A 144,179-nucleotide genomic window follows, 5' to 3' on the forward strand; every position below is an offset into this window, starting at 1 on the left:
GGATCCATGTAGTTTTATGAGAGATTTCCTTGAATTCCAAGAGAAGCCAAAAAAGAGGAAAGTTTGAGAAAAAGAAAGAAAAAGAAAAACAAACCTTTCCTGAGTTTTCAGGTTGCCTGTGGGAGTGCTCATCTTAAGAGCTGGGCTGTCCTAATGACACACTTAGAGGAAGGTCTGAGGCAAATGCACAAGACCCTACCAGGTCTTTCCCACACATGCATCTTGTCCTGGAATTGTGCACCCTAAGATTCCCCCATATACACAGACCTGAATTTCCCCTCTTCCCTAGCAAGTAGTCTCCTGGCATCCTGGGCACTGCTCTGTATGTCCTCAGCCAGCAAACCTTTGCCCTGGGCAGCTGAGCTTGAGAGTTCTACAGCCTTTTATGCAGGATTCTGCCTGCTCTTCACGTAGGGCATGTTCTGGGGAGGCTAATAGCTGGGTTCAGTCCTTCAGGATGCCACCAGACAGACTGACACATGTGATCCTGGGATGTTCACAGGAGTCACTTCTCCGTTTGGAACCAGGATCAGGGACCCCCATTGGAAGGTGAAGCTGGTTCCATGCAGGACCACTGAAGGGATAAGAGAGGGGCCAGCAAGAGTGCTATAAGGAGGGTTTCTTGTCAGGTTCACTTTGCCTTTCTCTAATTAGTGCTTTCCTTGTACTGTAACACTTTGTTTTCTAGAGTATTGAGAAAGATGGTCTGTCCTCTCTTGTTTGTTCCTTAAAGTAAGATTGGGTTGAATGAGCACTCCATGTTCCATCTCTGAGCAAGAGATAATCTATAATGGCAGCTGGAGAAACAGAGGCAGGTTCTTCATTTCAGTTTCCTTTTCTAGGATCACAACTGTAGGTGGAAATCCTCCATCTTCCTGACTTCCAAGAGGTAACAGAGCCTTAATTTTTTCAGCCAAGCAATGGCCTCAAATGCATTTCTGAGAGAAGCAGGCAGTCCTGGAGGCACAGCCTGAAGCCTTTTCTTCAGGCTTCTCTAGATTTCAGAGGCAGTTCATTCCCTGCATTAACTCACTCCTAGTTTTAAAGTCCTGGAGTAGTTTTAGAAACTCAGGTTGATTTCCATTGATCTGCTGTACCAGAGTGCAAAAAGCAAAGTTATTCACACTATAAACAGATACACATCTCTCCATAATGAATATTGAACTTAACAAACTTAAATCCCTGTGTCTTCATTTTTCATCAAACTGAAAAACATATTAGGTTTAAAAACATCAAATAAAACAAAGAGACACAAAATGAAAACCAACATTGTTCTGTACCATTATTCCCAAATTCCAAGCAGAAAACACATTTAGCTATCTCTATGGTTAGTTTTGCTGGTGTATCTCTAAATGCTAGACAAATATCTCTATGGTTAGTTTTGCTGGTGTATCTCTAAATGCTAGACACATATTGTTGTTGATTCATTATGTTTAGATTTCTTAACGCTATTCATGACCACATGTGGATATGAAGTTCACATGTATTGTGAATTTCAAAAATCAACTATCCCAGTAAAACTAAATTTTTATTTGTATTTAATCCATTATTTGAATGTTTAATTGACATTGTTCTATTTCTTTTTGCATCAGCCTGGTACAATGATATAAGCTGTATTTTGAAACTCCCCTGGTGGTTTAGATCTCTTGCCACATTCTTCATGTTTGGTTATTATTTATTTTACATTGTTAATGTGTCCATTCTTTTCTAAGTCCTTACCAGTATTTAGATTTTTGCAATTTGTGAATAAATCTATAAGCTACTTTTGCAAACAAGGATATGATAACTATACACATTTTGGTATCTTACATTTGCGTATTATTTCTTCTATATATTTTGCTTTACCTGATGTTTCTAATTAAATTTGTCCCTTGCTGTATTAGTCAGTGTTCCCCAGAGAAGATGACCTGAGATTTATTATAGGAATTGGCTCACATAGCCATGGGGATTGGCAATTCTAATTCCATAGGTCAAGCCACAAGTTGGAAACTGATGACAGTGAAGTTGAATTACCCAGGGGAAGTCAGCTAACTGAACTAGAGGCAGTAATACTTCTTTATGACTTATTAAATCCTTAGTTCTGTCTTTAAGACCTCCAATTAATCAGCTGAGAAGACTATCCTCAGCTGTAGATACAATAAACTGCAGATGCAATCAACTGACTACAGATGCAAATTCACCTACAGACTACCTCCACACTAACAAATCAGCCCATGCTTGCTTGACTAAACAATTGGACACCACACAGCCAAGATGAAATCAACCACTGCCCTTGCTGTTCGGATCAGGCACCCAAATATATAATACTCTTCTACCATTTGCACTTACATATGAGACAGAGAGAGAAGCAGACAGAGACAGTGAAAGAGAGAAATTTTAAAAACATCTCTATCCGATTCTTTAGAGACAGTGACTTTGTAGTTTTTGCTAAATGATCATATAATAATAAAGTTTTCATGTTTTAATTAAATGCAAGTATCACAAGCACTGCTGGGGAACCCATAATTGTGCAGAGACTTTAAAGTTAAGTGCATCTTCTGGAAAGTACACAACTCACGCCTCTCCAGGTAGGATGAATCCAATAAGAGGGAGGAAAAGATACTGTGACCCAATCCCTACTGTATTAATTGGATAATTCATTTTGGGAAGAATAAGGAAAAGGATGAGAGGACAGAAGTGATTTATTCCACTTTTTTCTTCCTGGGTATTTCCTTTTGTTACTTCTTAAGAAACAATGTGGGAGGTAAAGTGTATGCTTTTCAAGCCTGGCATGTATTTATTTAGTACTCACACTTCCTTGATAGTGTGTCTCAATAAATAACATATGTTGGAAAGAGTATTTTCCCACAGAAAGTTCTCATAATTTCTCCCCTCTCTTCTAGCACCAATTGATACTCACAAGAAGTCTGTTGCCATTCTGAATTCTGTCATTTGGAAATGGCCTATATTTTTCTCTATTGAGGCTTTTAGCATATCTTCTTAAATTTAGTGTTCTGGAATTTAACGATCCTTCTGCTCAAGAATCATTGAGTTGCTGGAGACCTGGATTCCATCCCCGGTGCCTGTCCATGCCAAAAAATAATAATAATCATTGAACAATTTCAATTCTAAGATGTGTATTTCCTTTCACTTATGAGAAATTTTCTTCCATATTTATGAATAACAACTTTCCCTATGATACTTCTCTTTTTACTTTCTAGAACACCATTCATTTATTTCTAACCCCCTTATATTTGTCATAACTACTTCTTACATTTTCTTTCATATTTTAAGTTTAATCTGTTTTTCAAAAACATTTGTTCTTTCTATATCATACCTTGGATTTTTTTGCTGTGACAACTACATTTTTATTGACATATATTATATATTCACATACCGTGTAATTATCCAAAGTGTACAATCAGTGGTTCACAGTATCGCCATATAGTTGGACATTTATCATCACAATTGACTTTTTTGTGAAAAATAACATATGTACCAAAAAGCAATTATTTCTAAGCACACAACAGCAATTAGTTTAGAACAGATTTCAGAGTTTGGTATGGGTTACAATTCCACGATTCTAAGTTTTTTACTACTAGTTGGTCCAAGACACGAAACTAAAAGTAATATCAATATAATGATTCAGCAAACATACTCATTTGTTACCTTCTCTGTATAACTTCACAATCAATTTGATCTTTCTCCTATGTTTTAGGGGTATTTGGTCTGTGACCATTCTAATTTTTTCATGTCAGAAAGGGGCTATTGATAATATGAAATAGGGGATTGGAATCATTTGATGTTCTAGAGAACATAGCCCCCTGCATTTCAGCACTTATCTGATCCAGGGACCCATCTGGAGGTTGTAGGTTTCTGGAAAGTAACCCTAGTGCATGGAACATTTGTAGAATCTCATATAATGCCCTAAGAGTTCTTTAGGGTTGGCAGGAATGGTTTTGGTTGGGATTTGGCAAACTATATGTACCAATGTCTAATTGAAGCTTGCAAAATAGTGGCCTCCACAGTAGCCTCTCAACTCTATCTGAATTCTCACAGCCACTGATACCTTATTTGCTACACTTCTTTTCCCCTTTTGGTCAAGAAGGCATTGTCGATTCCATGGTGTCAGGGCTGGATTCATCTTTGGGAGTCGTCTCCCATGCTGCCAGGGAGACTTTCACCCCTGAATGTCACGTCCCATGTAGGAGAAATGATTTCACTTGCAGAGTCGGGCTTAGAGAGAGAGGCCACATTTGAGCAACAAAAGTAACTCTTAGCCATACTTAACTATTTATATAGCTATTTATATAAGCTTATAAATAAGCTTCACAAGAGCAAGTCACACGATCAAGGTCTTGGCCCGTTGATTTGACTGTCCCTAATGTTTAACACGATATCAGACGTTTCCCTGGTGGGAAAGTTGAATAGTTCCATATTTTTTCTCCCATCCCTCAAAGGACTTTGCCAGTATTTTGATTATCTTTTTAATATACTGTGGGATGTATCCAAGCATTACATTAGGCTATACAGAATTAAAGGCTCTCAATCTGGGGTCCCTGTGTTTGGGTTTTTTAAAAGATCTGTCTAAACAAGTTGAGTTAGATTATATGCTGCAGAAAATTTAGGTTCTGGACAAAATAAAACTTCCTTGCTTTTGTCTCAAAGAGTAGACAAAGTTCTAAAATACAGACGATGTCTTCCTTACCCTTGCATTTTGAATTACTTTTATCCTGACCTGAATTACTACAATTTTATCTCTAAATACCAGGTTATACATATATAACACAGCCTCTAAAAATCCAGAAATAATAATTATTGCTTTGGATTAAATGTGACTGTTATAAGAGTTCACAATCTGGGCCCCAATTTTCTTACAATTATTTTCTAAATGAGGTCATACAATATTTGCTCTTTTGTTTCTGGCTTTTTGTGCCTCGTCAAATATCCCTCAAGTCCATTTACAACATTGCATGCCTCACAACTTTGTTCCTTTTTTGTAGCAGCACAATATTCCGTAATACAAATACTCCATCATTCACCGCTCTACTTCTCAGAAATTGCATCCATCAGCCCCTTCCATCCATTGGGCATCATGTATAATATCTAAAGTCAACATTCCATCAAAACTCTCAATTTTAGATAACTTCAATGGTCCCAAGTGAAAAATAACCAATAAATGTATTGTCACCAAATAGAAAATTCAAACCTCCCCTTAACCCCTGTCCCTCCCCTCATTATTTACCCCTGCTGTTACTGTGGTACTGTTGATGTTTTCTTGTTAAACATATCCCGTAGCATGCAAGAGCAGTTTTCCCTCTATATCCCAAAATTATACACTCTTTATACAAGATTCATAACTTTGAAGTAATTGATGCAAGAAATCATTTATATTTCTAGCGTTAATCGGTGTGACCTATGGGTCTATACAACCCCTTTCAATCATGTTCACTTTCAATATGGTAATATTACTTATATACTCACTAGTAGACCACCTTCACTTACATTTAAGTAAGGAAATGTATTCCCTTACATTTAAGTTCAACCTCCTTAGCTAACTGTTCACCCTTTCTAGGTTCTGTGTCTCTCTAGGTCTTTTGTGTTCTCTATTAGAAGACTCTGACTTAACCTTTACCATTATCATGAAAGTAGAATCACACGGTATTTACCCTTTTGGGTCTGGCTTATTTCACTCAGCATTATGTCCTCAAGATTCATCCATCTTGTCATGTGCTTCAGGATGTCATTTCGTCTTACTGCTGTGTAATATTTTATCATATGTATATACTGCATTTTGTTAATCCACTTGTCTGTTGATGGGCACATGGATTGTTTCCATCTTTTGGCAATTGTGAATAATGCTGCTAGCAATATCATTGGGCAAATGTCTGTTTGTGTCACTGCTTTCAGCTCTTCTGGGTATATACTAAGTAGTGGTATTACCAGGTCATACGGCAACTCAATATTTACTTTTCTAAGGAACCACCAGACTGTCTTCCATAGGAGCTGTACCATTATACATTCCCACCAACACTGCATAAATTCCCCAATTTCTCCACCATCTTTCCAATGTGCTTGTTTGTTTAATAGCAGTCATTCTTATGTGTTTGAGGTGGTGTCTCACTGTACTCTTGATCTGCATTTCACTTATAGCTAAGAGAAAATGAGCATCTCTTTATTTGCTTTATAGCCAACTGTATTTACTCTTCAGAAAAATGCCTATTCATATCTTTAGCCCATTTTATAATTGGGTTGTTTGTTCTTTGGTTGGTCAGTTGTAAGATTTGTTTATATATACAAGATATCAAATCTTTACCCAATGTGTGATTTCCAAATATTTTCTCCCATTGAGCTGGCTTCCTCGTCACCATTTTGACAAAGTCTATCAGACACCAAGGGATTTTGAGAAGTTCCCTTTTATTTATCTTTAATTCATTGCTTGTGCTTTGGGTGTAAAGTTTAGGAAGCTACCTCCTATAATGAGGTCTTGAAAATGTTTCCCTACATTTTCTATAAGGAATTTTATGAGACTGATTTTATATTTAGGTATTTGATCAACTTTGAGTTAAATTTTGTATAGGGTGTAAGGTAAGGGTCTTCTTTCATTCTGTTGACTATTGATACCCAGTTCTCCCATGCCCATTTATTGAGAAGACTATTTTGTCCCAGTGCAGTAGATTTGAGGGCCTTGTCAAGCATCAGTTGATTATAAATCTGGTGGCCTATTTCTGAGTCCTCGATTCAATTCCATTGGTCAATACTTCTATTTTTGTACCAGATCACTGTGGCTTTATAATAAACTTTAAAATCTGTAAGTGTTAATCCTCCCACCTTGTTCTTCTTATTTTGGATGTTTTTAGCTTTTCATGATCTCATTCCCTTCCAGATGAATTTGCCAACTAGCTTCTCCAAGTCTTTAAAGTTGGTTATTGGAATTTTGTTGGCAATGCATTGAATCTGTAGATCGATTTGTGTAGATTTGACATCTTAACTACATTTAACCTTCATATCCATGAACAGGGAATGCCTTTCCACCTATTTAGATCTTCGGTGATTTCTTTTAGCAATGATATATAGTTTTCTGTGTATATGCCTTTTACATCCCTGGTTAAGTTTATTCCTAAATAATTGATTCTTTTAATTGCTGTATTGAATGGATTTTTTCCTTAATTGTTTCCTCAATTAGGTCATTGCTTTTGAATAGGAACATTACTGATTTTTGCACATTAAATTTTACATCCCACCACCTTGCTGAATTTATCAGCTCAAGTAACTTTGTCAGAGATTTCTCAGGATTTTACGGGTGCATTATCAAATCATCTGCACGTAATGAAAGTTTTAATTCTTCCTTTCCAATTTGGATGCCTTTTATTTCTTTTCCCTGCCTGATTCCTCTAGCTAGAACTTCTAGTACAATGTTGAATAATAGTGGTGATGAAGGGCATCCTTGTCTCATTCCAGATCTTAGGGAGAAAGCATTCAGTCTCTCACTGTTGAGTATGATGCTGGCTATGAGTTTTTTATATATGCCCTTTGCCATATTGAGCAAATTACCTTGAATTCATACCTTTTGAAATGTTTTTTTATCAGAAAAGGATGCTGAATTTTATTGAATGCTTTTTCAACATCAATTGAGATTATCATGTGATTTTTCCCTTTGGTTTTGTTAATGTGCTGTTTTAAATTAGTTTTTTTACTTATATTGAACCATCCTTACATTCCTGGTATGAATCCCACTTGGTCATGGTGTATAATTCTTTTAAGGTGACATAGATTTAGATTTGCTAGTATTTTGTTGAGAATCTTTGCATCTATGTTCATTATGGAGATTGGTCTATAATATTCCTTTCTTATAGCATCTTTATCTAGTTTTGGTATTAAAGTGATAGGTTTATAAAATGACTTACATAGTGTTCTTTTTTTCTTTTTTTTTTGCATGGGTGGGCACCAGGAAGCAAATAGTAGTGTTCTTTATTCCTCAATTTTTGGGGAAAGTTGAAGGAGGAATAGTGTTATTATCTTTTTGGTATGTTTGATAAAATTCTTTTGTGAAGCAATCTGGCCCTGGGTTTTTCTTTGTAGGAAGATTTTTGATGATGAATTGAATCTTTTTCTTATAATTCGTTTGTTGAGATCCTCTATTTCTTCTTGAGTCAGTGCAGCTTATTCATGTGTTTCCAGGACTTTGTCCATTTCCTCTAAGTTCTAATTTATTGGCATATAGTTGTTCATGGTATCCCTCTTATGATTTTTTTTTATTTGTTCAGGTCTGTGATAAAAACCTCCTCTCATTTCTGATTTTCTTTGTTTGCATCTTCTCTCTCTTTTTCTTTCTCAGCCTTGATAATGGTTATGCTGATTTGATTTATGTACCCTAGAAAAGCCATGTTTTAATCCTAATCAATTTTGTGCGAGCAACTGTTTGTTTTAATCCTTATTCAGCACTGTATGTTGGAAACTTGATTAGATTCTCCCACAGAGATGTGACCCACCCGATTATGGATGTTAATTTTTAAATAGGGGCAGATGTGACTCCACCCATTTCATGTGGTCTTGATTAGTTTACTGGAATCCTTTAAAAGACGAAGCATTTTGGAGAGAGTCCCTTTTTGAGAATGATGAAAGACAGAGCCCATGCAACCAGAGACCTTTAGAAATGAAGAAGCAACATGCCCACTGGAGAGCTTCATCAAGCTATCAGATGTCACCATGCTTACCATGTGCCTTTCCAGTTGAGATAGAAACCCTGAACTTCATCAGCCTTCTTGAACCAAGAAGGCTAAGCTAAATGCCTTAGCTTGGACATGTTATATAGCCTTACTTTAATTGGGACAATTTCTTGGCCTTAGAACTGTAAAATACCAACTTATTAAACTCCTCTTTTTAAAACCCTTTCCATTTCTGGTATATTGCATGTGGTAGCTAGCAAAGTAGAACAGTGGTCTATCAATTTTATTAAGTTTTTCGAATAACCAACTTTTGGTTTTATTGATTCTATTGTTCTTTTGTTCTCCCATTCATTCTGCTTTAATCTTTGTTATTTCTCTTCTTCTATTTGCTTTGGGGTTAGTTTGGTGTTCTTTCACAAGTTTCTCCAGGTGAACAGCTATGTTCTGGATTTTTGCCCTTTCTTCTTTTTTAACATAGACATTTAAGGCAGTAAATTTCCTTCTCAGCTCAGCCTTTGCTGCATCTCATAAGTTTTGATATGTTGTATTCTCATTTTCATTCATCTCCAGATAGTTACCAATTTCTCTAGCAATGAATTCTTTGACCCGCTCATTGTTTAAGAATATGTTATTTAATCCCCAAATATTTTTGAAAGTTCTCATTCTTTGGGGGTAATTGATTTCCACCTTCCTTCCATGGTGATCAGAGAAAGCTTTGAAAATTTTCAGTGTTTTTAAACTCATAAATATCTGTTTTGTGCCCCAGCATATATCTATCCTGGAGAATGTTTCATGAGCACTAAAGAAAAATATATATCCTGGTGTTTTGTGGTGTAACAATCTATATCTGTCTGTTAGGTCTAATTCACTTACCAAATTGCTTAAATTCTCTATTTCCTTTTCGATCCTCTGTCTGGTTGTTCTATCTATAAAGGAGAGTGTATATTGAAGTCTCATAGTATTATTATTGAAATGTCTCTCTTTCTCTTCAGTTTTGCCAATTTCTGTCTCACGTACCCTGGAGTGCCTTGATTGTGAGCATAAACATTTATGATTGCTATGTCTTCTTGGTGAATTCTCTCTTCTACTAATCTATAGTGTCCTTCTTTACATTTGAAGTCTATATTGGTATAGCTACCCCTGTTTTCTTATTGATTGCAGCTTGTAGGAACATCTTTTTTCCATACTTTCACTTTCAATCTATTTGTATCCTTAGGTCTAAAATGAGTTTCTTGTAAGCAGCATATAGCTGGATTATATTTTGTCATCCATTCTGCCAATCTGTATCTTTTGCCTGGTAAATTTAGTCTGCTGTGTAAACTAAAACATACAGATTATTTTACCTTCAATGTTTACCATACCATTTACATAATTTCAATATGTGTGAAGAAACAGTATATCTGAAAATAAATTATAAGTATCTCTTTTTTATCTTTTGAGTTAGAACAAGTACCCTACCTTCAATCCAACTTTGATACCTCTTTAAACTTTATTATCCATTTATACCCTTCTTACTTTCTTATTTAGCTTAGAATATGTAACCCATTATTACAAACTTGCCCTTCATATTCTCCCAATACCCTTGCCCCTTTATACCTCCAATATACTCCCCTAACAAAATTTGAATTCCAAAGAAATTTAACTCTCTACTTGATCCCCTTCCGTGTTCACGAAGCATAAATGTGGAATCAAGAAGAAAAATTGTACTAGCGGCTGGATGACCAGACATTAAATATTTTACCACAAATCCCAAATGACCATGTAATATTTTGTGATGATAAGACTGGGTTTCTCTTGTAAGTTAATTATCCCTCTCTCTAAAACAGCTATTTTATGCCATTTGTTCATAAAGCAAAGAAGAAATCCTCACCTCTTATCTCTTCACTCTTTATTTTACTGAAAATTATCAGCAAATAAAATTTAATTTCCTCATCTTCTCAATTATTCACTGTCAAATTTACTACTTTACCTGTGTCTCTACCCATATTCTCTATGGTCATAAAATAAAATAAAATAAAGTAAAACTAAAATAACAAAACTAAACAAAATAAAAAAGTATCTTTGCTCCTACCTAATACCAGTCCTTCATATGTCCATAATATCCCACACCCTCTTGCTTGTTCAAAGACTTTACCTGATAAAACTATCTACCCTTTCTTCCGAATCGTTCATTTTCTTACTGTTCTGGATCTTTTCCAATAGTATACAATCATGTGGTTACATCTGGATCTTTTCCAACAGTAGATAATCATGTGGTTACATTTCCAACCTGAAGAAAATGTTTCCCATTTCCATTCACTTATCCTTCCTTTCCTCTGCAACAGTCCTACAGTAATTTATTTATGATTATTCCTTCCTACCCTTTCCCTTCTATGCTCCCAGTGACTCACTCCAAAATGATTTTTTTATTCCATTTCTCCATGTAAACTCCTCTTTTTGTGGTCAAAAACATCTTCCATCTTGCCAAATTCAGTGCTCAGTAATCAATTTTTATCTTTCTTGATCTACGGCCAGTTTTTGGAACAGTTAAATCTTCTTTCTTTTCAATCTTTCTTCTCTTAGATCTTAGAGCAATTCACTACCCACATTTATTTCTCCTTCATCTCTGTCAATTACTGCTCATTTTCCTTCTCTGGCTCTTCATTTTCACCCTCACCTGTATAGTTTGCATGGCCCAGGTAGCAGAGCTTCCCCACCTCCATTCTAGATACTGAGGCTCCGTTAGCCATCTCACGCAGCTCAAACCTTAAGAAGCATGCCATGACACTTACATTTTACTTCCCTGGCTCTTCTAGCATGATTCCCAACTCACAAGTCTACTACCTGTCATCTACCTTTGTGGAATTTAAATTCCAAATTTAATGTTTAAAACAAATCTCTGGCCTTTAAGCCAGAAAAAATACTCCTTCCAGTCTTCCTTATCTATGCCTAAATTTTCTTAGGTCCTTAACTCAAGTTGCTTAAATGTCCTGCTTCCCTGGCACATAGTAAGTAATGGATGTAAACTCCAGTCTGCCAGCCTTTTACAAATGCTCCTCCATAACCCATTCTCACCATCTACACCAGTAGCATGCAAAGCACACAAGGACTTCCTAAGATTGCAATAATACTCTGAAGCAGGTACCCTGATCCAGTCATCAATTTCTCACAGCCAGGTTTTCATTCAGCAACCATGGTTCACTTTTCCAAATAAATGATGTCAACTCTTATTAAATTCCTCCAAAAGGTTTCTGCAAACTGAGAATTAAATCTGAACTCTGCTGTAGCCTACATGAGCTGACCTGATCAGGTCCTTCTTTCTTCTTCAAATCTGTCATGTGTCACTTATGACTTTGCTCATTATTTGACCGTGTCTCTTCTCATCTCACTTCTCTTCCTTATACTCAACTTAACCTTGTGACCTTTGCACCTGCTCTTTCTGAAATGCCCTTTTGCCATTGTTTGTGAAACTAGCTTATTTTTGTCGTGAAGATCTCTGGCAGAGTTTCCTTTCCAGATGTCTTTGCTGGCCACTTTATCAAAAATTCTTCTAAGTGCACATATTTTTCTCCCTAGAATTTATCACTGATTAAAATCACGTTTCAATTACTTTCTCTCCTTTCTTTAGATTATAATTTCTGGTGCAGCAGATTGGTTAGCTTATTTACTTATGCGTCACAAGAATCTTATAAAAGAGTGTGACATATAATAGGTATCAGATGTTTATCATTTACCTTACATTACAAAAAAGTTTAAGGTTGGTTGAAAATATTCATGTCACGTATATAAAGCAACTATATTAAGGCTAAAAATCAGGCATCTCTCATCTAAAATCTCTCATTCTTTCTGACATGTCAAATGAATATAATACTATTTAAAAGGTTAATAAACATAGCACCTATTATCCATTGGGCATCTGTATGCCAAACAACATGATTCAGATTTATTGTTTCACTCTATACATCAAAAACATTGATAATTACATTATATTGATAATTACATAACATTGCATTATATTATCTCATATATTATATATTATGTTATGTTAAATTTTATGTTATGTTATATTATAATTTCCATTTTTCAGAAATGGTAACTGAGACTGAGTAAAGTTAAACTACTTACCAATTTTCACTCAACTAAGAGTAGACCCAAAAATTGAAACTCAGTTGTATCTTACTCCAAAGCTCATGTTTTTCATACTAACTACTTTTTCAGATCAGAATCCTAATTTGGCTTATCGTATTAATAACTGTATAAATCACATCTACTTATGAAATTGTCACTTCAGTTTTTATTCCATACTGTTATTCAACCACCCTCTTCTTTATATTTAATTGGTCGGAGTCTGACATGAATTTTAGGTTATTTATTTAAAATTTAATTGAATTTGATCATGACATTGGAGGCTCTCTAATTAACACTACAATTTCCCATAAATGCTTATTATAGTCTGGCATGTTCTCTGATCAAGATATCATTGGCCATGGTCCCCGTGAGTGATCTCACAATTCCATGGCTTTGGCAATTGGTTCCACTCTTCTTTGAAAGGAGAGCATTTCCACTGACTACTATAACTAGCAAGACATAGATGGAAATATAACACAATTCCACAGAAGTTCGCAGAATGCAGGACGTTCCACCATTGGGACAGAGTAACACTTTGGTTGCTCCAGAGAAAGGGTTTTCACTTCCTGTGAGAGGTGCCTTGCCTTTAAGTGATGCTGTTCATTCATCAACAGTGGGTTTTAATAGTCTGTATTGAACAGCTATATCAGCATCTGACATCACTCTGATACTAAGTATGTGATAGCATTGTCCGTTATTCAAGATCTGATTGTTATCTCTTGAGATCGGAAATGGAGTAAGGATGCTTGTTTTTCATGTTACTCAGTTTAAATGAAGTTAAACTACGAATGTTGTGTTTCCGGCTGCTTTAATATTTGTCTGACCCTAAAATGGGTACAAAACCTAAATACTCTGATTATATTTTATGACTCATCATTTCCATCCTCATCCCCCATGGAACCTCTCATCTGACATTTCAACCACACAGGAATTTACATCATTTTTTAGACCCCTGCACTTTAATTAGCTTACAACACTGTGCTGGTTTGAATGGGTGGATGTCCCTTAGAAAAGCCATGTTTTAATCAAAATCCCATTTCTTAAAGGCAGAATAATCCCTATTCAATACTGTATGTTTGAACCTGTAATTAAATCATCTCCCTGGAGATGTGATTTGATCAAGTGTGGTTGTTGAGCTGGATTAGGTGATGAAATGTCTCCACCCACTTGGGTGGGTCTTGATTAGTTTCTGAAGTCTTATAAAAGAGGAAACATTTTGGAGAAAGAGATTCAGAGAGAGCAGAGCAGAACGACACAGCCACAAGAAGCAGAGTCCACCAGCCAACCGCTTTTGGAGATGAAGAAGGAAAATGCCTCCTGGGGAGCTTCATGAAACAGGAAGCCAGGAAAAGAAGTGAGCAGATGATGCTGTGTTTGCCATATACCCTTCCAGATGAGAGAGGAACCCTGACCATGTTCACCGTGTGCCCTTCCACTTGAGAAACTCTGAACTTCATCAGCCTTCTTGAACCAAGTTACCTTTCCCTGGATGCCTTTGATTGGACATTTCTATAGACTTGTAATTGGGACATTTTCTCAGCCTTAGAACTGTAAACTATCAACTTATTAAATTCCCTTTTTTAAAAGCCATTCCATTTCTGGTATATTGCATTTCAGCAGCTAGCAAATTAGAACAATCACACACACCACTATCTATCCTAGCATGTTCTTCCCCCTCTGACGATGTTTGTGACAATATTTCCACTCACCAAGACAGAATTAGCTTCTTTTTGTGTATACAGTATGCAAAATATCTCCTACGTAATGATCCTCCCAACTAGTCAGTAAGCCCTTATAGAACAATGTGCTTATTAGTTATTGTTGCAGTCCCAACTCCCAGCACATTGCCTCGTGTTTAGAAGTGTAGTATCTGATAAATAAATGGAAAATGGAAGGGTGGATAGATGGACGAGTTTTAAGCATTTTTAACAAATCTAATATTCACAAAGTCTAAACACTGATAGGAAAAGTGGGGTCAGAAATGCTGGGAAACTATTTCCTGTTGAATATGCATCTACTGGCAACAGGAAAATAACTCTATTTAGCAGATACTGAAGGGATAAGATTGAAGTCTCCAGGGTCTAATAGCCTGGACTCCAGTCTTTCCTTACTAATTCCTTGCTTTGTACCTTAGACAAGCCGCTAAACCACTCTGCAATTCGTACTCCACAGTTTAAAATTGAGGTTATTTAGAGGCCCTTCTATGTACTAAATTCTGGCTATAGTTAAATACGATAGTATATATAAAAGTCTTTAGCTCAATTTTAACACACAAAAGCCATGGAATGTTAAAGATTATGCATTATAATAATAAAAATAACATCTACAATAATACTATCACAGAGATGTGATATTATTTTGGTAGTGTTGTGGTTATTCCCTATGAAAAAATCTGACCCAAACTGAGCGTGAAAAAATGTATTGCTTTAAATAACCGAAGGCTCTGGTTCTCCCTAATTAAGTCTGTGAGTTATGTTTTAGAAGTCATTTGTCCTAAAATACTTGAAATAAATATCAAATGAAGTCAATTCAAAGCATACGCATGCATCCACGCCATGTCAAAGATCACGCTGGCTTCTGCAACTCCAGAGTGTAACAGGCAATATCCTTGCTCATGAAGAATTTATTGTGTGGGGGATGTAAAGGGCTACTTAATGTAACTGGAACAATTCTTGTTTGCCACGTGAGAGGACAGTCCAACTCTGGTGGATTGAGGTCTGTTGGTGAACCCAATTGTTAATGGAGGACTACTCATTTTTCTTATATCTCTATACAAAGGACACTATGCAGTGTACACTATACAAAGGACACTAGCTGGAGAAAAATAAAGAGATGAACCTGTGCTATCGGGCTGGGTCACCTTTCATGGCCTCAACATTGTGGCTTATGGGCAGACATGGTATGTATTCAGAATTCAGAAGGCTTGTTATAGTCCTCTCCATGACATGCATCCTATACCTTTCATTTAGTTGAGAAAACTTTCCGGGTGTGAATATTTGTGTGTGAAAACAAATAGTACTAGTATTTGGAAGACATGTACTTGTGTCCAGGATTTATTGTTTATGTGCACTCTCTCTATCTCTCTCATACATACTTATGTGCATATGTGTGTGTTTGTATCATGGTTTTCACTCTGCAATGATAGAACAAAAATTGTTGGAAAAATTATGTGAGTACCATACATTCCGTGAAGTTTAAGTAAAGCATTGCGAATAAGCCAGCTGATTTGCTTTTTCCATTACAGGGACTAGAATATTGACAGGGATATTCAGGAATGACCCATCCCTGGCATGGCCCTACAACACTGTCTGCAACATTCTTACTTTGGAGACAATATTAAGTCAACAAAAGACCTGAATCTGACAACCCACATTGTGGCACAAGTACATTTGCATGCAGAGAGCAGGTGAATATACCTGGTGCCACGCATTCTTGCACATGTGCTCAGGCACATTTTGGCTCCATACACACATGCTCACATACACGTGCTCACATACACATGCTTGCACATACATGCTTATGCACACGTGCTCACACACACAGAACTCATGCATGCTCTCACAAACTCACACACATGTTCACATATATGGCACACATACTGTGAAATCACATAATGCTCACTCACACATGCTCAAACATTGAACTCACTCGCATGCTCATGCACACATGCTCAAACACACTGAATTTAAACACATGTTCATCCACATATTGTGAACACACACATGTGCTCACTTACATATTCGCATACACTGAACTCACACACACGTGCTTATGCACACAAGCTTACACACAGAGAGCCCATGTATGTACTCACACATGTGTTCTCACACGTGCTCACCCACACATGTGCACACACACTGAATTCACACACATGCTACCTTACACATGCTCACACACACTGAACTCATACACAGTTGCTCCCCCACACGTGTTCACCTACACTGTGAACTCACACACACATGCACACACTGAACTCACATGCCTGAAGCTGTTGAGCTTTTAGTACCAAATATCAGTGTCACATTTCAATCAGTGATTGGCTCCATCCATTCCATACAGGGACAGTTTAGTGTCTCTCCAATGATCTTAGGCTTTCCAGAACAAAATCCTTTATAAGAGCTTTATTCTGAATTCTTAACTTACATTTTCACTTTGAGCACAAATGTTTCAGAATCACATCTTATTTGTTAACAAAGAAGAGAGAAAAGGGCTCATCAGGTAGAACAATTATCTTTCTTGGGAAATCATCCTGCCAGTCATGTCCCTAGTCTGAGAATACGAACAATTCTAACTAAAATACAGAAATTTTAATCATATAATAGCCTGAAAATCTATCATATACTAGCAGATTCATACCTGTTTCATGTCACAATAATTCAGTCTTTTCAAATGCTGAACATATACTATTATATGAATATATCACATTTGTTAATTAACCTACCACTGGCCATTTGGTTTGATTTTGTGATTTGATTTTTATGACTAAAATTTCTCCATATATTTTATACATATATTTTGGCATATATTAGTCGAATCTCCCAGGTAAATTTATTGTGATGAATGGAAGTGCTTGGTGTAGTGGGTGTATGTAAACTGTATAAGAGACTGACAAACTGTTTTCCTGAGTGCTTAAAACATTTTACGTTTTCACCACTTTATGTCAATATATGAGTGTTTTCGTTTCCTGGCTGTTAAAACAAATACCATACAAGGGGTTGGCTAAAACGATGGGAATATTGTGACTCATTGTTCCAAAAGCTATGAGGTGTGTTTCTGTCAGGGTTGTTTTTTCTGACTGGCCAGGAAGCTTTATGATTCTTCAGTTTTTCCATCACAAAACAATGCTCATGGTGCCATCTTCTGCTTTCGTCTTTGGGTTCTGTTGATTTCGGCTTCTGGCCACTCCCTATGGCTTCTTTCTCCCTCTGATTTTCACTCTCCTTCCAAAAGACTTCAGTCATCTGGATTAAAGGCCAACCTGATTAAACTCGGCCACCCTTTAACTGAAGCAATATCTTGATGAGATATTATTTACTGTGGGTCCACACATACCAGAATGCAGACCAAGACCAATAGCATGTTTAACTGGGAGTATACCATCTGTTTTAGTTTGCTAGCTGCTGGAATGCAATATACCAGAAACAGAATGGCTTTTAACAAGGGGAAATGAATGAGTTACTAGTTTACAGTTCTAAGGCCGAGAAAATGTCCCAATTAAAACAAGTCTATAGAAATGGCCAATCAAAGGCATCCAGGGAAAGATACCTTGGTTCAAGAAGGCTGATGAAGTTCAAGGTTTCTCTCTCATCTGGAAGGGCACATGGTGAACACAGCATCATCTGCTAGCTTTCTCTCCTGGCTTCTGGTTTCATGAAGCTCCCCAGGAGGCATTTTCCTTCTTCATCTCCAAAGGTCACTGGCTCGTGGACTCTCTGCTTCGTGGTGCTGCAGCATTCTCTGCTCTCTCTGAATCTCTCATTCTCCAAAATGTTTCCTCTTTTATAGGACTTCAGAAACTAATCAAGACCCACTCAAATGGGTGGAGACATGTCATCCCCTAATCCAGTTTAACAACCATTCTTGACTAAATCACATCAACCAGGGAGATGATCTCATTACAGTTTCAAACATACAGTATTGAATAGAGATTATTCTACCTTTCTGAAATGGGATTTATAGTAAAGCATGGCTTTTCTTAGGCAGCATGCTTCCTTTCAAACCAGCACACCATCCAACCTACTACAGTCAATCCTCTGGAAACCAAGAACACATTTTATTCCCAGATGTAAAATACATTCATCCCATCACAGCATCCCTAAATCCTAAGTAATTTCAGTAACAATGCTAAATACAGAGTCATCAAAGTTGGTTATGAGTGTGGCCCATCCAAGGGCAGCATTCCTCTGTTTGATGGACTTGTGAAACTAAAAAACAAATTATCTGCTTCCAAAAACAATGGCCAGACAAACATAAGATAAACATCGTTATTCCAGAAGAGAGTAATTGGATGGAAAACTGGTCATAGGTCCCCAAAATTCTGGAACCCATCAGGGCAAGCCCTACTAGAATTCAAGTTCTGAGCATCATTTCTGGATCCATGGTTTTATCTTCTGAGCTCATGGAACAGCAGCCCCACTCCTTCCAAATGTTTCTCACCAGCTGTTCTTTACCCAAACACTGTGGTGTAGTTCTCATCCTTTTCAAGCACCAAGATGGCAGCTTGGCTCTTCATGAATGTCAGGACACAGGTCCTGTCGTCTCCAAGCGTTGGAATAGTGACCAGGCTCTTTGAAAATGCTGCGGCACAGGTCCCACCATTTCTGAGTATTAGGGTGGCAACATTCCTCCTGACCAAGGTGCAACGCCTGTCACCTCCAAGTATGGGTGCAGATGGTCCACTTCCTCCAAGAATAGGACCGACCCACCCTTTCCACACACATGGGTAGGTCCACTCTCATGGGCTGAGGAACTTTGTCCAGAACTTTGCTTTCATGTTTCTTCCCTGGAAGTCATTCTTCAATCTGGCCCTTTTGGTCCAGGTAGGCAGTGCTTCCATTCATAGCAATTTGATAAAAATCCTCTGTATTTGCTTGCTGTTCATGTAGTCCAAATCATCAGACAGATGAACTTTCCACAGATTCTTCCTGGATAACTACATTTCCAATCCTGACTCCACTGAAGGACAGACTGGATCTCTGACCACCGACATCTCCTTTAGCAAAGAGTTGTTCAGCTAAACCACCATGTAGAGCTCTGTCCTCTGGGGACTCTCTTCTCAAAAGTGCAAAGAAGTGAATGATAGAGGTTCATGTATCTGCAAACAGTGAAATTTTCTTCCTTTCCATTTTGAATGCCTTTTATTTCCTTCTCTTGTCTGATTACTCTGGCTAGAACAATCAGTTCTAGTACCATGTTGATCACCAATGGTGGCAGTTGGTATCCTTGATTTGTTACTGATCTTAGATAGAAAGCTTTTTGTTTTTTGTCATTCAGTAAGCTATTAGCTGTGGTTTACATTCTTTCTCTTTATTATGTTAAGGATGCTTCATTCTACTCCTAGTTTTCATTTTTTTGTCAAGAAGGTGTGCTGTGTTTTTTTCAAATACCTTTCCTAGGTCAATTGTGATAATTATGTGCTTTTCATCCTTTGTTTTATTAATGCAGTGTATTGTATTAATAAATTTTCCCATGTTGAATCACCCATCCATTCCTGGCATAAATCACACTTTGATCATGGTGCATAAGACTTTAAATGTGACAGTAATGTTTTTTTTTGGGGGGAGGTGTTTGTTTATTTACATTTTTCTTAATAAAACCAATCAACATACAATATGGACATTCTTTCCATCACGTAGTTGTATATTCATCATAGATCATTTCTTAGAACATTTGCATCAATTCAGAAAAAAAAAAAGAAAACAGAAAAAAAATTCATACATACCATACCCTTTACCACTAAATGTGACAGTAATTTTTACTTTGCTTTGGTTTGCTAGTATTTTTTCTGAGGATTTTTGCATTTATATCCATGAGGTATATTGGTTTATGATTTTATTTTCTTCTTATATTGGCTTTGTTATTAGGGTAATGTTGGCCATGTAGAATAAGTTGGGAAGGGTTCTCATCTCCTTAAGCATCTTGGAAGAGTTTGGTATTAATTCTCTTTTTGAATAATTGGCAAAATCCAGCAGTGAAACCATCTGATACTGGGCTTTTGTTTGTTGGGAGGTTTGTGGTTACTAATTCAATTTCTTTCATTGTTATTGGTCTGTTAAGATTGTTTATTTATTATTATGTCAGTGTAGGTAGTTTGTGTGTTTCTAGGTACCTGTCAATTTCACCTAAGCTTTACAATTTATTGGCATACAATTGTGAACTTTATCTTCTTATAGTCTTTATTATTTCTGTGGGCTCAGTAGTATTATCCTCTTTGTTTTCTGATTTTAGTTATGTCTTCTCTCATTTTTTATTTCCTCATGTAACTAAGAGTTTGCTGATTTTATTATCTTTTCAAAGAAACAACTTTTAGTTTCATTCATTCTCTCTATTGTTTTTCTTCAAGTCTCTATTTCATTGAATTACCATCTAATATTTCCTTTCTTCTGCCCACTTTGAGTTTAGCTTGCCCCACCCATTCTAGTTCCTCCCAGAATAAAGACAGGCTTGATCTGAAATCTTTCCTCTTTTTAGGGGGGTGGGGGTTGGTGGTGGCATGAGAAGGCTCTGGGAATCGAACCTGGGTCTCTGGCATGGCAGGCAAGAACTCTGCCACTGAGCCACCACTGCACCACCTGTTCTTCTTTTTTAATGTAAGCCTAAGAACTATAAATTTCCTTGTAAGATCTGCCTTCACTGCATCCCAAAGTTTTGGCAAGTTGTTTTTAAACTTTCATTTTTCACAGGATATATCCTGATTTCTCCTTTAACCCTTTGATTGTATAATTGTTTGTTGTTTAACTTCCATATATGTGTGAATTTTCCACCTCTTCCTATAGTATTTTTTAGCATCATTCCATGTGGTCGCAGAGGATGCATTGTATGATTGCAATGTTTTCAAAAATTCATTGTGGCTTTATATGACGTAACATGTGATCTCTGCTGTGAATAAGCCAGGTGTACTTGAGAAAAATTGTGTACCCTGTGCTTTTTGGTTGCTGTCTTCTGAATGTCTGCTAGGTCTAGTTCTCCCTTTCTTTATTGATCTTCTGTAAATGTAATATCCATTATGAAAGTGGTGTATTGAAGTCTCCAACTATTGTGGTAGAGATGTTTATTTCTCCATTCATTTATTTATTTTTTATTATTTTATCTTATTTCTTTTTTTTGCATGGGCAGGCACCAGGAAACAAACCTGGGTCTTGGGCATGGCAGGCAAGAACTCTGCCTGCTGAGTCACTGTGGCCCACCCTCTCCATTCATTTTTACCAATATATGTCTCATGCAATTTGAGACACTGTAATTATGTGCATAAATGTTTATAATTCTCTTATCTTCTTGGTGGATTTAACTTTTTATTAATACATAGTGTCTTTCCTGTCTCTTGTAACAGTTTTTTACTTAAAATATATTTTATGCAGTACTAGTGTAGTAACTCCAATTCTCCTTTGGTTACTATTTGCATGTAACATCTTCTGTCACCTATTTGTTTTCAACCTATTTGTGTCTTTGGGTCTAAGATAGTATTTTAGAGTAACATAGAATTGAATCATGCTTTTTTATCCATTTTTTCAATCTTGGTCTTTTGATTGGGGCACTTAATCCATTTACATTTAGTGTAATTACTGACAAGTCATTATGTCCATGTTTTGTATATATATCTTTTCCCCCTCTTTTACCTTATTTAAGCCATCATTAAAGTATAGTTGATATTTTATGATGTAATTAATTGATCATTTTCTTCTGCTCCTTCTGTATTTATTTTAAATGCTTATTTTGTGGTTTCCCTAGGGTTTCTATTAAACAGCCTAAATATCTAATCTATTAGTCAGAAATTATACCAACTTCATGTCAATAGCATGTCCATCTCTCCTCTAATACCTCTAGAATTCTCTTCTTTATGTTACTGTCTCACATTATCTCTTTATATTTTGCATGTCCGTAAATAGAAATGATAATTTCTTTTTCAACTGTATCCTAAATCTTATAGTAAGTAAAAAATATATTTACATGCAGAAGGTACCATTCTCCTGGGTTTCTGAATATACTCACATAGTTACTTTTATTGGATATCTTCATTTCTTCCTACTTTTCAAAGTACTGCCTCCTGTCCTTTCCTTTCAACCAAAAGAACTTCCTTCAGCACTTTTTGTAAGGCAACTCTTTTGGTGATGAATTCTTGAAGTTTTTGTTTATCCACTCATTTGTTAAGGGCATTTTTACTAGACATAGAATTCTTGACTGGTGGTTTTTCTTATTAAATACATTAAATATCTTTTTCTTTTGCCCTCTTGCCTCCATGGTTTCTCATGAGAAATTAGCACTTGGTCTTACTGAGGATCACGTGTGTATAATTGATTGCTTTTCTCTTGCTGATATCAGGAGTTTCTGTTTAATTTTGGTATTCAACATTGTGATTAGTGTGTATCTTGGAGTTTATTAGGGTTTGTCTTTCCTAGAGTTCGTTGCACTTCTTCGATGTGTATGTTCCTGTCTTCTTTTGGATTGGAGAAATTTTCAGATATTATTTCCTCAAAATTCTTTTTGCCCCTTTATCCTTCTCCTCTCCTTCTGAGACTCCCATAACAGATATGTTAGTATACTTCATGTTGTCCCACAGGTCCCTTTGGCTCCACTCAATGTTTTTTCATTCTTTTCTCTATATACTTTTCAGACCATGATTTCAATTTTCCTCTCTTCTATTTTACTGATTGTGTTTTCTGCTTAGCCAAATCTGGTGTTCAATACCTCTAGTGTATTTTTAATCTCCATTGCTGTGTTTTTTTAATCCCATAAATTTCTATTATGTTCCCTTTTAAACTTTCGAATTCTTTTTTTTTTCATGCATGGTCTTCTTGATACCCTTTAATCCTATATCCATATTTTCCTTTAGCACCTTGAATTGACTTAGGAGATTTGATTAAACATTTTTTATTAGTTGGTCAAATGTGCTTCTTGTAATTTGTTCTCTTAAATGGGCTGTCTACTCCTGTTCCTATGTATGAGTTGTGATCTTTTGTTTATGTTTGGGCAATTGATTACACTGATGTAATCTCTAACTCTCAAAATCAGATTCTTCCTTTTACCTAAAGTTTTAGTGTAGATTGGTTGGGCATTGTGGTTCTTTTTTAATTTGGTCCAGGTTGCAATGGACCTTTAGTGCAGCACATGATTAATAGTTCAGTTTCTCTCAGTCTTCTTGCACATGCTTCCTACCCTGAAATGTACAGTAAAGTTCAAGATCCATCTAGCAGATGCAGCTTTTTCCCTCCAGGAGAGGATTTCCTTTCTGTTGTTCCTCCTCAAGGAATCCCTGCTGTTCTTTTTGTTTTATTTAAGTTTTTCTCCCAGATGGCTTACAACTCTGCCACACTCTGGGCTCCCTTTCACTCCAGTTTTCAGTCCCAGATCTGTCCTACCATGTATGCAGTGGTTCAGTTTTCCTTTTCTCTGTGGCTACTCTGCCTCTGGAAAGTTCTTTATTAGGGGAATTGACCCATGGAGCCAGATGGTGTCAACATTAAAAGATGACCATTTTGGGCAGGCCATGGGGGTTCAGCAGGTAAAGTCCTCACCTACCATGCCAGAGACCTGGGTTTGATTTCTGGTGCCTGCCCATGCAAAAAAAACAAAAAAACAAAAAAACAAAAAAAACAATTTTATCATTTAGGTGCACCGGCAATGATGGTCCAGACTGGAAATATGCCCAGATTGCCACAGGTCACTTTGGTTTCTGGGAGGCTGCTTTGTATGTATGCATGCACATGCAGACCTTTAAGGTCCCACCGTGGGTCTGTGTGGCTTTGGGTAATTTAGGCAAATTTAGGCAAATTTATGTGCCTAAATTTGCATGAGACTCTAAGCTGCTGTGGTAGGTGGCTCTGAGTTCAGTGACAGCAGCAGGATGGCCCAGCCACAGTGCCTTCACTGTCTGTCTCTTTAAACTACATGAACCAGAGCATGGGGTAGGGGTCCAGACTGGGAAGTCCAACACACTTCTCTCCTAACTTTTTAGGTGTTTTTATACCCTTAAATTGGCATTTGTAGAATCTTTCTCCAGCTTTGATCATCTTCCAGAGTTTCAAGACAGTTGAATCTCCCCTCTATTCAGCTATCTCTAAAAGAGGCCTTCCAGGGATGACTTATACCCCCAATCTTGATGATGCCACTCCTACAGAAGATTTTCTATAATAACTGTTTGTTTAACAGAAAGATGCCCAACAAAATTTAAACAAATTGAGGTCCATTTTTAATTTTCTAGATTTTAATTACTTCCATTCCAAAGGAAATTTTAAAAATGTATATTTTCCAAATTTTATGTGGATATAGACATATGACCTAGAATCATCAGATCAGTGTCACACACCTGTTATTCAAATTAAATGGGGACAATATGAGATGACAGTTGCATGCAGAGATGTCAGCTTCTGGAATGCCTGGTGGCAGAACTTCTGGTATTCTGTCTTGAGCACATTAAGTGCCATATTGCAGGCAGGAATAGCCATGATGCTTGCATTAGATAATTTTCTAAAGTGCTTGAAACTTGTCTTGCCTGCTTTGCCCCTGGCCTTGTAGCATCTAAGTCAATTCTCTGACCATTCCAGAAAGTATCTGAATAAATCATGCATTTTAACAAATCTCTTTCTCATTCAACTCATGAGAGTGAATTTTATTACTTGCAACCAAAGGCCATGATGGATAAAACATACCTTCTTTTTCCTTGGTCTGCACCTTACATTATTAATCCTCATCTTCCAAATATCTTTCATCAGCCCATGAACAATTGACTTGCTGGATTATTGATTATCTAAATTAAAAAAAAAAATCTACCCTTATAACAGAAAGTTTCTCTGAGTACAGAATCCCAGATTGGAAATCTATTCACCTAACATTTTATGGTTTATTTCTCTCCACTTCTAGATTCAACCCAAACTGATCCCTTGATTATTTTCTTGTTTTTCCTCTTTGAAAGCTTTTGGGAATAGGGACAGTTATTTTTATATTGTGGAAAATTGTGCTTTCCTTTTTATTTTTAATTCCTCATGCTTGGAAATCAGTGCTCCTTTTCTGCTTGGAAACCTTATACACTGAAGCTATGGGGAATATTCTGATTTATTTGTTTAATAATCTTCTGCCATCCATTATTTTTTGTTATTTTTATCCCGATCTGGGACAACTTTTATTCTGATAGTATATCTCCTGAAGTGATCCTTTAATTGTTTTTTTTTTTCTTTCCGACTTTTCTAGCTCTTTATAATTTTGCAGTGGTATGTGGAAAATGTCCTCAATTTTTCCTTCACAACTTTAAATAAATACATTAAACTTGCTCTCATTGAAAATCTGCAAAGTTCTTTATTTTTCATTAAATTGTCCTTGTATAGAGCCCCGCATGTTCTGGTTTTATTCATGTGATAGCTATATCTCTCTTTGAGGGTATTAATGATAATTCTCACCTCTTTTATTGTCTATGCTGGCTCTCTTTCTGTACTATTCCTCCTAATGGCTATTTTGGTAAGTGGCTCCCATAAATATTTCATCCCTGATAGAGGGTTTATATTCAGATGGAACACTGAAAGGAAGCCCTGTGTTCCCATGAGATCACGTGTGCCAGGGTGTGAGGTGATAAACTGGTGGTTAATGGTGCCTTTTCCGATGTCACCATCTACAGGGCTTTTGTAGTGGGCTACTGAGTTGTTCTAGAACAAAGAATCCTCTACTATTTCTGCTGGCCAGAAGGGATCTGTAAGCTTGGGTGAGCATTTCCCAATACCATGTCTCAAAATGCAGTCTGCAGGCTTTTGCTTCATCTCCTCTTTTTAATATACACTCCCTGTACCCCCACCCCCACCCCCAGGCCTTGGTGGTGCCTTCTAGCCCTGCATCCAAAATTGCTCTTGTTCAAAACCTGAAAAGACTACATCTCAAAACTTTTTCTCAAAGGAGTGACCCCACCAGCAGGTTTAGAATTCAGCTTTTTTCACTCTCACGCAAAAAATACAACTCATCCACTCATCGCGGAATTCTCAGATTTTTCCCAGGATCACTTGACAGTTATATACCATCTCATTCTCCTGATGTTTGATTAATTTTTGAGATTATGCCACTTTCAATCTTCGTTAATTTAGCGTGGATTTTGGAGAGAAACAACCAAATGCTTCTATTCATCCATTGTGTTACTTAGTTGAATTCCAGCATGGATTACTATATGACATTTATAAAAAAAAATCCTCATGATCAATTCTAAAATAAAAATAGTAATCTATGGTATTTCAATTTCTGGAGGAACACCCCATAATTAAAAATTATTTCTATAAAAATTACTTACTTGTATGGAAAATGCTTATGGTGATGAATTGTTTGTAAACTATTTTCATTCAGTGTGATTGCAATACTATTGTTAAAACAGCCATTATTAGAAAGGCAGTACAAAATTAATGGTATACTCCAAGATTAACAAGGTATATGAATGAAGGACTTGTCAATTATTTTAAATGATCTTTCAAATTTTCTACGTTGTCCATGTATACTTCAATGGGTAGATAATATTTTACTAATGAAAATGAATTTGGATAATGGCATACACATATAAAAAATGGCCTTCTTCACACAAAAACTTCATATTCCTAGTCTTACGTAAATGTCAAGTGCACCTCCCTTTACTCCTAGCTGGCCATTTTTTTTTTCTAACCAGCTGGACACATTGGCAATTTACCAGGAGAATGGAGAGCACACCTAATTTCCATAATGATAGAGATTGTCTAGCAGCTGTTATTTCTTTTCTATTTAACCTTTCTATAGAAAAAAGCCTTTTAGGAAAGGATTTGAGTGGTGATCAGTTTATCTTTGTGCCATCATGTACACAGTACAGACAGATGGAATAGCCTGCCAATAACTAGCTAAGCACCTGGGGAAAGCACATGTCATATCTAAGTATGTATATTTTATCTATTCAATGAAAGGTTGACCCTGATAAGCATAATGTATTCATCTTTCTATATGATAACTGAGAAACCTATGAAATGGCCTACACCAGATGTCTTCAAACATTCCTAATTCATTGTGTCCTCAGTATCTCAGTAATTTTATTTTCATGGCACATCTCGGGCAAAATAAATGTTTAACCGTTTCATTTATTTATTAAAGCATTTCCAGTAGCTTAATAAATATTTGCATCCTAACCACTTGCTGGAAGTCTGAAAAATTATATCTATTAAATGATAAAATAAAATATATTTTATTTCATTCTTAAATAATCCATACAGTGTACAAGTAAATATTCCTTTTAGGCAGTGATCCTCTGTACAGATCTTGGAATCAGATTGAACTGGCCACACTCATTTCCTTGTTGGCCTTGCTTTTCGTTATGGCTAATAAAAAACAGCCCTAATGAAATTTATTCTATTAAGTTAATGAAATAAATCACTAAAATAAATGCAATTGAATCTAATATTGAAACCGAGAAAAGTCCAAGCTAGCATTTCACACAATTTCTGACAGATGGGTATCTTGACCTTGTCTTGAAAAAAATCTGAACTATCCCATAGAATCTTGGGATTCTGTACACTGCTCTGAGTCACCTTAACAAAGTTTGGGAATCATGGACTTATACAGCATATCTGAAAATGTCTAGAAAGACAAATATCCTCTTTTGGGAGGTGTGCTTATATTGAAAGACATTAGAAATCCTCCCACAGAAATGTTTATACATGCGAGAGCTCAATGAAGCCATAAATTGCATCTAATTCAATTAACTTGTTTAGAGAAGAAGGCGTTAAAACCAAGTAAGTTACCCAACTTGCCCAAGGACACAGAGTTAACTAAAAGAATATCACTGCTGTGTCATTTTGATGCTGTATTATAATGTACTGTTGACCTATTTACCTTGAGCATGGAATTACAAGGATCATAGATTTGGTCTTTTATTTCCTCATCTTGATACAAAACACATTGCACGAATTTAATAACTAAATCAACTATTAAAAACCTCAGTGAAGCATCTGAACTCAGGTCTGTTTATTTTTTTTTCATATTGTGATGCTTTTGAAAAATGTCTTCTACAGTCACTCATGACATAAAATCCAAAAATTTCATTTGTCACTACCTGCTAGAAAAATCAGTGTTCTTGCCTCTGCACCAAATCTTTAAAACTATTTATATTCCATTAGAATAGTTTTCAAAATGAGTCAGCCCCAATATATCCATGTTAGCCAGTCTCACCATTTTTTCTTATTTCATGATATTAATACTTTTTTATCCTAAATATACTTAACTACAAGTTTATGTGTCAAACAGATACAAAAATTCCAAACAAAACCAAGGAATTACCATAAAACTAACAGGCCACTGAGTATCCCAAGAGTAATTTTGAAGTTCATTTATTATTTTATTGACATTTTCCTTTATTCAGTCTACCAAATTAATTAGAAAGCTTTCCAATTGCCGTATGCTCTTTTAATTTCAGGGAATTCAAAGTGGTACAAAATGCTTATTTATGTAATTTAAAATCTAGTAGAACACATAGAAACACAAACTAATAGCGTTAATGAAATGTGATGAATGCTATCATGGACAGTCATGATACTAAAGACAAGGAATAGTTTATTATATTTGTATAGTTTAAAGGAGACTTAAGAGAAAGGAGAACAACTGAACAAAAAGAAGCAAGTCAGATTAAGATGAACACAGAAGTGACACACACAGGATCATAAAAATCCCAGATATGTCAGGGAGGCAATACATAGCCATATGTGGCGAAGTCTGGAAATCAGAAGAAATAATAGCAGAATATTACTCTGGAAAAGTATGGTTGAGGACATTGACTCTCTGGGTGGGGTAAGCAGGGGTGAAGTAGCTCACAGAACTGGGGGATAAGGGTGGAATCAGGATCTCACATTCAGACCTCCCAAACTATTCTTGGAAAAAGATGTACTTCCCAAGATTTCCTCCAAAGTAAATACTGGGCTGGGGTTCTAATTTAGACCTATAGGAAAGGTCATATGTACCACTACAATCTGTAATTGAACTCGTACTGATTTTCTGATCACAGAAATTTATTTTCTAAGATCTTATTTTTCATTCATAAGTGGGGATAATTGTATCCAGATGTGTCACTTTGAAATTTGTCACACATCAATCTTATCTTTGAATTTTCCTTAAATCAGGGTTAGCAAATTTCAGAAAATATAGACAGTCAACATAGCTGAGAAAAGATGATACAGTTTACACTGATTTTCCAGTATTTTATGTTTGATATGGAGTGCAAAAACTGAAGAGCTACTACCAAACCAAAGAGGCATCTACTGTTTAGTTCATGTGGAAAGATATTACGTTAAAATTCAGGCCTGGATTTGTCAGATCATCCAGCTTTTCCAGAGAAACATAAAAAGTGGGTTTTCAAATGCAAAACTTCAAATTTTCAAGTGCTTTCTTTTAGCATTAAAAACATGACAGATGCATCCTTCTGAATGAATAGGACAACAAATCCATGCTCTTCCAGACTAAGGCTATAAAAGTAATTTACTTTTTTATGCTGCTAAACATATTAGACAATCTCTTTGTTAAGACGCAAGCCAGGGAAAGATGGTGGAATAGGGACCTCCGGGAATCAGACTTCCACTGAAGCAGCTGGGAAACAGCTCGGAACTTCCTGAGAAAATCTGGTCTGGGGCTCTGGAAGCCAGAAGAGCACGGCACAGCATCTGGGGGAGAGCAGGAGGAAGAGGCAAGTAAACTCTGGTGAAGAACTGTGAGTAGTTCTCTCCATATGCTGGTGGCTGTCATCCATCCCACACTCTCTAATGGGTCACCTTGGGGTTGGGTCCTTGCTGGCTGCTGCTATCAGAAAGGGATATAAAAGTCGGAGAGTGTGGCCAAGCACTGATCATGGCTTTTGATTAGTGAATTCAGACCCCTGGATTCCAGCTCTGAGCTACAGTTTCATCCCACCCCAGGCAAAAGTGGACAATGGCTTCTGATTCAACCCTATTCCAGGGATAGGCAGAGTTTGTGGAGACTTATAGGCACGGCACCACCTTTGGATGATGAGGAGCAGCTGAAAGAAGAGCACCATTTTACAGACAGGTCAAGAAAACACAGATTCTGGGAGCCATCAAAAGGACATTTCGCATCCTTCCTGGTCACCTCCACAGGGCGCTTTGGAAACACTTTACGATTCTTTTGTGGGTACCTTATCCTAATTTGACTGGGAAATAATAGCTTGGGAAAGCCCTCTGTAGGATGATTATCCTCCTAGAATTTGCCCTCTAAGTAAAATAAGCTAGAAAAAAAGGAAAAGAATATTAAAAATATATAGAAAGAATAAAAAAAAGAAACAAAACAGATAAAATTTCCCAGAAGGGATAGATGAAAGAAGCTATCTTCTAGGGGTGAAATTATTGCATAAGTAGTGCAATTTCAAAAATTGTACTGTATATCAAGAGCAAGAATCACATGAAGAGGAGCTGAAAGAGTCTGATCAGTTAGACAAAGGCTATTCTCAAGGTCTAGAATAAGTTGAAACACCTGTCAAAGAAGAGATTTTACACAGGCAATCAACAAGAAAAACCTTAGGCAAGAGAGAAAATCGAACCACCAGAGTAAGTCATCAAGACAGTTGGATGCCTAGGAATCAGCAAGAAAAATAGAAGTAATACTAAGAAACAGAATGATATTGCCCAGTCAAAGGAACAAATCAAAACTTTAAAAGAGACAAAGAATCTGGCATAACTAACCTAAGTTGTTCAAATAAATCTACTAGATCAATTCAAGGAGATGAAGGAGCATATGCATAAACAGATAAAAGATATTAAGAAGACACTGGGTGAGCCTAAAGAAGAATCAAAAATATGAAAAGAAACATAACATAGATTATGAGAAATAAAGTTGCAATAGAAGTTTAAAATAAAATACTGTCATACAAAAGCATATTTGAAACAGCAGAAGAATCAGTGGGCTAGAAGATAGGACAATTGAAATCATACAGACAGAAGAGCAAATAGAGAAAATTGTGGAAAAAATGGAGCAGCATCTCAGGGATTGAAAAGACAGCAAGAAGTGCACAAACATATGTCCTGGGTGTCTCAGAAGAAGAAAAGGGAAAAGGGACAGAAAGAAATTTGAGGAAATAGTTTCCAAATATTTCCCAACTCTTATGCAAGGCATAAATATGTTTGTCCAAAAAGCACAATGTACTCTAAACAGAATAAATATTAATAGATAGACTCTGAGATACACACTAGTCAGAATGTCAAATGTCAAATTTAAGAAAGAAATCCTGAAAAACATCAAGGGAAAAGTAATTATCACATACAAAGGAATCACACTAAGACTAAGGGCCAATACTCATTAGATACCATGAAGGAGGGAAGAGAGTGATATAACATGTTTAAGACAAAGAAAGAGAAGAACTGCTAACCAATAATTCTTTACCCAGGAAAACCATCTTTCAAAAATGAAGGAAAGTTTTAACTATTTACAGATAAAAAGAAACCAATTCTTAAGAATTTTAACCTGCCTTACAATAAATACCAAAGTGAGTTCTAAAAGCTGAAAGGTTGAGACAGGAGGGAAAGGCTTGAAAGGGAGTGGAGAAATGAATATTATCAGTAAGCACAGCTAAAAGGGTAAAAAGAGAGGCAATAATGATAATAATAGTAAAAGATATGACACATAAAAACCAAGGAATAATATGGCTGAAATAAGTACTCTCTTTACAGAAATAACACTGAATATAAATGGATTAAATTCCCCATTCAAAAGAAAGAGATTGGGGAGGTGCAAGGGTAATTCGGTGGTAGAATTCTTGCCTGCTATGTGGAAGACCAGGGCTCCATTCCCAGCCTGTGCACTTGCCCCTCCCCCCAAAAAATTCAATAAATGATGCTGCAGTAATAGGATAGTCATATGGAAAAAGAGTGAAATGTGATCCCCACAATACAGCTTACAAAAAAAAAGAAAAGACAGAGACTTAAATAATGGCTAAAAATGTATGATCTATCTATATGCTACTTACAAGTGACTCACCTTAGACCCAAAGACACAAATTGGTTGCAAAAGAATGATTGGAAAAATATTTTTCATACAAACAGTAACCGAAAAAGAGCTGGCACAACTGTACTATATTGTACAAACAGACTTTAAAGGCAAAGCTTTTATAACCAGCAAAGAAGGACACTATGTATTAATAAATGGAGCAATCCACCAAGAAGGAATAACTACCATAAATATTTATGCACCTAATAACCATAATGCCCCCAAATACATGAGGCAAACACTGCTAACACTGAAGGGAGAAATAGATGTTTCTCAGTAATACCTGCAGACTTCACTACATCACTCTCACCAATAGATAGTACATCTAGACAGAGGATCAATAAGGAAATAGAGATCTTGAATAATATGATAAATGAAGTAGACGGAATAAACATATATAGAACATTGTACCCCAAAACAGCAGGACGTGCATTCTTCTCAATCCCTTATGGATAATTCTCCAGGATAGACCACATGTTTTGTCACAAAACAAGTCTATGTAAATTAAAAAGATTTTTGATAAACTAAAAAATAATTTAAAAGATTTAGATTATACAAAGCACTTTATCTGATCATAACTGAATAAAGCAGAATTCAAAATCAGGTGGAGAACTGGAAAATTCCCAAATATATATGAAAGCTAAACAACACACTCTTGAGCAATCATAGGTCAAAGAAGAAATTGTAAGAGAAATTAGTAAATCCCTCAAAACAAATGAAAATGGGAATGCAACATATGAAAATTTATGAAATGCAGTAAAGGCACTGCTGAGAAGGAAGTGTATAGCCCTAAACACCATGTGATAAAAAAGAAGAAAGAGCTAAAATGAAAGGCCTGATTACATATCTAGTGGAATTAGAAAAAGACCTTCGAACTAATCCCAAAGCAAGCAGAAGGAAATAAACGCAAAAGATTAGAGCAGAACAAAATGAAATTGAGAATAGAAAAACACTAGAGAGAATTAACAAACCAAAAGATGGATGTTTGACAAGAACAATAAACTGAAAAACCATTGCCTAGACTAGCAAAGAAAAAAGAGAAAAGATGCAAATAAATAAAATCAGAAATGGGAGGGGAGACATTACTAGTATGAGCAATTCTATGCTAATAAATCTGATGACTTAAATTAAATGACATATTCCTAGAAACATGAAAACAGCCTACACTGACTAGAAGAAATAGGAGGCCTAACGTACCAGTCTTAAGTAGAGAGATTGATTCAGATACTGAAAACCTCCCAACAAAGTGAACCTCAAGACTGAATGTCTTCATGGGGGAATTCTGTCTATCATTCCAAGAAGAATTACTACCAATTCTCTCAAACTGTTATGAAGAATGGAAGAGGAAGGACACACTAGACATAATAAACAAGTTCAGCAAAGTGGTGGGATACATGATCAACACGCAAAAATCAGTAGTGCTGGGGGTGCAAGGGTAATTCAGTGGTAGAATTTTCGTCTGCCATACGAGAGACACGATTCAATTCCCAGTCCATGCACTACACACCCACCCCCTGAAAAAAAAAGATAGCAAGCAAAACAAACAAAAACAAATAAACAAACAAGCAAACAGAAAATTCAACAAAATGGTGCTGCAATAACATGATACTCAAATGGAAAAATAATGAAATGTGACCCTGCAATACAGCATATGAAAAAAAAATCAGTAGTGTTTCTATATACTAGTAATGTACAAGCTGAGGAGGAAATGAAGAAAAAATACCATTTACAGTAACACCTTAAAATTCAAGTATGTAGGAGTAAATTTAACCAAGGAAAAAAGGGCTTGTAGACAGGAAAGCTACAAATCATTGCTAAAATACATTAAAGAAGAACTAAAATAATGGAAACGCATTCAGTATTCATGGATATAAAAACTAATTATCGTTAAGAGGTCAAATATACTCAAATTGCTATACAGATTCACTGCAAACCCAATGAAAATATTAATAGCCTCCTTTGCAGAAATAAATGAGCCAAACATCAAATTTACTAAGATGGGTTAGGCACCCCAAATAGTCAAAAACATCTTGAAAAAGAAGAATGAGTTGGGCTATACTTAAAACATACTACAAAGCTACAGTGGTTAAAATAATTTTGAACTGATATAAAAATAAATATATTGATCAATGGAATTGAATTGTGAGTTTAGAAATAGTCTTTCATATTCATGACCAATTGGTTTTTGACAAGGCTTCCAGCTCTACTCACTGGGCAAGAATAACCTCTTCAAGCAGTGGTGCTGGAAAAATTGGATAACCATATGTAAAAGAATGAAAGAGGAGCCCTATCTCACACCATATACAAAAATACAAATAAATCAAGACCTACATATAAGTACCAGAAGTATAAAACTCATAGAAGAAAATTAGGGAACCATCTTCAAGATTTCATGGTAGCAATGGTTTTTTAGACTTTACACCCAAAATACAAGTGATAAAAGAAAAAAATAGATAAATGGGACCTCCTCAAAATTAAACATGTTTGAGCATCAGAGCCCTTTGTCAAGAAAGTGAAAAGGAAACCTATTCATTGGGAGAAAATATTTGGAAACCATATGTCCATTATGGATTAATATCCAAAATATATAAAGGAATTCTACAACTCAACAATAAAATGACAAACAGTCTAATTTTAAAATGAGAAAAAAAACTTGAATAGATATTTCTTCAAAGAGGAAACACAAATGGCTTACAAAGCACATGAAAAGATCCTTCACATCACTAGATATTAGGGAAATGTAAATCAAAATCACAATGAGATATCATTTAGTACCCACTAAGGGAATGGCTACTATTAACAAAACAGAAAACTACAAGTGTTGCAGAGGATGTGGAGAAATAGGCACACTTGATCACTGATGGTAGGAATGTGAAACGGTGGAGCTGCTCTGGAAGACAATTGGGCAATTCTTCAGGAACTTAGCATTACCACCTGACCCATCAATCCTGCGCTAGCTATATTCCCAAGTGAACTAAAAGCAGGGATTTGAATAGATACTTGCATACCAATGTTCACAATTGCCAAAGGATGCAAGCAACCCAAGTGTGCTTCAACAGATGAATGGATAACCAAAATGTGGTAAATAGATACGGTGGAATATTATTCAATTCTAAAAAGAATGAAGTCCTAAAGCTGAACCTTGAGGACATAATGTCCATTGAAATAAGCCAGACAAAAGGACCGATATTCTATGATTTCACCTAACAGTGAAAAAGACTAGGTTTTGGAGGAAATAGGCATTTTGCACACTAATTAGTCTCTGGAATAGTAAGTGTGGTGTGTGACTTTGCTCCCTTTTCAGCATTTAAGCCCTCTCGGCCCCAGGCAGTGGGCGACCTGACTAGCCAGCACCAGAGCTACAGGACACACTAATAAACTGAAGGGGAGAAGTTCTCCCTAGAGGCAAGTGTGTGTGGAGAAAGCCCTGAGGCCCATAGGGAAGTAAAGTAATTGGGCGGTTTCCTCCTGGGGCTGGCACAGGGCTCCAACCACCTGAGGCTACATTTGATTCACCTTCATTTGCCCTTCTATGCTCCTTACTCTGACCTCATATTCATTCATCTTCTCTCCTACTTTCCCATCTCCCTCACTTATTGCTTGGCAAATGCATAGCATCAGATTTAGTACAAGTTAACCCAGTTGCCATGTAAGAAAAAGGCCATTGTGAAATACTAGTGAGAATTAATAGGAAAGGTAATTATGGCACCATCTTCTTGGACTTCATTTTGGTGAGGATTCAGTTTTGAGTTTTTGATTTATTTTACTCCTCCTTATTGCCCGAATGCTGCTAGGATGGGGCAGTGGGGTGGCATTTGCTGAACATTTAATATGTTTAATAGAGTGACACTGGGAAATAAATATTCCTTTTCCCTAACACATTTATAACTCTCTCGTCTCTGTATTGCTTTGAGAATTAAAATCGTTAATCAAAATAAAATTATTAGCAGAAATACTGCAACAAAAGGTCTATTCCTACTATTTCTTACTATAATAAATGCTATATTTCTACTATTCCTTTCTCCCCCTGGAAACTGATGTTGAATTAGCTCACACCTATAATACATGTAATTTATAAATAATAGCAGGAAAAACAATCCGAGACAGGCAAAAGCTAAATACAAGTACATTGTCTATTTCAGGGAAGTTAAATAATAAGTTCATCTAAATCCACCTGATTACCATTAGTTTTGCCTTCAATTTTGTTCTGTAGGTTCAAAGGATCAAGATGAAAAGGAAGATATAATGACCAATTAAAATGATCTTTTATCACAGATGAAGAAATATTCTAATTTCTATGAAGAACTAAAATTTACAAATTTGCTCTACACTTTCTAAACAAAATTACCTTTATTAGGGATTCAGATAGTTTGCAATGTCTTGCTGATTCCTCTTCTTTAACACAAAAATGCAGCAGGATTCTGTGCTATCTGTCTTCACCATCTTTCTTTCTTTGCATTATTTATCTGCCAGAGACTGCAGGTCCAGTGGTATGTGTCGATTAGCTCAGGTCTTGGCCACCCCAGAGTATTTACCTTAACACCACAGTTTTTGGAAATGAAGAAATGACTGTATACGTGAAAAACAGTTTTTATTTATTTATTTATTTTGCTGGGGCTAAAAGAACTTTGGAAACACTCCAAATATTCCTCAGTCTTTGATATGCAATTGGTGCATGTAAATTTGGACATTGTCTTTCAAGATAGCTAAAGCCAGCAGATTTAGTGATTTCTATTACAACAGAACTTTGGGCATAAGTTGTTCTTCGTCTGTGGTTGAAAATGCTTTGAAACTTCCACTGGAATCCTAGAACTAAAATTTCACAGCGTATATTATTTGAATGCAAAAGGGATTCAGTTTAGTAAAAGAGAATTTCACTAAACATTTATTCAAAAATGTTAGCAACATAAAGGAGTCATGCAGCATATTTAAACTCAAACATAGCATGATTACTAAGCCATTCATTTGTGCAGTGCATTGTACCCACATGCAGTATTCTGATAACTTCCTGAAAGCACAGCCCTGGTACAAAACTGATGTAGAGAAAAGAAAAGCATGCGGGTAACAATTGCAAATATTCTGCTTTTACAGACTCAGTAAAAGGGGGGAAACACACAAAAAAGACTTTGTTTTTTAAGCTGACCTCTTTTAAATAGATTTAATTTTTATGCTCTGGACAGAAAATAAAATCCATGAAAAAATAAATATTCATCAGGAGAACTCATTCACCAGAAAAACAAATTAGCCATGGGGCGGGAGGGAATGATTCACTCTCACCAATGGGAGAAACATCATTCAGTGATTTCTGGGATCTCTTTTTAATGTTTGCATAATAATGAAAACCCATTTTGATGAAGTAAACTTAAAAACTACTGAAGCCATAGCCTTGAATTTGACATTTTTATGGATGTGACATTTTTAAAGTTATACCACTCTACTTAATATTTCACTAAACTTACCCCACCCCCATTTTTTGTCAAGTTATTTGCTTTTCGAGAGGAAATAATTGCTATAGTCAAAGAAATTGAGGCTCTATTTCTGTAGAATAGGGCAGTTGCTTTATATATGGTTTAATATGGTTTAATATCTATATACAGTACATTCACTTTTTGCCACATAAAGAGTTTCCTATGTACAAAAACACTGTTTTCTCTTTGGGTCTTGGAGGCAAGAATGGCTGAAAGAATAGGACTCTTCTTAGTCCCTCTCCGTTGCAATTCCATACCTCATCCACAGGCTCATTCGAACACCATTCCCTCATGAAGCTTTCCCACCAAATTGATCAAATGGAATCTGTGCCTTCTACAAAATGCTATGGTGTGCTTTGTGATTGTTTTAAACAGCTTCTTTCCACTCATGTATCCCTCTGACCCTGAGGAGATCTCCTGAGGACAGAGGTTGGATCTGTCCTGCCCCAGTGGCGGAAGAGCATGTGTGGCATTAAAGGAAAGCTGGAGGTGGCCTCCCTCCTGTGCCGCTGTGAAAGGGGATGTTTCCATTCAAAACGATAGTATTGAGTTTTCCCTAATCCCAATCGCACCTGCCCTGCTGTCAATCATAGGGAAGGTGTCATTGTCTTTCAACAAATATGTGCTCATATGTCCTACACTTTTACAAAAAAATCACCTTCTTTGGAGAGCAGAGAGTCTTCCTCCTTCCCATGAAAGGTCAAGACAACATGTCAGCATGGCTGCGTGGTTGGTGCCACATGGTGCCATTGAGGACTGGTTCCACACAGTGCAATAAAGCTGTTCTCCTTTCCGTAATCAATCATTGGCGAGCACCAGTTCTTGCTGTGACACTGGGCTGTGTACTGCTGTGACTTAAGCTTACACCTCCCAGCTATGATCTGCTCAGCCACCTTCTCCAACACCATCCCAGATACACCTTAGGGGGCTTAGCATCTCGCCCACACTCAGCCTTCTGGTTTAGCACAGGTACCAAGACAGATGTTCCCATTAGTGACTCTGTTTCCCACTCAGTAGAGCAGGTGTGACATCCCCTGGCTCATAACAGAGGCATTCTATAATGTGGATTACCAGGGGGTGAAGATGGGGCCGTGGCCCCTTTCCGCCCAAGTCTCTGAGAGCCTTTGGAAAGCTGTCCCTTCCCAAGTGTGATGCCAGGGCTGTCAGGAAGGGCAGCATTCCCTGAGCCACAGTCAATCAGTAGCATTCTTCCTTCCACATAATTGCACAACTACTCAACTTATATTTGCACAGTGAAAAAAAAAATCTCACAAATGATTCTTCCATAATCGTAAAAATCTGCTTCCAGGAAATTGCTGTTCTTCACCTGTGCACAGAGAAATAACAAGCATAGTTATCATATTTATTATTTACCCCTAGAGAATCATAAACATCAGTTTCAGAGGCATATACTTATATAATTCCCAGTGTGCAATAAAAGCAAAGGGCAGTACTGGCCCTTAGTTAAAAGGAATTAATTGCATGGAGGAAACAAGGCAGTTACTCCTTGGTTACCAAACAGGAAATGCATTGCAAGTCTGTCTCTGACACCTTATGCAATTTCCCACAGCTAATCCTTCTTAGGCATTTGTTTCCACATCTGGCATATGGAGAACCATATCACAATTTAACAAAACTATTTTTGTTACTCTTTTTATATATTCAACCAATATATGTTTAAGTTATTATTTACCAATAACACAATGTAATTGTCCTCTAAGTGTTCACAAATATATTGGTTGAGAAGCCAATCACATTTACCACTAAACTCCAAAAAAAAAAAATAAAAAAAAAAAAAAGATCATTGCAACGGAATTGCAGATCTGTCATGATGGAAACACCTCTGTTGGGGTTTAGCTTAGGGGTCACCGTTTTGACCCAATCGTAGGTCTGGTAAGCCACAGACCTGGTGTTCTAAATCAGAGTTTTCTGTGGACACCACCTAAGTTCTTTACACTTCAGTACTGGAGTCCAAAATAACAGCATAAAGATCAACTAGGACTTCACTTATGATAGGATTTACCAAAATAAAAATCATTTTCAATATTTCACATGCAAATTCTACTGATTATCATTATTTTGATGCATCTAGTGTCCTTCTTGCCGCTTTTAAGGACCTTGGTCTGCCTGCCCTTAGGGGAATATGTGTTGTCTTCTACTGTGGTGGAGAAAGCATGGAGTTTGGGGGAAGACTGCCAGTTGTTTGAGCTTTCTCGGCTTCAGTTTCCTAATCTGTGAAAGCCTTGCAGCATTTAGAGAGAAATAAAATGAAGAGGTGAATGCAAAGATCCCAGCATGGTATTTGCACAGACTGGCTGTTCTAGAATGGTCAGTTATCCCTTCTGAAGTTACGGGGACATGCACCTTTAAGTACATCTTGCAGAATATCAGAGCTAGTGAAGATTTAGAGACAAGCAGACCTAACTCCTTATTTTCCTAGAGGTGAATGATGAGGCCTTGAGGTTTGACATGATTGACCAAAAGTCATGACTGACCAAAAGTCACATGGATATATTTTTTTCTTTAAATCTCTCTCTCCAGGTGGAGGGTTAAGGGAGATTTTATTGTGATAGAAGGTAGGGTTGGTTGGTTAAACATAGATTTGTGCAAGGACTCATTTAACCAGAGGAAGTCCTAACATACCCGAAACCCCTAAGTGCCCAGAGGAAGTTGCCATTCCTAATGATGGTTCTAGAGAATCCCCCAAACCCACATCTGACAGTTTGTCTCTATGAAAAGATACCATTAGCATATCAACCCTACTCCTTTCATTATCCTCCTTAAAGCAATAGTAATTATGCAGAGAAAGCTAAAAACAGGAATGCAGAGCAAAAATACATTTTATAAAATAATGTGTAAAAGCTTATTTTAAATACACGTCCATCTTGAGGTTTATACTTATCTGCATGTATGCAATCTATAAATGAACTGTTTGGACAAAGATCCTCATTTACAAGAACGCCATGTACCTCATTTTCCTCAGTATATCACATTATAATAACTTTCATGATGTGTATTTAATTAATAAATCCATGTTTAAGCCTTTCTTTTTGTTCAAGTTTGCTCTAGGAAAACTCTAGAGAGCGAAATAAGAGCTAATTTGTCACTGAATGCCTATAGAAAAGAAAATTTACTTTGATTGCTGAATTGACTGATTGATAATTAGCTTTGCCTATTGTGAGATTTTGGTGCTTTTCAGTGAGAACATGTAGAAAAGCTTTGTTTTGGCATAATCACTGGAATTATTCGTTAGTTACACAAATGTAAAGCAAATGGGAATGCAACTAATATTCTACAGGAAGTATATAATCAGACATTCTTGTTTCCTAAAAGGGTCTAATTATAGTTAAATAAATGGGTGCTGAAGCCATTCTTTTCAGTATTTATTAATATGCAGGCTTTCATTTGATCACAATTTAGGAAATATTTGTAAGTATGGAGGCGGTTTAGGAGGGAAGGTTCTGAAACCCTATTAGTGCTTCTCTATGGTTAAATGTGATGGCAAAGAACCTGAACCCGCCAAAGACCCAGGCACGGGGGGGGCACTTGGTCAAATCCTGTTTTTTTACCTATAAATCTGAACTTTACTAGTATAAGTTCTCTAGCATGATGTTACAACCAAACTTTTCTGTACAAAAAGCCTCGTACAAGGCAATCTGTCAAGATTAAAATTCAAATATGTTAGAGAACATCTAGTTCTGCGAGTTTCAAATTCTTAGTGTAGACTCTCTTTGTTAAAGACTGTTTTATATGTACTTTACATGAAAAGGTATACAAAAGATATTTGAATAAAATGTGTTTATTGTACACATCAGAACTGATATCACTCATTTAATAAGAAATCATATAGAAAGCTAAGGTTGTTTTAATATATAGGTAATTTTGAAATTGAGAAGATACTATAGAAAATTACAGTAATATAAAAACCTATAGCAGGCTAATTATTTCATTGTTTTGTTTTCTCAGTATCAATAAAACTCATACATATAGATAAATAATTATCACCAGTGAAAATGTTTAATTAAAGGAAGAATGCAGAAGAGATTTTATTATGTAATTCAGAAAAGGAGTGAATTCATCTTTTGCTACACAATAGATGTGAAGTATAAACATTTTATATACAGCACTTTTAAACATATGCGAATTTTCAGGTTTTTAAAAAATGGAAACATACATTTGGAAGTGAAATTCAATCAGATTTTTGCACAATCCTAGAAATACCTCTGTTGACCCCCAAGGAAAATCACTTTTCTATGCCAACCCATTTATTTACTGAAGCCTGTGGGGTGTGATCCCACTTGAGATAAATAATGAGCTGGGGATATTTCATGGTCTCCCATCTTCCCTATGTTTCTCACTTCCCTTCCCCAAAAAGCACCCCACAACTAGATCCAGGCCAACATATATCCACTTTGTTGTGACAATCTCTTTGCAATGCCTTTTCTGCTAGCACCACTCTAATCAAACCATAAGGAACAGCCAATCTGTATAAAGATGGCTACTTTAATGTCATTGTTTCAATCCATAATCTACATTCAACAGCCAATGATAAGTTAAATTATCATATGCCTCCAGCTGTCCTATTACTGGGGAGCGAGAGACAGGGAATAGGGAAAACACATAAATGCCTTGTAGCAATTGAGAAATACTATTTTAGAGCAGTGTTCATATTTCTAGTTTTATTGTGCTAAAATTTACAAATTATACCTGCTGCAGATAAATGCTGTCCATTACTTAAATCACCATTGAAAGTTAATAGGCACATTAAAGACATACTGACATAGCAAATAAATTGGTAGTGAAATTAAGTATGGAAATCCTTTGTCATTAAATTACTTCAGTAGAAATAACTTCAGAATGTATTTCTTCATAGTGGATAGCATGAGCATTTGTAGCAGGTGGCCATTTAGTTTTTAAGGATAGAGTGACTTCTAATGATGGTATGGACAGGGTAAAAGCAAAATGAAAAGGTTAAAATATGATAAGGTATGCTACTAAATAAGAAGTAGGAAACAAGTGTGATTCAAATTAGCCAATGTAGTAGAAACTAGACAGACTGTAATCTAATGGAACATATCATAGAATGAAAAAAATGATGGCAATTTCCTGCCATCCATCTAGCTGTGCTTTTGCAATGTGAATTTGCCAGTCCTCAAATTAAAAAAAAAAATGAAAGAAGTTGAGTCTTTCTCTCTATCCTTTGAATCTAGGCATGGCCATGCAAATTGCTTTGGTCCATAAGACATTAGCCCACAGGATACATGCAGAGACTTGAAAGTTTTGCACACTGAGGCTTCCCTTCTCTCCTACCTTGCTATTGGGAACACTGACATTCACATCGATGAAGCATAGGCTAGCCATTTTAAGAGCCATATGGAAAACCAGTGAACCCTGGCCATTGGCCTCTCCTAAATGTAAAGTATGAGTAGGCTCTCCAAACTAATCATCAGGACACAGCTGCATAAGTGAACTTGGAGGAGACAAGCAGAAGATTGCTATCCCATATAATTGTGATCCAATAAATTGATTTTTGTTTTATGCCAAAATTTTAGGGTGGTTTGTCAGGCTGCGAAAGATTCAGAGCACTAGACATACTTATTAATTTTGGTTAACATGTCCAATAGAACGAATGAGGAAAAAGTGTATAAACACCATACCATTGCTTTAAAAAATAATGTGAAGGCAATGCAAGAATAGCTCAGTGGTAGCATACTCGCCTGTAATGTGGGAGACACAGGTTCGATTTCCAAAGCCTGCACATACCAAAAAATAAAATATTTTTTTAAAAAAAAATGTGAATACTATCATTTGCATTCTAAAATGGCTAAATTATCTTCACTGAAATCCATTATCATGGGATTATCATATATGAAATAAATATATGTCTGTCAGATCCCCAATGGAAAATAGAGGTCATTCATTCCATCAATATAATTTCTATAAGATTTTTATTGGTTTATTTAGTAACTTAACTCCTAGTGCACTTAACATGAAGATCACATGTTGTCAGTGGTCAAGAGCTTGATGGAAAAATTCGTTATGATGGTCGAACCAAGTGTCATTTCTTAGCTCTTCATTTTTTTCACTAGCCTTAGTTTTTCTTTCCTATAATCTCATATTATAATGATGCCTCTCTATCAGGAATTTTTCTGTTCTGTCCACCTACCCTGTTACTTCTTCACTCTCATCAAAATGAGCATCAAGTATTTTCAACAGTCTTACTGAAAGTTTCTCTGATAAAACTGACATAAGATAAAGTAGCATTTGTGGAAAAATAAGAAAGCTTCATGTTAACCAAATGGGTGATGGTTATTTTACCATTGTGTGTAACCTCCCCACTAAATGACTTTCTAATTTCCTCTTTTAGAGACTGCTAGGTGCTAGGTGCTGTTTGAAAATATCCTTTAAGTTTCAGGTTGGGGCCACTTTTCGTCCTGACTGGAATCCCAATGCCATATACTCAAGCCTTTCCTACCACCAGCGACGTGCTGGTCTGGCAGAGGGTGACAGAGATGGTTTATAGGTTTTTCTCCTTAAGTATCCCTTGTTGACCATGATCCCTTCTGAGACCTGGGGAAGATGTTTCCATTTCCTGTGCTGCAAGCTTTCTTCATGTTCTCTAGCTTCTTTTTTTTTTTTTTAACATGGGCAGACACCGGGAATCAAACCTGGATCCTCTGGCATGGCAGGCAAGCGTCCTTGCCTGCTGAGCCACCATGGCCCGCCCTTCTCTAGTGTCTTGGCTGAGCAAGGCTACCGTTTAAATCCATATTATCTCACAGTAAATTGTCAGGGCTGTGCAGGGTTAATATACCCTTTGCTCGCACAGACTGAACCCAGGCTCACAGGTCGAGTTTGGAACCTAAAATAACCCAGAAATCTCCCTGACTGGAGGAGATGGAGAAATTGTGGGAGACAAAGGCAACTGGAGCTCTTGGCAAAAGGGACCTGGGAAGGAGTGCTCTGCAGAGAGAGTCTGCAGCTAATGCCCCCGAATCAGCTGGGAATGCAGGGTTTAAGGAAAGTATCCAAGGTTTGTTAATGCCAAAAAGAACAGGTAAAAATAAAATCCTCAGAGGGCATACAGAACGGGGGTAGATACTGTTCCCAAAAGCCAGATTGGGCAGCCCTCATAGCACATGGCACGTCAGTGGAGTACACATGCAATATGTTCTCAGTAGTAGGGGAAACAAGCCTTAAATCAGAGGCTGCACTGGTCCACCTCAGAAAGCTCAAAATCAAGTTTTAAAATGACAAAACTATTTTCAGTAACTTAATTGTATTCCAAAACAACTTGAACATATTAAAAGGGCTAAAAAAAAAATCCAGCAGTTAAGATAAAATTCACAATCATCCTAAAACTATTCAAAACAATACTCAGTTGAGTATATTAATATTAGAAAAGCTGAGTTTCAGAGCAAAGAATATTTATTAGCATAAAGAGGGTTATTTCATAATGATTAAAGGTCAGTTATAAGAAGGATACAATTATTGTTTAATATTTATGAAAATAAAACTGCACTTAATTAATAGTATGAATCAAGCATTGCAGTTCAAAATTTACCATTCCTCACTCAATAACTGATTGAACAAATGGAAAATCACGACTTTTTACAGAAAACTTCAATGACACTATCAGCCAACATGCCTTAATTATCATTTATAAAACCTTCCAAACAAGTGAAACAGAATATCCATTCGTTTAACATGCAAACAAAACATTTGCAAAGGTAACTAAATTTTGGGAAATAAAAGAACTCAATAAATTTAAAGTGGTCAGATGTCACTAAATATTCTCTCTAAGCAAAATGGAATTAAATTGGCACTCAATCTGCAAAGTCCCCCATTATTAGGAAACAAAATAACATGATCATAAATTAATGTAGCAATAAAAGAAAAATAGTCAGGATTTTATGAAAATAAAAACACAAAATGTCTAAATTTGCAGATTAAAGAACAAGTAATGCTTAGAAGGAAATTTTTATTACTAACAGTCTATGTTATAGAAGAAGAAATGTCTTAAATAAGTGTTATAAGCTTCTACTCAAAGAAGGTAGAAGAGCGAAGTAAATTCCAACAAAGAGCAAAAAGGGCATAAAGAAGAAAATAAAAGAAATTAAGGAAATTGGAAATAGAAAAATAATGGATAAAATAAATGAAAAGAAAAGGTGTTCTTAAATAATATTTAAACTTGTTAAAATTCCTGTCATTGACCTAGAAAATGAGAAAGAGAGAGACAACAAATATCTAACTGAAAAAAGGAGCATTGTCACTCATCCTATAGAATCTAATAGAAATAAAATACTAGCAAAAATATTATGAGCATACATTTGGCTACTTACCCAAAATGTACTGATTATTTGAAATACACACATTCTCAAAGTTACTCAAGTAGAAATATGTTACCCAAATAATCTTAAAGCTAATAGCGAAATTTTATTTGTTTTTAAAGCCTTCCAGGAAAGAAATCACCAGACCCAGCTGATTTCAAAGATGAATTCTACCAAATAGTTCAGGAGAAATTGACCCTTTACAGAAAATCGAAGAGATGAAAACACTTTTTAATTCACCTATAATATCTAAATTAACCTCTGCCAAAACCAAAGACATTGATAACAACAAAAGCAAACTTACAGACTAATATTGCTTCTGAATATAGGTACAAAAAATCCTCCACAAAATATTAGCAAATTGGATCTAGCAATATAACAAAAAGAAAATATATCATGACCAATGTTGTCTGTCCTAGAATTGCAAGAGTCTTTCAACATTCAAATATCCATCAAGGTAATTAACTATGTTCCCAGACTAAAGAAGAAAAATCAAATGATCATCTCAACAGATGCAGAAACATCATTTGAAAAAAGTCAATATCCATTCATGGTTAAAACTCTTTGCAATCTGGGAATGGAAGGTAAGTTTCTCAAAATACAAAAACACCTACATTTAGCACCACACTTAACAGTGAAGGAATGACTGCTTTTCCACTAAGATTAAGAGACAGTCAGGGATATCCTCTTCACAGTCCAAGAGAACATTTTACTAAATGTTCTAGAAGGGCAAAGAAGCAATAAAAATAAATAAAAGTTATAATGCTGGCAAAGGGATAATTACTTATGTAGAAAATCTCAATCCATCAATATTTTTGCAAGATGCAAGTCAATATATAAAAATCAATAGAATTGGTTAAGATTTTTTTCATATTAATTGTAAAAATATTTGCATTTTTGTATTTTCCTGAAATCAAGAAAATGTTTAGGAACATAGGTTATTACTATAGCAATGTAGATATCTGTAATAACTTTGTAATAACTTTTTTTGTAATAACTTTTGACTTCATATTTTGAGAACATTCACAGTTTTGACAGCTGATCAAATTAGGGCAGGCCGCGATGGCTCAGGAGGCAGAGTTCTCACCTGCCATGCCAGAGGTGCCTGCCCATGTTAAAAAAAAAAAAAAAAAGGTATTTAAATTAGCATTTAATATTTAGAATTTAAGAACTTCACTATCTGGATTTATGTATTTTTCCTTGTTTTTCTTTTAATTGGTTTATGAAACTTACTGCACAAACCCACAGGTTTTACAATGATATTAGGATACATTATTTAAATATGCCTATGGGGCAAGCAACGGTGGTTCAGTGGCAGAGTTCTCTCCTTCCATGCTAGAGACCCAGGTTCATTTCCCGGAGCCTGCCCATGTCAAAAAAAAAAAAAAAAGATTAAATATGCCTATGGTTAAGTTAACTAAGATATACATTTTTGGTAGTTCTAAGTGTATTATTTGTTTTCTTAAATAAAAATACAAAAAAAAACAATGGAATTTCTCTACATTAGAAATAATCATTTAAAAACTTAAATTTTAAAATATTTGCCTTTTAAATGTACCCTGATCCTAAAATACTTAGGTAGAAATCAAGCAAGACATCTTTAGGGTATAGATGATAAAACTACAAAACAATGATGAGAGAAATCTAAATCTAACAAGAACTAAATACATTATAAGATATAGCATATTCATGGACTCAAACACTCAATTTGATTAAAATACCAATTTTCCTCAAATTTATCTAACAGTCAATTCAATCAATTGAATTGCAATCAAAATCTCCAGAAGGTATTTCTGATGACGGAAATGTTCTAACTAATTATAATACATATAAGTGAAAGGAAAGAAAATAGAATAGCAAAACAACTTTGGAAAAGATGGACAAAGCTGGAGGAGTACCCAACCCAATTTAAATAACTAAATATAATGTTACAGTAATCATAGGAATACGATATTAGTTAAAGATAGGTACATGATGATTGAAGGTAAATAGAAAGTACAGAGAGAACTGTACAAATATGATCAATTTATATTTGGCAAAGTTTCAAAGGCAATTCAATGGAACATAAGACAGTTCTTTCAACAATTTGCTAATATAAAGGAAAGTCTGCGTGCTGGAAAATAAACTCTGAACTAAACATTGCGGCATGTATGAAAAATAAATCAAAATGCATTCTAATCCTAAATATAAAGTTATAAACTTTCTAATGAACTATTATTGGAGATAACCTTCTTGAAAGCAGATTAGGTTTGTGTTCTTTAGATACTACACACACACATACACACACCCAATACAAACCAACATATGAAAGTACAAATTATGAATCGAATGAGAGCAGAATTAAACATTTATTCTTCAAATATCCCTGTAACAAAAATGAGGCTGAGAGAAAATATATGGAAACTATATATCTGCAGTAGATACTCACAATTATAAAGCTCTCTTCAACTCAATAATAAGATGACAAAATTTTTGAAATGAAAATTTTAATACATACTTCAACAAAGAAGATATTCAAATGTCAAATGATGTGGATAATCATTATCATTATTGATTAGGGAAATAGTTATTAAAATTGTGAGACATCAATACATGCACACTGGAATGACTAAAATTTTCAAATTTGTCTACACAAAGTATTGGAGATGTGCAGCAAGCAGGGCCCTCATACACTTCTGAAGGTATGCAAAATTGCACAACCACTTTTGAAAACTATTTGGCAGGTACTTAGAAATTTTAAGATACCCTTATCATATCACCCAACTACTGCACTCTTAAGTGATTGCCAAAGACATACAATACCTTATGCCTTCACAAAAAGATGTATACAGTTGTAACTAAGAAATTGGGATTTAAGGGCAAATTATGATTACTGAATCATTATAAAGGCATTCCTTTTTGCTTTCTGGTACGTTGGAGTAGACAGAGAGAAATACCTGAAATCTCTGAACTGTGATCCAACTGCCTTGATCTCTGATAATGATTGTTTAGCCTTAACCTTATGCCCTTGTAATAAAATTTTGTGACTAACCTTCACTTGTACCCATTTATCCAGCTTTCCAACTTTAGAGTCTTGTAATCACTAAACACAGCCCTTGATGTTTATTAATGAAGAGTCTTGGGTCAGTGCAAGTCCAAAGGTCCCTTGATAACTGAGAATGGGTCTGTGCTGGTTTGAGGCTGTCCTGTACCCCAGAGAAACCATGTTCTTTAATCCCCATTCAATATTGCAGGGTGGGAGCTTTTTGACTGTTTCTATGGAGATGTGACTAACCCAATTGCAGGTGGTAACTTCTGATTACATGATTTCCATGGAGATGTGTCTCTACCCATTCAAGGTGGGGTTGCTTACTGGAGCCCTTTAAGAGGGAACCCTTTTGGAAAAAAGCTTTAGTGCCAACAGAGCCCACACAGCCAGAGATCTTTGGAGATACAGAAGGAAAACACCCTCAGGAAAGCTTTATGAAATGAATTGAAAAAGTTCACACATCTGACCATGGGTGCTACCAGCCAAGACAGAATCTCCAAACGTCATCAGTCATTTCTTTGGAGTTAAGGTATCTTTGTCTGAGTACCTTAATTTGGACATTTTCATGGCCGTAGAACTGTAAACTTGCAACTTATTAAATTTCCTTTACAAAGTCATTCTGTTTCTGGTATATTGCACTCTGACAGCTTACAAACTAAAACAGTATCTAACTAAAATGGCCCTGCTTGACATGCATAGTAACTTAGACTTTAACCTATATGTTTAACATATGTTCTGTGACTAAGCATGTAACCAATTTGCACATGCTCAATAATTAGGTTAACTCTAAAACATCTAGAACCATTGTGCATTATCCCAAAACCTGCTTATCTTTTGATAGCATTGTACTATCAAAATTACTGCATTTGGGGAGTCAGATTTTTGGGTTGATGTTTCATGACTAGTAATAAACTCTTTCTCTCCCTGAAACCTGGGCTTTTAAGAAATTGGTCATTTGATTGCATCAGGCAAAAGAACCCATTGCCTTCATCCCATAACAATTTGGTGACCCAGATGAGACAATGCCCTACGCTCTGGAGCCCTAGAGGAACAGGTAAGCCAGGTAACAGAGGCTTTTGCAACCTCTGACTGTATTTACTGTAGAGGCTCATCAACCAGGTTTTTTCCTGTCCGGCCAGCACTCCAGACCATTATGGCATCTTAAAAATCTTCAAATAAAGAAAATTTTTCTAGTTGCAAGTCTGAACATCTGACTGGGTGAATGAGTCATCAGGGTAAAAGTGGATCAGGGACTTAATATGGCAGTTTGAGTCTCCCTAGATCTGGCTTTGAGGCTTGGTCACACTTCCAGAATAATCTCCTTTACTCTGAGTACCATTCTTTATTTTTGGTATGCTGCATGGCAAGGTCACATTTAATTATTTTTCCATGTTAGTACCCTGTTATTGCAGTATCATTTGTTGAATTTTTGTTTGTTTGCTTGTTTTTGCTTATTTGTTTGTTTTTTGGGACATGCATGGATGGGGAATTGAACCCGGGTTCCCCAAATAGCAAACCAGAATTCTACCACTGAACTACCTTTGCACCCCCAAGTACCATTCTTAACAGGGTTTGAAGCCCTGAACCAAGTTTGTCTGTTGAATACACTCCTGGAAAATAATGAATTCAGTAATTAGTGTTAAATGAAAATAAATATTCCTGTTTAAGTGCTAGCTTGTATGTTACCTCGGTATAGTAAGTGTTTAATGCTTGTTTAATTATTAGTTTGATGTGTTTCAACTAGTTATTAATTGGGATGCTACTTAAATATAATGTGCTTTCTGTTTAAATGTGTTAGTTGGTATGCTCTTGCATTTTTGCTGCTAAATTATTACTAATTGATTACTGATTGAAAAAAAATCTTTTCAAATGGAAACTGTTGTGCTATATTGAAAATTGGAAAGATTTCAGTTATGAGCCTATGAGAAAAAGATTTATTTCTGTAACACAATTTGGCCTCACTATGATTTAAGATTAAGGGAGAAGTAGTCTAGGAATGGCTCTATAATTGTCTGCAAAGGGTCATAAATGGGATAAAATAATGTATATTCAATCTGTTATTTGTCCTTCTCAAAAATACTTCTGTGTTTCTGTTTGCTGTGTAAATAACTTCCTATTTGTGTCTTTCTACCTGCTCAATGTATATTCTTATACCTCTGGATGGTAATCGGAAATTAACAAAAAAATCCTTCAAGTGCTCTATTGGGATTGCTTAAAAATTAAATAAACACTTTTACATTAATATATATATTAGTACTCCTGAAGGCTGAGAGAAAAAGAAAACTCTCTGGGTAGCAAGTTTCAAAGCCTTACTTTTGTAATTACTATAAATAATCCTAGACATTAGAAAGAAGCTGTTCCTGGAATTTCTCCAAGGCAGCAAAGGGTTGCCAGAGGGTTGTCTGGGTTACAACTTTAAGTGAAATAGATCTAACAATTGGAAATAATTAAAGGAAGAGCACAGGTAAATCCTACCACCCTCATCTAAAATTTTTAAATCTAAACTCAACAAGCCAGGACCCATTCTTTCTTTCTCCCTCATCCCTGCCTGCAGGGCCTCAGCTTCTAAAGCAGCTTTAAAGGAAAGTCTGGGTAAAGAAGGATGAGGAGGTGCCATTTAGAATTTAGCACTAAAATTAATAAATGATTTTAATGCACTTTGTTTTCATTTCAACATTATTAACATGAGCGTTGTTCCTCAAAGAGGAGACTTTGATTCATTAAAGATTTATATTGTAAATTCAAAGTAATCATAAACAAAAGCAACCAATACTTAAAAAAAAAAGGTATATTTGAAAAGTCAATAGTGAAGACAAAATGGAGTATTAAAAATACTTACCTAATCCAAATGCATGCAGAAAGAGATGGCTAAAGGTCAAAGAATAGCTGAGAACAATAGACAACAGCTAGCATGTTAAATTTTACTCCTCAGTATGAATAAATAGTCTTCTCCCTGGGTCCCAAAGTTGACCCTCAAAACTAAATCTTGTAACATATAAAAAATTAACCCAAACTGATGATATGTCCAAGTATGAAACCTAAAATTATAAAATTTCTTGAAGAGTACTTAAGAGAAAATTTTAAGACTTTAGTTTAGTTAAAGATATCTTAGAAACAACAAAAGAAAAAAATCCAAACAATAACCCAACAAATTGATAAATTGTAGTTCAACAAAAGTAAAACCTTATGCTCTCTGAAATTCTGAGTTATGGAAACAGACAGGTAATTTACTGGGAGAAAATATTAACTATATAGCCAATAAAATACTCATACAAAGAAAGTATATATAACACTCAAAATTTGATAATTATAAAATGAAAAGTGGAAAAAACTTTTAACCAGAAGTCTTATCAAAAATAATACAGGGGGATTCGTTTCCTGGTGCCTGCCCATACAAAAAAAAATGATATATGGATTACAGTTAAGTGCATGAAATATCAGTAAATAAGAAAATGTAAATTAAAACTAAGAGCTACTACTACAATTTATTCAAATGGTAAAAATGTATATTTTAAAAGGTGACACTTAACAATCATGGTAATGACAGAGAAAGACTGGAATACTCACACACTCTTGGTAAGAATGGAAAATAGTGCAGCCTCTTTAGAAAACAATTTGATAATTTATTGTAATGTTAAACATATTGCTACCATTTGCATCAGCAATCCCATTTGTATGTATTTATTTAGAAGAAATGAAGATTTATGTTCACACAAAAACTTTATGTATATGTTTATAGTATGCCTTTGTTCATGATTGCCCCAAACTGGAAATAATCTGAATTTCTTCAACTCATAAATGGCCAAAATGTGGTGCCTTATAGAATGGAATACTCATCTGGGATACTATAGAGGGAACTAGTGATTTATTCAACACAAGGATTAATCTCAAATGTATTTTGCTAAATGAAAGAAACCATACCAAAAAGGCTACACACTGTGATTCCATTTATATGACCTTACGGAAAAAGCAACACTAAAGGGACAGAAATGTAATGGTTTCCAGAGGCAGAAGGTGGGAGCAAGTGTTAACAACAATTGGCAGGAAGGACATTTGGAAGGTAATGCAATATGTTCCATATCTTGATTGTGATGGCGCCACAATTGCATATGTTCATCAAAACAGAACTGTGTTCTACTTTGCTAGCTACCACAGTGCAATATGCCAAAATTGGAATGGGTTTTAAAAAGGGGAATTTAATAAGTTGCTAGTTTACAGTTCTAAGGCTGTGAAATTGTCCAAATTGAAATAATTCTATAAAAATGTCCAATCTAAGGCATCCAGGGAAAGATAACACTGGTTCAAGGAGGCCAGTGACATTCAACCTTTCTGTCTCAGCTGGATGGGCACATGGTGATATGGTGTCATCTGCTTGCTTTCTCTCCAGGCCTCTTGCTTCATGAAACTCCCTGGGAGGCATTTTCCTTCTTCATCTCCAAAAGTCACTGACTGGTAGACTCTGATTCTCTCATCCTGTTGTGGTTCTGTGGCTCTCTCCTTATTCTCAAAAGAAACTCTCTCCAAAATGTCTTCTCTTTTATAAGATTCCAGTAAAATAATCAAGACCCACATAGAATGGAAGAAGGCATATCTCTATCTAATCAAGTTTAATACTCACAATTGATTGAGTCACATCTCCGAGGAGATAATCTAATCAAGTTTTCAACCTATAGTACTGAATAGGGATTAGAAGAAACCATTGCTTCCACAAAATGGATTAGGATTAAAGCATGTCTTTTTAGGTTACATAAACCCTTGCAAACTAGCACAAACTGTATTATGGTGTGCATTTTTGTGTATACAACCTGATAAAGTTATCAAATATAAAATTTTAGTTAACTTACAATTAACTTGTGTTAATTGCATAAAATAGGAATTTCTAACTCTCTAATATCTGAAACACAGTATCAGAGATGTTAATAGACTCTAAATCCAGATTATCTCCTCTGTGATTCCAGATTGTTCCTAGAACTCCAACATGCTATATCATTGTGCCAGTTTGAAACTATTATGTAACCCCATAAAAAGCATGTTTTAACCCTGAGCCAATCTTGTGGGGCCAGACCTATTGTTGAGGGTGGGAAACTGGATTGTTTCCATGGAGATGTGATACACCCTGTTGTGGGTATGACCTTTTGATTAGAAGGAGATTTGACTCCACCCATTTAAGGTGGGCCTTGACTAGTTTATTAGAGTCCTTTAAAAGGGGAAGCATTTTGGAGAAACATCAGATTTATATGCTTGGAGAACAGTTGCTTCAGAGCTGACAGAGACACAGACACTTGGAGATACATGGAGTGCCAACAGAGAAAGCAGATGCCCAGACACAGACAGAGCACAATAGACACCTCTATATGTCTTCCCATGGGATGCCAAGCAAGTCAGAACCCAGATTTGTGTCCTGGAGGAGGTAAGTGAAGAACCACAGACACAGAGAGGAAACCTCTGGCATCAGAATCTGAGTGCAGCAGAACCAGGAACAAGGACCAAAAGATGCCAGTCACACGCCTTCCCATGTGACAGACATTGGTATGTTTCCCTGGATGCTTTAGTTTGGACATTTTTCTGGTCTTAGAACCATATACTTGCAAAAATATAAAAACCATTCCATTTTTGGTATATTGCATTCTGGCGACTTTAGCAAACTAAAACACTCATGTACTTGACGTAGGATCACACAGAGACAGGAAAGGCCACTGAATCCCATCATGGTTCAACGGAATTTGAATCAAAGCGGGGAATATGAAGGAAAAGAAAACAAAGAGAATTGTTAGACACGCATCATCTGAATAGTAGGAAATTGGTGCAGTTTTCTGATTATATATGCTCACTTGTTCATTCACACTCTCATATAAATATTCCCATAAAATGAAAATAATGTAATTCCAAACTCAGTCCAAATAGCTGCAGAATGAGCAATTCAGCCAACACAGCTGTTGGACACCACAAAATGATAGCCCTTTGAAGTGTTTGTGATTTTCTAAATTCATTCTAAGCATATTACTAGAGTTCACGTATAACTGGAGGGAATGTGTTATAGGAAGAAAGGGAGATTACACTTTTTATTCCTGCTTCCCTTGCTCCTGTCAGCCGATAAAAGCATTTAAAGATTATAGCGAACACCTCTTCTGTCCCTTCATCATTAGGTGAGTGAGCTCCACCTGCCTTCTTACTATTTCTGCTCTCAAGAAAAAGGGACACTGGGCATGCTTGGTCCAGCCCCATTCGCCCTGTCTTCTGGGTTAGGCATGCTTCTTTTCTAACACCCTAGGGAGTGTGATAATAAACCAGGTCAAAGGTAAACCCTGAGTGGCCCAAGACACCTTCTTGGACCCTTCCAAATACAGCCTATCTACAGAGTGCATGTCATCATTTCTCCACTTTAGCTGCCACATGATAATCCCCAGACACATACCAGGAACTAGCTCTTCTGTCCTTCAAATGCCCACCCTACTTCAGAGCAGAATAGTCAAGCCATGATATTGGCCTCAAGCATACCCAACATCCTCTGAACCAGCTTTATCTGCAACCCAGCTGCCTCATGATACCAATGCCTCCTTCTCAACTCATTCTCATATTTGAGAGGGGAAACCATTGTCCTTCATCCTCATTCAAAATGACCCTTATCATAAGGAAAGCAAGGCCACAAGGAACAATGAAGGAAACTTCATCTGGATGGCTAAAGCAATCCTGTGCAATCCCAAGAGTTGCTTAGGAGAAATGTGCCCTGCACATTTTCTTCCCTCAATAGCCTCATTCCTGACAGTATGTAAATCCATGAACCACTGGAATCATTATAGGATTGGCAATCTACTAGCCAGGTATGATTCAGGGGGTAAAATTTAGGGAAGGGAGTCTTTTCAAGGACCGTTTTCCTTTCACAGTCATCTGTACCCCACACACTTTCATTCTTCCACAACCCACAGCGGCATCTAAGTGCTGCAGGACACAGAACCTCCCTCCCTTACAACTATGTTTACTAGGATAATCTCATTCAGGGTTTTCTCATATGTAATACACAAACCACGACATTGCTGTGGGAATGAAATATGATAATACAGCTATAACACATAGTGTAGTCACTTACATGGTTTACTATACACATGGGTGCTTAATAAAATGTATCCTCTAGAGATAATTAGGGCCATGAGAATTATGTACCTTCTGTCAGTCTGATTCACCATCACTGATCCTTGGAACTTCAGCCTGGTATCTCTAGGTGTCAGTTATTCCAATCATCTTTCTATACATTTGGCTCCTAAAGACATCTGACCTCACACAAAAGGAGTCCCTGATGCAAAAGCCATAGGATGCTGCATTTGTGAGAATGGTTTAAACAGTGCATGAAATAGCCCGCTCCCTTCCCAGGGAGAGAAGAATGTGCACAGCTGCTTGCATTTAGCGATCCACAGGGCAGGCTGAAGTGGAGCCTCTGTGGGGCAGGGCAATGCACCATCCCTGGTGATTTCAGACTCTGCAGGTGCCTGCCCATACTACCATCTGATCCTGCTCAGCTCTCGGCCAATTACTTGTTACAATCCCACAGGAATGACTGAACGTTGAGCTCAAAGGAATACAAAATCATTGCTAGACAGTGGGAAGAACAGGGGAGAAAATCACAAAAGGACACAGAGAAATCAGAGGCAGAGGAAAAACAGAAGTGAGTTACTGGTGTGCTTTCAGGCCATGCATCATCCATTCACGACCTGCCCCTGCCACTTGCCAACTGGGAGTCAAGAGCCATTTCACCCCTCTGATCCCAAATTTCCCCCATTTAAATGTGGAGCTAGGACTGATCTAGGACGGTTGCTGGGGGTTAAATGAAAATGTAGGTAGACCTAATCACACACTTTCTAGCACTGAGAGCTAGAATACCTGGGTCCAGAGGACAGAAGGAAGGATTGAGGGAGGCTTTGTGGCAATGTGAAGAAAATACAAGCAAGAGCAGCTGCCCTGAAGTCAGAGACCCGGGCTGGTGTCCACCATCTAGGGCATACTTGCATTTTTTTTTTTAAATACATGGGCAGGCACCAGGAATCGAACCCAGGTCCTCTGGCATTCCAGGCAAGCATTCTTGCTTGCTGAGCCACCATGGCTTGCCCCATACTTGCATTTTGACCCTAAGACTACACGCTTGTTTCTTCATCTGTAAAACAAACACAGTATGATCTACCAGGAAAGTTGTTTTGAGAATTAGAGATAATACCCATAGCCCACTTATTAGTGTGCCTGGAACAAGCAATTCATTCTTCTCGGAAACTATGACATAAACATGAAAAAAAAATCTAATTTCCCAGTGCTTATAAACGATTGTAAAGGACAGTCATAACCTCTGTCCTGTTTCATTTGGTGTCTTAAACCATTCTCACACAATATGGAGACTAAGCAATGTCATGGCTGCATACACATAACTGGAGCCCAGGAGATGAAGTAATGGGCATGAGCAGCAGGGTAGAAACTGGAGGCAGCAACATCTCTCTGCAAAGCCAAAGCTGCTTGAAATTACACTGTCTTCCTTTTCGGCTCCCAGGGAGACAGAGGCAGGCCAGGGAGTCTGACGGGGAACATAGCCCACTCCGGAGGCTCAATCAGTGGATGGGGAGCAGCACAGGCAGAGAAAGCGGGATCCTGGGGGAAGGAGTCCTGGAGGAGGGAGCCCTGAAGGAGGAAGTCTTGGGGGAGGGAGCCCTGGGGGAGGGAGCCGTGGATTGTGCCTATATTATTGTGGGGAGGGGGGAGGATTGGTTTATTTAAAGCAAATGCCTATGACAAGGAAATGGGTCCTGGACTCCAGGTGGTGGGGATGAGACACTTCTCATGTGGAAGCAAGCCTGGGTTTAGGGTGAGGTGGGTGGGCGGGTGGCTGCCATAGATGGGGGTGTGGGTTCTGGGGGAGGTTATCCCCAGGGCTGGAGGGCTGCTTAGTAATTCACCGAAGGTCAGGGCGGTGCAGGTGGCTGAGGAAGACTGATGCTGTTTGGCACACGGGCATTTGGAGAGTTGTGACAGCAGGACACGTTGGAGTTGTGAACCTGGGATTAATAAACCCAGAATCATTTTCAGGAGGTGATGCCACCACCCTGACACATACCGTCATAAGAAAAAAAGAATGCAACAGACATCAATTTGCTTGGGCCTCTGTAATGTACTTGAAGGTAACACTGAGGAACTTTCAACAAGGTGGAGAACTGATAAATCAAAAAGCGTTTTGCAGTGTAACTACTTCAACAAGGAGAAAGGGTTGGGGTGTAGGTAGATTTTTGTCTTTTGACCTTTAAACTCAGCAGAGTATTTAGTGTATTGTTTTCAGCAGTTTAAAACAAAAGTATAATAAAGAGTCCAAAACTGAATATAGAAACTGACTTCCCATTCTGGGTCTACCATCAGCTCTCATGTGATGTAACAAATGCCCTCCTGTCTTTGGACCTCTTTCCCCTAACCCTAAAATAGATCTTGCATTCCCTCCAGCTGTAAGATTATGAGGCTGCAAAATGCTGGAGGGAATAAAATCCTCAATGTTCTGCGATGGTAAGGAATGCAGACATCAGAATACCATACAAATACCTGACCAATCTCCACCTACTGAAGGCATCAGACTGCTGTACGCAGTGTCACCAAGGTGGGAGGGGGGCCCAATTGGCCTAAACACTAGCAAGGTAGGTATATGGGGTGTGGCACTTTGAATGGGCCCAAGAGAATATACATACTCTAAAAGGAAGGGACTCATGCGTACTCATAGGCTCCAAATTAAGGTTGCATTCATAGTGCAGGGCAGACTGTGCGACACACACAGGACAATTAGTAGAATATGGAATTGTAACTATGATATAGATCAGAACATGGTTACATACATTAAAAACATTTTGACAGTTCCTTAGGGAGGAGCAATTGCAAGACTAATTATATATCTCTTGGTTTATTTATCATTTCTTTCAGGTATTTTAGTTATTGTCTATCTGGAAAGGGAATTGGAACACGAACGGTAATTCATGTCAAGTTCTAGCAGCCCTGGGCATCACCCCCGCACTACTGAAAGGTCAAAATGATGCCTTTCTGTCTGAGTTAGCAGTGCCTTACATCAGTGGTTCTCAACGATGGGCATCTTCATCCTCCAGAAATCATGTGGCAATATCAGGAGGCATTTTAGCTTGTCCCATTTAAGGTATGGTGGGCTTTTAGTTGGTGGAGATAAGGGAAGGTGATACATCTCTTACAGTGGACTGAACAGCCCTCACAAAAAGAGATCTGGACCAAAATACCAATATGCCACTGTTGAGAACCCCTACCTTATAGTTTTCCACCTGCCCCTTTAGTTTTCTTCCTGCCAAACACATTAAAGAGAGTGTGAATTATGCTCCTCATCTTTTAGACTGAGCCCGCAAGGCAGAGAGATTAAAGTCCTACGAGTAGAGGGTGGCAAACCCAGCAGGTTTGGGCTGAGAGTTCAGGTATCTCTTGCCACCACTTGACATATTCATTCAGATTTAGGGGCTTGTTGCTATTGAGAGCTGCATGGCGCCCCTCCCCCACCTACACATCTTGGTGTTTCATTGGCTCAGAGATGCCTCTTATGAAATTAGAAGCTGTAAAATTCCTTCCCCTTTATATGCAAAGATAAGAACAACTCTCTGATGATCTGCAGTGGCTCAGGATGAGTTCACAGGCAGGAAAGGACTACAGCGGCCCAGACACGCCTACCCCAAAGAAGGAGATTTCTGGATTCAAGACCTGGGCTTATATCTGTTCTTAACTCTCTATAGTGGAACCAGGGTTCTAGGTACATGTTCAGCTGGTGATTTTACTTTTCATGACTTAGTCACTCTGGAAATTTGTGTATACCCCAGAAAATGGCTATGTATGAAATAACAGAGTTTGCCCACTAAAATATTACACTGAGAACTGGGCAGTTTGCATCACTTTTGGCCTAAGATGATTGTGACGGTTCATTTCATGTATCAACTTAGCTGGGTTATGGGTCTAGCTGCCTGGTCAATCAGCAGCCTGATTTTAACTGTAAGGGTGCTTTGTGGATTTAAATTATCAGTTTGTTGATTGCATTTATGGCTGATTGCATCTCCAATCAACAGAAGAGATTGCCTTCAGCAATGAAAGAAGTCTTCTTATCCAATCAGTTAAACACTTTAAAGGGGAGACCTGTGATTTCAGAAGCCAGATGGGAGACTTTCTATTTTGACTTAAAGGAACTTTTCCTGGGGAATTCATCACTTTTATTGGAGTTCCCAATGTGCAGCTTCTGAAGAATTCAATATCACCTTTATTGAGTTTCTATCTTGTGACCTTCCTTGGGCATTTGGAGTTACCAATCCCAATGGTGCAAAAGTCAGTTCCTATAATAAATGTCTTAATATGCACACACAATATGTCTTAATATGCACACACATATCCTATCGGTTCTGTTCCTCTGGAGAACCTTCACTAATACAATGATACTGAGAGAAAGAGTCTAGGAAAATCCACTGAGGTCAGTTCTGGCAATCACGGAGCAAGTGAGGGGCCATGGCATGGATAAAAGGTGTGTCTGACCAGACTCTTTTCTCCTCTAGCAGTGCCAGGAAGCATGAACAGAATCAGGGAAGCCACTAGAAGCCACAATGAGATTGAGTTGCTACCAAGAATGTTGGGCGGGAAGAAAAATTCTAGAGGCTTTGAGCTTACAAAACCTGAACCCACAGTTTTCTGTTTTCTGCTCTCCTTCAAGGGGCCCTTGATGAGTTACAAGGAATGATTCTAGCACAAATTTAAGTAAAATTATCATATTTTAGAAATGGTAACCCTAATTTGAAAGTGTGTCCTAAATTAGATTTTACTCTAATTTCAGGTAAAGTCTTGAATTCCATGTACCATTAAGTACTGAAGAACACAGGAGATTATATTGCAAACATAGACTGTGAGGCCGAGGCTTTTAGATTACATTCAGAAACCCAAGTTGGAATGCACATTTTATACAGAAATTTCTGTGCTATAAGCACACTTTTGAAGCAGAATTGTAGATTTTAATTTTGGGAGAAATGAACCCATCATAAATATGGAACAAAAGAAAGAGAATGATGAACAGAAATGATCCAATATCAGAATTCAGTCACTATAATAGCAAGGATGCAAAATTAATATCATGGGTTTTCAGATCTTTATAATGAAGCAGTCACTTTATAGTTTTTTTTCCTGCTGCCTGACAAACGTGTGGCTCTGGAAAAGTTCTAGCTAAAATGCCCCAACACTGTTTGCTTGCTACCATTAAGAGGGTTATTGAGCATCACAGGCATTAGGAGTCTGTTTCATCCCTGTTCAAAGACACAGCAATTAAGATTTTAGATCCACTGAAATGTTCACTCCAGAAGATATTAAAATTTAGCAGGCTTCTCTAACTGAGCTCACCACCCTCCCCACATCTCAGCCACCTGCTCCTAACAAATAAGTGTAAAGCCCTGGCTGCTCTTTTAGCATCTCTCTCTAAGCTACTTTCCAAAACATTCTTTCTTCCCTATCATTTTACTTATCTTTCTTCCTTTGTTATTTCTAAATATTACCAGTTATAGAAAGAAGGAATATTTTATCCTCGAAAATGGAAGCAAACTGTTTTCTAGTCTGTGAGATGCTACGGGTCCCCTGGGACCTGTTGAGGGAAGTCAGCAGTCTGTCCTCAGTGTTCTTGGCTGTAGGATGAGAGTAGCAGCCACCAGTTCCTTGGCATGGTTTAGTTGGTGCAGTTATCACAATCCTCTTTTTCTAAAAGGAAATAATAGTAATAATAACATCAATAACAACATTTATCTTTCAAGTGCGTCTCCCACAGGATAAAGAGTACCATGTGTGAATTATTTTTTATTCTTTTGAGTATCACTCAGAATCAGTCATTAACTCCTCCTAGAGTGGATGCATTACACATTGTTCTAGTTGGCAAACTGCTGGAATGCAATATACCAGAAATAGAATGGCTTTTGAAAAGGGAAATTAATTAAGTTGCAAGTTTACAGTTCTAAGGCTACGAAAATGTTCGGATTAGGGGACCCACAGGAGGTTACCTGCACTCAAAAAAGGCTGGTGAAGTTCAGGTTCTCTCTCTCAGCTGGAAGGGCACATGGTGACGTCTGCTAGCTTTCTCTTGTCTGGAACCTATAATGAACACACATGGAGCTGATGTGAGGCAGGGCCAAGCCTAGGGAGGCAGACCGTGGCTGACCTGCTGACCCCTAAGTATAAGAACCCATATTTTTGTTTGACGTTGACATCATGTGTTTCTCTTTTCAGGCAGCTAATGCTGCCCATCATAGTCTCATGTTTTGGTGAAGATAATAGACAGAAACAAGTCATAGCTTTGATTTGCATGTAATAAGACTACAGATATAGATAAAGAGGTACTGTGGAAAGAAATGAGACAGAAAAGAGTTGCCATGGCTAAGAGACTTAAAACAGGGCTGGGAGATCAGTCTGGAGGTTCAGCAAGCAAACCCAAGCCATAAGTTACAAACTGCCAAAGCGTGCAAGGCCTCAAGTAATAGTGTTCCTCAAAGCCTCAAGGACATCTAGACCACAAACAAACCATATGATAAAGAACTCGGTAAACCCTCTAAAGTGAGGGACATTTGAAGCATCCACCTTGTGATGGCTAGTTTCTGATGTCCACTTGGTCAAGTGATTACGCCCAGTTGTGTGGTCAGGCAAGCACCGGCCTGACCACTTCTGCGGGATATTTCATGGCTGGTTGATGCCCTGGAAGGCTGGTGTATTAGGTCATTAGTCAGTTGATTGCATCTGTGGCTGATTCCTTCTGTGATTAGCTACAGCATCTCTCCCACAAGGAGATCATCCAATCATCAATGGCTTTTAAGGAAGAGAGACTTCCACAGTGCCCTCAGCCAGCGAGCCTCTCCCATGGAGTTTGTTCAGATCTTTCACTGACGCTACTAATGTCACGCACTGCCCTGTCGATTTTGAACTCTTTTAGTCCCATGATTGCATGAGACACCTTCGTAAAACTCCTATTTGCAGATCTCTCTTGTTGATTCTCTTTCTGTAGATAATACTGACTAAAACATACAACAACCACAAACAATTTATGTAATCTTTCTTTTATTTAATAACACTTTCTTGGCAGTGCCAAGTCTGGACATGTTTTGAGTTGCTACCCAAATCTGTGCTCCCTGAATTTCAATTCTAAGACCCCAAATAAATGCTTTATGACCCTGCAGTTTAGTTTGTTCTCTCTCGGTTGACAGGAGCACATAAAAGGGGTGATTATTTACAGGACAGGAAAGGTCTTTCTCTAAATAAGTGTCAACTGAGATAAGAGTTCACCAGCCAGAAGAGGAGAGGGAATTGTAGGAATTTTGTAAATCTACTAGCAAAGTGTAGAGGGAAAAACATCAATCTAAAGTAAAAAAATAAAAACTGCAGTTAACATTTTAATGCATCGCTTTCTTTTTTTTTCCATGCCCATTGTGCACGTTCGTCATTATATATACCACTAAAACAACCTGTGCCTTTCTTAAAATAATATTTTAGCACTTGCTCTTTCCTCTTCAGTATTACCACTTTGAATATATTCTTTAGTTTCTAACCTGCACGTATAGTTTAAACAAATTTTCCCGGAAGATTTCCCTTAAAATTGTTGCCAGTCCATCATTCTTGTGTGTAAGATTCTGATGATCATAGTTAGCGTGTATTATTTATTTTTAAGAATTTATATATAATTTAAAAAGTGAAAGTGAAAAAAATGAATATGGATCATTTTGAGGTGAAAATAATGGAAAGTTTGGCAAATATGGGGGATATCACATTTTTAGTGGATGGAGGAATAGCAGTCGTGAACATCTGCTAAATGGCCAATAAGCACACAGCTGAAGCATGTTCTTTCACAGTCTTCAAGGCCAACTCTTCAAGGTGACCCTGGAGGCTTAAGTGGGTTTCACCTTGGGCTCCTCTGAAGGACAACACTCTGGACATGCTGTGGCACCAAAATTCTGGTCTCATTTAATACTATTCTGTACTCAAATTGTTCATGATTGAATTGGATGAAACACTTGTGATTATATACTTTTTCCCTACCCATTCTGAAAAGAATGAATTATTTCCCTGTGGGCTACAAAGAGGAATGGAAAAACAACTTAATAATATCCCTTCGGGAGTTGGTAAAGATCAAAAGCACTGTGGCATTTTAAAGCTTACTTCAGGACAGGAAAAATAATGGGAGTGTAATGGGAAGCCAAAACAGCTCCTCTCTTCTCTGCCTGCAAAGCCTCTAAGCCCGCTGCATTTTAACGAACAGATCACCTTGTCAGATAATGGGGCAGGAACTTTTAAGAGATGAATGTAATGGGGGCCATAACCTGCATCTTTCTATTATCAACAATTTGAATGTCAATGTGCTCTCTTCCTGGGGCTGCTTGGAACAGGCTGTTGAGCGCTGGACTTCTGGCTCCTTAGGGTTCTTTTACTTCCCTCCCAACTCTAGTCCCCAGGCTTAGTGGAGGCACCCATGTGTGCTTCCGTCTCTCTCTCTCTTTCTCTCACTCTCTCTCTCAGACAATCTCAATAGGTTCTTGACCATAAGAAAGAGGGACAATAACCTCAAGAAGAGCTGTGGTTTCCCATTTCTGGCAAAATTAAGTCCAGACAACCTTGCATGGAATACATGGTTTTCAAAAAAATGTATCCCATTTACTTTCTTTTTCAGAAATCCTGCTCTTCCTTACCTTGCACATGATGCTTAGGAATCACCAAAGTTTTAATTGTTCCAAGCATGCACCACACTTGCCCAAACTCTCGCATGGGCTTGGACACTCGTTTTCCAAACTTTACACCTAAACGCCTTGGCATTCTTCAAGACCCAGCACAGAGATCGGCTGTGACCACCCCAACCCCCTACCTGGACTCAGCTGGATGCTGTAATTCTGCAGCCCAGGACCAGGAAAGTTAATTAACAGTAAGATCATTTTGTTAAGGACTCAGTTCTTGATATTCATCAACTTACAACAAATATTTTTAAGGAAATAAAAGTCTTGGACACATATGATGAATAGGAGTAAGAAGATGGTTTTCCTGCATGTTTATGGATGCCGCACTCCCTCATGACTTTCTGTAGAATGATATTACACCAACAAATGCCATTCTATCATATTGCTGTGAATTAATCAACAATTTCATAATATTTCAGTTTAAAATTAATTTTAAGTTTTTTTAAAAAGTATTCTTCTTAGCGAGTTTTTTTGTAATTCTTTCACCAGTTTCAACAAATACACAATTTTCCAGGATCCTTAAATTACCGATTAAAAAATACATATTTTGGTATAGTAGAAAAAGGACTAAACAGAGAGGGAGAAGGCTCTGTGGGTGGGAAAACTAAGAGATGAGAGCCTTGGGGAAGGAGGAGACAAGGGCAGTGACAAGTCACTCAGTGGGTTGGTTTAAACTATAGGGATTTATTGTCTCATAGTCTCGGAGGCTGGAAGGACGCTGGCAGTGACAATCTTTGGGGTGACTTGGCTTTCCTTTCCCATGGCAATATCCTACCCTCAATTCCAGGCACCTGCACTTCCAGCTTTTGGCTCCTCCTTTAGGTTTTTCACATTTAAGGTCTCAGGTGACAGGATCAAGTCCCAAAGCTTCACTAAAAATTACACTTTCAGAAGGCCATTTCCAAGGGCTTCACACCCACAGGAAAGGGGCTAACGTTAGGGGCATGCTTTTGTCTCTGTCTTCTTTTTCTGGGACACATGACTCAGTCTGGTGCAAGTAGAGGGAAGAGAGAGTCTGGAAACCCCCAAGTCCTGAAAGTTGCCCCCCAACTTCCTAGGTCCCACAAATGCATCCAGAAGAGTTTGTTGTAATTTTATGAACATATTTCAATGTAACAAATAGGATACATGTATGAAATGAATAAATTTGATGTTATTAATATGTAAATTTGAAAGCTGTATTCTTGGGCAATTAATTTGGAACTCTCTTTGCTCCCTGTCATTTCCTATATTTTAAGACTTATTAAATTAATTTTAAATGTTCTGTTCACATAAAAATTTCCAGAATAAACTCTAGATAGTTGGATCTCTTCCTTAATCATTTTTACATGTACCACCTAATCTATTGCCTAAAATGTAAAGGCTTTATACAAATAAGTTGAATAAGTACACCACAATCATGTACCTCTTCTCCTCTTTATAGACTATATAGGATTCTGCATTTTCTGAATTCGGAGAATTTACACATAAATTATACTTGTTTTCCAGAGCTCCTTATATAAAATGTGGTTTTTCTCTGCCTTTAAGTTCTACCCCATATGAACAAAAAAAAGCTGAGTGCATCAGTGTCTGCAGTGTCACCCACTGAGCTGATACTAATATAGTAATACCAACAGATTAATTCCAGTCTTTCTAGAAGTGGTAGAGAATAGTCAGGACGTGAGTAGATTTAGGGTTTACACATCTTGGGCAGAAATTCTATTTTCATTTAAATACATGGCCTTTCCAGAAGGATTACACAAGATTTAGAAAAAAAAAATCCAAAGACAAATTAAAATGAAATCTCCTATTCTCTTGGAGTCTTTATATTTCTGTGGCATACTGATTAGGGCTAGGATTATTATTGTTTCAGCAAAATGTCATGCAATACATATTTTTATTGACCTTAGAAGCCAAGTTTGGAGGGGACCTCAGAAATATAACTGACTCCTCCCAGAAAACACAACTCAAGCTCACTTCATAAAAAAACAGACCAGAGAGAGTGTTTTTCCAAATCATCACATACAAAAAAGCTAACTATACAAAAAGGCCCAGAATATTAGTCTCTTGAGTCCCTGTCTATTGTTTATTCTGGTCTACCAGTTATATAAATGAATATAATATGCAAAATATAAAATTACAGTTTGAATGTATTTCATATCCATACTACATATGTATCTATATCAATAAGTCATTCTTCTAATACATGGGATCTTGGCATATAATTTCTGAAAGTCCTGTATTTCATTTTGCATGCATGTGAAAGTATCCTCTTGCTGTAAGCAGGTTCTAATATCCTCAATATAAAAAACCAGCTTAGAAGTCACGCTCCATTGCCCTGGTGTCCATGCAGGAAGTCTTCCATTAGCAGGAGACTCCTGGGCTCTCCGAGGGCCTCGTTTAGTGCACAGTGGTAAGTGGCGTGGCTTCTCCATTCATGAGTGTGACTGTAGGAAATGCACTTGGATGACTCACACCATCCAAACTCGGCTCTTGGGTTCTGCCTGAACCAGGAAGCATGCATTTTCTGCTCTTCTGTGTATAATCTTTGCTCTCAGGGCAGAATCCCATGAGTCAGGTGACCAAATGTCCTGCTTTGCCCAGATAAACCCAAATTTATGCTTGTTTTTTCTGGGGCCTCTTCTAATCGAGGATCTACCTTGGAGTTTTCCTCTCAATAATGTTTTATTAATAGCCACATGAAAATAAGCCCTTCTATGTTTGGCAGACCTCCATGTCTAATTTCTAGTTTGTACCATGCTCATATTTAGCAGTGTCAGAGGTGAAATCAGAGTGAAAAGGGTTCTCATTTAACACACGAATTGTTCAGAAGGATGACCAGTGATTAGTCTGTACTTCAGCAGCCTTTCTAGATGTAACTATTACTTCCCTTTAAAGTCAGCTGGGTAAGAACACACTCAAATATAAACAGCTAGAGACAGTGAGCTCTGTCTGGTATTTGAAAGGTAACAGGAGTATGTGATGCCACTCTTCCCACAAGTTACAGTTGTCCCAGACAATCTGCCAAAGAGTACCCGGTAAGCTCTAAACTGCACAGATTTCAGGAAGTTTCCAGCTGGGCATCTCAATGCAAAATGTGGGGAATCACACGTGAGGCTAGGTGATTAATGTGAGGGAAATAGGGCTGAGCAGTTCAGAATTATTAGTGTTCTTGCTACATAGGTGAATCACAATTATTCATCTCATTATATTATTTAATAACATCTTAATTCTGCTATATAGCAGCATTGTGTTTTTCTTTTTTTTTAAGTGCAAGATTAATGAAGTAAGTACTAAAAACAGCTGTTTTAGGAAAGTTTTGACTGGGTTGTGCCTAGTCTATTGTCTCTCAGCTCTGCACCAGCATTTGGTCCTGTGCCTGAGGATGCTGTGGCCAGGATTCTCTCAACTTCCTTTCCTTTGTGTCAGCCGGCTGCTGTCGGGGTCTCCCCTTACAGAAGGACCAGTTACAGGAGAGAAAAGGGAATGTCTTTCTATTGCTCCAGCTGCCATTCACAGCGCCCCCACAGCAGAAGTTTGCTTCCTCTTCCAGGCTCGTTTTGTCTTTCCCCCACACGTGTAGGCAGGTCCAACGCCTCTCCCAGCCTCCAGCTGAGCTCCTCAGGAGTCCTTCTTCAGCAGCCGCAGCCATCCTGGGAGGGTGCTCAGATGAGTGGTGGTCCAGCAGCGCCGCCCTCACACCTGGGAGACCCTCCTCTAAGATCCCAGGCTCTGGCACCACCACCATCAGCCCTCTGCTCCCTGCCCCTTAGAGGCGGCAGATACTTTTTAAAGTTACCACCTGTGTTCCGTGCCATTTCCAGCCTCTAAAACTTGATTAATCCAGGGCTTATCCTTATTTCCACTATTGTAATAACTGATGGTGTCTCTGTTTCTTTGGAGGGTGGCTGAATGTATTATTTACACACACACACACACACACACACACACACACACACGACTGTCAGAGTTTCCCACAAGAGTTGTATCCCAGGAGATAGCAAGGATGTGCTGTGGAAACATCAACAACAGCAGTTATTGTAAGAGGGAACATTGAACTAGATCAGTTAGGGTCAATTTTTCTATTAGATTTAATTAATAATCAAACCCACGTGTTGTGCGCATATGAAATGGTAAACAATAGCTGCTACAGTTTGGGCTCCATTAAGAGAAAATTTCAAAAGCCGTTAAATGCTGCTGTTTTACTTCATACCATCAGTGATGAATAGAAAAACAGGCTAATCTCAAGTAGCTTATTCAGGACATGAAATCAAAACCTTTGAAAGTTAATTTTATTAAAGTTGAATTATGCAGCATTTCCTTGGATGCTATTGGGAATCTCGCTTAAAAGTCTAACTTTGAAAACATTTTTGCTTATACAATTTTGAGTTAACAGGTTATTGACAAAACTAATGTTCTTACTAAATTAAGAAACCTGGTAATGAGGGGATATGTGCTTGGAATTACTCATGGTGCAGATGTAATTTATAATTTTATCCAAGCAAACAGTGACATTCTATCAACTGAAATATGTATTGGAATGGTCAAAATCATACAGATACCTCTACTCCCTTGACAGATGGTTGGAGAAGCTGGACCACGAGTTGTCTTGATAAAGGTGATGGCATGCAAACTTCACTCCCTCCCACAGATTCAGCCTGGAGAAGGCACTTTCTCTCCTTGCTGCCCCAATCAGCTGAAGCTGGGAAAGTTTAGAACTTTGAAGAACCGCTTTTTTTAAATCCATGTACATGTTCTACAATGGTTACTAATTTTTTAAAGAAATCCTGTAAATTTTAGTCATATGTTCTACAAAATCATCTGGAAATCTTTAATCAAAGAATTAAAGATGGAAAATTAGGATAGGGTAATAAATGGAATATGAAAAAACCTGAACTTTGAAAGATTTTAGCAAATTCTAATTCTAAGGGAAATCTAAGGGAAAGCTTGCATACTGGAAGACAGATTTATTTTCATTATAAAAACAAGGGAGGAACTGAACAATTAAAAGATGAGAGTTCGATCATGTACAGGACTATATTTTGAACTTCAATACATGCATTTTGCAATATTTCAACTTAAGAAAACCTTTCATGACCTCCTATTTCTAAGTGGGTAAACATGCATCTGTACAAGAATGATAGAAATCAAGAAGTCCCACAATTTTACAGCATTGAACTCTGGCAATGGTTTAGAAGAATAATAAATATATACAACACATTTGATGAGCCTTTAGTTACAAAAAGGTGCTTTGAATTGAGACACCATACCTGTAAAGCTGTTTGTTCTGAAGTACTTATAATATGTATGTCAATAAAAAGTGCAGTTGAGAATATTCACCATTTAGCAGATTTTTCTCTCATCTATCCAGGCATATCAGCTCATGCAGAGAGAATTATTTTTTAAAGGAGAGCTACATAAAAGAGTCAAAGGATGGTGCCCAAAATTTCGATACTTGGTAAACATAAATGCAACCCTGGAGAAGGTTTCAGACCCTTTTGTGAAAAACTGAAAATAGTAAGACCCATTATAATGCATTTCCCATAAAATATAATAGTAACATGATACTTGTGACAGATATGGTTAAAGAGCTGCTAAAAGTACATATATAGCAAAAATATTATTTTTATTTTCCTGCAATTATTAATATTTAAAAACTTTAAATTTATCTATATCTTTAGTTGTCCTTATTTTAATTGTATTTTTACTTATTAAAATTAATTATTTAAATTTTGAAGGTAGCTTTTACAAATCATTATTACATAGACCGAAAGGAAATCAATGAAATAATCGGTAACATTAGTAACAATACGAAATCAGTAAGCTGTGTATAATTTGCATTCTTTTTAGTTTCCATTTTCATTCCCAGTGTTCGGGGTCTGGACAATAAGTTACATGGTTCTCCCCTTTTGGGGAACTGCTGTTGTCCTGCTCTGCCCAGACCTGAGTCCTTTGGAGAGTGAGTCATTTAACAGCTTGCTTTGTTGACAGATCTACCACCACATTCCAATCGGCTTGATTTTATGGGCTACTTCCCAAGCGATTATGATGTTAAGCAGCAGAGAAAGTGTGTTCTGCCAGGGCCAGCTGAGCACAGAGGACAGCAGCTCTCACCACAGTCCATGACAGGTTCCTCTTCACATCAATCCCCAGCCTCCTGACAGCAGGGCACTCAACTTGGATGTCCCGTCAGTCCTCGCCTGGCACCCCCGCCCCACCCCACACCTCCCTAGTTCCCTTTAATTAAGAGTAGCTGTCCATGTTTAAAGAATGCTGCTTTCTTCTTCAGAAAATCATTACTTCCCAAAACAATTGAGAAACCACCAGCCCCTCACTTGAAATGAACAGGACTGAGAAGTGAGGTCAAATGTGTTCAACATCCAATGGTAACTTCCCACCTCCCCTCCCCTGGAAGGAAAAATAAGCTCAGTATACCTATGGTCACATCCCATCCCCCAAAATAATCTTCTTGGCATCTTTTTCTTTCTAAACCCACAGTTTTAAGTGTTTCAAAGGATTTCCACCGGGCTTTCAAAGGCACAGCAGGATTCCTGAACTCTTACCTGTCCCAAAGTAAGGAATGGTACAAAATGTAAAATCTGTCTGTCACCCCGAGAGATTCTGAGAGCTTGCAAAGAATGTTGACGTAATCTTGTTAGTCATGAGTGGAGCAAATCAGGAGTTACAGATCCCCTGGTCCCAGCAGACCATCCACTCTGTAGGTTGAAGGGGTAGAAGGAGTTGCAGTGTAAGAAGCAGGCAGCCCCCCGCGCGTGAGGGGCTGGTGTGCTCCCCTCAAGAATGAAAACGCCATCTTGAAAACTCTGAAGGAGGACAGTTCCTTCTCAGATCTGTCCTTTAGGAAGGTCACATTAGCTCAATGGGTAAAGTTAGTGGGGAAGTGGGAGACCATGGAGCTACAGAGATGAAGAAAGAGCTGACAGAGTTACAAAGCAAAGACGGTGACTCTCCAGGGCCACCCCTGAGATCTGCTCACCTGTGTGGTCTGCCTTCTACCTGCAGCTCAGATTTCTTTCTAGCCCCCTTGTGTGCCTTCCACAGGTCCTAATTCACTGAGCATGCTGGAGCAGTCTGTGGCCTCTCCAGGATTGGCTTAGGCCCCGCACTCCTGTACTGTTTCCCTGTTGTACCCCAAGAAGTTCACCTCTCTAACATCACCCTGTGGCTTTGACCTCTCAAAACTGATACACCTATACTCATCTTTCTGTTCATTAAAACGCCAAGTTCATTTCTGCCCCAAGGCCTTTGCACATGCCGTTGCCAGTGCCTGGAATGCATCTCCACCTCACATGCCACCTACAGATGCTGCTTTTACTGGACAAAGGCCATGGATTCTTTTGCCCAACGCACTCAATGACCAATTCCTGAAACACCAGGGTTTCAAAGAGAAAAAGAGTGCATTAACTACACATGTAGCAAGAGAGCAGACAGCCTATTGGACCCAAATCTGTCTCCCTGAAATGCAGTAATTTGGGTAGTTTTATTAGAGAAAAGGTGGGCAGAGTTTAGGACAATGAGTACAGTGGCCCCAGATGATGTAAGTAGAGGTGTTCTGACTACTGGGCATGCGCAGATTGATTACATGCTTAGTCACCGAGTGCGTGAAGGAAAATGGTAGAATGAGGCCTGGGGACTTGTAGGCTAAAGTCTAAGCTACTGAGCGTGTCAGGAGGGCCCACTTAGGCTGAATCCAGTTTCAGTCATCAAGATCATTTGGGACGTGGGGTGGGTTAGTTCTGGGTAGACTCAAGACTCTTCATTAACAGCCATGAGGGGCTCTCTTTAGTGATTACAAGACTCTAAAGTTGAAAAATTGGATACCTAGGCACAGATGAAAGTTAGTTACAAGGATTTTTCAATCACAATGGCAGAAGATAATTTCTATACAAGCATTATCAGCGATCAAGGCAGCTGGATTACAATACAGAGATTTCAAATATTTCCCTGTTTACTCCAATATTCCAGAAAGCAAAAAGGAATATTTATATAACAATTCACTAATCAAAATCATCCCTTAGATCCTGATTTCCTGCCTCATTCAAGGTTCAGCATACATCAGATCTTTAAAAGAGACTTTACTGGCTAGGCCCTCCCTCCTCTGCCCCTCTGGCTAAATTGGATCCTCTTGCTTTTTTTTTTTTTTTTTTCTCTCACATGGGCAGGCACCAGGAATCAAACCCAGGTCTCCAGCATGGCAGGTGGGAACTCTGCCTGCTGAGCCACCATGGCCCACCCTCCTCTTGCTTTAATGGTGGGTTTCCCAATGTGAAATGTTGCGGTTCATTCTGGCCTCCCACCGTCCCCCACAAGTCGAGACTGCATCTGTTCTGGGCACCACTGTGCCAGAGAATTTATCCCGCAGCTTGGCTGGGGTAACTGCTCAATACATGTTTGTTAAAGTCGTATTCATTTCCCACTTTAAAACACCAAAATGAAGGATAATATTATTTTAAACAATTGGTAGTGGTCAGAATTATGGTATGGGAATTTTGTTTTAATATCCTTACTACCACGTGTCTTAAAGGATGAGAGTGCTGCTTAAAGAAAGTCATCGCTGGAACCTCCCAAGAAGTCTTTGTGACCAGAAAACAGATACTTTGAAGGATTGCTTAAGAAAGTTTCAGAGAGAACGGCTGGGGTAAAACTTGGGAATAATTCATGCTGATCTGGCTGGTAGTTGCATTCCTGGAAACATAATGAAGCAGTGGGCAGAGTGCCAGAAAGGTCACTGAAAAACCTTTGCTCCAGTTAACTGTTTTTAAAAATGCCCATTTTATATCTTATGTGATTGTACTCAATCTGTGTTTGTTCTTGCTATCAATGGTAGAAATAAGGATAAGAGAGAGAGAGAGAGAGGGAGAGAGAGAGAGAGAGAGAGAGAGAGAGAGAGAGAGAGAGAGAGAGAGAGAGAGAGAGAGAGAGAGAGAGAAATAGAGATTGAAAAGAAAAATAAAGGGCACTATCTCAAGGTAAAAAGGAAAAATAAAAACTATAATAAAGACAATATTCCCTCATGTAACAACTGAATTGCAATACTACATCTTAAAATAGAAAAGTGAGTTTTTGAAAGCATTAATAGCAATGAGGTCTTTTCCAGTGGTGGTAAAATGGATGTTAAAGTTTTTAGAGATATCAAAAAACAACGAACACATAAAACCAGCATTATTTGGTAAGAGGTAGTCAACACTATGAATCTCTCTAGTTGGCACATTTTATTATGATGTATTATAGCAGAAAATGTCACATGATATAATCCTTTTGGAAAGGCATGAAGGAATTTGAGACAAATGAGAAAAGTCCCATTATTAGATAAGAAAGCTCTAAGGATCAACAGAATAAACAGTTCTATTAAGTGGGAGAAGGAAGACTCGAATCCAGCGATCTTAGAATAACTCATAATACAGAATACTTTCTCAGGCATATTGCACTTTTGTGGAGCTTCATATAAACATTTGACCTGAAACTTTCCCTTCCCCTTGGGAGCTTATGAATCAAATATGCATTAGACCAACATAAAGAAGCGATTTGAAGCTGGCCTTGTCTTCCCTAAGCTTCTCAGGAAGAGAGGTCACTTTGTTGAAACTTTTTGTTCAAATCATTGGGCAGTTCAGGCATTGCAAGCAACTGCAATTCATTTTGACCATGATTATCTCCTTCAGGAAAGATTTTTCACCACTTGCTGCTTAGAAAAATGAAGGCCACAAAAAGTGTCGTAGTGGGTGATAATATCTTTGAAATCATTTTTTTGGCTTGAAGGAACGTCATCTCATTGTCTCAGCCCCTGAGCTGGGAAACCATTCAACTAAATCTATAAACCACCAAGAAAGAGCAACCATTAACTCTTATTAAATAAGTAAAGCTCCATTTGTCATCCCTGAGAATTTCCTGCCTTTTTCAGGGAGAAGAGAGGAAGTGGCAGTGGGTGATTTGGGTAGCAAATAAAAGTCGGCCCCCAAACAGCATGTAATTGAGATGATGATGTAATGGGTCTCATTTCAACAATTTCAGAGTCACAGCCGTTCCAAGACTGGTTAATCGGGTGGGTTGGTGAGATCTTCCATCTTTTTATTTTTCTGCTCCTCCACTTTCTCCACGTCTTCCCCAATGTGCCTTTCTTCATGATTGAAAGAAAATTACAGCAATTCTAAGTATTGAGTACAGACACAATGTCTGGCAGAAGAGTGAAAAAAAGATGATTTCTTCTCTATTTCTTTCTTATACTAGTCAGGCACAAAAACTCTGGGCACATCCTGCCTGTGTACTAAGGATAATGTCTCTATACCAGCCATTAACCAGTCATTCTGCCCTCAGCACTTTCTTCTCCAAACACTCTACTGAATTTCTTATTAAGAACTCTGGGTACCACAAAGCTGGTATTACCCTGTTCCTAGAGTACGGTTCATCTTCAGATCTAGCATTGGTTTTTTCTTCTTATGCTGCTTACAGGGCAAAGTTGTTAAAAGTTGCAAATATCAAAAACATCATGAGAATCTGTCTTAATTTCCCAGAACTGCTTCCACAGATACCAGAAGTGGCTTGGGTTCAATAACCGGAATGTATTACTTTGTAGTTTCAGAGACCAGAGATCCAACATCGAGATATTGGCAGGGCGGACTTAGCATTCTGGGCCAATCCCTGGAATTCCCGGGTGTGCATCGCTGCCTCTTGTCCCCTGGGACATTCTCTTCTTTCTCTTCCAGGTGCTGCTGACTTCCTGATTCCAGCTCCTTCTCAGGTTTCCAGAAAACAGATTAGAACCCACCCTCATTCAGTTGGCCTCACCCTTCACTAGAGATAACACCTTCGAGAGGCCTTAGTTACATGGGTCATACGCAAAGGATGGTGGTTAAGATTAAGAACGTGTCTAAATGGGCACAGAGCTCAGTCTACTACGGAGCCCAACATGGACAACCAGAATGGGTGCCCACCGGTGCCAAACAGGCTCGCATTCCCAAACAGAGCTGTGGTAACTTACATGCCAGCACCCCAAAGACAAATAGGGAAACAAGCAAACAAATAAAAACAGTCTTTGATTTTCATTAATTGTACTGAAATATCCCCCTCCAGGACCTAAGTCTAGTCCGGGGAGGGGGACAAGCTGAGTGTAAATTTATTCAATAAATATTTGTGTCTACTTGATGGTGGATGTTAAAGACACAAACATGGCATTTCCCCCTGAGTGTAGCAGCTGACTCTCTCATGGGTGAGGCAGGCAGAGACCCAAGAGACACACATAAAAACTGTAAACATGTGTCCATGTTAAATGCTGCAACAATATTTACATTCTCTTTCCTTCTTCAAATCACAAGTGCTACTGGCAAAGTGGCAACCAAGAGGTATCAGAAAGGTAAATATGAATCAGGTTAACAAGAAAGGATTGATGGCGTGTTCCTTGCAGAGGAAATCATATAGTTTAAAAGCCTCTTGGTGAGAACCAACACTCGACGTGTGTCAAACTGAAAGAAAGATTTCCTTCTAATGACCACATAAGTTTTTTCACCCAATATTTGCAACTGGTGCTACTTAAGGGTAGCTCTTTCTTAACACGTCTTTCATCTCTCATTAAATTCAACTCCAGTAAATTGATATCCTTCCTCTTTAGATATGTCTGCAACCTGTAGCAGCACCGCTAATTGCAGGCTATCACAATTCCTGTGCCGTAGATAACAAACAACAAAGCGCATCTCTCCATAAATTGTTCAGATAAAACCACTTAAGAATCTTGTGAACTAGCTTTGAGAGTAAAGTAAAACAAAGTTCAAATACACTTGTCATTTGGATTTAGAAAACCGATCTCACATAGCTAAAATACAAATGTGCACATGGCAGAGGTTACTGTAAATTGCACTGGGACTCCTGAGAACGATCCAAGAGCAGGTAAAGTCAAGTAAAATATCACTCGGTCACTTCAGATATATTCCTTAATTATTTGATGCAAATAACTTAGCATTTTAATTTCTCCATATATCACATTATATTTTAATATTGCAGCATTATTCCATAATTAGTATGAGACAGAGTGATGAATAGATTCAGACAAATGAGGTTTCAATATTGGCTTAGAGATTTGCTTACTGTGTCGACTTCAGCAAGCCATTTAGACTCTGATGCTAGTGTCTGCCCATGTAACAATTAAAGTATCATTTATCATAAGATTCTTTGGAGGATAATATATAACACATATAAAATGTGCAATAGAATGTTTCAAAGAGAATATATTCTGAATAAATGATAATTATAGAGTTACATGTCCATTTGCATATATATATATATATATATATATATATTCATATATTTAATTTAAAATTTAGGGCTGCATTTTCTCTACTGCCCTAAAGTGCCAGTTCTTTCATTAATCTAGTGTTCAAAAATACATGAGTCTATATCTGAGTCTATTTCTAAGCTTTCTTCTGTTTCACAGGTTTTTCAGTCTTTCGTGCACCAGTAAAAATTGCCTTAATTATTATAGCTTTATAATAATTTTAATATGTGGTAGGAGCACTGCTAAGCCATTGTTCATTCTCCAGTTCCTTGTCTATCCTTGGCCCTTTGATCATGTATATTCATTTAGAATCATCCTGTCAATTTCATTTAAAAATGGAAATTAGATTGAAATTAAATTAAATGTATAGATCAATTTAAAAAGAGGTGACATTTTTTCAAAATTTAGTCATGCAACTTATAGTTTTCAAATTTTATGCATATTTTGTTTTCCCAATATTTGATATTTTAATGGTATTGTAAATATTACTATTTATAATGCATTTTACAACTATCTTTATATAATGTCCTTATATTCAGGAAACTTTGTGCACTTGCTTTTCACGTTCATCTTTAATTTGTAGTTTGATTCTCCTTTTCCATGAACATGGGCATATTATCTGCAAATAACGGGAGTTTTGTTTTTCTAGTCCTTATACCTTCTAATTCCTTTACCGTACTAAATGAGCTAAAATCTCCAGGCAGTGGTGAATAGAACTGTTTATAGCAGAAATATCTTTATTTTGCAGATCACAAATGCAATATTTGCAGCATTTCACAATTAAGTAAGATATTTTTGTTATCTGTTTTTGTAGATATTTTCTACATTAATTTTCTAAGCATGTATATCACGAGTAGATATTCAGTCTTATAAAAGATATTCTCTGATTTTTTTGAGATTATCATCAAATTTTTCTCCATTATGCTGTTAAAGTATTGATATCTTTGTTGATTTTTAAATATAAACCATTCTTCCATGTCAGAAATGAAATCAACTTTATCATTTTTATTTTATTTATATGTTATATGGTATTCGGTTTCAAACATTCTGTTATGCAGTTTTGCATTTATGTTTATGATTGAGATTGACTTGTATTTTCCCTTTTTTTATATTTTCCCTTTTCTAATTGAGTTTGTGTTTCATCTTTTTTCTCTTTTTCCTGAAGTTTTCATTTTTTAATTAGAAAAAAACTTAAAAACTTGTGGCAGTTGTAAGCTTACAGGAAAATTATGCAGAAAATACAGATTTCCTGTAAATTCACACCCACTCACACACACACACACACGCACATAGTTTTAAGATCTGTTCATTGTTTTCCCCTTAAATATTTGTTACATAAAATGGAAAAATATCTGGGACCCTTTTTCTCCCCTCTGTGGACAGATTTTTAATTACAAATTTATTTTCTTTAGCAGGGTGTTTCCTTAGTCTTAAGGCAATTTTGGTAGGCTTTATCTACTACCAAACAAATGGATATCTAACAGTTTATCCATTTTATCTAAATTTTCAATTTTCATGACCTAAAGTTGTTCACAATATGTCCATTTTTTTTTGCAAGATCTATAGTGCTATACCTTAAAAAGTTCTTGTTAGATATTATCTTTACCATTATTTTTACTTCTTTATCAAAGTGGCTTTAAAAATTTCAAAGTTTTTAGCTTTTCAAAGAAGCAATTTGGCAATTATTACTTTTCTCTCTCTAGTATATTTTCTCCTATTAGTTTAATCTTTGCTTGGTCATTTTATTCCCTTCTACCTTTCAGGTTTAATTTGATATACATATTTGAACTCCTTTATAGGGATGCTGAATTCATATTATAAAATATGTTCTTTTATAACATTTTTAAGACAATAAGTTCCATTAAGGCTATAAATGCCTTCAGAACTAAATCTGCCACCACAAGATTGGTTATCACGTTTATTATTATGGTTCAGTTCAAAATATATTCTAGTTCCCAATTGTTGTTTATTGAGTTACTGGTATCTTTGGATTTAAATATATCATCATTTTCAAGTAGAAAAGTATCTGCTTTTTGTTTCAATTTTTCCCATTTTCAGTAATTTGAGGTTGAATAATTTATTATTCCATTTTCCTTCTACTACTTTTTATATTTCTTTAGTGTTGTGGTTATTGGGAGATTAAATTATACCTCCTTGAATTTATTATTTTTACTGTCTTGCTAAATTATAAATAGCATAACCTTTTATTGTGTTTACACCTTCCAGAATTAAGTGTTATGATTTTCATATATGTTCGTGTATTTCCGTATATTCCAGATAACTTTCTCTGTGTGTCAGACAATATTTACTTAGAATTGCTCACATATTTATCCTGAACTTTTTGTTATCTTTTAACTCATATCCCCTCAGAGAAGTCCTAACCTCTTTTCTGTGAATGCAATCTCATTTGTTAATAGGAATTTCAACGATCCTATTAAGTTGAGCCCTAATGGAATTAGGGGTCTTTAATCCACATGACTGCAGTCTTACAAGCAAAGGACATCTGGACATAGGAAGAAGGCAGAGGAGATTGAGTTATGATTGACAGCAAGTCACTAACAGAACATTGCAAACATTGGAGAAAGGATGGGCTACCAAGACCTTAATTTTGGACATCTACCTCCAAAATGGGAGACAATAACATCCTGGGGTTTTTTTGTTTGTTTTTTGCAGGGTGCATGGTCCAGGAATCGAACCTGGGTCTCCCACACAAACGCCAAGCATTCTACCACTGAACCACCCATGCTTTCTTGAGCTCAACAGTCTGTAGTGTTTGTAATATCAGCCCTGGCAAATTAAGACACCATTCAACAGAAAACTTCACCACATTCATCCCAAGATATCCTCCCCTATAGTCCTTCTTGTCTGTGAAAATGGCTATTTCTTCCTTATAGGAAGAAATTAGGCCAGAATTACTAAAAAAAAAAAGCTCTAGAAGTCTTTCATTCTGTCATATCCCAGGTCTAATCCTTCATAAATCTTAACATCCCTGCCTTTAAAGTATTTTCTGAATCCATTTCCCATTTCAAAACTGATTCAAGGCTTCATCATCTCACATCTGAATTATTACAATTATTCCCAAACTATCTCCCTGAATCTAATCTTGTCTTCCCACATGCTTGTTCCAGACTCATGCGTTTGAGATGTGCATTGAGACCATCACACCTCTATCTCAAGCATGCCAGTGAGTTTCCATATGTTGTGGTCAGGTTCGTGTGTCAACTTGGCCAAGTGGTGGTGCCTGTTTGTCTGGTTGGGCAAGTGCTGGCCTGTCTGTTGCGATGAGGACATCTCATAGAATTAAATATCATGTCAGCTGCATCCACAGCTGATTCTTTCAGCCAAAGGGAGTGTCTTCTGCAGTGAGTGATGCTTAATCTAATCACTGGATGCCTTTTAAGGAGGATTCAGAAGAGACAGGCTCTCTTCTGCTTTGGCCAGTGAGCTTCTCCTGTGGAGTTCGTCCAGACCCTCCATCGGAAAAATCAGCTTCACAGTCTGCCTGCAGATTTCGGACTCTACATTACCATGGTTATATGAGACACTTTTATAAATTACGAATATTTCCTGTTGATTCTGTTTCTCTAGAGAACCCTAACTAATGCACCATATCATGTTAAATAGTCCACAGAACCTGTGGAACAGCCTAAGTTGGGGCTGGGTGACTTGGCTACTTGTTCCACAATGGCTAAGGGCCCCCTCACTCCCCTACAAGCACATACACATTCACACACACATACACACACACACATATGCATTTTGTAAATAGTACTCCACCTCTATCTCTGAAATGGTTTTCCTCTCCATTAGCATATATTTTTCCTACTCACTTCCTTCAGTTGCATGCCAAAAATTCACCTTTTCCAGAAGACTTTGAATTTGTGCTGGCCTTAGTGACTCAATTATGACTGGTAGAATGCAATAAAAGGGATGCTCTGTGACTTTTGGGGGGTAGGTCACACAGGACCATATCATTTCTACATGATTTCTTGGGACAATTCCTCTGAAATAAGCCAGGCGCTATGTAAGAACTCCAAATACCATCCTATTTCCATGCTGGAGAGCCATGTGTAACCCCTCCAGTAGACAGCCACAGGGCAGCTCCCAGGAGATGGTCAGCATACCAGACAGTGGGTGACACCAGCTACTTCAAGGGATACTTGACCAGCCATGTCCTTCCTGAGTTCCTGTCCCACTATAATACCAGCAAAATAAAACTGCTTTTGTTTTAATGCCTGTATTTTCAGATGGAATATAAAAATCCTCTGTCATGAGAATTTTAAGAATTTGCCTCATAGACCCTTTCATGGAGACAAAAGTCTTTCTAAGGATCTGTATCTGTGTCTCATAGAGCTTCCCTATTGGAAATGAGACTTTCTAAGACTCTCAACAGCCTCATGGGAAACCCAGAGAGAGAAGGAAATCTCTTGAAGAGATTCATTATGGTGGCTTAGTGTCTAATAGAGTAAACTCCAATAAGAGTCATAAAAATCACACAAAGTTTTTAAGATAATCGTATAAGTGCAATCCACAACAGCATAGATGGAAAGGGACAGAAACAGTAAAATATGAAAAGTGACCTTCAAACCTTAAAGTGTCTATAGTCTGGAAACTGGCTGAGAAGCTACTACTGCAAACCCAAGGAGCATCTTCGGATAAAGGATATGTAACACAGAGGGAAGACCAAGAGCCCAGAAGACAGAGTCAAGAACCCTGGGGAGCAATCCCAAGGTTAGTAATAAGTCCCAATCAGAGGACCTGCACACCTGCATGCTGGATTTCAGAACTGCCATGGATCAGTGACTGAGATGTGCCTCTGGTTCCCCTTCATTGAAATGAGTATTTCTTGTAGTTTTCTTAATCCTCATTACCATTTTAGGTTCAGGGTGGGAAACAAATAACTTCTCTTTTTAGTTCAAAGCCTTCACACAGAGGTGGACCTTATCCAAAGCCCAGAACCTGAGGTATCTCCACACCTAGGCATTACTTAGGTGCAGATTTTTAAGTCTGTGATTGGTGTTCTAAAATATGAGGCTTTTAAGGGTTCTTGAGGGTGGAGCTAGTGTTTTTTTTTGTCCTAGGCAAATAAATCGTTGTCAGATGTAGACTCTGCGGTTTTACAATGTCAACAATTCTTTGAGACTCCTCCCACTTAGAGTTGATGTCCATTTTTCTTCCCCTTGAATCTAGACTTGTCGTAGTGATTTGTTTCTAACCCATAGAGAGCAGTAAAGGTAATGTGCCTGACTTCCCAGCTAAATCATAAAAAGTGATTCTGGGGTGCTTCTTCTGGGGGAAGCCAACCACCATGTAAAAAGTTTAACAACTCTGGACCCACTATGTTAGGGAAGCCACAAGGTTTGTGCTCCAGCCAAAGGGTCCACATGACTCTCGGCCAAGAGCAGGGAGTCCAGCTAACCACTTAAATTAGCCCTTTTGGACATTCAGTCTACAGCTGATATTTAACTGCAACTAAGCAAGAGACCCCAAACAAGAACAGTCCTGCTGAGCCTTACAAAATATACATAACCCAGAAAGTTGTCAATAAATGAAAATAATTGTATTTTTCCACTATGGAATTTTGTTTTCAGCAGGTCTGCGTAAGTGTTATTGCTGTAGGCTACTAAAAACATTTTGCAAGTAATGCAAAACATGATCATGAATTGGATCATTTGGCTACATATTTTTGTGGCAAATGGAAAATGTTGAGCGTGTCCATGAACCCGGATGTTCATAATGTTTCAGAGTTAGTATCCTGACTCTGATTGCTGTATTTCTGTTTACCTGGATAAATGTCTTAGTTTGTTGGAATTCCATACTAAACTAATCAGTGGTTATAGTACATCACATTGGTAACATTCTCAAATGACTCAATGAAAAATAATTTTTTTCTTTGACTCTTGTATCTTATCTTTAAAGCTTGAAATTACTTCAAAATGAAAAGAACACTATATAACCTTGGACATCTGACAAATAAGATTGCTGGTAAGTGGGTTCCTGAAGAGTGAGGATGACTTCCTGTCTTGAAGCCAAAAGCTGTCTTTCAGATCTACATTTCCTAAGGAGCCGTTGAGGATGGCTCTGCTGGTTCACGCATGCATGGCAGATAAATACAGGTGCTGCTTTCTCTTCTGCCACTCCTTTTTTCATGATTTTCCCCTTCTTTATCTCAATTTCAGATTTAGTGTGAATCAAAACTTTTTAATCACATTGGTTTTCCAGAATTTCAAAGTTAGTTCTTACATAGCTTACTATTAAAATGCAAAGCATTTGTTATTGATCCTTGCCCCAAAGCATTTAGATAGCTTTATGCCAAAATAAAATACATTCGAAAACCAATGTTTTAATCATTCCTATATTCAAATCTGAAAATAGTGGCAAAGAATATCTGATGAGTACTTAGTTATACTACAGTATCTGGACTGTTGGCGGTATAGACCAAATTGGCTAAACCCATCACATAGTGCATTTCTCATCAAGTATTATTTGGTCTAGAGTAAGTGTTTATATATCTATTAATATGTTTATCAAGGGGTGGTATATATATATATAATAACATATGTAGCTAAGTTGATTCATGAATGATGAAGGAACCATTGAAATTTGGGTTCAATCCAATGGCACTATATCTCAAATTATGGTCTTGTTAAGATACTCAACATCTATGGTCCTTGGAAACAGGATTGATTATATTAATTCAGTGTTGCTTTGACAAGAATCAAATATATTAAATAATACCAGATAATATATTAAGCTAATTAATATTTAATTTAATTTTTAATACCAATCATAATAGTTACCACTTATTATCTCTGTGAGAAGCACTAAGTAGTTAAAATCTCACTTCTTCTTCAATCTCTCAAAGAGCAGTAGTGAATTTTTAGTTAGGGGAGGAAATTGTGCCACAGAAACATTAAGACAGCAGTGCATAGCATCACTTCTCTGAGTCCAAAGAGGCAGATTGCTTACTGGAAAGGAAAATAGTGCATCGCATTTAAAGTCAAATATGGATGATGAATTAACCATATAAAGTCAGAGAGATTTCAAAGCACAGAATGGTACTGGGATAGTTTCTAAATCTGTACAGTTCTAGAGCTCATCATGTTGAGTTGGGAATAAAATCATGGTTTCCCGGCCCACATACTCTTCTAATTTTCCTCCTATCTCATGGCACACCTCATAATTTCCTCTGTTATTTCTTTCTTACCTCCCTAAATGGAAAATTATGTAGTCTCTCAGCACTTAGGTCTGCAAGGCATCTCTTCATTTTTTCTGCACTCAGTAACTCAAACTCTTGGTGGCCCCTGCCAGCACCACGTCATTAAAACCTATCTTTTTAAGAAGGCACCCACATTTGCATCTCTAATATGGATCTCTTTCCTACCTGAACTCCAAATTTGATCTCCAATGGCTTTATGGACGTCCCCCACTGGAATTCCTAATAGTCATTTCAAACCATTAATGCAGACCTTATGTGAGTCCACCCACCACCCCTGCAGATAGACTCCACCTCATTATTAACCATTTCAATGGCATGTATCCAGATACACAGACCAATAAAAAACAAGGACACAAAAATGGCAGGGACTCATCCATTTCTTGATACTCCATACCCAGTCAGCACTTTCAAAATACATTAGGCACCCCACTACTGCCAATTATCATTGTATGGTAGAATGGATTCTCTGGGAATGAGCTACCAAAATGGCAGTAAACATGCAAATCTGCTAGGGAAATGTCTGTGAGAGGAAAAGTCATTCCACTGGGTTCCAGATTCCCACAAGACTGGGTCAGGATTTCATCTCTGACCTCTGACTTGCTCCAGCTTGAGCACTCCATTAGTTTTGCAGTATTAGGGGGCATATCCTCAACTGAGGCTGTTGCATTACTGCTCTCTCTATCTGGAACTCACCCCCCCTTAACCCACGCTTGCATCTGCAAGGCTCAGCATCTCACTGATCCTACTGCCTCTTTCATTTTTAATTGGTTCATTGATAGTTTCCCTTTCCCTAGAAAGAATGAGGCCATTCAAGGGCAGGTATTCTTGTCTGTTAAACACTGCCTTCCCTTTGTCTGTAAGTGGCATAGAATAGTGCTCTATACTTGCATTTAAGCATGACAACACATTCATGGACTTGTGGGTCAGAGAGAGAGACATCTAATTTCTGGATTAGATAATGACAAACTACATCAGCCTGAAGAAGTCATTTAACCTCTGTCCCTCAAGTTCCTCACGTATAAATTAGTAGATAAATCCAGTCCAGGAATTACCACGTATGTGTCATGGTTATCAAATAACAATAAATCATTATAGTCTTCCTGGTGCTGCAAAAATCCTACTTATAATTGTAATACTCATCCAAGTATATTGGAGTCTGCATTTCTTCCATCCCAGACCCAGCCTCAGATGGAAGATTGGATCACAACACAGATTTGACCATTTTATCTGAAAGGAACATTGCTTTTAATTTCCTTGAGAGATTAAAAATGAACTTTGCCTCCTACTTAAATATGTTCCAAGGAGTATAGGTTAATAGAGATAGGGTTTTTGTTGACATGGATTTAAGGTCTGTTTTTGCTTCACTGTGTATGTAAACATAGAAAAATTCCTTTTCTTCATCTCAATTTCTTTGGGTTTGATTTTTTCATTGAATAAATAATAATGGTACATATCTATCCAAGAGTTTCTGATAGAAGGTTCACAACTGTCTAAGATAGCTTCATGCTAGGTACCCAGACCCCTAAAAAATAATTTTACCCCTAAAAAATAATTTTACCCCAAGGTGGCAGAAAGTCAGCAATTCCTGCTAAAAGAATGAAAACATTAGATCCTTTCCACATACCTGAAGGATGGACATTCTTATTCAGCACAGCAAACATCTCTAACACTGTTCCTGAACTGGCTAATGAAATGAACTGTTAGTATTCCAAAACCAGTGTATCATAATTCTGTGCTGACTGAAGAGTAAGATAAAATCATCACCAAATAAGGTCATCTGAGCATAAAACACATTTATCCCCTGGTTCCTCTCCAGGAGACAGGCAGCTTCTGACCTGTGGTATCCTCTGTCAACATGATGTATTGGATGGATTATTTTCTGTTTAACGCTAGGGCAATGACAAGTCTTTTCTCTATTGACCTTGATATCTCATTCCTAGAAACAGCAGCACTAGAGTTTCAAAAGACCAGATCCTGGCCTGGTTCTGTCTTTACACTGGTGGTTTGTTTATTTGCATCATCATCTACTGCTTCATCTGATGCTCCATGCTGGCTATTGATTTCTAGAGTGCTTACTTTTTCTCTGCTCTTTATAGTAAAAAGCAACCAAGGACAGAGGTTCTATAAATAAGTGGTTTATAAAAAGAGACCAAAGTGTGATTTGGTTGAAAGTTTGCTGAAGTATATTTTTAAAACATGTTGCGTTATTGCAGACTATAAGGGATAGCTGATTACATTTTGCCACAAAATTCTCTTATAAAATGTTTAATGACATAAATCATACCCTGAATTGTCAGTCTTTCCTTCTGGTGAAATGAGCATTAAAGAAACAAATTCTGTGATCATAAGGCTATATGTTGAGTGTAATAAAACCAGCAAGCTTTTTAAAAATATTTTTTTCCATTGAGAATGTTGGTTGAATCCAAGAAACAAAATTATAATAAGATTCCCTTTATTGGTGTGGTGGTCAGGACAAACTGGGACACATTTGAGAGTGAAAGGGAGTACAGTGCAGAATGTATCAAGATATCTGGCAAAAAACTGGATCTCTTCCATGCAAATTAGTAAATATACCATGCTATTTATCAGGCATCTACAATGTCATTGTGAGGCCCTTTAAATATAGCACACCCGGTCTTTCAAGCACTCTTACAAGAGTACTTGATAACTTGTCCAAGGTCATATCAACTTGCATAGGATTTTAACACAACTTCCCAGTTAGACAAAACAGGTTCTTTCCATATTGCTTCCTTGACTTCATTTAAACATGTGCTCCAGCCTTACCCTTGGCAAAATATCAGACAATATCTGGGTGGGGGTGGGGGGGATAAATGAATAGCTCTGGAAGAGGTGCTGCTTGACCAAAAGAGGTGGTCAAATTGGGAAACATCAATTTGAAGCCATGAGAGGAAGTAGGAATTGGAGACTAATTATGAGAGGGAGGCTTCAATTTTAACACGGTGACAGACCCGATAAACTGTAAACAGATAGAGATAAATTCCTTTGAAACACTGGATAAAATACAAACATTATTTTCAGTGAAAGGTGGAGTTAGCAAGAAAAGAAATCTCCAGGATCCCCAAAGTAAAGAGGGGACAGTTTAGCAAGGGGGTTAGTTGGTGCTAATCAGTCTATACCAAGGGAAGATTTCTATGTGTGGACCTAAAATATTTGAGTTTGCAAGAGCATATTAAGTGAAGAGGCTTTTGACTCCCTTAAGTTAGGGAATGCAACTGAGGCCCCTTCCTTTTCACCCCAAGGAGATGGTTCTCAGCCAAGGTTGGCTGTGGCAAATTGGTGGGTGCTTGTGATTTTATGTGGCTATTTTTGTTTGTGACACTGAATAGAGCACTATTGGAATTTATAAAATCTATTCATTAAAAATTTCAAAGCATTTAACTAAACAGAAACTTGTGAACTATAAGCCATTTTTAAAACTAAACATCTTTCAAATTCTATGTGGAAATTTGATGACATATAAATGATATGAAAAATTAGAAGAGGGGAACGCCCCATAGATATTTTATAGATAGTAATTACAGTACATATATAATCAAAAAAGAAGCAAAAAATAATAGAGTATTAGAAAATGTTTAAACATACAGAAACATGCAATTTCTAAGACCTATAATAAGATATGACTCTCTTTGTATTGCCTCAATATCTTAATTTGAGTCTAATTTATTACATTGTACACTAAAAAAACACATGGATTCTGAGTTTTATTAAAAAGGCTGTAAGAAAATAAACCACTGAAATTTGCATATATCAAGTCACTTTGCTGTGGCTTGCTAAGAGAAAATATCTGCTGTGTAAGCAACAGCTCATTGAAAATCACAGAATAAGATCTTTAATTATCAAATATTCTCTAATCATTGAAAAGTCAGTATTTATTTTCTGCTTCCTGTTCTGTGTAACTTTAACATCTTTTCTGTGAATTTTAAGTTTAATGTAATCGCTAGAGTGTATTAGGTAGAATTAAAACTGGCGCAGGGTTTGTGGTCATGCAGACCTAGAATGAAATCCCAACCTCAATATCTACCTTACTGACGGCAGGTGCTAAACCTCCCTGAGACCCCATCTTCAGAATGGATATAATGATTATTAATCATACATGCAAAACTTCAGTCATAAATTAGGTTTTCAAAATTCATATCTATTATTGTAACTACACTTCAGAAATACCTGTGGGTTATTTTTAAAATTCTGGCTCATACCTAGGCAATCATAATGTCTAGAGATGTGTCCCATTATCAAAGCTGTAGATTAACAAATAGCAACAGATATAATCTCATTCATATTAGATTAGGAAAATTAGTGTAAATTATTTTATTTTGCTTTTCCATAGCCTTCCTAAACTTCATCTTTGCAAGATTGTGTTAGTTTCAAACACAGCTCAGATTAAGATTAAGATTTGATTACTATAATGTGTCCAGGACTTTTATGTGCTTGAATTCAGAAAATCTTGCAAACCATCCTAATGATTTTCTTTTTGTGTTAATGGTGTTTAGGATGGAGCTTCAGTGAGATGAAATGATTTTCTTAAGGTCACACATGTAGTGACTATAGAGACAGCCTTTGAAACCAGGTTTTTGTAATTCACAGTTTAAGTTTCTTCTTTCAATACCCGGCTCAAATATCTGTTCTATTTAACTTTTTACACTAGATAGATTTTTGTTTCCTATTTCTGACTTTCCTAGCGTGTTATGCCTATATTCATCACAGCATTTTGTAGTTTCCTGCTTATTTGTCTCTCTTATCTACTGAGGGTGAATGTACCCTATGGAAGACAGCATTATTTATTATTCTGTAACTGTTGATATGGGTAATGCTTGGCATTTTGTAGATTCTCACCATTTTCTATTGAACTGACAAATGAGCTGTACATGACACACAATCCTCACTTTCATGAAGAATGGAATTGATTAGATTCGAGGCTGGCACTCAAGGGTTTGGTGTCAATTCTTCAACTCTAAGAATCTGATTCTCACTATCAGAAAGCTAGGTCATCAGAAATAACCACATAAATCAGAATATCAGAAATTTGGAAATATACCTGAATAATTAGATCTAATAACAGGGAAGTCAGAGATTAGTTATGAAGAAATGTTTTCTCTTCTATCAGGCTGCATTGAATAAGCCAAGCATTTGATCTGCATAAACCTAGCTAAACCCTGGGCTGCATGGGGTTGAACAGAGCTTTCTCCTTCTCTGATTGTTAGAGTTTTTATTTATTATTATTTTTGTCATAATTTCATAATTAAGCTTCGTTGTGATAAAAATTGTTTGGTGAAATTTATAAAATTACTCAAAAGTCTTAAGTACAGTAAAATGATAATTTTTCTGAGCCATTTGATGATAGGTTACCCATACGATCTCCTTTCATGACCAAATATCTTAGTGTATGTTTCCTAAAAACAAGAACATTCTTATGTAGCTTCAATTTGCTTTTAAAATCATAAGCTTAACTTTGACTCATTACTATCATTTAATCCTCAGACCTCATTTAAATTTTGCCAGTTGTCCTGATAATGTCTTTTAAAGGAAACAGAATCATGTCCCAATCATGCCTTGCATTTGTCATATTTTTGTGGCGACTTTTTGGTCTCATACTCTAGTTTTATCTTCATTTTCTGGACCATGATTTATTTAAAGATAACTCAATAATTTTATAGAATGTCCCTCAATTTACGACTGTCTGATGTTTCCTCATGGCAGGCACAGCTTATCCAAATATTGCAGAGATGTCTTGTGTTAGGTTTAGCCATAGTCAATTCAAGGCTAAACTTTTGGGTAAAAAGCTACTGAACCTGATTGGATTACATTAAGCCCATGACTTAAGTATTTATTGACTTGTGGTTTCTCTAGACTTTGGGTCTGAGCATTTCTTCTACATTATGGTGATATCTTTTTTGGTATATCCCTGACCTTAAGGTAACAGCCTAGCTCAGTGAATAGTTTAATGTTGAGACTGGATTAGCTACATGAGATACCCTGAAGATATCCATACTAGATGTCCTAAGATTCATTTGTTTTCCTTGTTGGGCATTTCTGTCCCATGTCGCCACTGGGACATAAATATAGCTACAGACTCTCAGAGCTGGAAGCATGCATAGGGGTTACACTTGTTAGTAATTTTTTGTTTGTTTGTTTGTTTACGTAGGTAGGCACCAGGAATTGCACCTGGGTCTCTGGCATGGCAGGTGAGAACTCTGCCACAGAGCCTCCTTATTAGTCATTTTTAAGGTGAAGGATTTGAGGACCAAACTGAAGATATGATGTTCTCAAAGTAAACTAGCACAGAAAGTGTCCTGACATTTCAGATATTCTTGTTATCTCTAGCATTGCCCAAATTTCTCAAATCATACTGAAAGCAAATGCTATTGATAGGGGCCAGAGATGTGCTGTAGTGACTTGCAACAAGAGAAAACTTTGAAATTGTATCTTGTGTATCAAAAAATCCTTTGTAAAATATGCATTCTCTACAATAATATACCTCCATAGATTTTCATCTGCATGTTTTAAAATAAAAATTCCTCAAAATATTTAAGAAAATCAGAAATCTAACAAGAATCTGTCCTGATGCAAAGGTTTTCTGTATAAATAAGCCACAACTTTCCGTCAAATATTGATTTTATGTTCTTCCTTTTGCTGCAAGGGACAGCCACAGAAACTTGCCTTCCTAAAGAGGAGTTCCCAAGCAGAGATAGGGTCAACGACAGCATGAGCAGTGAAGCAGTACCAGAGATTCAGAGACAGGATTCACACACCCGACCAGATGGCATCAGCAGCTGGACTCAGTGAAGACCCATGCAGACATCCATTTTCAGTCATTGTGACTAAACACCTGGAAGTTCACTTAATGGACTGGACAGCGAGCTTATGTTAACTGACAAGACGCTGTCTTGAAAGTGGCTGTTCCACCAGGCATCCCAGCAGCAAAAGGTCAGAGTTCCTGTCACTCATCACCTCCATCAGCATTTGGTATGTTGGTGTTTTGAACTTTAACCGTTCTAATTTGTGTGGAGTGGTATCTCATGCTTAATATTTGCACTTTCCTACTGACATATGATATTGAGCATCTTGTCTTGTGTTTATTTGTCACCTGTATATCTTTCTTGGTGGGATATCTTTTCAGATCTGTTGCACATTTAAAAAATTGGGTTGTTTCCTTATTGAATCTTAAGAGTACTTTGTAAATTTCATACCCAAAATCTTCATCAGATATGAGCTTTACCAGTATTTTCTCCCAGTCTCTGCCTGGTCTTTTCAATTCTCTTAACAGTGTCTTTCACATAAAGGTTTTAATTTTAACGAAGTTCAACTGAGCATTTTTTTCTTCTATCATGCTTTTTTTCTTATCTAAAGAAGGATCCACAAATCCAAAATCACCTAGATTTCCTTCTATGCTATCTCATAGTTTATAGTTTTGAGTTTTATATTTAGGCCTATGGTCCATTTTGAGTAAATTTGGATCAGTTTTACATTGTTTCTAGATTATATATATATTTTTTTTTTGCATGTGATGTTCAGTTGTTCCAGCACCATTTGTGGGAAAGACCCTCTTTTCTTCATTGAATTGCCTTTTTCCCAAGGTGAAGATTAGGAGAATAAACTTGGGTTGGTCTGTTTAATGGCTCCATACTTGGTTTCCTTGATCAATTTGTCTACTCCTTCACCAAGGCAATACTGTAACTCATGAAGTTGGGTACTGTCATTTCTCTGGCTTTCTTTTTCATTATTATGTTAGTTTCTTTGGGTCATTTGCCTTCCCACATAAGCTTTAGAGCCTGAATAATTTGATTACACACCCAATCTGATTGTGATAATTGATTTTTAAAATCATGAAGATTCATTAAATCCATAGTTCTGGGAGAATTTAATTCTCCAATGATATTTCATTTGCTGTGTTCAAACATCTGTGGGTTCCAGTGAAATTGTTTTAGTAAGTCTCTAAATGCCTTTGTATTTAGCAATTAAATGTACTACATTTGTGCCTATTTCTTGTAACAAAAGTCTCTAATTATGATGTTCTTTAAACAATATTCATCCCACTAATTAATTTTAGAGCATTCTTACAAGGGGGCACACACAGGAAAATTATAATGAAATGGATTAAGACGTTTTATTTTTCCTATTTAACCAAGCATTTGTAAAGGCACTAAAAGAACAGCATTTGACAAATGACCCACCGAGACTCATATATGTGCTTCTTCAAAAATTTGATAAAAGGTGAAGGTTTAATAACATTTAATTCCATAATAATGGATCAGAAACACAGCATCACACATATTGCATTTAGTCTCTGTACTTTGAATAAAATGGTAGAATAATAGCGTCTTTTATGGCAATTACAAATAAAGTAATTCATGTAATTATTCTTTAATAATGTAATTGTTGTCACATAGACTGCAGACCATAAAAAAGGCATTAACGAATTTCACAGTTATTTATGGCCTGAAAATTGTCTGGCAATTGTAATAAAGGTTACAGTAATATGAAATACATAGCTTAATTGTTACTTGATTTTTAAAAATGTAAAATATGGGTGTCTTTTATTATAGACTAAAGCATCTAACCACATAATTATATCACATGCTCCACACAGAGTGGAAAATTGGGCACAATCCAACAGAGAAACATAATCTCTTATTTAATTGTAAGTAGTAGGAAAAATAAGTTACTTCTTTCAAATTACTTATGTCAGTCAATCTCAGTTTCCACAGTTTTCAAAGTAGGGAGTTCGGTTTCTATGGTTTTGTGATCGGGTGCTACCTTAAGTTGCTGTGTGTTTGTGTGTGTGGTTTAAATTAACAGGACCTTTTCTGCTCTTTAAATGCATAACTAACTATAAACATGGCACAGTTTTACTGGGCGTGTGGGAACTTGGCACACACGACATATCCCATTTGTTGTACTAATGTGAACACTTTCTGAAAATGAGGCAGACTTCTTTCGGAATCAACCAGACGCAATCTCACTCTGCTTTATCCTGGCTTGGCGAATCACCAGATGACATCTCGATTCTCAGGGAACCCGTCACTCCCACACTCTGAGCCCGGTAAGGCCTTGTATATGGTTCAACAAACCCCATTTCTCACTTCTTCCAAGGTCCACAAGCCTACTCTGAAACCTTTGGATTTCGTTATGAGAAAAAAAGCTCACCTCTATCTTCAACTTATTATAAGAACATTTTCTTTAGGATTTGCTGGAAGAAAAATAAGGCTTTTGCCTGCAGTCCCTGCCTCCCCTACCACACTCTGCAGTGACAGCTCGTCTTATCCCCCTGCCACCTTCAGCCCTGCAGGGACGCTTCCTGCCCGCCCTTCTCCCCGTCTCCCTTCATTGGGTGGTAAATCACCACTTCCCCTCATCGCTGATGTCATCTACCAACACCTTAGAGAATTTCCTCCATTCGACAACGGTGTTATCTCCGGACTCATCGTCACTCCCGCCAAAGCCCCTCTTGTCTTTGTTATATTATTAATTTAACAATTTTGTACAGCTATGAATTATTCTCCTAGCATTCTGGTCTTCAGCTCCTTGACCTTCTTTCCCTCAGTAACTTTGCCTTCCACCTTATACAAGCTACTCTTTCCAATTACAGTAACTTGCATCTTAAGAAATGTATCCTTTTATGACAACTCCTGACAATGGTGTAAAGTACATTAATTAAAGTTTGAGTATATTTCAGCGTCACATTTTATGTCACATGCTATAAGTAATTAAAGCCAGTGGCAGACCTTGCCTCTGATACTTATTTAAAAGTCATGGCAGAAAAATCCTCTTCGATTATTTAAAAGTCATGGCAGAAAAAAAGAAATTTGCATCTTAAGTTTCAGCATAATGGCTGGTATAAAATAAGCATTTAAGATATATTTACTAGGGTGCATGGGTATTTCAGTGGTAGAATGCTTGCCTGTCAGGCAGGAGACCCGGGTTTGATTCCCAGACCATGCACCACACTCCCTCCCCCCAAAAAAAGATATGTGCAGGGGTTAAATTAATGAATTGCTGTTTAAATGAATGTAAAAGAAAATAGTTTGGGAAATCTCAGGAGGGAAATACATACAATTTTTGTGCAGATATGCACTTTTAAAATTATATATAAATACTTAAAAATAAATGATACACGCTAACTATGATCATCAGAATTTTACACACAAGAAAGATGGACTGGTAACAATTTTAAGGGAAATCTTCTCCTAGAAGAAAACATGTTTTGAAATTATGCACAGAGTAGAATCAATTTATTCAACTATGTCTTTATTATTCAGTTTACACTTAAGTCTTCTTCTATTTTAAACAAAGAAGAGAAAAAGCATTTTCGCATTTTGTGTCTAGTTACCAGTCAGCTTTTTAGTATTCTGCTGTAATTTCTTCACCTGCAAACTATGAACAGTTTGTGTTAAGGCTGTTGTCATTGTTTTTGACTTCTTGGAAAAGACATAGTTCTTAGCACAAATTTTAAAGTACTGTTTTTTTTTTTTCAGCTGAAATAATGGAATTTTTAGGTGTGACATCTCAGCCCTTTTCAAATCTAAATTCAACTACAATGTAGTGAAATCCCCACCCTTCCGTTTAAGCAATCCACTATATTGCTTCTAGGGTAGTCTTTCTAAAACACAGGTCTCATTATTCATACTTTTGTTTAAAATATCACATTTTCTTGATTGCTTACAAGATAGGATACAAAGTCCTTAGCGGTGTATTCAAGGCGCTGCTGACACAACCTCAGAGTTAACTTCCAAACCCAACCTGATTTAGCATAAAATCCCACCATGTATACACTGCTGAAGTCGTACTGAGTTATGTGCTGCTTATAAAGTTCAGTGTGATTTTCCTACTTGGTCCTTCACACATATTGTTAAATTAATGAGTCTGGAAACTCCACCTTCATCTTCATTGGGAGAACTTGTTCATCCTTCAAGGCTTGTCACATTCTCCAGGGAACATGTCCTTATTATCCAATAAAGTTAGCCATATGCTCATATGATATTTTAGCTTATATGTCCATTTCTCTTTATAAATTATGAACTCTTAAAAAAATAATGTCCATGTTCCTACTTCCCTACAAGGCTTGGTATTGAGGTGGCAACAAATGTTTGCTAAATAATGAAATAAAGAATTCAAAGGATTGAGTGCTTTCACTTTTTTACGTTTTAATTTACTAAGAATTACAAAGTTAGTGTAAGTTCCCATATAATCCTTTTCCTCAAACAATTCCCCCTCACTTTAACATCTTATATTAACATAGTATTTTTTGATATCACATTACATTTAGTACCATGTCTATTTGGGCTCCTTCTGGCTGTGACAGTTTTTTACAATTTCCTTGTTTTTGCTGAACTTGATAATTTTGAGGAATGCTTGTCAAGTATCTTGCAGGAGGACTCTCTATTGGAATTTTTCTGAGATTTTTCTCACTTTTAGGCTGGGGTAATGGGTTTTAGGAGTGAAGACCACAGAAGTAAGTAGTATTCTTATCATTATTATGTCAAGTGCACATAATATCGAAATTTTGACGTTGACCTTCAATAGTAGGTTGATGTAGTGTTTGTCAAGTTTTCCAAAGTAAAGTTCTTTTTCCCCTATTGGTACTGCACTCTTTGGACGGAACTCACTATGTGCAGCTAATACTTAAGGAATGGATTTATATTCCATCTATTTCAAGGCAGATTGCTTTCCTAAATTTTTAGGGAGATTTTTCTCTTTCCTCCCATTTATTTATTTAATCAATTATGTCTTCACTTCTAATAAGGACTCATGGATGATTGCTTTATGCTTTGGGTCTTAATCCTACCAGCGTTTGCCATTGGATGCACTTTGACTCAGTTCCTGTGTCACTCTGACTTATCTCATCACAGTGTTTTTTTTTTTAACACTTTACATTTCACCATTACAATATGCTCCAGGCTCCTCTTTTATATTTCTTGCCACAATTCTAGAACAAGCTATTTCATCAAGGAAGCTTAGCTCCCTTATTGGAATTAAGTATTAGAAACCAACATCTAGATAGTGGGTGTGCTTATTGCTGCTGAGACGTCACTGCCTCTAGGCCAAGCAGCTGAAAGAGAATGGGAATCCATGTGTGTATCCTACCTCATGCATATAAACATATCTGTAAATATTCATATGTGCAACCATCATATTTAGATTTAGCTACCATTAGTCCACACTGATGCCACAAAGCCCATTTCATTACCAAGTGGATCCATCTGGTTTCTCTCTCTTGCTTCTCTGTAAATTCCTACTCCATCCGTGAGAAACCAAGCTCTCACAATCTGCCGTGAATGCACTTAATGATTCAGTTCCAGGATACACGCATGGTGGTATCACAATTTTAACTCATGCTCCCGAAGGGGAAAACAAAAACAACACCAACCAACAACCAGCATATGCGTTGTTCCTTTTGCTTTAGTGTTAGAAATCCCACTCAAGTCCGAAGCTATTCAGGTGGCCACTAGTTCACTAGTTTCTGCACAGCCACTGAGGTTGGATCATACATTTGTAGTATGGTGAGAGTCTCATCGCATTCCTGGGGCCCCCAAACTTGTTACATATATATATATATATGATCCAATCCTCATGCTGTGAATTTCTGTGTTTTGATAAATGTGTAATGCCATGAAAACCATTATTGAATTACTGTACAGAATTGGTTCACCAACCTAGAAACCTATACTCTATGTGATCAACCCCAGCCTACCCTGTCTGGCAACTGGAAAATACTGAGCATTTTACTTCCTTGATAGTTTTGCCAGAATGTTAGCAAATTGGAACTGTATGTCGTGGAAATGTTTTAGACTGGATTTTTTCACTAAGCAATACAAATTTAAGATTTCTCCGTGTTTTTTCACAGCTTGTTACTCATTTCTTTTTATTGCTGAATAAGATTCTATTCTGTAGATGTACCATAGATTTTTTTTTAATCAGTTCGCCTATTGAAAGATATTATGGCTGCTTCTAGTTTTTGGCAATTGTGAATAAGGTTACTGTAAACTTTCGTGTGGAGGCATTGTGAGAGCATAAAATTTCAAAGTTGGGTAAACACTTGGAAACCTGTATGCTGAATCATGCGGTTACTAATTTTAGCTCTGTAAGAAACTACCAACCTGACCTCCATATTGGCTGTGTTATTTTAAGTTACCATCATGAAAAACAAACAAGACAAGAGTGCTGCACGTTCACATCTTTGTCGGCATTAGGTAGTGTCAGTTTTTTGCTTTTTGTTTGTTTGTTTTAGTGAGTCTAATAGGTATATGATGGTATTTCTTTGTAACTTTAATTGCTGATTGCTTATTCAAAAATGATGTTGAGCATCTTATCATGTGCTTATTTGCCATGTGCATATCCTCTTTGATGAGGCATCTGATCATATTTTTGCCCCCTTTTAAAATTGGGTTATTGGTTTCCTTATTGCTGTCCTTTGAGGGTTCGTTACATATTTGAATACAATCTGTTATCACATAAGTTTTTGATGAACTCTCTCAATTGTGGTTTATCTGTAAATATTATAAACCCTCCCTCACTTTTGAAGAACAGTTTTGCTAGATGAAGACTTTTTAGTGGTAGTTTTTCTCTTGTAGAATCTTAATTTATCATACCACTACTTTCTTACCTCCAACATTCCTGATGAGAACTTAATCTTGTTGAGGATCCCTTGTAGTTGACAAATTGCTTTTCTCTTGCTCTTTTCAGAATTCTCTTTTTATCTTTGGCATTTGGCTTTCTGATTAGTATGTGTCTCAGAGTAGGTCTATTGGGAGCTTTTCTTTTTGGAGTGTGTCAGCCTCTTGGATATCCATATTTATTTCTTTCCTAGGCATAAGTTTTGGACAATTATTTCCTCAAATATACGTTTCCCTTTTTCCTTTGTCTTCTCCTTCTGAGACACCTGTGACATATGTGTTTGAACTTTGTATTGATGCTCTAAACCTGAAACACTGCTCATTTTTTTCTATTCTTTTATTAGTGTGTTTTGCTGACTGTATGGTTTCAATTTATAATTCCTTTTATTGCCTCTTCAAATTGGCTATAGTATGTCTCTACTGTATTTTTAATTTCTTCTGTTGGGTCTTTCTTTCCTATACCTTCAGTTGTTTCTCCTTATAGTTTCAAATTCTTTCTTATGCTCAGTTATTGTCCTTTAAATATCCTTTATCCATGAATATGTTTCTCCATCTCATTGAATTGATTTAGGAGATTTGTTTGAATGTCTCTGATTACTTATTACAAATTCTGAGTATCCTCCAAAGTTTTAATTTTTTCCTTTGACTGAGGCATATCTCCCTGACTCATAGTAATTCTTCTAATTTTTTGTTGACATCTAAGCCTCTGATTATCATGTTTAATTAACTCCAAAGGTCTGTTTCTCTCTCTTATCTTGAATTTTATTGTTGATTGGCTTTGTGTAAAGTTTCTTCTTTGATCCTTGGACTAAGTTATTCTAAACCTTTCGAAGAACCCATGTTTAATTGCTCCAACTTTCTCAGCTCTCCTTGATGTGATTCTCGCCCTGGATATGTGGTACAATTTTTAAGAATCTGATTTTTGTGCATTTATTTCACCTCCAGAAGAGTTTCCTTTCCTTTCTGGAATCTTAATCTGTTCTGCTTGGTTTTGAGTGGATCTTTCTCCCATCTTCTATGAATTGTTCAATTCTCTCTCTTATCAGTGCCCTGTATTCCCTATACTTTTCAGTTCTGGGCCTTTCCTGCCTTACAGAAGTTCAATTTAATACACTTCCTAATTGTTTTATTTTTTTATGTGAGCCTTTTCTGCTCCTGGTTTCTCACACATTATGGTTTGCTCCAGGGGGCCAAATGATGTTAGTGTAGAAGGATGGGTTTGTCCGAAGAAGTCCACTTTGCTTGCAGGTGGTCCGTCCAACTGAGACAGCACTGAGTGAGGGCATGGCGGTTTTTTCCTAACCTTTCTAGTGCAGCCTCCCTCTTCCCCACCAGGGGCGCTTGCAAGGACAGCACACCTCAGCATCTCTTGCATCACCCTCAGTCTCTGTGGACTTGGGTCCTTGTGCCTGGACATGCGTGGGGCTCTAACTTGTTGCTGAGATTCTCTCTGCAGACTCTATTCACGGTGGGAGGTCCCAGTCCTTGTTACCTGTTATATGACTCCCAGGCTGCATGGGACCCAGGGAGGGTGAAGAGAACTGACTGTCGGGGCAGAATTCTCCTACCTGAAATTTTTTTTTTCGTGCTTTTTCTGTTTCTTTGATTCTTTGCAGAGTCCTTCTCTAGTCTGTACCATCTTCCAGAGCTTTAAGTTAATGGGATTTGTCTTTTTATTCACTAATTATCTGGGTAGGCTTTTGCAAGGGATGTTTTAGGTTGCCACGTTAGTGACAATGCTCTCTGTCCATTTTTTTGAACAGAGTAATCATTTCTAATGTAGAAAAGTTATATTTTGGTCAATAAGTAAACACAACATCAGAGCTCTCTATTAGAAGAGGCTTCAGACATCAAGCAGGCTTAATATAAGGACGCTATGCCCAGTCTTTGTGATGTTATTAATGCCCCTTCCTAGATTAAGAGGACTGTATGTTGATTATTCTTCATCAAACCATTGCTTCACCAACCTTACAATGTATTCATGTGTTATCAACTTGCTGAATTTCTTTAGTTGTGGAAACTTTTGATGAGATAAAATTTAAGAGCACACATAGTGCACTTTCTAAGTGTGCATTACTGTAGCATCATAAATAGAAAATCTGACATGATTTCTTATCATCTAAAAATCTGTACATTATTCTAATTTAAACTAGATAAGAATATTTTTGTAAGCATAATTTATACTCCATTGAAGAAAAAGAACGTGAATCACCCATGTCAATTTAAGTCTAAGTGTTATACTGTAGGTCTATAAAGAATGGCTCTTATTCAGCATTTTTGAAAGTCGAACAGTAATTTAATTGGAAGTAAAGATAATTTATTTCATCTTTTGTGAGATATATTCAATGATATGACTGCAAAAATGCAGGTTTAATGCATATCTAAAAACACTTTTTTCCATCTTGTATAATTTAAGATGCCAGGTTCTGTCCATCATCATTTGTTGTGGACTTGTATATATACCTCTATCAAACTGTAGATTCAGTAGAATGTTTTGCTTATTTGTTCATTTTGAGTCATATATATTTATATGAAATTATTAATTTTATTATTAACTTAAAATTATTTTTATGTAATAATATTATTTTAATTTAATAATATTAAAATTATTCATTTTAATTTCTGTCTCTCTAAATTATGAGAATTTTGAGTGTACAGGAAATGTTTTTTATTTCATTTTTTTCAAGCCTGAGACAAAATAGATTATCATTATGTATAAGTTAGGTTTTATCTGTAGCTACCTATGAAAAATGCAAAAGTATACCAGAAAATTCTTATACTGCGAAGAGCACTAATATTGAGTTATCATGGTATAGTTGGATAAAGAGAGACTTTGGATCCCTCGCCACTATTTTCTACTTCCTGCTGTTGTGAAAGTAGTAACTTAATACCTATAAGCCTCAGATTTGTTCTCTAAAACTCGCACAATTGTGCTTCATCACCACTCTACAGCCTCCTCCCCTGCCATCCTCTGGTTTCTGTTAATCAGATCTGAAGAACAGAAAGGCATGCTTCTGAATATCAGACCCAAATTCTCTGACACAATTTCACTCAAAAATACAAAATATAATGCAGGTCATTTTTAAAATTTCAGTCTATAAACCTTGGAAAAAACGGAGAAAGTGCTAGAAGCAGTACCCTATGAAACAGGTCCCTGCTCAGCAGCAAATATTAACATCCTGACATACTTTACAGAGAGTATCATTGACTTTTCTTAATTCTTCCCTCCACCCCCTTACTGTGTTGATAGCAGTCTATCCTCTTCCTGTTCATTTTGGTGTTGATTTGATTATTTTTATTTCTTCCCTTCCTGAGTTATCCCAGGTAATCTGATTTTTCAATTCTTGCTAGTGCTTCGAAGCACAAGTATCTCATAATAAACTCTGGTTAAAAAAGTGATTCCTTCCACCTTTTAGACATTCTCCTGGAAGGTGTTTTCTTGTTATTTTCTTGTGTTTCATGAAAATGTATCTCTAGGGATTTATGTCATGTTTATTGTCTCTGTTTTCTTTTTTGTGTTCCTTATGTCTCATTGGATCACATATTTGGGAGTGTCACTCCAAGGTTGGTGCCTCTCAGCTCACAAAGCTCTACTATGGATGATGGAATTGCATTCCCATCTGCATTTAATCCATACCCCTGTTCAGGACCTTTTCAGTCAAGCACAGCCAACAAACTGGCTTTCCAACATGAATCAGGGAATGACTGTTTTAGAGCATGGCCTGACTTTTAAGCTGATGCTAATTAAAGACCAAGGTCAAAAATAAAGCTCAGGGAAAGTCCTGAGTTGAGGGTAGCGGGCCAGCCTCTAGAAGCCCTGGTGGACTCATAGTGGCCCCAACTGCAGCGTCCTGTCTTGACAGCCGTCCAAGGCCAACCTTCCTATTTAGCATAAACCGTCCTTCAGCATCACCAGCTGAGCAGCAGTTCAGCCCAGAGGACAGTACACAAGACATGTTATTGGACACTTGGACAAGGCTCTTTGTGGGCTGAGATGGCCTGACACATCCTGCTACGGCCAGGGGTACACCCCTCTGGAGCACGGCTCAGACTGGGCCTGAGATGTAGGATACGACAAATGTTTATGGTTTGAAACCAACAGGGGTTGTGATCACACAGCTGCTCTAACCCAGAAGATGTGGGTAAAGAATTCCCCTGAGCTATGGTCGCATGACTGTGAGTGCTGGACACAACTCTGTCTCCTTGTTTGAAAGCTGCAAGACCTCACATGGAGTGGCTTGTCTACCTACAGTCTGACCCTGTAGATGCCCAAGCTCAGTAGAGTGCACGGTAAGGAACATTCTGGTCATTGGTGGCTGCTTAATGACTCTGAAAGTGAAGATCTGCAAACTTTGGAATTAGACCATTTAACATACAGGAGGCACTGTTTCAGTACGGGCAGGTAACTTTAGAAAAAGAAGTCACTATGCCCTTTTTTTTGGCATAATATACATTGTAAATAATTACTATAGAGGTAGTATCTTGTTTCCAATTTAGAACCAAAAATTAATAAAATCTAGAATGAAAAGTTAATAAAATGACTTTTAAGGCTGTGCATTTGTGTACCTTTAAGGTAATATTTAAGCAACTGGTACCTAATAAAAGTTCTGAAAATCAATTAATACCCACAAATTTCACAAGCTGTATTTATATAGCGGAAAACTAATACCATCTATCCATCCTCTTTAAGAGTCAAACAAATTGAGCAATAATACAAATATAGAGCCTTACAGGCTCCAGGAGATGATGTGCTCCTATCCATTCAGAACCCTTAAACCCATGGCTTGAATTACATTGCATCCTAAATGTGTCAGGTATTTGCTACTTAATATAAAAGCATTGGCAGCCATACTTCTGTGATGCATGTTTCTCCTTGATGTTATAACCTTGGTGTATGTCCCTTAGTGTTCCATAATAAAGGTAATCTGATTTATTATACCAGTCTCCTTGAGTCCCACTACTGGAATGATTCATGACATTTCTATGCCCCATTTTCATGTACAAGGATGAAATTCCTTGTGTCTTGACCCTATAGATGGAGAGACTGCCTCTGCCAGAATTTTTCCAGTGTCTGAAAACACCAGCCTAGCTTCCTTTTAAGGGGCATTTCTAGTTAGTTAATAATTTTCATTATCTTCTTAAAGTGCCCCCCCATACTGTTTGGGCTGGGCTACTTTGCGCTCTCTCATTTAAGCACCAGCCAATTAAGTCAAACGTCATTCATTGCAGCAGGCACGCCTCCTAGCCGACTGCAGATGTGATCAGCAACAGATGAGGTTCACGTACCATTAGCTCTTTCATTATTAAATTTTATAAGAGAAAGTCTTTCATTATCAAATTTTACCTACCTCAGAAAAATGCTCCAGAGTTTCTTGATAGCAGTAGTCCTACTTCACAGTAAACTCTGGGGGCAAATTACCCTGTAAATTATTAGAAAATTCATTGTGTGTTCCTACCAAGTGAATTTATGGACACCATGTTACTTTTAATATAATAAAATACATTAAAAAACAAATCTGGGAACAGTTCCCTAAGTTGATTAAATTTATTTGGAGAAACAAACATTTTAAAATATATTAATTTATTCTGGGAAATGTATGTAACTTTGTTTCACTTTGCTTTGGAATTTGTGTTGGTAAAGAGTAAGACTGAAATTTTAATTTGCTTACTAAGTAAGACCCCTTCTTAGAAGTAATTGTGATGGTTTGCAGCTTGTATGTTTCACAAACAAGATCATGTTCTTTTAATCCATTCCTGCGGGTACAGATCTATTGTAGGTGGGACCTTTTGGTTAGGTTATTTCAATTGAGATATGACCCACCTCAGTCAAGGTGGGTCTTTTATAAGAAGATAAAAGACAGAGAATACAGAGAAAATTCCCACAGAAGACAAGAGAGAAAGAAGTTAGAAGAGAGAAAAACACAGAAGCTCAGAGAGGAAGTCACGAAGCCAGAAGCTGGAAGCAACAAAACCAAGGAGAGAAGGACCGGTAGGCATCACCATTTACTTTGTTATCTGACAGAGGAGCCCACGCCCACCGGTAGCCAATCTTCAGGGAGAAAACATCACTTGTTGATGCCTATTAAGCTGGACGTTTTCAAGGCCTCAGATTTGTAAACTTTTAAGTTAACAAATCTCTATCGTAAAAGCCAACCTATTTCTGGTATATTATATTTTGTCAGCTTTAGCAGTAATCTATTAAGACCCTTAAGACACTTGATCATTGAATGTTTTACTATGCATTCTATGTCTGAAGTTCTTCAATTTACTGAATATTAAACTCAAGTAGATGTTAGATTCAGGTGTCACCTTGGCTAGGTGAAGATGTCTAGTTCTGTTGCTGCGGACGTGAGCTAATGGTACGTGAACCTCATCTGTTGCTGATCACATCTGCAGTCGGCTAGGATGCGTGCCTGCTGCAATGAATGACATTTGACTTAATTGGCTGGTGCTTAAATGAGAGAGTGCAAGGTAGCCCAGCCCAAGCAGCTCGGCATTCCTCATCTCAGCACTCACAGCTCAGCCCAGGCCTTTGGAGATGCAGAAAGAAATCACCCCAGGGAAAGTTGTTGGAACCCAGGGGCCTGGAGAGAAGGCTGGCAGAGACCATCCTGTGCCTTCCCAAGTAAGAAAGAACCTCAGTGGAAAGTTAGCTGCCTTTCCTCTGAAGAACTAACGAAATAAATCCCCTTTTGTTAAAAGCCAATCTGTCTCTGGTATGTTGCATTCTAGCCAGCAAACTATAACAGAGAGACAGATCAATATTGAAACAGTTAATTACATTTTAATAAGTCCTACATGGAGATTTAGAGGAAGGTGTGAATTATTTTGACGAAGTTCCATGATGGTTTCAAAGGATAAATGGGCTGAATATTAAAGGATGAATAAGATGTCTCAACAGAGTATCATAATGTAGTTAAAATCTTCATTTTGTAATTATCAAAACTAATTGTCAAATTAAGAAATCTCATCAAATTTTGACAAACTATGAATAAATTGAAAGCACATTTTGTTTATTGGAAAAATATACTCATTTTCTAACATTTTTATACATTTCAGAAAGATAAAGAATATATTTTTCTGACTATAGTTCCCAAGATTATTTCCGTCCAATTAGAACATTTTTTTCTGAGGATTTGTGTAATAACTTATTATGCCAAAATATCAATAAGTAACCAGAGAAGTAATGTTTGGAATAGAGTCCAGGAAGATGATGATGCATAAACATCTTTCCACTCTCTAATGCCAACTCTATCTTAGCTAGCTCTCCTGAGCCAAGCCCTGTGGCCAACCTTCCCACTGGGACATGAAGCTTTGGCTCTAGGTGACTCTAACTGATCATATTAAATTAGAACAAGGCTTCCCTCTCCATGGCCAGTGCATGGACCAGTGGCCACACTAAAAGGACTCTAGTGTGAGGACCAGGATATGCTTATTTTTATGTATATCTGTATATCTACATCTATATCTGCATCTTTATCTATAGCAATAGACCCTAGAAAGAGCCTTGTCAGCAGAAGTGTACGACCACGTTGACACCATGTCAGTTTGTCTAATTTGCCTGACTCTAAGGATCCAAAAATATGTGTCTTCCTTTGAGGAGGTTAAGAAAGCTGACCACAGTAACAGGAGGCGTTTACTACTGGTGCCTTAATGGGGCCATGCGCCCAGTGTTGACAGACACCCAGTCATCTTTGCCTTGCGTCACTTATGCAGCTGCCATCACAAGCATTCCATGAAAGAACTTAGGCTCCAGTATGCAGATAAAGAAATACTGACTACGAGAAGACTTGCAGCGAAATACAAGAAAATCAGTGATAAAGAAAAAATCTTACAAATGTCAGAAAGTGGGAAAATTATTTTCTTAAAAAGGAATAATTGGAATGGTATTATATTTTTTAAATTTGCAACTCCCCCCAAAACTTTGAAAGATTGAGGAGAAAAAATGACTATAATACCAGAGTGTTACACCAAGCAAGGCTATCAATAGCTTGCTAGGAAAAATATGAGTATTTGTGGATACCCAAGAGTGTATCATCCATGAACATAATTTAAACAAAATACTTAAATGAGGATCTAACCAACAAAAAATTTTTAAAAACCTTACAAAAAGAAGAGAGTGATGAGTAATAAAACTTGTAAAATAATCAGTAATATGTAGTTTATATAAATATCTAAGGATATGCATCTATGAATATAAAAGTTTGGGGTTATACTATACATTTGAAAATATATTTTATAAATGAGAATTGTAAAAATTCTAATGATAGATTAATGCTAAATATATAAATTATCTAAGTAAACCTAAACACTGATACTGGAGGACAAATGTGAACAAAGACAAAATAGAGGCACTTAAAAAATCTCATATTGTGGGAATATAGGGTATTGATGGTAGTAAAGTAAAAATGTTTAACATTTTTTTTAACTGAATTGATAAAAATACATACTTGATTATGATTAGAAAAATACTCCATTTCTAAAACACCAAGAATAATGAGGCAACGGTATCAATCTCTACCCTTTCACCTGCTTTATTTTATTTCCGTAATCCTTATTGCTTGGCATATGTTTCGGTTTGCTAAAGCTGCCAAATGCAATAGACCAGATATGGGTTGACTTTTTTCTATGGGCATTTAAGTTACAAATATACAATCTTAAGGCCAGGAAATGTTCAAATTAACGCATCGAGAAGAAAATACCTTCTGTGAGGAAAGACTCCTGGCATCCAGGGTTCCTCTTTCACGTGTGAAGGCACGTGCTGACGTCTGCTGACCCTCCTCTCTTGGGTTGGTTTTAAAATTACTTTCTCAGCTCCTGTGGATCCTTCTGGTTTCTTCTGGAGCATTCCTTTGTTTCTTAACTTCTCTTAGCTCTGAGCTCTCTCCAAAAACATCTCTCCCTTAAAGGAATCCAGCAAGTGGCTTAAGACCCACTTTGAATGGGTGGGGTCACATCTGCATGGAAACAACCTAATTAAGAGGGCCCACTCAAGTTAAGCCTGCCTTCACAAGGTGGAATCAAAAGAACATGGCTTTTCTAGTGTATAAAACAGATTCAAACCAGCACAACATGTAACTGTATCATAATTTGTTTCTTTCTAGCGTGTCTTCCTTTATCACTAGGATATAAATTCTATCATGGTAGGGACTTCCTTGTTTTGTTCAAAGATTAATCTCTGTATCATGAACAACCTATAATAAGTAGGAGTTCAATAAATATTTGTTGAAAGAATGGGTGAATTCTAGTTTGGGAGGTTAAAAATAAAGGAATGCAAAAGCACACTGAATTTTTTAAATTGGCGATGGGAAATACGGACTCAATAGTAAAGCTGACCAAACCAGACAAAAATAAGTGAAAGTGTATTAGACTTCTGGTTTCAGAGCTAGGGAGGCACCACTTTCATCCTTATAACAACAACAATATGGGCATTTGAAATCAATGATGTTTCTCGGACACATCAAAAGACAAAAAAGCCACTTGGGAATCTGAAGAGACAGATGCTTCCATAGAGTCACACGCAAGATTTCCCCGATCAGAATCTATGAGAACCATAAACTGGTCACTACATTTAAGTAGTTCTGTTGACAGGCAGGCCACAGTGGCTCACTGGCAGAGTTCTCACCTGCCATGCCAGAGACCCGATTCGATTCCCGGTGCCTGTCCATGTTAAAAAAAAAATAGTTACGTTGATGAATTGCTGGTAGCTGAGTGTAGACTAGTGTGATAGTGAGAAATGCCTAAGAGGCTCTGCCTTAGGGCTGCCATGCTCATGGGTTTTAATCAAGGACCCGTCCTCATATTCTCTAAGTGCAGATTCTGGAAGGTTCCACTGCTGCTCTGTTGAATGTGTGTGATGGTGTGGGGGTGGGATGGGGTCACTGTTAAGAGGATGAAGAAACAAAGCACAGACTGGGAGAAAATATTTGGAATGCATATCAGTTAAAGCACATACCTAAAATAAACCAAGAACTCCTAAAAAAGCAATCCAATTTAAAAATGAGCAAAAGATTGGAGTGAACATTTCAGTAACAATGATACTTAGATATTGTAAAAAAAAAAAGCAGATGTGAAGCTGCTCAACAGCTCTTGTCACTAGGAAAATGCAAATGAAAACAATAAAGAGAAGCTACTACACACTGATTAGAATGGCAAAAATACAAAGAAAAAAGACAACATCAAATGCTGGACAAGATAACGAATGACAGAACTCTCATTCATGGCTGCTGGAATGCAAACGCGTGCAGCCACTTTGGAAGACGGTTGGCAGTTCCTCACGAAGCTGCATATAGGCTACCTATAATGTCTAGCAACCACCTCCCAGGTGTTCAGACAACTGATTTGCAAATTTATATCCATATACACACGCGCAAAACATGCACCCAAAAGTTTATAGCAGTTTTATTAATAATTGCCATCAATTGGAACAAAGCAAGATATCATTCAGTAGGTGAATAGATAAAGAGCAGTATACCCACAGAGTGGAAAACTACTCAGGATAAAAAGGAGTAATCCATCTATCTAGCCATAAAAAGGCAAAGATGAATTTGAATTCACACGTTTATGTGAAAGAAGACTGTCTTTCACACATTCTGTATGGCAATTATATGACATGAAGGGATATGTAAGTTTAATGGCAAAGGAACTAAACAAAAGCACTGTACACTGGTTGATAAATTTGCATTTCATGGAGTTAAGTGTTCACAATTCTGGGCCACTACACATGTTTACTAGAACTGTACAAATAAGTCATCAGATGGTGGCTGGTGGAGAAGAGGCTTCTGTCACTTTTAGAACGAGGGTTTACAAATAAACAATTGTAAAAGACTAGGAGGATACATGTGGTAATGAAGTGCAGTTGGAGACTCTTGTTTAGCTTAACATTGATCTAGGTGATACATACAGGAATATTTTTAGACACGTTGTTCTAGTTTGCCAGCTGCTGGAATATGATATACCAGGAACAAAGGCTTTTAAAAAGGGCAAATTGTTAAGTTGCAAGTTTACCGTTCTAAAGCCATGAAAATGTCCAAATTAAAGGAAGGCTATAGAAATATCCAATCTAAGGCATCCAGGGAAAGATACCTTGGTTCAAGAAGGTCAATGAAGTTCAGGGTTTCTCTCTCAACTAGAAAGGCCTATGGCCAACATGGAGACATCTGCTAGGTTTCTCTCCATGCTTTCTGTTTCATGAAGCTCCCCCAGCGACTTATTTCTTCATCTCCAAAGTTCTCTGACCGCATGGGCTCTCGGGGTTCTTGTGGTGCTCTCCAAAATATTTCCTATTTTAAGTTATTCCAGTAAACTAATCAAGGCCCACATCACCCTCTAATCAGAGGTTAATACCCACAACTGGGTGAGTCACAACAATTAGATTATCTCTTCGGATAATCAACCTACAATACTGAATAGGAATTAAAAGAAATGGCTGCCTCCACAAGATAAGTCAAGATTAAAGCATGGCTTTTCTAGGGCACGTAATCCTCTCCTACACGTGTACACATTTGGGTTACTATCCACACAGGTCTTCCCTTGCATGGTTTTCTGAGTGTGCTTAGAGACAACCATCAGTGACAATCACTAGCTATGGACATGGTGCCCAGATCTTAACATCTGGAACCCTTCTCCACTGGCAGGAACCAGGTTTCCTAAGAGAAACGGCTGGAAATAGAACTGGCAGGAGGCACACCGATGAGTATGAAACATCTTGTAGTGCTATAAAATAAAGAAGTGCTCAAACCAAATGTGTGTATATATGTGCAACGATGGAGACTTATCACAGGGACACAGGAGCCAACTGAAAGAGCTGTGGAAGGTCCAAGATGGAACAATTTGAGTAACTAATAAGTAAAGTAATATTAAGGTTCAACTCAAAACATAAAATCAAATCCATGAGTCAATATGGATATAAATAAAGATTGAATAAATAAATGAATGGGGGAGAAAAGACAAATGTCCCATGCAGAAGAATTCTAAATAATTTGTGCAGAGAGTCCACTCGCATGCAACACAGGCTCAGGTCTCAAGTTCAGGCTGCAGTGTGGACACGTGGAAAAAAAAAACTTTACAGGGAGAAACGTGACAAACTTATCTCAGCAAGTGGCCAAGGTCAAAGTTAACGGTTATACCATCTCAGTGGCACTACCTTCGCTGTGAGTGAGGAGAGTGGAAATTTACCTCTGTGCTGTTCTTCCCTGGAAAACTTAACCCTTGTCCAATTATGAAAAAGACATCAGACCTATCCCAAGGGGGGATATTTTACAAGGTTATCAATATCAGACAAAGTGCACTGCAAGAATAAAAAGCTAAAAGATGTAAAGATGAATTCTATAAAGAATATAGCACAATAAAAACCTAAGATTGTCAAGGAAATCAGTATAAAAGCAAATTTTATTAGAAACACAATGACAACAATGAAATTTAATTGACAGAAGAATCAAAAAACTCCTTTTCCAGAGTCCACAAAGTACAGAATATATATTTACAATGCATAGAATCAGTCAGAAAAATTACACACTGTACAGAAACAGGTGAAAATTTGTCATTTTTTAAAAGTACTACTAATTCTGAACGTCACTAAATAGAGATCAAATAAGCATGAGAAAAAGGAAAAGTCATAAATTCCACAGCAGCTTCATTCTATTCCATAGTCTTTAGCCCGGCACCTACAATACGCTATGGGAGAGTAACAGGCAAAGTCCTGAATATTCCAACACTGAGGATTTCTTTATATGGGTGCTTTATGAGGAAACCACCAAGGTACAGATACCACAGAAATTTGGGTAAGTTACAAAAAAAAGTCTTGCAAAATCTGACAGCAAATTTAAAATATAAACAAAATGAGGAATAAGAGTAGAGAAACAGGTTGCAAATTTTGTGTCTTCAAATTTAATAAGCAACAGAGAATGATAGGAGAAGAAAGACAAGATATAACAGAGAGTGCACTCTCTGCTTCAAGTCTGATAATTAAGAGTCCCATTCTGTCTTTTAAATCTGTAGAATAAACTAGCAAAAAATATGTAAGTATATATAACAATGTAAAAGTATGTAGTGAAATCTTCACCAGGTGCAAACTTGGGGAGAAAACCAAAACAGGCTTACCTCTGCTCAAACAGAGGAGACGTGGGCGGACATAAACACACAGGGATGAGAAATAGAAACTTCAAGTTCCTTTCTAAGGCTTGGTTGTGTGCCTGCCCTTGAGGCCTTTACAGTAGAGATTTACTTAGAATTTTAAAATTAAGCCTCATATGAATATGGATATATATATCTGTAGGCCCAATATAAATATATTTCCAGTACACGTGTCCGATTTTTATATCTTACCTAAAGCAACTCTTAAAAATTAGTTGCCGTAATGCTATTCAAGCTTGGAGGATCCTGAAAAAAGAAGTTCATAGAAGTTTTTTGAGTTCTATTGTACTGTAAAAGTACATTAAATGGGGAATAGCATTGTCTTTATGAACATAGGTTGTTAATGAACACAGTCAACCTTGGTTATTTTCCAGATTCTGACATTAAAAATTAATGGCTCTGCAGAGCCTACTATATTCGTGAATGCCCATCAAATCACCAAGTATTGTTTTCAACAGTGCAAGTCTCTAACTAAGAGATAAATGACTTTCTTATAGGTATAGATATGGTTGCAAGCCCAAAGTGGATTGAATAATCGTGGGTTTTAATTTACTTTATGAGACATGAGGACTTTGTTTTATCAAACATTGCCCATAAGAGATTCACAGCCTTGGAGAAGGAAAGAAAGAATCCATTCTGAAAGGCAGGGAAAATCTCAGCTGTGTGAACTTTTCTTCTTTTTAAATATACAACTGCCTCAATCAAAAAATTTATACCAGGGAGGGATGAGGTCATATGAGAGTTGAAAGAGCAGGTGTTAAAAGCAAGGAGTCCTAAAGAAACTTTGAACCTAAAGAAACCTCAGGTGATAGAACTCCCCTTGCTGGGCAGCGTTGCCTCTCAACAAAGAACGTCCAATGCCACTATGGACCACAGAGCCCTTACCAGCTCAGCTGCACCCACCAGGTACATGAGCTGCCTGACCACTGGGCGCTCTCACAGTGGACCCTGCCCTAGCATCTCTGAGTCAGAAAAAAACACTGAAATCCTGAAGTCCAATGAAAAAGAGACAGGGATCAGAACAAAATCCTCATCATTAACCTATGACAGTAAAATCCACTAACTCTCTGCATCAGATCCCTCATACACAATAAGAATTGTAACCCTTACTGAACATTGCTCCTAATTTAAATATTTTTTGCCAATAAAATCAATGAGCAAATTATATGAAGGGCTTCAGACTAGAAATAGAAATCCAAATGGTCAACAAATGACAAGGGTGCTTGACCTCTTGTGAACAAACAAAATAAAAAGCACAAGAAGATATCTTTAAGAACACATGCTACTATTGACTTTTTGTAAAATTTGACAATATCAAGAGTTAAGATGTAGATAAATGGGGACTTTCCTTTACTGACAGGGAGAGAATAAGTGTTTACAATAACCTTAGAGAACCATTTGGCATTTCCATCACAGTTTTGGGAGGTGCGAGGTTTTGGGAGGGCCTAAGGATGCTAGCCTTTGACACGTAACTAAGATAAAACTTTATGGGCACCAGGAATCAGGCAAAAGAAGGGCCTGGCTGCATTTTCTGACATAATAAAAATTAGAATCTAAAGCTGTGCAAGTCAATACAATAGCTGCTATCCGCTAGTGGCTGTTTAAGTTTAGATGTAAATTAAGTTAAAATGAAATAAAATCAGTTAATCTGTGGCACCAGCCACATTTAGTGTTCAATAGCCATATGGGACAAAAGACAGGGCAAATATAGACGATTTACACCATTGCAGAAAATTCTCTTGGACATTGCTTATCCAAATTACCATGGATAATTACATAGATAAATCAGTATATATACACAGTGAGAATGAACAAACTAATACTAGATGAATCAATAAATAAAAATACAACAAATATACTGCTGAATAAATGAAGCAAGCTGGATGAAGATATATAAAGTGTGATACTATTTATACTATTTCTTTCAAAAATTTAAATTGATATGTATTATTTAGCAAGAACACAAACATAAAGATAGGTAAAGAAATATATAAAAATGAAATATTTCAATTTCAGGATATTTGTTGTCTTCTAGTGAAGAAGAAACACAAGAAACTTCTATTATATTTGTAAAACTTTTATATTTTAAGTTGGGTGGTGGGTATATAGAATCTTATATTGTTCTCCATATCTCTTTTTTACCAATAAGTTAGAGTTGTTTATTGAAGTCATTCTTTAACAATTGTCATAAATTTATGGATTTTAAACTTACTAGAAAATCAATTCAACAACCAACAAGAAGAAATTTAAAATCACCAGTGTTCACTAAACTGAGAAATCATTCTGTTTATCTTTTATTTTTTTAAAACTTTTTTTAATTGTATAGTACAACATATATACAAAGCAAAGAAATAAAAAAGCAATAGTTTTCAAAGCACTCTTCAACAAGTGGTAAAAGGACAGATCCCAGAGTTTGTCATGTGTTACCATATGATCCTCTCCTATTTTTCCTTCTAGCTGCTCCAGAATATAGGAGGCTAGAGGACTTAAATATTTTTTTATCATCACAATCTACTTTTTTCCTTCTTTTTTTCTGAAAAATAACATATGTACAAAAAGCTATAAATTTCAAAGCACAGCACCACAATTAGTTGTAGAACATATTTCAGAGTTTGACATGGGTTACAATTCACAATTTTAGGTTTTTACTTCTAATTGCTCTAAAATATTGGAGACTAAAAGAGATATCAATTTAATGATTCAGCATTCAGATTCATTTGTTAAATCCTATTTTTGCTATCTGACTCCACCATCACCTTTGCTCTTTCCATCCCTTTCTTTAGGGGTCTTTGGGCTATGTCCATACGAAATTTCTAATATTGGAGGGGTCTGCCACTAATATGGGGTAGGGAGATGGAACTATCTGATGCTCTAGAGAGGCTGGGCTAGGTTTCAGGACTTATCTGGATCAGGGACCCATCTGGAGGTTGTAGGTTTCTGGAAAGTTACTCTAGTGCCTGGAACCTTTGTGGAATCGTATATATTGCTCTAGGTGTTCTTTCTATTCCAAGCTGGAATAGCCCTGGTTTTGGGTTGGCAGGTTATGATAGGTAGGAAGGTCTAACTGAAGCTTGCATAAGAGCAACCTCCAGAGTAGCCTCTTGACTCTATTTGAACTCTCTGCCACTGATAGTTGTTAATTATACTTCTTTTCCCCATTTAGATCAGGATGGAATTGTTGATCCCATGTTGCCAGGTCTGGATTCGTCCCTGGAAGTCATCTCCCACATTGCCATGGATACTTTCACCCTGGATGTTGTGTCCTATATCGGGGGGAAGGGCAATGATTTCACTTGCAGAGTTGGGCTTAGAGAGAGTGAAGCCACATCTGACCCACAAAAGTTACATCCTTCAGAAGTAACTCTTAGGCATGCCTATAGGTAGCCTAAGCTTCTCCACTACCTACATAAGCTTCACAAGAGCAAGTCTCTTGACTGAAGGCATGGCTTATTGATTTGGGTGTCCCTAAAGTTTGACACAGTATCAGGGGATTCCAAGATGGTAAGGTTTAATAGTTCCATATTTCTCTCCCAATCCTCAGGTGACTTTGCCAATACTTTTTGATTATCTGCTTAATATACTCTAGGATATATCCGGGCATTACAATAATCTGTATATATATATAAGAAAGGGCTTCTTTCTTACTCTGTGTTCCCTGTGTTTCAATTGTTGAAATGAGCTAAACAGAAAGGTTGACTTAGATTATGCACTGCAGAAAATTTCAGTTCCAGCCCACATAGACCTTTCTTCTATTGGTCTCAAAGAGTAAGTGTGGTTCTAAAATATAGGCACTGTCTTCCTTACCCCTATGTTCTGAATTACTTTAACTTCAACCTGTTCGGCTTCATTCTTATCTCTAAATATCAGGTTACACATATAAAACAGCCTCTCAAAATCAAGAAATAATAATCACCACTCAGGATTTAATGAGTCTGTTCTAAAAACTTACAATCTAAGTCCCTCTTATGTTAGAAGCTTTTTCTAAGGGCGACCATACCATTCTTATTCATTTGTTTCTGGCTCATTTTGTCTCCCCAAATGTCCCACATGTTTATTCACATCATTGCATGCCTCACAACTGTGTTCATTTTTGTAGCAGCACAACCTTCGTTCACAAGTACACACCATCATTCACCAATCTACTTCTCCGTCAGTGCATCCTTCAGCCACCTGCATTCACTGGGCATCATGTAAAGGGCCCAAAGTCCACAGCCATCAACATGCTCAATTTTAGATAATTCCATTGTTACCAAGAGAAAGAAAACCAATAAACACACCCTCGCCAAATAGGAAACCTAAACCTCCTCTTAACCCTCGTCCCTCCCCCCATTATTTACCTCTGCTGTTGCTGTGATAGTGCTGACGGTTTCCTTTTGAACATAGCTCACAGCAGGCAATAGCAGTTTCCCCCTGTACCCTGGACTTAAACACTTTATACAAGAGTCATATCTTTGAAGTAATTCCTGCAAGAATCCATATTCCTACTGTTAATCAATGGGACACGTAGGTCTACACAACCCCTTTCAATCTTGTTCATCTTCAATATGGTAATATTACTTACAGACCCACTAGAGAACCACCTTCACTCCTATCTATTTCCTTATATTGGAATTAAACCTCATTAGCTAACAGTTCACCCATCTCTAGCTTCTATGTATCTCTAAGTCCCCTACATTCTGTATTATAAGCCTCTGGTTATACCTTTATGATAGTCATAAAAATGGAATCATACTGTATCTATCCTTTGTGTCTGGCTCACTTCACTCAGCATTATGTCCTCAAGGCTCACCCATCTTGTCATGTGCTTCAGGACATCATTTTGTCTTACTGCTGCATAATATTCCATTGTATGCATGCACCACATTTTGTTGATCCACTCATCTGTTGATGGGCATTTGGTTTGTTTCCATCTTTTGGTCATTGTGAATAATTCTGTTATGAAGATCTGTGTGCAAATGTCTGCTTGTGCTGTTGCTTTCAGTTCTTCAGAGTATACACCAAGTAGTGCTATTGCTGGGTCATAGGGCAACTCGAAATTTAGTTTCCTAAGGAACAGCCAAACAGTCTACCATGGTAGCTGCACCATTATACATTCCCACCAGCAGTGCATAAGTGTCCCAGTTTCTCCACATCCTCTCTGACATTTATAGTTTGCTGTTTGTTTAATAGCAGCCATTCTTATAGTTGTGAGGTGATATCTCATTGTAATCTTGATCTGCATTTCCCTTATAGCCAGTGAAAATGAGCATCTCTTCATGTGCTTTTGAGCCATCTGTATTTTCTCTTCAGAAAAATTCCTGTTCAAATCTTCAGCCCATGTTATAAATGGGTTGTTTGATCTTTCATTTTTTGAGTTGTATGATTTCTTTGTATTACAGGATATCAAACCTTTATCTAATATGTGATTTCCAAATATTTTCTACCATTGAGTTGGCTGCCTTTTCACTTTTTGACTAAGTCTTTTGAAGTGCAGAAGAATTTGATTTTGAGGAATTCTCATTTATCTATTTTTTTTGTTGTTGCTTGTGCTTTGGGTGTAAAGTTTAGGAAGCTACCTCTTATTACTAGGTGTTGAAGATGTTTCCCCATGTTATCTTTCAGAAGCTTTATGGTGCTAGTTCTTATATTTAGGTGTTTGATCCACTTTGAGTTAATTTTTGTGTAGGGTGTAAGATAGGGGTTCTTTCATTCTTTTGGCTATTGATATCTAGTTCTTCCATGCCCAATTATTGAAAAGACAGTTTTATCCCAATTCATAGGATTTGGGGTCCCTGTCAAAAATCAGTTGTCCATAGATTTGGTGGCCTATTTCTGCACTCTCAATTAGATTCCATTGGTCAGTGCTTCTGTCTTTGTGCCAGTACCATGTAGGTTTGAACACTGTGGTGCTATAATAGGTTTTAAAGTCAGGGAGTGTTAATCCTCGCACTTCGTTCTTGTTTTGTAGGATGCTTTTAGCTATTCTGGGTCTCTTTCCCTTCCAGATGAATTTGATAGTCAGCTTTTCCAAATCTTCAAAGAAGGTTGTTGGAATTTCGATTGGTACTGCATTGAATCTGTAGATCAGTTTGGGTAAAATTGACATTTTAACTATATTTAGCCTTCTTATCCATGAGCAAGGAATGTCTTTCCATGTATTTAGACCTCTTTTGATTTCTTTTAGCAATGTTATGTAGCTTTATGTGTACAAATCCTTTACATCCCTAGTTAGGTTCGTTCCTAAGTATTTGAATCTTTTAGTTGCTATTTTGAATGGATTTTTTCATTAACTGACTCCTCAGCTAGGTCATTGCTTGTGTATAGAAATGTTACTCATTTTTGCACATTAATTTTATATCCCGCCACCTTGTTGAAGTTGCTTATTAGCTCAAGAAACTTTGCTCTAGATTTCTCAGGATCTTCCAAGTATAGTATCATATCATCTGCAAATAATGAGAGTCTTACTTCTTCCTTTCCAATTTGGATGCATTTTATTTCTTTGCCCTTCCTGATTGTTCTAGCTAGAACTTCTAGCACAATGTTGAATAACAGTGGTGACAATGGGCATCCTTGTCCTGTACCTGATCTTAGGGGGAAGGCTTCAGTCTCTCTCCATTGAGAACGATGCTGACTATCAGTTTTTAATATATTCCCTTTATCATATTGAGGTAGTTACCATTGATTCCTATATTTTGGAGTGTTTTTATCAGAAAAGAATGCTGAATTTTGTCGAATGCTTGTTCAGCATCAACCGAGTTGATCATGTGATTTTTCCCTTTCCATTTGTTTATGTGCTAGATTATATTATTGATTTTCTTGTGCTGAGCCATTATAATTCTTTTAATGTGTTGTTGGATTCAATTTTCTAATATTTTATTGAGAATTTTTGCATCAGTGTTCATCGGGGAGGTTGGTCTGTAGTTTTCTTTTCTTATAGCATCTTTACCTGGTTTTGGTATTAAAAATGATATTAGCTTCATAAAATGAGTTCGAGTTCCTTTTCCTCAATTTTTTTGGAAAAGTTTGAGCAGGATTGGTGTTAGTTCTTGATGGAGTGCTTTATATAATTCCCCTGTGAAGCCATCTGGCCCTGGGCTTTACTTTGTAGGAAGAGTCTTGATAACTGATTGAATGTCTTTACTTGAGTTTGCTTTTTTGAGATCTTCTATATCTTCCTGAGTCAGTGTAGCTTGTTTGTGTGTCTCTAGGAATTTGTCCATTTCATCTAAGTTGTCTAGTTTGTTGGTGTATAGTTGTTCATAGTATCCTCTTATAATTTCTTTTATTTCTTCAGTGTCTGTGGTAACACACCCCTTCTCATTTCTGATTTTGTTTATTTGCATCCTTTCTCCCTTTTTTTGTCAGTCTTACTAATGGACCATCAATTTTATTGATTTTCTCAAAGAACCAACTTTTGGTTTTATTGATTCTTTCTATTGTTCTTTTGTTCTCCCATTCATTTATCTCTGCCCTAATCTTTGTTATTTCTCTGCTTCTATTTGTTTTGGGGTTAGTTTGCTCTTCTTTCTCAAATTCCTCTAGATATGCTGTTAAGTCCTTGATTTTTGCTCTTTCTTGGTTTTTAATATAGGCATTTAGAGCAATACATTTCCCTCTCAGCATAGCCTTTGCCGCATCCCATAAGTTGAAATAAGTTGTATTCTCATTTTTATTCATCTCCAGATAGCTACTGATTTCTCTAGCACTTCCTTCTTTGACCCACTGGTTGTTTAAGAGTGTGTTGTTTGATCTCCATATATTTGTGAATGTTCTCATTCTTTGGTGATTATTGAGATCCAGTTTCATCCCATTCTGATCAGAGAAGGTGCTATGAATAATTTCAAGGTTTTTAAATTTATAAAGACCTGTTTTGTGCCCTAGCGTATGACCAATCCTGGAGAATGTTCCATGAGCACCAGAGAAGAATGTATATCCTTGTGCTTTGGGATACAATGACCTATATATGTCTGTTAGGTCTAATTCATTTGTCAAGTTATTTAACTTCTCTATTTCTTTTTTGGTTTTCTGCCTGGTTGTTTTATCTGTAGAGGAGAGTGATGTATTGAAGTCTCCTGCTATTATTGCTGAAACATCTGCCACTCCCTTCAGTTTTGCCAATGTCTATCTCATGTACTTTGGTGTCCTAGATTGGGAGCATAAACATTTATGATTGTTATATCTTCTTGGTGACTTGACCCTTTAATTAGTATATAATGTCCTTCTGTGTCTCTTATGATGTCTTTACATTTATAGTCTATTTTGTCTGATATTAGTATAGCTACTCTTGCTTTCTTTTGGTTACAACTTGCGTGGAAAACATTTTTCTATCCTTTCACTTTCAATCTATATGTATCCTTGTGTCTAATATGAGTCTCTTATAAGCAGCATATAGCTGTATTATGTTTCTTGTCCATTCTGCCAATCTGTATCTTTTAATTCCTAAATTTAGTCCATTAACATTCAAAGTTATTACTGAAAAAGTGTTTCTTGATTCCATCATCTTATCTTTTTAATTTTATTTATCAGATCTATATATTATTTTCCCTCTTTCTCTTTGTATTCTTTAAATTATCCTTAGTGGTACTCTTCAATTCTGTGCCCTCCTCCAGATCTCCTTCTCCTGCTTTTTTTTTCCAGTTGGCAGAACTCCTTTTAGTATTTCTTGTAGGGCTGGTCTTTTGTTGACAAATTCTTTCAGGACTTCTTTGCCTGTGAAAACTTTGATCTCTCCCTTAATATTGAAAGACAATTTGGCTAGGTACAGAATTCTTGGCTGTAAGTTTTTCTCTTTCAGGTTGTTAAATATATCATACCAATCTCCAGGGTGCTAGTTGAGTAGTCTGAACTCAGTTTTATTTGGTTTTCCTTGTATGGAGTGGATTGTTTTTCTCTTGCTGCTCTCAGGATTTTCTGCTTCTCTTCAATATTTGACAGACTGATTAGTATGTGTCTTGGGGAAAACCTGTTTGGATTTATTCTGTTTGGAGTCCATTGGGCTTCTTTGACTTGTATATTTATGTCCTTTATGAGGGTTGGGAAGTTTCCCCCCATCATATCCTCAACTACTCTCCCTAGCTCTTTTCCTTCTGTGACACCAATGGTTCTTATATTTTCATGCTTTGCTTTGTCTATCATTTCCTTGAGTTCCAATTCAATTTTTTCCTTTTTTTTTTTCTTTGCTATTTGCTGTTTTGAGTCCTTGAAGTCAATTATACTGTCCTCTATATCACTTATTCCTTCTTTTGTCTCTTCAAATCTGTTGTTGTGTGCCTTTAGTATGTTTTTTATTTGGTCAACAGAATCTTTAATCTCTGTGATATCTGTTATTTTTCTATTTATTCTTTCAAATTCCTCTTTATGCTTTTCTACTGCCTTCTCAATCTCCTTTATGCCATTTGCTATCCCACTTATTTTATTAAGTAGACTTGTATGAACATCTCTGATTAGCTGTTCCAACATCTGTGTCTCCTCTGGTGTTTTAATTTGATCATTAGGCAGGGCTATATCTGTCTGCCTTGTGATATGCTTATTGATCTTCTGCTGTCTTCATGGCAAGTAAATACCTTGATTGATTTACTTTGGGAGTTTAATTCTTTCAGTAGTTTAAGGCCTTGTGTTTGTGGGATGATTTATACATCAGGAAGCAAGGCTTAGGGTGAACACTCAGTATGGTGATTTGTTTCAGGGCAATTATGGGTGCAGGTTGGGACTGATGCTTGTGAACATGGGTGCTCAGCAGCCAGGGAAGATGTAGCTGTGTGCGTGCACTGGTCTGGGGGTTGCAACCCTGGTATGTGCTTGTGTAAAGCCTGGGACCCTTTGTGTACCTGGGCAGAGTTGTGGCAGCAGGTCCATGTCATGCCTTCATGGATTGGAACAGATGTGATCCGGCTGCTCAGGTTGGCACTTTCTCAGAGCTGGGAGTGAGGCTGAGTGCTGTGTGCATGCATGGTTCTAAGACTGCTGTAAAATGTACTTCCCAGAGCTGAATGATGTGAATGGAGGCTGGTACACATGTTTCGGCCTAGGAATCTGCAAACAGATGTGCTGAGCTCAGGAAGGGTGGAGCAAGGCTGTGCTACATACACCATGGGTAGGGGCTGGGGATAGCTTAGGTATGGAGGTCAGTGCCTGCATCCTCCATGCACCGGCAACAGCCTGCAGAGAACAGGGCATGGGAGACAGCGCTTGGTGGGGGTACAGGAGAGGTGGACCAGGTCGCACTCTGGGTTGGGGTGTGGGGACGGCATGTGCACTGGGGGCTGGTGGGGTGGGGGTGCCTGGAGCACAGGCAATGGGAATGGATGAGGGGGTTCAGGTGCATGGGTGTGGGTGAGCCGCCGGTCACGGGGGTGTGCTGGTGAGGGTAGAGTGCCCAAGGAACACGGCCCAGCTCACTTCCCAGTCCCATGCTCCCAACCATGCATTCTCACAGGCTCCATAGCTCCGTGCCAGGCTCAGCCCTCTGCCTCCCAGCTCCTCTACCTCTGCAACCAGGTGGTACAGAAGGCCTTCCAGGTCAGCCACAATCCTGAATTGCTGCCCCAGCCACCCTCCTCTCCCCTCTCCAACCCCTCCTTGGAGCAGACCAATCTTGAGTCACTCCAGTCAGCCATCTTCCCGGAAGTTCTCCATATCTTTGTTTTAGTTGAAAAATAATCAGGTAGTATTATGGTGGCTCAGTGGCAGAATTCTCACCCGCCATGCTGGAGATCAAGGTTCGATTCCCACGCAGAAAAAAAAAAAAGAAAATCAAATTTCATTTGCATGAAATTAACTACAATGACAGACATGAAACATTTTGATACTATAATGTTAAACTGCAAGTTCTAAAGCCTATTATATGTGTTTGTGTGTATTCTGTCCATTTTCTTTGCATTAAGAATTAGGTACTTTTATCCCTACTTCAGAGAAACCCTGGCTTACAACTGGAACTTCTCAGGTTCCATAGCTAATAAGCAGCAGAAGAGTGACTCAAACACTTGTGTGTCACCATGTCACACTCTTTCCACAGCTTCCCACGGCTTCCTTGATGAGCACTTAATGAACAGAGCCTTAAACATCCTCAGAGTCCCACTGAGTTGTAAGCAATTGCTGCTCTCAGCCTCTCCACCATGGCACACCTCACAGATTTGAAACAGTACTTGCCAGTTCATTGGACACTTCCAAAAACCTTACTATAATATCTTCTCCACTGTATAGGTGAGAAAATTGAAAATAAAAATGATTACATGGCTGGCATAAAATCAAAATAGAGTAAATAGCAGAAATAAATCCAAATTCAGTTTTATTTATTTATTCAGAAAGCATTTAGTCATAATTTACACTTTCACGTGACAGACACTTAGATTACAATCTAGAAGAGGAAATGGACACAAAATAATTATACAAAAGTTTTGAGAAGTGTAGGTATAAGAATCTGTATAAAGATTTAACTGTGTTTTATATTCGGGAATCCATAAAATCCAGGGGTCCTTAATTGAAGGTTCTTATGTAAATTTTGGGTCAGAAATGGAAACCTCAAAGATGTGGTATATAAATGAAGAGACAAGAAAGAGCTAACCAGAAAAAAACTTGGAGAGATAGAAGGTAAGAGTGTCCAGAGCTAAATAGTAAGTAGACTCTTTATCATTTTATTACAGATGTAGGTACCAGTGTGTAACACTCCTTCACTTTTAAAAACTTTATTAAATATGGCATTAAATCTGTATGAAAAGCTCCGAAAATCACAAGGAGCCTAGAGAGACATGCTCCTGAAGTTAATGTTAATTAATTAATCCCTGGAATGGGATTTGAAAAAGAAAAGGATACTAGACAAAACTGTGAAAATCAGAATAATGTACAGGAATGATGACTCATTAATTGTTACTATACCATGGTATAGTAGTTTGCAATGTGCCAGAATAGAATATACCAGAGCTAGAATGCCTTATAAAAAGGGAATTTAATAAACTGCAAGTTCACAGTTCTAAGGAAGTGAAAATGTTCAAATTTAAAAGCACCAAGAGGAGGTCACCTTCACTCAAGAATGGCCGATGAGTCAGGAACGCCTCTGTCAGCTGGGAAGTCACGTGGCTGGCATCTGCTAGTCCCTTGCTCCTGGGCTCCGTTACTTCCAACTCTGTTCCTGTGGGGGTTCCTCACTTTGTTTCTGTAGGGATCGCTTTCATCTCTTGGCTTGCCTTGGCTCTCTCCAGGTTCTGAGCTGCTTAATATCTCATGGCAATGTCTGTTGGGTCCCAAGCATCTCCAAATATCTGTGTCTCTGTTCTCTACATGTCTGCGTCTGGGTCAGCTCTGCTGTGAAGATTCTGTCAGCTCTTAGGCTTCTGCCATTTCTGACTCTCTCCAAAATATTCCCTCTTTGAAAGGGTTCCAATAAACTAATCAAGACTCACTTGGAATGGGTGGAGTCATATCTCCATTTAATCTAAGGCCATACCCACAGTTGCACATGTCACATCTCAGGGGAGATAATCTAATAAAAAATTCTAATCTCGGTATCAGGTCAGGATTAAAAGAACTAGCTACTTCCACAAACTTGGATCAGGATTAAACATGTTTTTTTTGTGTGTGTGTGGTACATAATACTTTCAAACTAGCATAATCTACCCTCTGGACTCCCCAAAAGACATGTTCTTTCCATAAATAAAATACATTCGTTCCATATGTAACATATATTCACTACGTCACAATATCACAAAAGCCTAAAACAATTTCAGAAATAATGCAAATATAATACAAAGTCTGAAAAAAACCAAAATCTCATCAAGGTCAGCTACAGATATGGTCTAGCCTAAAGCAAAACTTTTCTTTTGACTCTGGATCTGTAAAACTCAGAACAGATTATCTGCTGCCAATATATAAGGAAGGGACAGTCATAGGATACATGTTCCATTTGCCCATACAGTTCTGAAAACCTTCAGGGCAAACTCCAGTAGATTACAAAGCCTGAGAGTCATTCATTCTGTTGGCTTTAGAAAGCAGCAGGCCCACCTTTTCTAAGGGCTTATGCAGCGGCCTTGCTCTGTCTCCAAGTGCTGGGGTGAATTGCAGCACTGGGCTCCTGGGGGGAACTACCTTTTCCTTGGCTCTACCAACTCCATACAGCAGGGCTGCATCCAGGATCTCTGCCATCTCTGGAGCACATGCTCACCCCTTCCAGAACAATAGGGTGGCAGCCAATTCCCCCCAATTCCCGGCTTATGTGCTCCATCCTCCCTGAGGCCTGAGGCAGCACGACACTTCCTGAAAACAAAGCAGAAGACCCACCCTCTGCTGCAGGGGCAAATTCACCCTTTCCACGTGTATGGTCTGTCCACTCTCCTGGCCTGAGGTTTCCTGGCTCCAGAGCTTAGCCTCCACGACTCTATCTCTGAAGACATTTTTCTTCACTCTGTTGCTTTTCTGTCCTTTGATAGTCCAGACTAAGAAGGATTTCTGTTTATACAGATCCCACAACACTTACGTTGGTTTTCTATATAATATGCTGGGATCATGCACATCAGACGAAAGAACTTTCCACAAATCCTTTCTAGATAACTCCATCACCATACTTGCTTGTCCTATAACGGCTGACTACTTCCGTTTTTGTCAAATCCTAACATGAGGCCTTATTCAGTGAAGTCTCACTTTCTAGGACCCCAGAATTTTCCTGACCACCCATTTCTATTTTCTTTCTACCCAAGAGTTCTGTTCTCAACTTACATTTCCTCTTGCATGTTACTATAAGCTGCCAGGAGCAGCCAAATTGCAATTTCCACATTTAGTTTGGAAAATTCTTCTGCTAAATATCCAAGTTCATTACTCTTGAATTCTGCATTCCATTTGCAAAGAATTCCTTCCTTCCAATTTTCAACAACACATTCATCATTTATGTCTAAAACCCTATCAGAAGCACTCCTAGAGGGCACATTTCTACCAATGGTCTCGTCAAATTCAATTAGGTCTTCTCTATTAAAATCATCACAATTCTTCCAGAATCTTCCCCCTTGTGCATTTAAAAAGCTGTTTCAATATTTTGGTATCTGTAAATGGCAGCAACCCCGCGCACCTGGTACCAAATTCTGTGTTAGCTTGCATGCTACCAAAATGTGATATAACAGAGCTAGAGCCACTTATGGAAAAGGAGAATTTAATAAATTACAAGATTACCATTCTAAGGAAGTAAAAATATTCAAATTAAGGTACCAACAAGGGGTTATCTCCACTCAAGAAAGGCCAATGGGTCAGGAACACCTCTGTCAGCTGGGCAGTCACGTGGCTGACATCTGTTGGTCCCTTGCTCCTGGGCTCCATTGCTTGCACCCTCTATTCCTGTGGGGGCTCCTCACTTTGTTCCTCTGGGGAAGGTTTTCATCTCTTTGCTTCCCTTGGCTCTCTCCAGGCTCTGGCTTACTTAACATCTCATGGCAGTGTCTGATGGGCTCTAAGCATCTTCAAATATCTGTGTCTTTGTTCTCTACATGTCCACATCTGGGTCTGCTGTGAAGTGTCTTCCACTTCTAAGGTTTCTAAGGTTTCTTACATTTCTGACTCTCTCCAAAATGTTTCCTCTTTTAAAGAATTTCAAGAAACTAACTAAGACCTACCTGGAATGGGCGGTGTCACATCTCCATCCAGTCAAAGGTCACACCCAAAATTGGGTGTGTTACATCTCTGTGGAAAGAATCTTTTCTAAAGAGTCCAACCTACAATATGAAATCAGGATTGAAAGAAACAATGGCTCCCACAGGATTGGATCAGGACTAAAACATGGCTTTCCTGGGGTACATATGCTTTCAAACTGGCCCACACAGTAACATAAGATATTAACTGTATTACTGGATGTGGGGTATATGGGAACTATCCACAAATATTTGTAATCTAAAATTGTTTTAAAAACTAAAATCAATTTAAAAGTAGAAATTGTAAATGGTATGAAAATTTTATGTTAATATTTAATACTGGATGGGCTGGTTTGAAAGGCTGTATGTCCCCTAGAAAAGCCATGTTTTAATCAAAATCCTGTTTCGTAAAGGCAGAATAATCCTTATTCAATATTGTATGTTTGAATCTGTAATTAGATCATCTCCCTGGAGATGTAATCCAATCAAGAGTGGTTGTTAAACTGGATTAGGGGAGATGTGTCTCCACCCATTTGGGTGGGTCTTGATTGGTTTACTGGAGTCCTATAAAAAAGAGAACATTTTGGAGAATGAGAGATTCAGAGGGAGCAGAGCAGAATGACATAGCCACAAGAAGCAGAGTCCACCAGCCAGAGACCTTTGGAGATGAAGAAGGAACATGCCTCCAGGGGAGTTTCATGAAATAGGAGCCAAGTGAAGAAGCTAGCAGATGATGCTGTGTTCACCATGTGCCCTTCCAGATAAGAGAGAACCCTGACCATGTTCACCACGTGCCTTTCAAGATGAGAAAGAAACTCTGACTGTGCTCACCATTATGTCATTGGCCTTCTTAAACCAAGGTATCTTTCTTTTGATGCCTTAGATTGGATATTTCTATAGACTTGCTTTAATTGGGACATTTTCTCTACCTTAGAACTAGAAACTAGCAACTTAGTAAATTCCCCCTTTTAAAGATCATTCCATTTCTGATATATTGCATTCTGGCAAACTAGAAAACTGGACTTAAGAAATTGTAAGAAAACACGTGCAGGATGTAATAGAAAATTTTTTAGAAGCTGAAACCATTGAGATGTGCTAGCAAAGGCTGAAAAACATACTTGAACCACTGGGATTTCCATTTAAGGATAACTCAGATGTCTACTTAATGAAATAATGAATACACTAGAGGGAAAAAAAAATGAGAATAATAATTTGTGTGGACAAGATGGGAAGAAACAGAGATAATCATTTAAAGGATTAATTGACCTTCTAAGAAGTCAGTAGTGATGGGTATTTGGGGTCCTCTGGATTGCTGTGGGAAACCTGGGGGCCAGGAGATCAGGGGGAGCTGCTGGGAGCCTAAAGTGGTGGATGTGGGGTGCATGACACAGAAACACAAGGAATATAAAATAGCCTTTGTAAGTATTCAAGGCATGACAGCAGGATAGCATATCGAAGCAAAATGGCATTTCTCACTGGCGGATACAGGCAAAGCTAGGAACTGATGAGTGTTTTCATATTTTAATACATCTTTAGAAGCTTGTTAAAGGTCAAAGCAAGACGTTCATAACTGCATTCAGAACAGCAGGGATAGGTACCATACCAATTGATTTAGTCTGGAAATGCTTACAAAAGTCCTAATTTTAAATATTACATTTTGATACATTAATTCAGTGTGAAAATTAGTACACCTCTGTATGCATTTATAAATATAGTCACTGATGTTTTATTCTCCTTACTGTTTGGATGGCATATCTTTTGCCATCCTTTAATTTTCAACCTATTTGTGTGTTCATATTTAAACTGTGCCTTGTAGAGGAATATATGTGACTTTTCCAGACTAACAGCCTCTACTTTTTCATGAGTGTTTAGTTCACTGATATTCAGTGTAATTACTGACGGGGTTGGATTTTAGCCTACAGTTTTACTGTTTTATTCTATTTGTCTAATACAATTTTATCTTCCCTTTATTAATCTTTACCTTTTCTTAGGTAATTTTCTAAGGCTTTTTCTTAGGTAATTTTCTTTTTTTTTTACAGTTAAATTGTAATTAATCTATTTGATTTTGACTATACCTATTTGAATATATTTAGGATGAACTGTCCATCTAAAGCTTATCACAGTCCAGAAAATGCTAATATTGTACTTCTCACATGATAACCTTACAATAGACCATATCAATTTATCCTTACCTTTTGTGATACTTCCATTATTAATAGTACACAATACTGTGTAATTATATTTTTGCTTTAAAATATATTCTTAAAATAATTTATCATATAACCCAAAAATATTCCCAAATATTTTTCATTTCCCATGCTTTATTCTCTCCCTGTAAATTCAAGTTTACATATGCTTCCATTTATCTTCAATTTGAGGAACTTAATTTAATATTTATTTATTGAGATACAAATCTGATGGCAGCAAATTTTTCTTTTGATTGCCTAACATATTTATTTCTCTTTTGTTTTTATTTTTGCTCGATACAGAGGTCTGGGTTAACAGGTTATTTTTAATTCTCATTTTAGAATTTTTAAAGATGTGATTTAACTTTCTTTGAATGACAATATTGCTGATGAGAAGTCAACTGTCATTTATATTAATAGATGCCAGTACAAGGATGAAAGAGATGATGGAATTATCTGGAAAAAAAAGTTAAAGCAGCTATCATAGCAATACTTCAATGAACGATCAAGAACAAGCTTGGAAAAAGTGAAAGCAAAACAAAACAAAAACAGAAAGTATCAACAAAGTATTTGAAAGTATAGCAAAGAAATAGAAGATGTGAAGAAAATTGAAATTTTATAACAAGTTACAATAATCAAAGTAGAAGACTTGAGACTAGAAAGGAGGAGACAGAGTAAAGAAACAGTGAACTTGAAAATAGAAAAAATATAGATTGTCAAATATGAACAACAGAGAGAAAAGACTGAAAACAGTGAACAGAGATTCAGGGGCCTGCTGTAGAATAAAAATAATCCAACATTTGTTATTGGAGACTTAGGAGAAATTAGAAAGAAACTGGAAATATAGTCCAAAAAATAATGACCAAAAAATTCCAAATTTGACAGAACATATATTAGAAGCTGCATATGGTATTTGGAAAATACCATATATATTTAACTGAATTTATCAAACAGGATAAATCTAAAGAAATTCATGCCAAGCATATCATACTCAAACTTCAGAAACTATAGACAATGAAAAATCTGAATAGCCTCAAGAGAGAATGACATGCTACTTGTAGTGGGAAATAATTTGAATGACAGAAGATTTTTCATCAGAAATTATGGAGGTTAGAAGAAAGTGGCACATTTTTCAAGTCCCTTAAAAAATGACTGCTCACACTCCTTAAAATAATGCCATTCTATTATGATAAAATACGTTTTTGCAAAACTTCAGAAATATAGCAACATTTAATGAATGTGACAGTGAAAAGTATTTGTAAGGAAGTGTCAAATAACTTAGCACCTTTTTCCAGTATTGTATTTTTTTGAAGTGGCATGCGATTTGATAATGAATCTATTTTTAAAATACCTTTGCACTAATTCATCACAAAAGATTCGATGAATAGTTCTTTTGGAAAATACCATATAAATTTAACTGAATGTTTTTTCCATAATTTTTAATGGAACTGAATGCATCCACTGCACAGATGAGTATTTTCTATGATTAAACTCTCAGCACCCAGTACTTTTTTTACAAAAGCATGCAATATAAAGTACACTTAAAAGCAGATATTTTAAACATGATTCTAGTACAATATTATCTTTGTTGCTGATACATCACTGAATTTGTGAATATATGATACATATATATATAAAATAATAATAATTAAAAAGAAGAAGAAACTGGTAAACATGAAAACCTGTGGGAGCAGAAATGGGAAAATGGGAGAATAGCATGGGAAAAAAAGCTTTCCACTGAATATTCTTTGAATTTTTTGACCATTGTACCATGATGTAAGCACTATATTTTTTTCAAAATTATAGAAAGACTATACTCTGGGTCAAAAAAAGAAAAAAGATCAACATGTTTTAAAGAACTGAAATAATAAATAATGTGTTTTCCAAATTCAATGGGCCAAATAGAAAATCAAAAAGAGAAAGATAAAAGGAAATTTTACAAACACTTAGAAACTAAGCACCCTTATATGGTACAAAAGAAAGTCTCAAGGGAAAATTCAAATACATTGGACAGAATGAACATGAAAATAGAACATATCAAAATTGGATGGGTAAAAAAAAATTGGATGGAGAGAGCTAAATCTGTATTGGAAGGGAAATTTATGGGCCTGAATGTATCATTAGAAAAGCAGAAATGCCTTTATTCTATTATCTTAAATCCCACCTTAAGACTGTACTAGTAGAGGAAAAGAAATAATTAAGAACAGGAATCAATGAAACTAGAAACATAAAAACAATAGATGAATTAAATTTTCAAGACAAAAATATGGTTCTGTGTAAAGCTCAAGAAACTAGAGAAATCTCTGCTAATACTGACAAAAGAAATAATGAAATTCAAATTACCAATAGCAGTATTGAAACAGGTATATCATTACCACCTCCAATATTATTCACAGGCTGATAAGGAAATACTAGTGACAAATTTATACTCATAATTAGATTTACAATTTCTCTAATAATTAAAAAATAACAAAATCTACACACATAAAATTTAACAACTTAGATAAAATATGCCAATTTCTTTGACAGACATACCTACCACAAAATACCCAATGAGTAATAGGTAATTTGGATAGCCCTGTAACTCTATGGAAAACTGAATATATAAATATAAAATTCCTGAAAAAAAAGCAAGTTTCCCTAAAGAATTATCTCAAAGGGTTAAAGGATAATTGAAATTAATTGTACAAATCAAAAATTTGAAGGAGAGTCCCAAAAATAGAAGGAGAGTGAACATTTTCCAATTCATTTTGGGAATTACCCTCATACCGAAACCAGGTAAAAACAGTATTAAAAAGAAAACAATTCACCAATATAGCTGCAAAAATTCTCAATGAAATACCATCAAATACAATTCAGCTATATATGAAAATAATATATTGCAGGGATGCAATGCTGGTTCAATATTTAAAAAATCGCCTTTTTAAAAAAATCACCTTTTTTTAAAAAATCACCATTTTTAAAAAAATCACCTTTTTAAGATTTTTTAAATCTTAAAAAAAATTTAAAAAATATTATGCCATATTAACAGGCATAAGAAGGAAAATACATAATATCAACTGATGCATAAAAAATGTACTTGAAAAATTCATAGCATTCATTATAAAAACTTTCATAAAAAAAGCAAGGAGTTGTCCTTCTTTGTTTTGAAAAAAGAGCTTTAACAAACTATTGGCAGCTAATATAATATTTAATGGTGAAAGACCAAATGCTTTCTCTGAGACCAAGAACAAAACAAGGCTATCTACCATCACTAATATTGTTCAGCATAGTAGTTGAAACTCTGACCAGAGCAATAAGTCAAGAAAAGAAAATTAAATATACAGGTTTTCAAAATGACAAAATTACAGTCATGGGATCAAATGAATGATTGCCCAGGGTTAGTGATGGTGTGTGGGAAGAATTGTGATGATAGGATAGTTCTGTAAGTTGATTGTGGAGGGGTTGTGCAAAACCATATGCATGATACAATAATGTAGAACTACACACCTGCCTTGGCCCAACAGCAATTCCTGCTTCTGATATTGCATTCCAGTTTCATAAAATGTGTCTGCATAAAGGGTACACCAGGACAGATGTCTTTGCACTGTCTCTGGAACTTCTTGTAAATCTAAAATTATTTTGCAAAGATAAAATGGATGCATCTATTAGCTTACCTATCAAGTCATGGGTGGGAGGGAATGATATCTGAGATCAGAGTCTGGAATTTTGGTTATTGGTGATAAACAATGTCAAAACATTTGGGAAACTTTTGTCTCTGATCATTTGGAAAGGAGACCATGATCTTTCTGGACTGAAAGCTCTGGAGGAAATGGCTGGGGAAAATGTACTAGTGTATATGGTAGGCAGAAAAAATGATGTCCATGTCCATATTCCTGAAAATATGTAATCAGGAAGGAAAAGAAATGAAGGGAAATAAACATTCTTCAATGTGTATTTATGTTATGTGTTATCATTTACAAAACATCTGTAAACAATGTTATGTGTTATCATTTGCAAAATCAAGTGCAGGGGGGTGTGATGGTGGCTCAGTGGCAGAGTTCTCACCTGCCATGCCCAAGATCCGGGTTCAATTCCTGATGCCTGTCCATGCAAAAAAAAAAAAAAATCGAATGCAGATATGAAGAGCTATTAACCATTTCATGTAAATTTTCAGTGCAAGAAGCTTTTACTGAGAAACTAATATGTATTAAGTTATTTGCCACATGGTTTCATTTAACTTTCTCTAAAATCCTACAAATGAGTTGTTAGTATTCTCCTTGTATAGGTGAGGACATTGAGGTTCATGGAAATCAAGTAGTATGCACAAGATCATTGCAAGTGAACGAGAGGTAAACTACTATGTGTTACCCTTATACCTTATTGCTTTCTGAAAGTGAGACATAATCTTAGACCAGCAGCAAGACTATGCTTTCCAAGATGCCAAGTTCTTCCTGACATATAATGTTATAGAACTCATTTCTGGGTAGGAAAGAAAAAATGGTGTTTGTAAGTCTAGCTACCTCTGAGTGGGCAGGGTGGTTCCCTTCACTGGGGAGGTAGTAGGGACCTGGGCAGAACTGCCCTGGGGTCTCTGCCCCTCTGGCTCCAACTTGGTAAAGATGTCCTTTAAGACCGTTGTGACAGAGGACAACGGTCCTGAAAGTACAACTTTCACAACAGTCTTAGCATTTCCAGCAGCCAGGTTTAAAGTTCATGTGGCAGGAGGTGCAATTATTAGCAATGACGGAATAGGAATAAAACCTGCATTTCTTTTCTAGGAACATTTTCTAAAGCACAGTACAGAATCGGGAATAATTCATAGAAAGCACAATGGAAGCGAATCCTGTCCACTAATTGGAAGATCTGGTTATCTTTTAGAAAACCATGTTGGTATTATTTTTTGTGACATTGGTATCAGGTATCTTAAATACCATGAAAACATCAATAGTCAATAAAATAACGAGAGAGGATTCTTCTGTGCTTCTCCTTATTCACTTGATAGGCGTGCATGGGAATAGCCAATGAGGGCAACTTGCCCACAGATGATGAGACCCCATGTTACTCACAGTGGACAGCTGGGTCTTTGGGAGGGGAGATAGCTTACCAATTTAAAAACTGGGAGATACGTATGATCATTCTTTTTGAAAATATTTGGAAAACTAAAATTTACTCAAACTTAGTTATTTGCCTGTGAGTTAAAAACAAAGAACTTATGGTTCATGGTAGTTTGTTTGATGGCCACTGACACACAGGACTCAGATATAGTTTAATTCTTAATTATATTTAGTTTACGGTAAAGATAATAGACACACCAATGGATATTTAAATGTCTTAACTTACTATCATATAGTGTTTTTTAAGTTTCAAATTCTGTGTGTTCATATAAATTTTAACCGAATGTCCAAGAGACAAAAAAATTAAACTTTTGATCTTGCCCTTAAGCATATATGTTGGCAGCCTGCAAAGAAAAAAAAAAAAAACTTCTAATTGTGATCTTATAGAATCCAGAATTTAAAATGCACTAGAAGCATCCTCTCCTGAAGTATTCATTGCTTTATCAGTCTATTCTAGTAAGAACTTTGAAATGAGAATCAGCAAGAAACCATAGTATTTTTGAGGAGTTCTATAAGGTATTCCAGAAGAGAGCAGTAAAGGTTGAAAGTTCAAAGCAGAATTGAGGGAAATGCAAAGGACATTCCTTTTATTGAAAGTCCAATATTTAAAGAAATGTTAGGATTATTCACCTTCGGAATGGAAGGTGGGGAAATCCTGATGACCAGGAGTCTAGTAAGTAGGAAATCAGAAAAGGCAATAGCTAAGGACACGAGAAGGCTGTAGCAGGTGCCATAGAAAAGGTCAACTGGTATGTCACAGCCACTGAAGATATATTGGGAGAACTGAGTGGGGTGGACAAAATAGTCAATTCTCATTGCTCACAGATTCCATATTTGTGAACTCCTGTACTGGTTAAAGTTTATTAATAACACCAAATTCAAACAAGGGACACTAACTTCTTGTTTCAGCTCTCATACTGCAAGCAAGTGTCCTTTTTATGATACATTTATTGCCATGTTTTTCACATTCTGTGCATTTTCTTGGGGATTTTGCCATTTAAACGCTCCCCAAGTGTTAGCTCTGTAGTGTCATCTAGTGATTTCTGGTGGTCCGTTGAGTAAGAAGTCTGTGAAGTGCCTCACAGAGAAATAAACAACATCCAGGTATGAGGTACTTGCTGTTGGTTATAAGCCAATGGCAATGAATCAACACATATTAAACAAGGTGTCTTTAAACAGGAAAAAATATAAAACAGGTGGAGTGTTGATCATTTGATGAAAATGTTGTGACTAGAGGTTTATAGAACCTAGCCCTGTATTTCCCCTAGGAGCAATGGTTCACTATGAACTAATTCAGTGTTTGCAGTGATTTTATCAAACAGAAATAGTGCAAATAACAAGACTGGACTATAGTTGGCACTGCTGTACGTAGAAAAATGGAAAAGAAAATCCAAAGCATCATATGTCAACATAAGGATTTTCAGAATTCCTCTTATGAGAATCCAGAGAATGATGCATATAGCAAAGGGTTTTATTTACTCTTATAGAAGAAATAGTATCAATGCAAACTTTTAAAGATTAAATGAAGGTTCGTAGTGATTCAGGAACAGTGCTAGACCTGTTGATTTCTGGAATGTGAGCTCACCAAAACAGGGTTGTGTCTGCATTGCTTTGTTTAGATATTACTTGGAATATAGTAGGCTTTCAATAAATAATTGCCAGATTAATTCATGAATAAAGTACCTTTAAGGCCAGTTACTGCCTATGTGTGTTCCCCATCGTAGGTACTAGGAAAATTATTTAAAAAAGCATGATTATAAGAAAATGCAATGGGATCAGCATCTGAAGGTTGACACTGGTAGTTAAATTTGACAAGATAATTCAAGTATTCAATGAAAATTTGACAAAGGAATACAAACATATCTTTGTTGAGACAGAAAGGTATACTGCTGTGGTTTGGGGAAGTTTTTATTTTGGTAACAAAAATGATGGCAAAGACCCCTGTTCCTCACAATATAAGTTTCAGTTAAACAGAAATTTATAAACATCCATCCTTGAATTTTAGAATTAATTCAGATTGTTCTCCATTTTGTTTCTAATGTAAAAATATCCCTGCTGTGTAACATAAATGAGTTTCTGTTGTCATCTGACAATGTTCTTTACTTAATGTTTTTACTCACTTTTGAATATTTATTGAAGCAAGTTCTTAAATTGGAAATTTCTTTTTATATTTAGAATATTTTTAATAACCAAATGTGATTTATAAGTTCTTATTTTGTGCAGAATGTATTTTTTAGTATTACATTTTCTTTAAATGAATTATTGGCATGTAATACCTCATGAAAATTCATTTTGTTATACTATTTTAAAAATATCTAATTATTGAGTGCAAGTAAAATTTTATGGCTGTCTTTCTTCTACTCTAAGCCAATATTAATCATTAAATAGACAAGGCTCTGACAAGACCATTATTATTGTGTTAAAGAAATCTTGAAGAGTGATGAAATTAGAATGTAAGAGTTACAGCAATTTTGCATTTTGGGAGTGAAAGGTTGAAAGTGCCTGCAAAGGAGGTGAAGTAGGCAGGTTTGTCACCACTGCTCCTGCTGTGGTGGGTTTATTTGGTTAACTCTACATGCTCCATACATGGTTCTCAGGCAAGGCCAACCAAGGAGGGGCTTTCCCTCTTCATCCAGATAGCTTGGTTATAGGTGGATACCGATCTGAATAAGAAGAAACCAAGAGTCTCGGTAGAGATATATGGAAGGATAGAGTTTCTCAGAATCCATATTTCCAGATTGCCAAAGAAGTCATCTTAACATGTACTTTTGAAGATGGAATCAGAAAAAAGCAAGAGGGAGCATTTTAGTAAAAAATAACAATAGTAATAGTATCTTTCAGAGGTTGAGCACATACTATGTAGTATCTCTTTGTATTTATTATATTCTTCAATTTCACAGCAATTCCCATGAGGTAGAACTTGCATTCCCCTATTTGAAGTGAAAAAATGGAACCTTACAGTTAGAGAGCTATCCAACCAATCTTTTTAACTCCAAAATCTGTGAGCTCTAGAATAATTGCCTTAATAGCTCCCAGCTCTGTCTTCCACCTAAATTATAGTAGACATACTGTCTAGAGTTGTCGTTAGTTGTATGATCAAACAATCATGGGGGCAGACTCAAATGTACTACTTCTATACTAGGGATAAAACTTCCATTTTGAAGAGTGAAGCCATTTGGTGTTCTGCTCCAATTTACAAAAATTTCTTTGGGCAATTTTTATTTTTGCAATAATGCTTTCTTGGCCCATAATACTTATTTTCTTGCCTACTTCATTCAGTTGGTTAATGATAAACATATTTAAGTCAGTTTTCAACTTCTGCGAGAACTTAAACCACTTCTTGCCCTTCTAGGCCTTTGCATACTATATAACCTGGCATTATAATATCCTATCATATATTTTCTGGATATTACATTTTCTGTTTGAAAGAAGCATCACATAGTTTGTTTCCCTGGCCATCCACTAGCAGATGCTGTATGCTGTCTAGGAAATATAATGTGTGATGACAATGAATTTGCAAGGGACCAATGAAACTTGGGGAGAAAGAGGAAGTTTTCATAGCTGGAGTAGAAAGCTGATTTCTAAGAGCTAGATGAAACAAAATAGGGAGAAAGTGCGGGAATAAAAACAAATCATCACATAGAAGAAAACAAACATCTCAGCAATATAGTAACTGGATCAGTTCTTTCATCTTTAATCCATAGGAATATATTTATAAGATCATTAATTGTGAATTATTTTGACTGTCAAAGCTTGTAAGAAATTTCTCATATTAGCAATGGTTATATTCTCACTAGAAACTGACTCTTTCATCCTGTAGTTATTTTATTCATTAGCTTTGCTGTTAAATAATAGAAAGTTCTTTTCTTATTTTAAAAGTAGAAAGGCACAGTGCATTAATATAATTTTACTCAGGGCATGCCTTTACAAATTGCCCCTATCAAAAATATTAAGACTGGGATTAGGAGAAGAGGAGACTGCCAATCTAATCCAGAGAAGTGATTAAAACTGACAGTACGAATGGATAATTTATAACTTTTTTTTCTCTTAGAAAATACATATTCGATTATTTCCTCAATATTTTCATTCAAGAGCTTTGCATTTGTTTCTCAAATCATGTCACCTCACTTTGGGAATTATTTTATTTTAATTTTTTTAAGTTTAGATCAATACCTTCAAAGTTTTGAAATTCGTTAATTTGACCAGGAATGAAATATAAGAACTTTCTGTACTAATTCATTCCACTCTTCATTTTAAAGATGATGATTTCTTGGTTCATATTTGATGTCTCATGGTGAAGACCTTTTTTTTGTATTTATTCACAGTAGAGTGTAACCTGAAGACAATAACCAACTCAATATACATTTTTATATGTCCAACAGAGTACCTAGCAGGCACTTAGTATCTAAATTAGATAATATTAACATAAAATTTTCTTCTCCATCTGCACTCTCGTCTCAAATGTGACAGGCTACCCATGCTTATTGTTGTGTTCACAACTATTTATCCATCCCTTAAGGCTCTCAAGCATTAATTCTTAGTTGATTATGCCAGTCTTGTTTTCATTATAGTATCACTCTATTTTCACTTCAAAAACTATTTTTTTCATATTGACATTTAAAAAAAAAAATGAACTAAAATCCAGAAAAGTTGTAACTTGTCAAAGTCAACCAGTCATATAATAGCAAAATAATGCTTAGTAGCCAGGTTGTCATGCCCATGAGCCTCGCGTTTCACTGAAGCACTCACCCTAACCCTAACTCCTTCGGTCTAATACTACGCATAGAGCCCACGATTATTTTTTAAATAGTCACCTTCACGTACAATTCATGAATTGATTCTTTTTTTCTCAAGTACCAAAAATCCACTTCCCATGACAAGTTGATCTGATGGTCTCTCTGATGTTTTCTGCCCTCTCCCCTCTGGAAAGATTTGTCTTGATTCCAAGAGTCCTTTGTATTTTCCTTAATTCTATCCCATCTCCCAAGACGGAGAGAGCAATACACTACGACTACTTTTGCAAGGTTGACTAATCCTCCATCAATTTGAGTTTCAATAAGTGTGTCTTTTTTAACATACTCAAAATTTCCTATCTCTGGTTTTTCTTTTGTTCTGACTAGAGGTATGGTCATGTCCTTAAAATTCTACAAAAGTGATTACTAAAGTGGCCACTTCTTTTGTAGTCTGAGCTGAAAAATATATCTCTCAGTGGGTACTGCTATGCCTCTGTACATACAAAACCAATAAATATTTGTTGTCAGCGGTACCACATAGTCTCCCCTACCACAGCACACCAACATGCAGGCTGCAGGAAAATCACCAGTCTAGGAAAGGAAACCTAAGTTATTGCACCTAATAAGCTCTGTGGTCTTAGAGATGCCATTAATCTTCTTTGGGTTTCCATTTACACGTCTCTAAAATAAGGTGCTTTGCTTTAATGATTTTTGTGGCTTTCTTGGCCTTATAAAACCATCTAAGTGCTACAATGCCTTCTATTTTGCAGTATTATCTTTCGGCTATCATGTGGAGCATGAAGACTTATTGTCTCCTGGCACAGCGTTTCCTCTCAGGGATAGCCAGCCAGATTCCATTCTTTCAGTAATTCCAAAATTCTGTGGCTGTCCTAGAAAGACACACACTCTACCCTCAGGTGCTGATGCAGCTGGGCTGTGAAGCTTTACCATTTGCCACCTGGAATTTGCCCCTCGAATCTGTTTGTTGTATACCTTGCTGTTTCAGCTACTAACAGCCATCGCTGCAACCTGTATTAATTCTTACTGTATGCTAATTTATCTCACAGTCCAATCTGCTGTATTATTATAGCATCTCGCTGGAATGAAATGCTAGGTTCTTTAACACATTTGCATGAGGTCTTCCCTCACTGAGAAATTTGTGTTTCTTTTACTTGAATATGCATTAAACTATTGAAAACATGCCTTATAGATGCCTGAAAAATCTAAGGGTGTAGAATCACATCAGCCTGAGCTCAAATCTAAATTCCCACTCTGCTAATTCTGTGGACTTTTATCTCCCTGAGTTAATATTCTTCTTTGTAGTAAAGAAGAATATCTATCCAGCAAGACAGTTGCAAAAATGAGATGATAAATAAGTATCACAGAGCCTAGCACATAATGTGCTGTCAACAAATATTTCCAGTAAAATGACAAATGTAGTCTAATTTGCTGGAATTTTAGAGATAGATATAAGAAGATTTTGCTGGGTGGATATAGAGTGCTTGTAAATAACAATAACAAGGAAAAAAGAAAAAAAAAACTTAAATGCAAGTGTTTCACATCAATTCCAGGAGATCCATAAACATGTGGTGGAGTATGAGGAGACATGAAACGGTGGAGAAAGTACTCTGATCCTTGAAATAAGAGTGAGGACCATCCCCTTCTCTGTCCCTAAACAGTTGTGTGTCAGCTGGCCAGTTGAATCATTTCCTTGAGCTTTACATTTCTTGTGTAATTACATATCTCACGTATATGAATGTTCTGAAGATAATAGAAGAACCAACAACTGCAGATTGCCAAAGAGTGCAGATCAGAAAGTTGATGCTCAATGGTATATAATATTACTTTAGTAAATTATTGGCCACCTCCCAAGACAGGTGAGTTTGGAGATCCCTCCCATTGAAGGACATTATGGAGATCAGCTGTCAGAGAGCATGTGAAAATTTGTAATCAGGGAAATATGGGCCTTGTGCAAATAGATCCAAGACTGACCCCAGTCTTTCACACACTTTTTCCTCCTGGAAGTAATGTTTTCAAAACTGGTTTACAGGCTATAACAAAAAGTTTCCAATACATCTGAAGGTATTTCTAAATTAATTCCTAAGAATTGCTTGGAAAGAGATGAAATCTTTTTGTTCTTCAGAGGAACCCGGAAAATAAGGCATATTCTAACTGTCCTAATTAACTCTTTTTTCTTTTATTTTTTTGTGTGAGCAGGCACCAGGAATCGAACCTGGGTCTCCAGCATAGCAGGGAAGATCTCTGCCTGCTGAGCCACCGTGGCCCACCCTGTCCTAGTAAACTTTTATTCCATTTGTCAATGGAAATACCTTCTCCTCTAGGAAGTCTTCCTTTATGCTGGGTGAGGGGCTCCCACTTTGGCTTTCCAAAATTGCACTTCATTTTATGAAAATGTATTGTTTAATGTCCACTAACACAGTGCCTGCCACAATGTTGGGAATTAATAATTTTTTCAGAATTAATGACATAGCTTAATGTATGGTATGTTCTCTGTCAGGGAAATAGTATCTTAAAACATATCACATATTTGATTTCACAGAAGGAAATCATTGTGATTCTATCAATATCCATGGGAGTAAGATGCTAAACTTGTTTGGGCAATGTTCTAGTTTGCTAGCTGCTGGAATGCAATATACCAGAAATGGAATGGCTTTTAAAAAGGGAAATTTAATGAGTTGCTAGTTTACAGTTCTAAGGCCGAGAAAATGTCCCAATTAAAACAAGTCTAAAGAAATGTCCAATCAAAGGCATCTAGGGAAAGATACCTTGGTTCAAGAAGGCCGATGAAGTTCAGGGTTTCTCTCTCAAGTGAGAAGGCACATGGTGAACACAGTCAGGGCTTCTCTCTCAGCTGGAAGGGCACATGGCAAACACGGCGTCATCTGCTAGCTCTTTCTCCTGGCTTCCTATTTCATGAAGCTCCCTGGGAGGTGTCTTCCTTCTTCATCTCCAAAGGTCGCTGGCTGGTGGACTCTCTGCTTTTTAGTGTTGCTCTCTCTGAATCTCTCTGAATCTCCAAAATATTTCCTTTTTTATAGGACTTCAGAAACTAATCAAGACCCACTCAAATAGGTGGAGACATGTCATCCCTAATCCAGTTTAACAACCATTCTTAACTAAATCACATCAACCAGGGAGATGATCTCATTACAGTTTCAAATCTACAGTATTGAATAGGGATTATCCTACCTTATGAAATGGGACTTCTATTAAAACATGGCTTTTCTTAGGGGGCACACTTCCTTTCAAACCAGCACAGGCAATAACAAGCAGCCAAAGCATTGGGGAATTAATGTGTATCATGGGGAATTTTTTTCAAGTATATTAAAAGAAAGAATGGTTGTAATATAATTCAAGGCTTACACATCACTTAAGTAGCAAAGGACAGAGGCCATAGTTTCATACTTGTTCATACTGTAACAAGATTGTTGATTTTAAAGTCTTCCCCCAGAAGCAGATTAGTGTCCTACAATGATCGTTCAGCAGAACTGTGACCTCTGCTTGTTTTCCACCTTTCAAACCTCATATTGAAGTATCTGACAACAGAGTCCAAAAAGAGAATGTTTGCAAAGCCCCTGGCTCCTCTAACTTAGAAGGAGTTGGTGGTAATGGTGAAACTGGTTATAAACCAACTTTGCCAGACTAGTAAAATATTTTCTAAACCATTCCAGTTTCCTCTTTTCCCAAATAAGCAGGACCACTGTGCTGCTCAAGTGGAAGGGATGAAATCACCTAATCCTCAATGCAAACATGCCCCCTTGAGTTTTGCACTGCATGAGCTCTGCAAGCAGCCATCTGTTTACTCTTCAGACTGGTAGAAATCACAGTGGGGTGGTGATAACTGCAGAGAGGACTTCAGTCTTGCAGAAAGAACACTTTCTTTATTAAATCACCTAACTGGAATACTCATTTATATACTGATGTGCACCTATCAACAAATGACCAATAACTGACACTGTAGAATGATTAATGGCTCTGTGGAATAAATAATACATCCAGATAAGCCAGTAGAATGTTTTCAAAGAAGGAGGAGGCTTAACACTTCTATCCATTCTACGTTTATTTCAGTCTTTGGTGATTTTAAAAGATCTGCTGCAAATATGATGAACTTTATAAGACATTACTAAACTGGTTGCCAGAGTGGCTGTGCCATTTGCTTTCCACGGGCACTGCATTAGAGCTCCAGATGCTCCAAAATTATTCTGGTCTCTAGTATTGTGAGGATTTCTTCATTTTAGCAATTCTAATATATGTGTAGTAGAATCTAATTGAGGTTATAGTTTGCTTTTCATTAATGGTTAATGATATTGAGCACATTTTCATGAGAATAATGGTTTTCTGTATTTTTTCTTTGGCCAAGGGTCTGTCCAATCTCCCCTACCCCACCTTTTTTTTTTTTTTTTTTTTTGGTAGTGGAGCGATTTTTTTTTTTTACTCTTTAGTTTTGAGAGTTTTCAGAATATTGTGTCCACATTATTTCTCCTTTGGAAAAGCTTATACTCATGCAATCTTAGCACCAAAGTCATTTTCTCTTTAGGGTCTGAGCTGAGCACATACCGCCTTCATTGATAATCACACTGTTACATATACAATCTGTTTTTAAAAATAGGAAATTGAGGTATTTGTTCAAAAAACAATATAATCGTATCGTAGGAATGCTATGTTACACATATTATGCATGACAAGTTTTTTTCACCCATCCAATCAAACACGCCCCCATAGAAAAGCGACTTCTTTCTATTACTCTTTTGTTTCAATTATAGTAAAGCTTTATAATTATTCAGTTGGTTCAATCTCACTCATAGTTAGTGAGTTCCTTGAGGAAATGATTCACATCTTATTAAAATTTCAGTGCTACTGAATATCAGTGTGATTGATATTGTGTGACCTTTGTTTTTTTCTGAATGATGGCATTTGGACCATCCTAATTTTCTTTCTAATATATGCTTTCTTATGCAAGCTACCGTATATGCATGTTTCAATTATTTTATATTACTTGTGCAACTCAAAAAACTGATGTGATATTTGTAAAATTCAAATAATTAATCTTAGCAAAATGAAAGTAAGACATTAAATTATCTTAATGTATAAAAACATCCGTTCCCATTAGTTTAAAATAGCTATATGATAGTATAAACTACCCAGTGAAATGACGTATTCATTTCTATACACATTCAACAATTTTTGGAAGGTTCGCCCAATTGCAATAAGCTATCTTACAAAACATTGAATTGGCAGTTAAGGTATTTAGTATATTGTCTAGCCTGTGAATAAAATTGTTATGTGACTTAGGTCACACTTTTTCTTACTTTGAACCCTTCTGTTTCTAAAATATAGGGTAAATATGTTTTCTTTGTTGATACCTGGGATTACTTTTAGCTATGATGGCTTTCTAGCCAGCAAAATAGCCCTATTAATTCTAAATATATAACAAAAAAGATAAAGAAAACCATTAATTTTTAGCATGAGTTTCCTTGGCTAATGGACTCTTCAAAAATATGTTAAGCAATATGGTAGCACATAATGCCTCAGGCTATTTTTTATATGAAAACATAAAGAACTCCCTACAAGATTCTATGTGTAATAACCTCTGATTATCACCATAACATTTGCAGTCAGGTCTACCATTGATTCTAAATGTATAAAATGATGCATACCAGACAGCAGGCCTAAACAATATAGAAAATATAGACCCGATAAAAGGGAAGTTCATTTCTTTAGTCATCATTATCATAGTGTCAATGACTTAATTTATACTACACCTCCATGATGTTTCTTTTTTTGCAGTAGCCCCCTTGTCTTCCACCTTACTCCATGGATGTACACAAGCCCCATGTCTCAAACAGCATAAAATGACAGAACATTTGAATTTGAATGAAGTTTTCCCGACTCCACTCTTACTGCACTCCATTCTGCTGACAGAGATACATTCTAACAAGCAAATCAAGTACTTGTTAAAATCCTTGTCACTCCCATCTCTTCCTGATTGAAGAAGCCAAGGGAAGACCCTAGAAGACCTTTCTAAATATTAATTTGTTTACTCATCAATATCATTGCTGATAATCTCCTGAATGTTGTTTATGCTTTAATATCTTCTTCTGAAAAACACCTTTGTAGAAAAATTAGTAACTTTTTTCTCTGATAATTTGTTGCTAATGAATTTAAAATCGAAAACCCATCTATGATTAGTTATTTTCTTTTGCATATATAATATTTCAAATTTTAAACATCAGCCATTTCTCTGTTGGATTGTAATCAACTTAATTCAGTCTAAGTTTAATATGCATTTA

Source organism: Tamandua tetradactyla, chromosome 3 (assembly GCF_023851605.1).
Source record: "Tamandua tetradactyla isolate mTamTet1 chromosome 3, mTamTet1.pri, whole genome shotgun sequence".
NCBI lineage: Eukaryota > Metazoa > Chordata > Mammalia > Pilosa > Myrmecophagidae > Tamandua > Tamandua tetradactyla.